The 106,791-nt window shown below is 40.4% G+C and overlaps 1 protein-coding gene and 1 long non-coding RNA gene across 2 annotated transcripts; one reads left to right on the top strand and one right to left on the bottom strand.

Moving 5' to 3' along the window:
- Nucleotides 1-7,282: 7,282 nt before the first annotated feature.
- Nucleotides 7,283-25,299, bottom strand: LOC124285085. Its single transcript, XR_006900721.1, has 3 exons — nt 25,288-25,299; nt 18,854-18,857; nt 7,283-7,460 (listed from the first exon to the last, which is right to left on the bottom strand). It is a non-coding gene; the product is annotated as an uncharacterized LOC124285085 (long non-coding RNA).
- On the top strand, nt 10,856-88,836 carry LOC124285084 (kinesin heavy chain-like). The gene is given in 28 exon segments (XM_046721246.1): nt 10,856-11,024; nt 11,230-11,371; nt 20,976-21,063; nt 58,293-58,366; nt 58,704-58,808; nt 59,376-59,424; nt 59,712-59,767; nt 60,903-60,990; nt 61,652-61,776; nt 62,294-62,314; nt 62,316-62,399; nt 63,113-63,261; nt 63,644-63,792; nt 64,416-64,582; nt 66,362-66,637; nt 66,909-67,058; nt 67,923-68,114; nt 68,804-68,921; nt 69,348-69,534; nt 70,635-70,797; nt 71,450-71,521; nt 73,503-73,523; nt 74,854-74,970; nt 76,276-76,412; nt 79,480-79,506; nt 82,797-82,876; nt 83,306-83,420; nt 84,826-88,836. Coding segments are annotated over 28 exon segments (3,096 nt in total). The 5' UTR covers nt 10,856-10,884; the 3' UTR covers nt 84,830-88,836.
- The last annotated feature ends 17,955 nt before the right edge of the window (nt 88,837-106,791 follow it).

A 106,791-nucleotide genomic window follows, 5' to 3' on the forward strand; every position in this document is an offset into this window, starting at 1 on the left:
TACCCTTATTCTCTCTTAAGTCCTTTACTTTCTGGTTATTAGATTACCTTTACAGAACCGGTGTAGCGGTTAGAGCGTCCGCCCGGAGAGCGGAATGTCGCGGGTTCGATCCCCGGCCGCGTCATACCAAAAGACGTTAAAATATGGTACTTGTTGGTCCCTGCCTGGCGCTCGGCATTAATGGGTACAACAAGGACTGGTCGGCTCGGAGTCAGTATAATGTGTCTGAGTGGGGTATTCATGCTTAACTGTGGTATGGTATCTCAGTGGGCTAGCACTATAAAACCAGCTTAAGCCTGGGCTTGTACAAGCAGCCACACATGTACACATGTACAGGCATTCACGTCGACATATGAGCTCACCTCACCTTTACAACTGACTGACTGAGTGACTGAGTTTGGTTTTACGCCGCTTTTAGCAATATTCCAGCAACATCACGGCGGGGACACCAGAAATGGGCTTCACACAATGTACCCATGTGGGGATTCGAACCCGGGTCTTCGGCGTGACGAGCCAACGCTTTAACCACTAGGCTACCCCACCGCTCCTATCATGCTGGAAAATACAATTATATCTTACAATGTTCCGGCCGTTGGAAGGAGGGGATCATTTAAATGTCAACATATCGTTCCTTTGTCCTATTTCCTGTGAAAATACATAACGGCGTCACTCCACGTGATGATATCCCACCCCACATGTGAATTTCGGAATGACGTCACACGTTCACGTCATATATTTGGCACCCGCCATCTTAGTTGAAGTTTATTCAGGACGCTACAATAATGTAATTGTGCACCACGTAGAACTGGATCATCAATCTGACTTCGGATACCGTAAATAAATTTTACATTCACTGTGATCCGGTTGTTGTGTTTGTGTACATTTTGATATTCACTCGATTAATGTACCGTGTAACTCAGAAGTGGAGAGTGTTTGAAAAAGTTGCATCCGGACGCGATCTCTTACATTCATATGAATTTAATTACGGATGCAAAGGGTAATTAGGCTATCAATGGCAAGCATTCTCCGAATATCGTACAGGCTCCTAAGTTACGTACACTTGTCTTCAATAGCTTGTTATGCTTTCGCGTGGCATCGCAGGACCTTTGTCGCTTGGAATGTGGTAATTCCAAACTCTATTTTCAGCTTTAGTATGTAATTGTCATGCGGGTACCAGTCGAATTGCCCCAGTTACAAAATGCCCCAGCACATTTGGTCCAATTGTCCAAGGGGTAGTCAAAATGCCCCAATTCATTTGATTAAATATATGCCATAAATGCATAGATTTAGTCAACTTTGATATTATATTCTTCATATAAATGTTGTTAGGAAGTAATATTTCTGATAAATGTAGTCAGTGGCCAAACGTGTGCAGGCCGTCAGGTATAATTTGAATGTGTCGTGTCTCTGTAATTTGACTGCGGCGTAAAACTAACCTCGCTCACTCACTGTATTTGACAATAATTCGTCATGAAACTCAACATGGTAATATTTCACAGGGTGAAAATTCAGTCTAACACCGGTAGAAGCAGTTACGCCCATTTCATTTTCACCAGAGTTTCAATGGTCATTTAATAAACTTTCAGGACTGCCATATGAAAGTAGGGGCAAGCTTATCTATGGCTTTCTGGTGACAGCGGTTAACCGCCGACATGTTCTAGTTAGAGTGACTTCCCCTTGTTGATAAGGCAACAGGTTGTGCAATAAGACTGCGAAATCGGCATTTTGTATAAATAGTTATGATGTGTAATCATCACGTGAGACATTGCTGACGAAGCGGTGTCCTGCGAAGGTATAAAAGGCGTCAGGTAAGTGAGATAACTTTAGTATTGCCATTCCAAACTGAGAGAAGTTGTTATCGGGCGGTGTTCCTGGTAGCAATCATTTCGGGGTGATACTCGAGGAAAATGGCGACTTTGGCGCCCCCGTGGATATCATCAACATGAACTAACGCTTACTTCGTCTTTGGGATGCTTCCATGCATTCTAAACAGAACCCTGTGACCTAGTCACAACCCTGGTCCGAGGCGTGACTCCCCCATAGCGTCCGTGCAATAACCCCCCCGGGGTGCTAGACGGAAGGGGGTGGAGCGCCGAGGGCCCCTTCTGTCACAGGACTTGTGGGTGTAGTGTGTTGCCATCCTCACCTCATACTTGTGACTGACGGGGCCGTTTTGTCAACGAAACTTTACCGAGAAACAGCTAGGACAAGCAGACGGCCTCTTCGTATCGGGCAGGAGTGTGGTATGTTGTTAATTCCACGATTTCGTTTGTGGATTCACGGTTTCAGCAGCAAAATTAGTAGCAGCAGTTTGTTGTAGTAAAGTAGTAGTGGCAGCAGTAGTAGTAGTAGTAGCTAATTCAGTAGTAGTAGTAGTAGTAGTAGTAGTAGTAGTAGTAGTAGTAGTAGTAGTAGTTGTAGTAGTAGTAGTAGTAGTAGTAGTGCAGGGCTCCAGATAAGGACCGTATCGGCGTATGTACGGATAAAAAATATGCACGATACGGTAGGAAATATTTTGGAAAACGTAGCAGATACGCACCACAGCAATGGCGTACGGTCTTAGAATCATTTACAGACGTATTTATCGGGGAAAAAGTATTGTTTTATTGTTCATTGACCTGTTTACACAAGAGTATCAATGTTGTGGTGCACATATGAAACGAAACACAAGATTACTGATACGCCATTAAATTCCATTCAGTACTCTAAATGTACCCTTAAGTTTTTCCAGTACTCTTATATTGGAAGGAGTACGTACTCCTGATGTTGAAGAATTATCTGGAGCCCTGGTAGTGTATTGATGTTATGTTGATGGATTGCATTATTTCGCCTTTAAACAACCCAGACAGCAGTTATACAGCTATTGTCATACAAGTAGTATTCTGTTATATATTTGCACACAACGCCGCATATTATTTAAGCTATATGGCGGCTGTCAGTAATTAATCGGACCTAACAATCCAGTGATTGATGTTATGCGCATCGATTTACGTAATTGGGATACGATGACATGTGTTCAAAAAAGTTTTGATTGATTGACTTGTGTTAACCAAGTCGGCGAGGCTGACCACGTTTACGACAATCATGGTTGCTGAAGATCAATTCCAACCCGGATCTTCATGGGTGTAGTAGTAGTAGTAGTAGTAGTAGTAGTAGTAGTGGTAGTAGTAGTGGTGGTAGTAGTAGTAGTAGTAGTAGTAGTAGTAGTAGTAGTAGTAGTAGTAGTAGTAGTAGTAGTAGTAGTGGTGGTAGTAGTAGTAGTAGTAGTAGTAGTAGTAGTAGTAGTAGTAGTAGTAGTAGTAGTAGTAGTAGTAGTAGTAGTAGTAGTAGTAGTAGTAGTGGTGGTGGTGGTGGTGGTGGTGGTGGTGGTGACGACGACATTGAGAAGCAACTAAGGGTAAGAATCATGATAACACCATCGTCAAAAGAGCGTTAGATGTATTTCGTTATAGTGTTTCCCATCTCCAGCCTAAAGCAACAAGATAGCGATCGGGCGAAAAGAAAATACATTTTAGTGAGCATTTGACACTAATTGTGTAAATTATTCTGTTTAATTTAAAATTTATTAATCTAACGAGTTGCTTTGCTTCGAAAACAATATCTTAAGTTAACTTAAGTGATGAAAGATCAAGCTGACCTGTATTTTTATGAATATGCAAGGGTAACAGTATTTTTAGTCACATATTTCAAATATCACACGAGGGCATACATTTCCACAGCGGCAGAGGAGATATGCAATTCACAGAGATTGATCAACGTTTTAAAGGACCAAAATATATTAACTTTGAATGTGACGCTATGAATACTTTATTTACAAAACTGAAGAGAGTAGCACGACACGTTGACAACAACCCCTATTCGGTCGAACGAGGGACCACATTGTGCAGAATCGCAAGCCTGACACTGAGAAGTATGAACGTAGGTTTGAAGCTTACTACAATAGGGGTTGATGCGCTACATCCCGATATCAAATTTTCAAGATTAGACTCATAGTGACGGAAAACATTATTTACCAAAGCCTGTTTGTCTCCCCTCGCCGCCATCTTTGACGATTTTTATGCCGTTTCGGGATGCTATGACTGCCGTTTTCGGGTGCTATGACTGCCGTTTTGTACGCTCGGCGACCGTTCTCGGGCGCTTTTGAAGCTGATACGCGAGTTTTGTTTCCATTTCGAACGATTGGTTTTCCATTACAGATGCGTTTGTTCCGGTTTTAGTCTGTCGTACAGACCCTGAAGCAAATACATCCAAGAAAGCCCACGGAAGTCTAGAAAATGTGGAAAGTCTAGATTTCCGGAGCTTTCTGAAAATGAAGAAAGTCCCTGGGATCCTTTATATTGTATTTACAATTTTAATTTAGAAACTTTTATTTTCTGTAAAATATGTTCATTTCAGAGACTAACTGTTAGTCTATTTCGGTTTTGGAGGACATTGTTGCAGTTTTGGAAGTATATTGTCCTATTTTGGTGATTTTTGTTCTGTTTTGGTGTATATAGTTCAGTTTTGAAGATTTGTTCACCGTTTGTATGGTAGGCCTGATAATGCAGAAACATGATGTTGCTGTCCAGCGGTCAGCACACAGAGTAATGATTATGATGATGATTAGCGCGTTTATACATAGGTGAGAGTGAGTGAGTTTAGTTTTACGCCGCACTCAGCAATATTCTTATACATAGGTAGACAGATCGGCCTACGCTCAGCTCACCAGGGAGTATTTTCTTAAACTCTTAAACAGGGACTGCGTTCATATTTCAACATTTCTGGTGTCCCCCCGCCGTGATATTGCAGGAATATTGCTAACAGCGGCGTAAAACCAAACTCACTCACTCATATTTCAATATCATCCAACCGCCTGTACGAACACACGATAACCATGCACTGCCTTCGCATACCTGCCAACTCTCACGCATTTATTTCTCATGTCACGCTCCCACAACAATGCTGATAAATCTCACGCCAAACTGGGTCATATGAAAAATATAATAAAAATCACACAAATAGGTCTGAATACATCGTTTTCAGTGACTTTGCTGAGAAGGGAATTGACAATTATTGGCCGCGACCCTTGGAGCCTGGCATTCCAAGCTTTGGGGCGGGGGTGCTGTCTCGTGGTTAAGTGGACAGAGCATCTACCCGAGAGCGAAATGTCGGGCGTCCCACGCCCCGCTGCGTCATACAAAAACCGGTAAACGATGTTACCTGTTGTTACCCTACCCTGTGCTCAGCATTAAGGTGATGAATGGATATCTTGCTGGCCCGAAGACGATATACTGTCGGTATATGTATCATTTTATACTGTAGGGTGGTATCTCAGTGGACTGGCGGTATTTAACCCGCAATACAGTTTCCCTGTCCGAGCAAGGTTTACCTAGCTATAAAGTTGCAAAAATTATCGGCATTGAGCCTAGAACAGTGCAGAATGTTTAAAACGTTTTCGTGACACTGGTTCTTTTGAACAAAACGAAGTGACAGACGTTCGTCTTGTAAAACGGAATCGGCGGAGTAGTTTAAAGAACATTACTGACATTTTGAACACATACTTTCCTCAGTATCTTCTAGAACTGTTCGGAGACGATTATTCGCAACATGGTTGTAAGCGAAGACAAGTTTCAAGGAAAATTACGATATCAGCTGTTAACAGAGAACGTCGACTCCAATTTGGCCGCACCAAACTGCAATTGGGGAAGAGATAATTGGAAAGAAGTTATATTCAGTGACGAGACTCAAGTACAAATCTGAAGGGGTCAGAACGTTTTTGTTTGGAGGAAGAGAAATGACAGATTACTCGAATGTTTAGGTGTTCGCAACGACCGGGACAACCGGAATGTGATATTGGCTGTGTTCTGATGCTGCATAACAGATCATGGTGTTGGAAAGGTGAACACAAATAAGTATATTGAGTGAGTGAGTGAGTTTGGTTGGTTTTACGCCGCTTTTAGCAATATTCCAGCAATATCACGGCGGGGGACACCAGAAATGGGCTTCACACATTGTGGCCATGTGGGGAATCGAACCCGGGTCTTCAGCGTGACGAGCGAACGCTTTAACCACTAGGCTACCCCACCGCCCCAATATGTATATTCACGTTCGTGATGAAATCTGTGGCCTGACATCACTAGACATTTCATAAGCAGACGTGGATATTCCAAGATGACAATGCTCCGTGACATGTTTCGCTGCGAGCCAATCAATGGGAAAATGGAATTCGCACTTTGCCACGGCCTGCTCAAAGTCCGGACTTGAATGTGGTAGAAAATGTGTGGTAAACTCAGAAACATTGTCTGAAAAGACGAGTTCATGAAATCATTAACAACGACGATCTGATTCGGATCATCGGGGGTATATGGAGAGAACTCTCTCTTGCTAACATCAGGAGCGACAGCATTCCAGCTGGGATTCGACAGGTTCTTAGAACTCGACGTCATATCTCAAAATACTGGAAATTTCACGTGTGTACCATTTCAATTTACAAAGTTATTGTGCTATAAAATCGTGGTACAAAATTGGGAAATAATGTGACGTCACACTTCTGCGAACTCAGTTTTGACCACTGACTATCTATTCTATTTAAACGAATTGTTGCTTAGAAATACATCAACAAAATACATTACAAATAGTAACGGTATCATCTTCGCATTAAGTTATAAAGCAGTTTGAGTATATAATATGTAAGTTTATTAAGAAATAATATCTGTCTTGGACTGAGTTTAATGGAATATAATTTATCTGCGCCCTTTGGAAGCTGGTACCAGAATACTAATTGACATCACAGCATTGCGATAAAATGTTTATTACCCATATGGTGAAATATAACCAGTGTCATATATATCATATGTGCACATATGATTTTTGCCTAGTAAACATTGTTTCTGTATTTCATCGTCTGTGGCGTCATTAAACAATTGTACGTGACGTCAATGAAGAGCGCCGTCACACTTGTTTCAGAGGCCCAGATAAGCTGCGTATCCGGGTAAAATAGGCATAGAGAATTTCCGCATTGAAAAATAATTGTTGCGTACCAATTACGCATTTAATATGTTAGATACGCAAAAAGTTTAAAACAAATGCGTACGGATACGCAAAAAGTTTAAAACAAATGCGTACGGAATATATATATAAAATCGCTTGCGTAATGAAAATGACAGATTGCTATCAAGTTGTACTGTTAGTATAGGACAAGTGTTGTACTGTCAGTATAGGATGAGTGATTTTTTATGAAATCATTTCCATTATATTTAAGTTGTTTTTTTTAGGTATGACATAAGGCAGAACATACCTGCTTAGTAAACCTACTCAATGACATAATACTTAGCTGAGTAAAATGACTGAAATACGCACATATTTGAAAGCAGTGGGTAACGGAAAATGAAATACCCACTCAACATTCATAATACCCATTCCAAAAAAATACAATGGGTACAGTACCTACAAGAGCTAAATCTTATCTGGAGCTCTGCTTGCTTACCGTGTTTTACTGCACAAATATACATGAACAAAATGGATAATAATGACATTATTACACTCAGAGTGTGAAAGTTTGTATTGCACGAGCGAGTGCGAGGGCATTACATATGTTTGCACGAGTTTCGTATAAGTCGTATGACACACTTGCTCGTGTAATAATCCACGCCAATAATATCCACATCCACGCGTGACAGTTCAAAACAAGAAATTTAAAAAGAACTAACGGCATGGAAACACGAAATACTGTATTTGAGCTGACCAAAAATGTAATCTTCAAATACAGCGATCGGTTTTACACGACACGTTACACGCCAAAACACTATTTCTGTATGAAGCGAACGTAAAATATGCATTTCATTTCGTCAACGCTCGGGGACATATCTGTACGTAGATTTGATGTGTGTTTTTTGTTGTGTGACGTCACACTCAGCAATATTCTAACTATATGGCAGCAGTCTGTAAATAATTGAGTCTGGACCTGACAATCCAGAGATGAACACCATGAGATTAGTGATACGACATGTGATACGATGACATGTGTCAACCAAGTCAGCGCGCCTCCGATCCCGTTAGTCGCCTCTTACGACAGGCACTGGTTGCTGAAGACCAGTTCTAACCCGAATCTTCACCGGTGTCCGTACATAGAGTACCATGGAGTGTAGCCTTGGTGACTAAAGCCATTTCCAAAACCAGAAAGTGTGAACAGAATGAAGTCTTAAATGTGGAGAATTGGGAATGGCTGGATACGCGAACGAATAACTGACTCGCTATATTCAGGTGAGGTGAAATTGGGTTTAACGTCGTGCTTGAGAATATTTCGCTCATATGACGACGTGCATGCGTGTGTATGTGAATGTGTGGCTGCTTGTACTAGCCCAGACTTAGCTGGTTTTATAGTGCTAGCCCACTGAGATACCATACCGCAGTGAAGCATGAATACCCCACTCAGACACATTAAACTGACTCCGAGCCGACCAGTCTTTGTTGTACCCATTAATGCCGAGCGCCAGGCAGGGACCAACAAGTACCATATTTTAACGTCTTTTGGTATGACGCGGTCGGGGATCGAACCCGCGACCTTCCGCTCTACGGGCGGACGCTCTAACACTACACCACGGAGGCGGTCCGCTATATTCAGAATTATGTTGGTGGGTGGGTGGGTGAACATTTTAGTGTTAGTGTGTTAATATGTAACTTGTTTGAGTGGCATTTAGAAGTTGGTGTGATGAACAACGAGGAGATCTCTATGAATATACAACTTCTTTAATATAATATGAGCGACGTTTCGGTGTAGCTAATAACACCGTTATCAAGCAAAAAAGAATCTTTCTTTTTTTCTTTTTTGTTGCTTGATAACGGTGTTAGTAGCTACACCGAAACGTCGCTCATATTATATTAAAGAAGTTGTATATCTATAGAACTCTCCTTGTTGTGTTAATATGTGTTACTGCTTTAGTGTTCTTGTGTGCTAGTTTTAGTGTGTTGGTATGTTAGTAACTTAGTATATCAGTGTTAATGTATTTAGGTGTCGGCGTGTGTGTTAGCATGCGTATGTCAGTAAGCGTGTGCGTGCCTAAACAAGGGCTGGTGAACTACACACAGATATTGGTGTCCCAGCAGCTGTGTGTGGTGATGAGCAGGACAGGGACACAAGGCATGTGATGAAAAAGGAATCTTAATGGCAATATTCAAGCAACATCACGACAGAGAAAAACAAACATTTGCATGATACAGCGGGTTTTGGGCACATAGCCTGATAGCTGACAAAGTTCAGTTTGCACAAGGTATATATTTGTTTCCACTTATTGCATAATTGGGTACGAGTCTTTGAGATTCCTTAAGAAGCCAAATAACCCACTGGATAAAGAAAGCAGTTTTTGTATTGTCTATCTTATCTTAATTCCAATTTAAACACTTTCCTAGCTAACTCTATCTGTGGTTAGAAGATATTAAAACCCCGTGAAGATCAGGGTTAGAATTGGTCATATCATTACGCATATAATTCTGAACCTGGGGAGTCAGTTATTGTTTCGCGAATCCAGCCATTTTGATTTCTCCATATTTAAGTCTATATTCTACACTTTGATATATCTGTTCACACTTTCTAGCTAAAGTAAACACATTTTGCCTTCAGCCCTCAAGGCTACACTCTATGGTACTCTAAGCACTGACACCAGTGAAGATCTGGGTTAGAATTGGTCTTCAGCAACCCATGCTTGTAGTAATAGACGACTAACGCGGGATCGATGCTTATGGTGTTGATCAATGGATTGTCTGGTACAGACAATCAGTTTCTATTGTCTGTGCTGACGGGTGAACTTTTCTACTACTTAGGTATTTGGTAAATCGGAACGGTTCAAAACGGGCACAAATACTTAAGTCAAAACGGCTAAAGATAAAATGTCAAAAGGCCCAATATGAAAAAAATAATTATTGAAATAATCATATATAGCCTTAATCTCTATATGATTTCTCGATATTTTTTTTTATACCCAAGGAATTAAAATAAAAATAGAATAAACTTTGGCCAGTTGTGAATAGACGCACTACCCGCGAAGGCAAGCTGCGAAGATACTTTAAGTCGAGAGCTATCACTTCCAATCTAGAAAGAGATATGACTCCAGCGGTATGTAGAAAGATGGAAATCTCAGTCAAATCATGTGTGAGATCTCAACAGCTCAAACACATGCTCAATTCCGACAACTGAAACAGGCTGATACGGCTGTTCTTTGTGATGGCCGTGCATCTCCTTGTTCTAATCAACCCGTGAAGAAGGCAGTACCCATCCTTAACAGTGAATACATGCTTAGACCAGTGACGATCCGAGAATTGATCTTCAGTAACCCATGCTTGTCGTAAGAGGTGACTAACGGGATCGGGTTATCAGGCTAGCTGACTGGTTCACACATGTCATTGTATCCCAATTACGTAGATCGATGCTCATGATGTTGATCATACTGGATTTTGGCACTGATGCTCTCGATGAAGCAAATATATGCTTTGTTATGATGTCAGGTGTAATCTGTTAAATACATTTGTTGTGAAATGGCCTATGACATTTTAGTGTCACCCTCGCTGTTTGTGGCTGTTTAAATGATGTGGCCATTTGGACGAGGGATTTGTGGGCCCATTTGACTCTTGCAATCTTTTAGTGATGCCTTTGCTGCAGAAAAAATCCAGCAAAGTTGTCTCTATTTTAGGTCATGTTGACTTATGACGTTACGGGTAAAAATATTAATCTATTTTCGACCACAGGAAGTTATTTTCATTCATCATAGATATCCTAATATAAGATGTTCTTTCGTACAAATGTGATCTGTCGTAAAAATCGTAAAAGGGTTTACCTTTACTGTTCAAATATAGCGCCATTTCATTCTTTTTGACAGGTGCGTCGATAAGGAGGTCACGAGAGGTCATCCCATGACGTCATCCTCCCAGCATTCTTTGGAAACATGGCGACTGTGTGTTGAAGATGATGATGTGATACAGTACTTTGAGGATGATTTGACCAATTATTCTGCTCCGGAACGATTTAAAAACAAACTTGACAGCTGTCAGAGGTATATCTTGAATTACCTGGTATAATTCAGTTCGGATATTACCCAGACAGCTCTGTATTTTACCATCGGCATTCCGTCCCGCAAAATGATCAATGAATCCGAGCGATCCAGTTGGTCGCCAACACGAAGCGAATAATTTATTCTTCGTTTGATATTTGTCATAATAGTTAAGGTGGGATTTACGAACATTCTCTTGTGTCCCTAGTTATTCCAGAAAGGAGATAAAAATGGCTGCAGACGAAACAATCAAAGTTGTTTGCCGAGTACGACCCTTGAATTCAGCGGAGGAGAAGGCTGGGAGCAAATTCGTCTTGAAATTCCCAACAGACGACTCCATTGCAGTATCAGTAAGTACATTCTATCACTGAATATAAAAAAAGTAATACATGCATAAGGATAACTGTCATTCTGCAAATACGACCCTGTGACAGTTTATTCTGTACTGTGACGTAATGCTCACAACACTATAATGTTAATCATATGTTTATCATAATAAATACGCCTCCAGGTGACTTCTCAATTTTTCATCATTTTCATCGATAATGAGAAGAGATTTGTACCAGTTATATGTTTCCCTTAGTTGTCTCTCCCTTTTCTACAATACTGTATGTTGCATACTCGATGAATATGTATAAATAGTGTAGATTGATTATTGTATTGATTTTTCAAGGAAATTGCAAATGGCAGCCTTACTGGTTGCACGCAGTCTGTCGCAGATCAATAATAAACAATTGTTGATAACAGGGCAGGATGGATAGAATTTCCAGTGTATCTATACTCTTGAACAGTATGGATGTTTACATTCAGGACTGATGCAAACTTATTGCATTTCTTAACACATTAAACATGATTTGTAAACAATGATTAAAAATGCAGTTCTCATATTCACAAGGTATAATAATAGTGTGTGCAGAACTGTTCTTCAAATGCAGTTAGCTCAATGTGTATCACATATTAAACTTCAGTATGGAATTGTAAATTGACATCATTGTAATCTTGTAAATTCATAATTTGTCTGTACACTCTTTAATAGTCTGTGTGATGAGCTGATAATTGTAATACCATTCTGTCCATTCTGTCTATTATCAATAATATGTTTACTATCTCTGCATAATCATGATAATGAATGAAATACTTCCATGCTGACATTGTCATAAGCCAAATTGAATCTGTAATATTTTCCATCATTAGGCATTATAGTCAGCTTAAAGGAATGATGATCTAATGAATGTACTAATAGTATTATGACCTAATGCTCTTTCACAGTTTCCGTTTATGATCTGACAATGCTCTAAGTGATCTACCAAACAGACTGTCACGTTACGTAATAATTACCACACATGATCCCACGCATCCTTTCCACACCTGTACTGGCCTGGTTTGCCGTAATGAGTAATACATTTATTGTACAATGTTGGTTGTTTGCTTCAACTTCTGTGATCGTTGCAACAGAGAAGTACCGGTACATGTGCTGTGAGACCACATGTGCCTGGCCTTGACTTACAGCTGAGAACCTGCTGGAAATGTCAGGAATTCACCACAGATGCACATGTAGCTTTTATCTCAGCTCAACAGCAATGGCTTCAGGTGATCATGGGTCTCTGAAGAGAAAAATGTTGAAAGAGCTATTTCTTTTTATGGGGAGTATCGTTTTGGGTCAAGTTAAGAATAAGGGTCTATTTTTAATTCTTTTGTCACTCGGACCACGTGGTTTTCATCTCTCATTCATATAGAGTAGGGGCTTGATCAATCTGAGGTTAGTAATATTAACAAACAGTGGCCTCTTAATCAAAATGCTTTGGTAAATAAATGTTTTTTATCTAAATAAATGTGATGTCAAAATAGTTTTTCTTTACTCAAACAAGTCAGTAGTGCATCATATCACCCTTAGGAGAGTTTTGTGTGTGTCTATATTTTTATTATTATTTAGTAGGTACGATTAGCTCTTGTTGCTACTCTGGGTTCATTTGTTTAGACCAGTTTCAGCCAATCCTATTTACTAAATTTCTGTCAGACGCATTGGTAGGTTTTATATCTATCTGTTATTGCGGAAGCTTCAGTCAATATGCTTTGTAAACAGCCACAGGTTACTCCTCTTCAACAGAATATGAAGTAATGTTGACAGAAGGTGCAGTTATCTAATACCTCTGATATACAATGACACTCCCATTTGTTCATGTGGGTATGTACATCTATGTTGAGAGGGTGTGATCAGTTGAATGTTCTTTTCTAGCATAATCTAGGTCACCTGTGTATGCAGCTTTATGATGGAAATGAGATGACGTTTTTAATGTTTGGTGGGATGAGCAAAGGAAAGAGATATGTAAGATATGGAAATATTTCCTCCGCATCTGTTTGATTGTTGTGAAATTCTGCGAAGTTGCTAGGTTACTTTAATTTGGCATTTCAATATCAGTACACTGACAGAAAAATACAGTGATATGTTCAGCATAAATTTAAAGATGAGACTACATTGATATGTTTCTAGCTCTCTCTTGCATGATTAGGCTTTCAATCATTGTCATGTAGTTTAGACTATATTTGTGATATAATCTTAACAAATAGTTCAACAAACAAATTGCTTCACTATGAGTGGGTAAAACTGTAGGACAGTATTTGAGGTGTAAGAATCCTACTATTGATATTCCAGTTTGTTTATGTATATAGGCAAACACATTGTAGATATGTATCGATTTGATAGGTTTCGACATTAACATTACATTGTAGATATGTATCGATTTGATAGGCTTTGATGTTAAAATTACATAGCAGATATGTATAGATTTGAATAGGCTTTGAAATTAAAACTACATTGTAGATACGTATTGATTTGACAGGTTTCGACATTAACATCACACTGTAGATATGTATCGATTTGACAGGTTTCGACATTAACATTACTATGGTAATCTGGGAAGGTCAGATTGATGCTGGAGTATTGTCTATGTGGGATGTCACTTTAATCAGCTGGTACAACTCTGTTGGCATTTTAATTTTGGTGACTGTTGAAAATACGAAATAGTTTCTTACCCTATTTGATAGCAGTATGTGTGTGAGTGACACTGTAACTGTAAGCAATGCATAAACGCTTTTAAAAATGTGTTGAATGGGTGAACGTGATGAGTAATCTTCAGGGAGGGGTAATGAGAATTGTAATCTGGAATGAACATTATAGATTTTATATCTCCAGTTACTTCATAGACCTCTGGGCAAGATTAAAGATAAAATCAGCCACCCAGTATTGCACCATTTCAGTATCTGATTTTAGGTCACAGTGATTGTTATTATATTCAAAGGACAATTATCATAATTTAAAGGAAAGGATTCTTTGCTGTACATGTCTATTTTATGTAGTATTTCACTGATTCGCAAATATTTATGTACATGTATGTGTGATTGAGAGGGTTTTTGTCTGGAATGAGAAAAACTTAGACTTCATAGGGCATTGTTGGGGTGGGTGTGTGTGTGTATGTGTGTTCAACTTTTCAAGTAAACTCACCAATGATATCAGTGTTACATATATGAGGATTTTGTTTACATTATATATAAATTAACTTTATTTATTAAACTGAAATCAGTACTATTACCAATTTAAGATTGTGTCGAATGTTTCATGAACATACATTCAGGTATTTTCTCAAAATGTATGGCAACAAATATGTAGACACATACCATAAACAATGATCAAAGTAGCAAATACATTATTTATAAATTAACTGTATTTATTAAACTAAAATCACTACTATAAACAATTTATGTTTGTGTCGATTGTTACATGAATGTAGGTGTATTTGTCTAGATGTATGAGTACTATGACAACAAATATCTACACCCATTCCATAAGCACATAAGCAATGATCAAAGTAGCACATATTCTTGTGACCATATTGTACCTGCAATTGAATAAATATGTCCTGCATAGATACATGGGTGAGTCTTTTGTTGAGCCTGCATTAAAAACACACCAGACCCTAAACACATGAGATGTAATGACATGGGATTTGAGGTCAGCTGGTCACGGTCAGTGGGCAGGGTGTATACATCAACATCACTCAATATGCTTGTGAATAGGGTCACTGCCCCGGGTATTGATGACCAATCTAGGTTACACATTCTTTCCAGAAACTATCTGGTGCAGGGAGATCAGGTTTGTTGTATTTGGATTGAGAAATGACATCACAGCTAGCAACTTGTATAGAGTGAGTAGTTCAAAGTTGGTCACAAGACAAGAATTCAGATTAGTTTAAATGTCCAGATTGTTTACAAGTCCCAAAGACTCTTTGTCATTCATAATGATATTGAATTGTATTATAAATAATTCACCAAATCACAAAATGTCTGATGTATTGTCTCATTTTTATCCGGTTCATAACAACATATAGATGAAAGGAAACATACAGTATATTGTAGAACATGGACCATGTGAAAATCCGTGTTAGAACTGGTCTTCAGCAACCCATGATTGTCGTAAGAGGCTACTAACATAATCAGTGGTCAGACTGACTTAGTTGACACATGTCATCGTATTCCAATTGTGAAGATGTTCATGACGTCAATCACTGAATTGTCTGGTCCAGGCTTGATTATTTACAGACCACTAACCACTATAGTACAGTGTTCACGAATAGTGTCTGACCCTGTGACAAATCCGGCAGATTTGCTAACGGTCCGATAGAAGTCTACAACCCACCAGCCCCAGTGTCTGACTGTATATTTCACAATGACTTTGACTTAAGTTGTTTTATCTGACATGTGACACTTATTTGCTGTTTATATATCTTGTGTTTGTTAATAATTCCAGTGCCAGTTATAAGAAATGTTAAATCTGAAATGTATGTTTAATTTTATTCTATGGGTCCTGTGAATTTTCAATGGGTCAGACAGACATCTGAAACTTGCAGGACCCAATGTCCTGTTACCTTGAAACACCATTCGTGAACACTGATAGTATAGCTGGAATATTGCAGAGAGTGGCGTTAAACAACAACAACATGTTTAATGTTGCTTATATTACATAGTTATCGTGTTTAGTGAGAATATAAATGTAGAATTATAATTGTTTTATAATAATGAATATATGATAGTTATTCACCACCAATACTTTTCTAGGTGTGAAATATTCTTATCAGGACAGTATTGACCAGGTTTAACATGAGATCACATTGTTCAACAATAATGTTCACAATAAATAGAACATGTGTTACCTTGTTATGATATTCAGGTTATAATGTAGTGTTATTTCGCCCACTCCTCCCACCCCTGTGCACTGGAAGTGTGCTTACTGTAGGTGTGCAGTGTATGGGGTGAGTAGAGGCTGTATATGAGGACAATACCTCTGAATACCTCCTTCCCACTGAACTGTGTCTACCTCCATTCATACACACCATCCCTTAATATAACCAGTGAAATGTTATCATGTGATAATTTCCGGTCTAGGTCTGAGTGTTATGGTTAATTTGAAACTGAAACATTGTTTCTGTGTAATCAGGGTAGATATACTATACTGTAGAGTAGCATGGGATAATAGATTATGCAAGAATCAAATCCCTTTTAGCTTATTTAATAGTATTGTAATGGCTTTTTTGATATATAGGTATCTACAATAAAATAGATCCATGGCTTGAAATCTAGTCAACTGCATCACAACCTGAATTTTATGAAGAAGTCTACCATTACAGTCCTAATGTATATACTTAAGTTACCGTATGAATACCGAGGGGGTTTGAGATCCATAATGCTATGTGTATAGTTTATGCTGTAATTACAGCAATTCACATTGTAACTATCTCCAGGTAAAGGCAAGCACATATGTCTATGCATTCTAGACAAACAGAGAGACACTGTGATGACGATAGTGATAAATTAACCAGATCATAGCTCTGGGATCCAGCATTGAAGTGATAATACAAACAGTAGACAGGCTGGATTCAGCTAAATTAACAAACAGACTGTTGAAAATTACATGAAGCTATTGGAATGGGTTTGTAAACATGTTGGTAGGTCACACAGTCCCTGAACCACATTATTTTCTCTACTGCCTAGCCCTCTCTGTAATACTAAAGCTCTAAATGAAGCAAGTCTAGATGTCCTCAGGTTCTGAATCTCTCATTTCACTGGGGCTTCTTTTCAGTTTAATTGGTATTAGATTATCATTATAAGCCTCACTCTAAATACATATATGTCCGTGAACAAATAAGTGTAAAAATTTAATTGAAAAGTGGTTATTTGTGGAATTGAGTTGTGTGTGTTACAAGCTTTCTGAACCACTTGTCGTAATATTTCTTGCATTCACTGGCTCCTTGTTCTCAGGAATGAAGATTCATGACACAGTATCCCAGCTGAAGGATTTTTAGGGATGATCACCAGGTTTCAGCTTAGTGTTGACAAGGACATACTGACATAGATGATGTCATATTAAGACTAATCAGTTATAACATCACTGATGTGTCTTAAGGGGATGGCAGTAGAGCATGTCAAGCAAGGAATTGTAAGTGGATGCCTGCAGCTCTATATAAGCAGCTTTGTGATAGGAGTTTAATGTGGACAGATAACAGTCTCATATCTAGTGATTCAGAAAAAAATATTGTTATCAGATGAAAGTAAAATGCCAAATAACAGGTTGCTAGAACCAGCTTCAGACATATTATGCTGAGGGTACAAAAGTTGTACAAGTAATGAAAATGAAAACTAAATTTTGTTATGATGCTTGTCATATTCAAGTTTTGATTTATCTTGTGTTATGGAAGCATAACAGACTGTTTTATTTTGTAATGCATCTTTTATATGACCATAACAATGAAAGGCCATAGCCCATATATATGTACACATACTCACACACACAGATGCACACGTACACACACCACTTTGAATTGTTTATTGAAATAATGAATCGTTAATTAAATGTGCTTTAACAGTTGTGAAGATTTTCCCATGATAAATGGGGTGGGGTAGGCTAATGGTTAAAGCGTCCGCTCATCACGCTGAAGACCCGGTTTCGATTCCCCACATGGGTACAATGTGTGAAGCCCATTTCTGGTGACCCCGCCGTGATATTGCTTAAATATTGCTAAAAAAAGCGGCGTAAAACCTTACTCACTCACTCCTATGAAAAATGTAATGTTTTACATTATTTAACTTTTTGAAATATTGTGCATCAATTAACTGATAACATTGATAAAGCATGGCTTGTAATGATAAGTATAGGATAACAACTAAAATCTGATTATTGAAATACATTTATGGATGGAAAAAATACCAGTGAATACCAATTACGTACAAGTGGAAGATGAATTACAAGCCGTAGTAAACCTCTTTCTTAGATATTGCAGCAGTACGTGCACAGCATGCCGTAGTCAACCCCTATCAGTAACCCAGAAAGTTACCTCACCTGACTGTACATTATCTGGGCCAGCTTGTGATGGGCAGGAGAGCCAGAGATATCTAAGTCATGTAACCTCCATTATGTTGGACCTTTATTCATACAGCTGCTGTTTTCTGACATAATATGGCAGTGCTTATGTCTTAGGTTCATGGTATTTCTGGAAATGTTTGAATCATGGAATCAACCTGATCCTGATTCCTGGTTTCTCATGACCATAATTGTGCTAGAGGATTGGGCCTAAGTGGTAAATTGGTTGGACCTGCATCACCTGGGGCTTTTGCCAAGCTTTAACTGATATGCGGTGAAGTAACTGAAATATTGAAAGTTTGAACGGTTAAACATAACTCTCGCACTGATGATTGGATATTGGAATATTGGGGCATAGGATTATGAATTTTGAAGGTCTGGGTTAAAATTGCTCTTCAGCAACACATGCTTGTAGTAAGACTTTACTTGCGGGATCAGGTGGTCTGGGTTGACATATTATCATACCCCATGTAGATCGATGCTCATGACGACACTCACTGGATTGTCTAGTCCAGACTGAATTATTTACAGACCACTGACATATACCTGGAACATATAGTTGGGTAGTGTAGTGGTGTATGTGTATCCATGTACACATGGGTTTAATTCCCATCATGGGCAAACAAATGTTATGGTCCCCAGCACTTCCGTCCCATTTTTTCGCACACTGATGTTAATCTGGTTAACCTAGAAGTCGCTCAGCTTAACACATTTCTGAATTAGGGGATTATGGTTGCATTGTTATTACATAGACATTCCCAGCAGGAATCATCCAGAAAACAGTTTCTGGACTTACGGATCTAGGTCAACAAGTTGTCTGTGCATTCTGCAAGTCCTGTGTCATTTTACTAGGCTTTCATTTCTAACATTGATTGTGGGATACAATCAGACATATAGACCTATATATGTATACTTGTACCTAGTATACTTCTCCAAGCTCAAGACCCGTGACGGTCCAGGTTAGAATGAGCCTTCAGTAACCCATGCTTGTCGTAAGAGGCGGCGAAAGGGAATCGGGTGGTCAGGCTTGCTGGCTTGGTTGACACATGTCATCGGTTCCCAATTGCACAGATGGATGCTCACGTTGTTGATCACTGGATTGTCTGGTCCAGACTCGATTATTTACAGACCGCCGCCATATAGCTGGAAAATTGCTGAGGGCGCGTAAAACTAAACTCACTCACTCAAAGCTGACCTCCTCCGGGGAGCGGAAGGTCGCGGGTTTGATCCCCGACCGCGTCATACCAAAACACGTTAAAATATGGTACTTGTTGGTCCCTGCCTGGCGTTCGGCATTAATGGGTACAACAAGGACTGGTCGGCTCGGAGTCAGTATAATGTGTCTGAGTGGGGTATTCATGCTTCACTGCGGCATGGTATCTCAGTGGGCTAGCACTATAAAACCAGCTTCAGTCTGGGCTAGTACAAGCAGCCGCACATACACATGCATGCACATCGTCATATGAGCGAAATATTCTCAAGCACGACGTAAAACCCAATTTCACCTCACCTCACCTAGTTTTGTAGGGCAAGGTACAACCATGATCCAAGCTGTTAGATTCAGTATGGCCATACATGTTGTTGATCCACATGGAGAGGTTACACCATTAATGGCATACTGCCAGGTTAAGTGAACATTGTCACACGGATGAAAGAGGAAGGGCAGCTAGATCAACAATAACTGATGGATTGAAGCACAACCAAGCTTAAGATTGATTATGGGGGGAGAGTTTGCAAGCAGACACTGCTGTTGAAATTCAACACTTTCTTGTATGAAAACTGACAGACATGCATTTTAGTTTCCTGTCTTGGAGTGAGTGAGTGAGTGAGATGGGTATAAAGCTGCTTGTACCGCCATTTTGAGGAGTATTCGTTTTACGTCGCAGCATGTCAGTCTAACTTGCCAGAAAAGCCTGGGTTAATGCTGGTGTCAGACGTTAACCACATCGGTGAAACCATGAGCTTGGGTATGGTTTGCGACAAACCTCAAACCATAATTAAGGGATTCAAACACAGTCATGTGTTCTGTCATGCCGAACTGTGCACTGCAGATTGTGGTACCTTTGACGTCTGGGCTACTTTGCCACCCCAATGTTGTGGATGTAGACATATTGTTTTGTTCAAGTAAATCCAATGATCACATTTCTTTTAAGATATGAATCCATGTTTGAATTCAGATTGCGGCAAACCTCAAGGACCCAGTAACCTCTTTAAATTGAACACTGTAGGGTAGACAAGGTTTGACAAATTTCATGCTATCTGGGAGCACAATAGATGTTTTGTTAAGAAGAAAACATTAAAAACAATTTGGCTGATTTTGGATATATTTTTGTCACAACTTCTCTGACCTTTCAGTTAGTGTTTAGATGAACAACAAAAATATGACTGACAGTTATGGGGTTTCAGGTCACTATTTGATGTTCACATTATTGTCATTTGACCTGCGTATTTGTCAAAACCGGTGTATGTAAGGTTTAAGCAAGAATGTGTTGGAAATGCCTTTATGTTCTTTGTAACCTCATTCCTGCATTGTTTTGTTTTAGAACAAAGTGTTCGTGTTTGACAAGATCCTCAAGCCTAATGTCACCCAGGAGCATGTATACAATGTTGCAGCTAAACCCATTGTTGCAGGTGAGTGTCGTGTTTTAAATCTCTTAGAACATGGATTTTAGATCATAGTGTGATGATTGATAAAAGTCATTATTGTTTGGTAGCCAAGATTTCAGACAGAAAGCAGATATGCGTACCCACCCTGTCAATCCTGGTTGACGATGTTGGAATTCCAAATTTTGTCTTATTTTTCAGTTTCGTATGGTTGTAGGAGCTGATTTTATTCGGGTTTGGTGGGTACAATGGCTACCATGGTTATTACATAAATTGTTGACCGCTTGAAGTATAATGATATGGCACTAAGGTGTCGCGATACAAGATTCAGTTACACAACATCCATTTACAACTCATGTGTAGTGATGCATGGGTGCATTTCACGTGATATTAGTGTAATAACACGACAATAATGACAAACACTGTTCAAAAACCAGCTCATGCAGATTGTAATATTTCTTGACAAGCAATGCACATCAGAACAGTCACACTGATTTCTTGCCGTAATGTTCCGTTCTGCAATGTGTTTTTTTTGATAACTGAAATAGAAAAAATACTTATTATTTAGTGATTTCATTTATATCCAATAAGAAAGAATATCCCCTTATGAAATAATTGCATTGTATTGGGATATATATCATATTGCACCCACGGTATAGGAATATGTATCGTATCCAGACCCCACCATATCTTTGCTTCTGTAGAGTTACCAGATCATTGGTTTCGATGGTTCAAGATTCCACAGGGGCACACAACATTGAATATCAGGCATAGTGGTGCCAATTCTGGCCCCAGCCTTTGATATTTTCAAAAGGAGATTAATTATCACCTGCACTGGACTGATTTATTTAGACCCGCAACAATTACCTACTTTGCCCACATTAAAAAAGAGTGGTAATGGTTTTACTCTGAAATTCCTAGGCAGAAGCAATTAGAACTTTGAAAGTAAGTCTCTTTTCAGTTTGCCCTGCTTTGAAAGTATGTAAAAAGCACATCAGGGTCAGTGAGCTCACATTGAGGTTCTCTTTAACATTTGAAGATAGGATAATGTAGGCCTTACTCAAGTTTGGAAGGCCCCTGGGGTATCATTAACTGCACTGCAAGCAAATCATGTTGTGTTGTAAGAATAGTGTGATAATTCCTGTAAATTCTGGAGAAAGGTTGTGATTTTGTAACAGCTGTTCATGTTGCCATGGGCATTTGAGGTTACCATTGAATTTTGAAAGTCATCTCTATGTTCTTAAGGTACATGCAGTGTGGTATAGTTGAAATGGGACTCCAAGGTTTTCTTTGTTCTTTATAATGTCTGGTTGATTGTCATATTATTCATATGCCTATGTATTTAATGTTCAGTTCCTTATGCCACAAGTATATATACCTTATAAAAAGTTTTGTAATTATTTGTATCATTATCCTAATATTTAAACAGAATTTCATTCACAAGTGGTGTTTCCCTTTATAATTGAATGAGGGGCAGTGGGGTAGCCTGTGGTTAAGGTGTTCGTTCTTCCCCCCAAAGACCCGGGTTCGAATCCCCACATGGGTACAATGTGTGAAGCCCATTTCTGGTGTCCCCAGAAAAGCGGCGTAAAACCAAACTCAGTCAGTCAGTCAGTATAATTGAATGACAAAAGCGTGGAATTGTTGTCTCTCTCACATTGTTATTTCCTTGTATCCATGACAACAAAATCAAAGCGACTGACCATACAGAGAGATATTGCATCAGTTTGTAGAAACTAGGATTTACATGTACAGTCAGTGTCAGTCACTGTTAAACACTTAATCTTCCAATATATAATGCAGTACATACGGTAGTGCAGCCAATACGCACCACTAGTCTTCAGACTGACAGTACATCAGCACTGAGCCATGATAGCTGTTCAACCAAAGTCTTGTCAACTTTTGTCTGCGGACAGGAAATGGCTCAAGCATGTCCCAAGAATGCCCCAAGAAATGTCCCAAATGTTCCATGCTGTTCAAGCATGAGTCTTGTCAAACTTGTGTTTGTGGGAAGGGAATGTCCCAGGTATGTCCCAATAACTGACCCAAGAAATGTCCCAAATGTTCCATTCTTATAAACAGACACCCGTGAAGGTCTGGGTTAGAATATTGATCTTCAGTAACCCATGCTTGTCATAAGAGGCGACTAACGGGATTGGGTGGTCAGGCTCGCTGACATGGTGGACGCTTTTGCTCAAAGAAAATTTTTCAGAAAGTGATTGTGTACAAGTTTGAGCTTGTGGACTCCAAAGTGTTTGGCACCGACTTCAAACACACCCCTTCATTATAGAATCATTCAGTAATTCATTATTTCCAGTGACTGTTAGAAGTGGTTGCTTTTCAAATTCATGGCATGGCCTGTACACATTAGCATCAGTTGAATCGTGTTCCCTCTTTGATTGCTCTGTAGCCTCATCCGGACATCAAAGCGTTCGCTATGGTGATGACATGCTATCTACCATCAGAAGTACTGGCACCAGAATGTCTCTGAAATTAAAGTTAAGATGAAACTTCTCTCAAATTGTATTGATCTTTGCCTTACAATCAAAGTGGCTAATCAGCTTCTCAAAATTTCCCATGCATTCCAGCATTCCATGTTTGGTGCATGAACTAGACAGTTGCATTAACGGAAGGCATTTTTTATATGGTATGGTTTCTCACAGTTGGTGAATAATTACTTTATCCCATTGCAATGGAAAGTTCTTTGATGGGCAATCAGTTTAAATTTATCAAGGCTTGAAACAAACATTCAATTGACTTGTAACTTTAGGTGATTTGGGATATTTTTTGCTGGTTGTCAGATTGTGTCAGATATTTGATACAGGACAAACATTCAGCCTGTGAAATCATATATTACACAATATATGTGCTTATTATTCAAAAATGAAAAAAAGTTTTCATTAAATAGCCAGCTTGGTTCACTGTGGCCTGAACATGTCCTGTAATAATGCCAATGTGTGGTTAAAGATTCAGTCACACAGTCTGGAAAGTCAGAAAAGTGATTCAGGGTTGGAGTTTGCAGATTAGGGTCCATTTGACATCATTTTAGACAGATGAAACGTTCACTAACACACTTTCTTATGAGGGAGGACCACTTGCTGGTAGAACAGCCAGGTGTGCGAGTTGTACATGTGAAATTGAAATTTCACTGCACGAGCTTCTTGATTACCTGGTTGTTCTACCAGCAAGTGGTCCCCCCTCTTAACAAATAATGAAAAGTGACAACAAAATAATGATCGTTTGTTAAACAACTTTTTTATTCGGGAGTCCAAAATTATGAGACAAATAATCAGAGTTGGTCTGTCGATTTCATGTGACTGTACAAAATTTGCTTTTGTTGCAATTATTAGATATTGTGTTAGTGAGCAACTCTATCTGTCTAAAATGAAGTCAAACGGACTATAGGGTCAATGATGCATAGGCGGATCCAGAGGTGGGGGTGCAGGGGTGCGCACCCTCCCTTTTTGTCCTGAAATTTTATTAGATGACCATTGAAACTCTCGTGAAAATGAGTGTGCATCCCACCTTTCTCAAAAAGCTGTATCCGCCCCTGTGATGGAATAGGACACATGCATATGTTTGGCCAGATCATCTAGACTAACCTGGATCAAGTTGAAGGCAGACATTCCTGAGTCATGTTCCAGGTGTAGAAGGTCCCTCAGCCGGGTCTTCTTGTATCTGCTGCCATGTCTAACAATGAGATGAAAACACACACACACCACAAGCAGTTCTGGATGTCAGGTTTCATTGACTTCAACAATGCTTGCATATGGAGGAAGGCTATAATATACCTTTAGCTCAATTATTTTGATTATTGGTTGGGATTATTGTAGCTCTACATGTTTATTCAGCTGTTTGGTAATTCTTTTACTTTGCAGAGCAGTGTATTTGAACATGTCGAGGATTCGTTGGATAGACCTCATTTTTCATCTTGATCATGTTGCATTGACTGGCTTGACATGTTGCTGCAAACTTATCATGATAAATGTGTTATCTGTACACAAACAGATGTTTACACAATCAGCCTCCTGTGTTTTAAATCTGCTGCTGATAATCTTGAAAAACATTCATTCATTCCTCTAGATTAAGAAACCACATGTACCTGTGAATGGGAGTCGCCATTGTATCCTTGAGTTTAGTCCCCAACTTTGGAGCCTAGTTGTCAGAAATGTCTTCATTCTGTGTAAAATGTTTTTTTGACTACCAGCCCTGACATGGCTCATGGCACATATGTTTTAGTAGATCTGATACTGATTTAGCTGAGCTTACTAGATCAAACCAAATTTTACTTAACTCAGGCTGTTGACTTGTGGCTTGAGTGGCAGACTTATTAAGTGTTTTCTTTGCAAAGGTGACTCTTATTTTATTGATAACATGACGACAAACAAGAAAGAGAGCTTTAAAGAACATTTTTATGTTCCATTGAATACAACATGAAAAGACTTCTTGAAGAAATCTCTTTTTTCTAACATCCTATCCATAAGCTTTTAGCTTTATGACCTCTGGCAAATTTAACGTACACCACTCACAAATGTTAAGGACCCCCTGATTCTTTCATATTGCTATGCATAATTTGTCACGGCATGGCAGATTAGCTGTAGTAATATGAAAGAATTGGGTTGTCCTCTTAACTTGAAGTTGTGTAGATGTAAACTGGTTCAGAATACCTGTGCTATGCTCCCCATTGGTATTGTTTTTTTCTGTTGTAATAGCGAAACATGCCAGAGCTCGAGATGTATATCAGTAACATAGAGAAAGCAAGTCAGACTGGTATCAGGGAGACAACCAGAGATGAAGTGATAACTCTGACAGTGGTGGAACATGACCCAAACTGCCCAACAGCTCTCTGAGTTAATGTTACTGACAGCAGTCAAAGTCAGTAGATCATGTGGAGGTATGGAAGAATGGCCTGGACAGGGATCTACCTTGTACATCTTGTGTATTTCTGTACTGGGTCATTTACGCGTCCATGAAAATTAGCAGCATTGATAGAGACATGATTAGCAGGCTGAATCTGAAAATACATGCAGTAAGGCTGGTTGAAATACTGCTGTCAGGAAACATTATTAATGATCATTGATCTGAAAATTGTGTTGTTGATAATATGATACATGAGCTACTGTTATGAAGGCATTTTACAGGGCTCCAGATAAGGGCCGTATCAGCGTATGTACGGAACAAATATATGCAAGATACGGTAGGGAATAATTTAGAAAACGTAGCAGATACGCACCACAGCAATGGTGTACGGTCTTAGAATCATTTACAGACGTATTTATCTGAAAAAGGTTTGTTTTCTTGTTTTAATACCTGCTTACACAAGTGTAGCAATGTGGTGCATATATGAAACGAAACACAAGATTACTGATATTCCATTAAATTCCAATCTGTACTCTAAATGTACTCTTTAAGTTTTTCCAGTACTCCTATATTGAAAAAATTAGGAGTACGTATTCCTGATGTTGAAAAATTATCTGGAGCCCTGATTTTATTTTCCAAAACAAACTAGATCCGAAGATGGAATGTTTTGATCCTGTTTTCCAGACCGTAGAGACAACCAGATTGTCGGACCTGTGTCAGTAATCCTTACATACATGTGTCACTACGTGCTGTTTGAGATGTTTTTCTTTTAATTTTGGCTCAAATTTCTTTCTCTGATATATAAAGGTCAACAATGAATTAATATTATAAGGTTTTCATTGAATATATATTGGTGTGTGTCTTGCCTAAAAGTCATAGACAACATTCATGATTGCTGCAGGGTTTATTTTAAAATAAAGTTAACTGCTCAGATAAACTGTCTACCCATTGTTTTATTACACTGTAATCTGTAATCACATCAGAAGTGTTGTCTTACAAAACATGCGACTGAAATTACCTGTAGCTCTCCATACAACAAAGGAAAGATCTTGTCAGGAGACAGTCGCACACATCAGTACTCTAACAGTGGGAAGTCAATGAGAAGTAGATGGCCTCTCAAATTTGTTCACCTGGTTTAGACATCGGCAGGGTCTGTTATTGTAGCTAGGTGTCAACTACTGAAGCGTTGGCTGAGAACCGCACGGTTGTACTTGCTTCTTTATAATGGAGATGTAAACGTGTGGTGGAAGGAATACTTTTTGTGTTTAGTAGGAATGTGTTTTTGAAGCAACGTTAGAACTTAATGCGTTTAGAATTGGCACTTTTCCCAGTCAAGCTTGCATCTTTTGTAAAATGTTTCCTGATTTGATGAACTTCCACAATTGATGTATTGTCAGGTCAAATTTGGAGCTGTGATGTAGTTTGTGGCGTTTTCATGGGCAACAGTTTGGAGTATACAGAAGTTCATTGCCAAAATAGAACTGTCTTGTCACAATATTGTTATGTACTGTAGGGCCAAAGCTACCGGTGCAGATGTCCTTTGGCTGCTTTTGGTAGATTTTGATCTGAGCATGTCAGCCTAACTTGCTTAAGTGGAATACATCTGACTATGGCTTGAGACTCGTGATAGAAGTGGCGGAGATACACACTCTAGGCATCTCTGCGTGTCACCAGGACCTAGTTTCTATCACAGGTTAACCTTTACAGTCTAATATTAAAACCATTTCAAAGAGTGTCTCTTGCAAGTCAAGATTATTACAGAAATCCAGGTGGTTTTAACTAAAAACCAATTCAGATTGTTAAATTAATTGCAGATTTTTGTTCATATTACTTTAGTGACTTGAGGCTGGTATGTTACTGTTGTCGAGATGGAGACGTATTGTATTTTTCAAAGACACTAATTGTGTTGTTTTATTTTCAATTATATTTTCTGTTATTGTTTCAATATTATTTTGATCAAGGAACTGGAAAAAAATTATAGACCTTTTCATAGGGTTATGACAAGGGCCTTTTGAATTTCATGCTTATGGTAGTCACAGTGACCCTGTTCCAGGCCCCATTTTGGTAGACGGTCAGTATTAGCTAGTGGCGTCACGGTTCTATCCCTGTACTAGCTAGTGGCGTCACGGTTCTATCCCTGTACTAGCTGGTGGTAGTCATGGTTCTATCCCTGTACTAGCTGGTGGTGGTCACAGTTCTATCCCTGTACTAGCTACTGGCATCACGGTTCTATCCCTGTACTAGCTAGTGACGTCATAGTTCTATCCCTGTACTAGCTAGTGGTGGTCACTGTTCTATCCCTGTACTAGCTAGTGACGTCACGGTTCTATCCCTGTACTAGCTAGTGACGTCATGGTTCTATCCCTGTACTAGCTAGTGGTGGTCACAGTTCTATCCCTGTGCTAGGAGACGGTCAGTATTTGCAGGAGGTAGACACAGTACTCCTATTCCAACCATGTGCTGTTGTGTGTGAGGCATGTGCTTGAACGGGAGATGGGGGGATCAGGTTCTTGGAACTGTCAGCCAGAGATTCCACACAATGTCAGCCTAACTGTTGGAGGTAGTGAAAGCCAGGTATTCCACATTGACTGTGTTCAGGGAGTGGCACAGATTTCAGTCACTGCCTTGTAAACACTGGCATTCTTGGAAACTGCTATGTGCTAACAATGGATTGATGTGTAGCACAGACAGAAACATTGGGTTATTACTTTGTCTTGGTTAAACCGGTTGTATTTACACGCTATGCATCGATACATATTTGATTATTCTGTCCGGATTGAAAGTTTTTGGATATGCAATTTGGGTTATTTCATTTCGAATATAGAAACTTGTATCTGAGCAATATACATGGTATTTTAGTATAGCCTTAGGTAATTGGTTATTTTTCACTGATTATTCAGCTTAGAACAAAGCTTACTACTTGCTTTTCATTGGAAACCCAAGGTTGTCTTGACATTCTTTGCAAGAAACACTAGCAGAAATATTATTGCTGCAATAACATGTATAATCACATTGTCAAAAAAGATTATTTCCTTCACAGCGTATACACAAAAATATGTGTTTATTTGAAAAGATGTAAGACACATGCTGAGTCTCAGGTATTATAATTAACCCATGACACCTGTTTCACCACGTGTTACAACTGTCATAGCCTCCCACATAAACTGGATAAATAACAAATCTCCATGCATTACTGGCAGTAGGATTGCCAGGCTAGAGCTATGCACTGGACCAGCTCACCCTCCTCCCATACTCAGTGAACCAAGTATAGACACATATCTCCCATACTTTCACACTGAATGATGATGGATCCAGCTTCCAGGCATAACTGGCTTTCTTACACAGCCCATTCTCTATATGTCATAATAGACAGAGCCCAGTTGGACACTTTAGTCAGGGTCCTCTTCCATAAAGCATCCGTAGAGCTGAGATGATCGTAACTCCCATACTTTAGCATAGACTTACGACAGTCGGTTTGTGGAACAGGGCCTTAGGAGGGGTCTGTGGTGTGGCTTGCAATACCCCCTCTTCGTCTGTATAGACAGAGCCCAGTTGGCATGGCTTACGCAACCTCCTGTTGTCTGTATATACAGAGCCCTAGTTAGACATTTATGGGAGGGAGGGGTCTGTGGTGTTGCTTTCAGGACCCACTGTTTGTTGGTTTAGACAGATCCTAGTTGCACAATAATTGAGGGAGGGGTCTGTTGCGTGGCCTACTGGATCTTATCAATGTATGTATAAAGCAGGACACTAGAATGGAAGAAGGGGATGGTGGAGTGGCTTACCGGATTTCATGTGTGTTGCATAATTAATCTACAGGAGTTTTTGGATGACAGTGTTTCAAAAAGCAAATTGATCTGAAACCCCATCTCTTTATTTGGATGGAGCCCAGTTTGACTCTTAAGGGAAGGACAGCTTATTGGTGTGTCAAAAAGACCTCCTGTCCCTGTCAGTATACTGAGCCCAGCTCAACTCTTTAGGGAACGAAGGGTGGCTGATGCGTCTAAAGGATCCCCTGTCATTGTCTGTACATACAGTATAGACACAGCCCAGTTGTATAGCTGAGGGAGGGGTTAGTGGTGTGGCTTGTGAAAACAGTATCATGTTACTGTCGCAATAGAAGGTGGTATAGTCTGTGTTACGAACTGAACTGTAGACATAACCTGTGGTGTTGCCTTCAGTGTCGTTATCCTATCGTCAGCAGATTTGTGGTACGCCTGTCAAAGGTAAATCTCCCTTTGTCTATTGAAGAACATTCAACCCAGGTGTTGCTGTTTCAAAAGATATTTCAACCAGTGGCTGTATGAGAAGTTTGCTTTTGACCTGAACAGTGATATTTGTTTGTGGATGGAAAATTGTGTTTTTGTCAACTTTAAGATATATAAATATAGTGCTGTAAGTACTAAATGACTTTCAGCTTTGGTAATCAATTAGTAAAATTAATTTTTAAAATATTCTGGTGGTTTTCTCGTGGAGTTCCATCATCAATAAACATAAATCTTTCTGTCTGTAACGTTTTCAGGATTACACAGGATAAGAGGAAATGCTTGTCTTTGGAAGGTCCTTTATGCATCATCGTCATTTCAAGGCTGAAATGAACTTTAAATCTTTTTTTAGATATGTATTGAAACTAAACTGTTGGTACGGCCCGTACCAAAACAGATTGCATCCTGACCTGTCTTGGCTCCACTTGGCATCCATTTTTGCATCAAAATGTGGACAATTTGTAGATTAGCTTGCAAGATTGACCAGAATTATGCAAGACACCAGATTTTACATATAGGGGATTGATGACCCAATGAAAATGACAATTCCTAGTCAAAACAAAATCTTCACCGATTCATTGAAGAGTTTTAGCCTTTGACATTATGTCCGCATCCTCCCTGTTGCAGTATGTATGGAGCCTGACATTTCAGATGCTGTATTGTAAACTGTGCTGGTGGTAACAGTGATAGGAGGGAAATGATTCATGATGGACTTGTAGTGTGTTGTTTGAAAACTGGCTCAAGAGATTGACATCTGTGTTACATCTTGCCAGTGCCTCTTGATATAGCACTTGTAGTCCCGTCTCTCGTCTATAGCTTGTCCAATCCAGTGTGTGTTTTGATATGTTTCATGCGATGTTACTTTTTCCAAATAGGAATATATATATATTTTAAAGGAAGGGCTGGTTAGAATATTTTTTCACAAATATACAAAAATTGCTACCTGAAATTTGATGCCAATGACGTCAATCACTGGATTGTCCAATCCAGACTTCTTGTTTTACTGACCACCGTCATATCGCTGGAAAATTGCTGAGTTAGACAACAAATAAATAAACAAACAAATTGTAAGTTATCAACTAGAGCTGTGTATTGGTGCCTAAGTGGCGAGACGATATATCCTGATACCAGTTTAATGAGGCGAGACGATATATCATGAAAGATCTGAGAGACGATTATCATCACGATACAGTTATGGTGATACGATACATATCCCGATACTTTACAATTCTAAAAACAGGACATATATGATTGATAAAATGACTGAATCTTTATTTGTTATACAGCAGAACATGTGTTACATTCACACACACTTAAAAGTCTGTTCATATAATAAAGTTTCAGCATTTAATGCTTAAGAAAGTACAATCAAACATATTCAGTATACCTTGATCTAGGTTTCCCTTGGAAAGTTGTGTTTCTGCACCAATGCTTTCACAGACAATTCAATGTAATTTATACCAGAATTACTGAAAAGAACTCTTAAGTATGCTTTCTAAATTTTATCTTCTCTTTCTTAACAAAGCTAATACATCGTTCATTGTTGTTAATAAATGGTGTTATTTGTCATACAACTAAAACATGTTTCAATTACTTAAAGACAAGTCTTTTACAGTTCACAGAGATTGAAAAATGTTCACATTCTTTCACTGATACACCAGCTCCTTTGTTCATGTAACTTTAAGTAGTATTTAAGTAGTATGGGGATATATCGTCTCTTGTGGCGATACATCGATGTATCATGGGCCCTTGCGATATAAATATCCTGATATGTTGCCTAAATGTGTTTTGTATTGATGCACTTGTATCACGTAGTTGACGATGCAAACATCGATACTATCGATGAATCGTTACACCACTATTATCAACACACAATTAATTTTGGAACACCCCCCCCCCCCCCCCGAAATGATTTCATGTTCTGTTTCTTTTCACCTGGAGCAGTATGGCAGTGTTCTTGTTGAGCATTTCATCCTCAAACCAACTAAGGTTTAGTTTCCCACGTGGGTGCAATATGTTAAATTTTGATTATATCTAATCAACCTGGGGATTTAGATTAAAAACAACTGATGGCAAAGAAAAACAACAAACAGCTTTGAAAACTTGTGAATGTAACTTAAGCTGTGGGAGGGGATGTTCTGTTTCTATGTAGACAAAACTGCTTGAGTTGTGTTAGTCTGTCTCACAGTCCCTGAACCACATTATTTTCTCTCCTGCCTAGCCCTCCCTGCAATGTAGTCTGTCTCACAGTCCCTGAACCACATTATTTTCCCTCCTGCCTAGCCCTCCCTGCAATGTAGTCTGTCTCACAGTCCCTGAACCACATTATTTTCCCTCCTGCCTAGGCCTCCCTGCAATGTAGTCTGTCTCACAGTCCCTGAACCACATTATTTTCCCTACTGCCAAGCCCTCTCTGCAGTGCTAAAGCCCTAAATAAAGCAAGTCTAGATTTCCTCAGGTTCAGGTCTCCCTGGGGCTCCTTTTCAATTTAAATGGGCATGTTTGTTACTATCAAAATTTTATACATTCAGAGACTAAGCATTAGTCTAGTGTAGGCCTGGTGTGAAGGTGCAGGATGCCTTCAAGCGTGTTGAGTCACTCTGGATGAATGAATGTGTGTCCGTATTGCCAGCATCACAACAAGGCCGTCCAAGAGTCAGTTCCCACTGTTGTGACTCACCCGGTATAACCCCAGCCCATAGTTGTGATAGGATTTGATATAGATTTGTATGTCTTTAAGTAGCCATTGTATAATAGTTACTTAGCCATTAAGAATTTATGAATATTTATGTCAATTTTTCTGTTAGCTTAGTACAGGTCACATAAAAATATTACTTACACATAATGCAGTTGTTGGGACAGTTATTGCCCAACAGTTATTGGATCGGGTGCTTAATATGGTGGGTACAAAATATAACATTTTTAATTTCAAACCATATGCCATATTTTTTTCCTGAAGAAACAGTTTTATTCCCCATGTGACATATAAAGCACTGAATACAGAAACCAAACTAGATTTTCGTAAGGCCTGTCTTGTAACTGCTAGATGGTGACTACTAGGGCTGCAATGAATACTCTATGTGACGAATATGATGTTTATCATGAATATTGGATAACGAATACGAATAATTATTCACGAATACAATATTGTAGTTAAGTGATTGATGTACAGTATGGAACGTACATATTGACAGTGTTAATTTGTCACAGCAATAACCAGTGATCTCATGACAGTCAAATTTGGTATGTATGATCGACAGTACCATGTGCAGTCTTGGCAAACTAACATGACTTGCACTACTGCAATGCTAGTACATGTTCCATTCTTGCATATCTCACTTTGGAAAGGACATAAGGGTTCAAGTAAAACATGCTCCCTTAAAAAAATCGTAAATATTCGTTAATATTCGGTTCTGGTGACCACTAACAGTAATAACAAATTGAATTCATGAAGGGCTACGGTTCGATTCACCGAATATGCGAGTGAATCGTTACAGCCTTAGGGACTACCCCTTTAAATGCTTCTTTGCATCATGTTGGAGAAACGGTGGGTGTTTACTATCATTACAGCAGGTATGCATTTAAATGCTAGATTATTTGTAGATTTTTCCGAAGGGAACTCGAAAGTTGGAACTACCACATGTGAAAACAGTGAAGGAGTCACGGTTACCATTTTTCCAGATGCATGACTTGGTCTGAGTATCAGTGGTTGACTTTTTACCTGTCATGTACCGGTTAGCATGCCATTCCGTCACACACACACATTGAAAGATTCTCGCTGAATGTCATGACCAGCTGGGGTTGAACCGAGGGTTACGTTTAATGGCGATGCCCTTCTGTAGACGGATCTATGTAGGACATATTTGTGGGAGGAGGAAATGTCTGCCACAGACGTAGCAGGATAAACATGATGCTCCTGTAAGCACTTTTCAAGGTAAGAACTAATCTAAGTACTACTGAGGGTTTGGAGACTCCAAGAGCATGTAGATGGTGAGGTGTAGGAATGTTTCTGACATTATTACAGCATCTGTCTTGGTTAGTGTTCTGTCATGTGTCTGGATGTTATCTTGATGGACTTGGTTAGAGCAGTGAGCAGGTATCTACATCTTGTCTCTGCCATGGAAACTATTCACAGTGAATGTTTAATGGGAAAGTGTTTTTCAAGGTTTCATGAGTGGCAGTCAAGAGAAAGATATTGGAAATTATTTCAGATGATCGTTTGGAATAGGATAGTATATTTGTTGTTTAATGCCACACTCAGCAATATTCCAGCTATACAGCAGCGGTCTGTAAATAATCAAGTCTGGACCAGACAATCCAGTGATCAACATCATGAGCATCGATCTATGTAATTAGGATACAATGACATGTGTCAACTTAGACTCAACTAAGTCATCGAGCCTGACCACCTGACTTTTTTAGTTGCCTCTTACGACAAGCATGGGTTTCTCAAGACCAATTCTAACCCGGATCTTCATGGGTTGAAGATTGAGAAGCGACTGGAAATCTAGTTCAGTCAGGGGTGGAAATAACCCATTGCCCGACGTCCGAGTCGAGTGTTTTTTTCTGTCGGGCAAGCAAATTTGTATATCACACTGTACCGGTGTCCATTTGACTTTCCAATGTTAATTATGTTGTTAATATAAAAATCAGCAAGAAAACGGTCGGTATAGTGGAAAAAATATCAGGGCAAGTGATTTTACATGTGCCACTGTACCAGAGTACACTAGCAATTTGAAAGTTATTTCCACCCATGTCAGTCGGTGTAAATCAGAAGTTAACCATCTTGTTCTTCTCTCGACATGGATGGACTTAGGCAACTCTCTGTGACTTAGGCAACTAATCTGAACTCCAAGTCTGTTATGTTTAATCTGGTTTAGCAAGGTCAGTTCATACTGGTATGTATATCGAGTTAAAACCAACTGAAAGTGATGCTGAGTTCAAGTTTGGGGGACCCGTAAAGGTCCAGGTTAGAATGAGCCTTTAGTAACCCATACTTGTCGTAAGAGGCAACTAACGGGATCGGGTGTCAGGGTCGCTGACGTTGTTGACACATGTCATCGGTTCCCAATTGGGCAGATCGATGCCCATGCTGTTGATCACTGAATTGTCTGGTCCAGACTCGATTATTTACACACCGCCGCCATATAGCTGGAATATTGCTGAGTGCAGCGTAAACTTAACTCACTCACTCAAGTTTGAGGTAGTAGACAAAAAATGTTTTGGCACTGACTTCTGATGAGAGTAGCAGCTCTGCCCAGCTGGAGCAACAGGCTACATGTTGGAGTTACCTGTTTTCTGAAGTAAATACATTGGGCATGTAGGATGGAGAGAGCTCTATGGATGTACAACTTCTTTATTGCAATATGCGATGTTCCAGTGTAGATGCTAACACTGTTATCAAGTGATGAAGTCGAAGTTATTGAGCAGCCCAAACAAAGTTGAACATTCAGGATAACCAGCTGGATAACCAGTTGTTCTGCTCAGCAGAGATGTGCGACCCTTCAGAGTATATCCTTGCCATGAAATTATCTGGGAGAAGTTGTTTTTCCAATTAACACAATATGCCAGTGTTGAATAACTGGTTTGTCAAAGCAGATTGGCGCATGACCCATTCGCACTTTATCACTCTGCTGAAGTTGACAGTGTTGAGAAGATACAGGAATTTACAGGCAATATCCAGTTGTACAAGCAGGAGGATGGCCGTGCAATTATTCTCAAGGATTGCTGTTTCACATCTTCTCTCAGTGCACCGGTACGTTTCCTTTCTGGTGATTTAAGCTACTCAGGATTATTCCTAACTGTAAACACGGCTGAACACAATCTTATCACAATATTTTTGAGATGGTATTGAAATTTTCATGAAATAAAAAATCCAGTGGCATTCACCTCACTGAGGATATCAATAGGTCCAGGACTTCTTGAGTAATATTGATAAAACTTGTAGAGTAATTTATTGTATTCCATTTTGCACATTGATAATATTCTCTTGGTGGATGTGCAACGTATCTTATAGGGAGCCCCTCTTCCCAGAGAGACTGTTCGTGGTCAGGCACGACACATGAATAACTGGTTGCAGGACCTTAATGGCTCCCTACAGGCTGCCATTGCAGTGATCATATGAAATGATACAGAATATATATCATAGTTTTAAAAACCTTTGGACGAAACAAACATAATCACCATGTGCTTATATCGCATGATGTCATCACAAGAAAGGTTTCTATTTGGGGGTTTCTGTGGTTATGTGTTTCACACTGAACTGTATTTTTCTGTGTGACAGCAGTCTGTAAATATAAATTGAGTCTGCTTTTAATAACCAGGTGCTTGTTAATAAAGATTTTGATTCAGTTACTGGAACCAGTCAGCCATGTGAAGTCTTTGTATATTCTATAAGGGGAGTAACCTTCAATTTACTTTTGGACCTATTTTGAATACGCACAAGACGCAAGGTTTATGTCATGTGATTAGTACACCAGACACTTACGTGACTTTGCATCCTACAGAGTGAAGGCTTGGCTTTGTCTGAGTGTTTTACCTTTAGTGCAACACCAGGGTGGTAAATTGCTGCAGATATTAAATTATATTGATCTTAATTATCGGATTTCTAGACATTACTTTTTATCTTTTGCATGGAAGGGTGATAGAGAAATCTTTGTAGTTGGCTATGTAGTTTTTAGAATGTCATGCTTTGGCCTCAGTTGTACTTCTTAGATGAAAGAGAGAACAAGTGCTCCTTTATGCTGAAGTCAGCAATATTCCAGCTATGTCATGGTGACCTTCATGGTAAACCAGTGGTTGAAAGCATGAGCAAGGATTTGTACTACACAGTGATATACCACTGTAAACACCCAATGATGATGTTTGTAACAATAACCATGGCATCAGACCAGTCCTTGTCTTATCCCATCATTGTCAGTCATTCCAAAGGCAGAGCAACAACAAGTACCACCGTTTAAAGTCTTTTAGGCTAGTGATCGAGCTACCGATCTTCTGCTGTTTAGGAAGAGACTAGTCAGTAAACCACGGAGACAGTCCTTTCAGACTGAAACTGGGCAACTTATATGACAAGGACGTCTCACCAAGCTGATGTATCACTGACATTGTTTTAGTGTGATCCACTCCGGTGGTAATGATTCTTAACATCGGCGTATGAAGCTGTGACTCACACAAATTAAAATATTACCATAATGAATCATGAGTCGACTTTGCTTGTGCAGTTGAAGTTATTATGATTGATCATTTTGTCCATAATATTTTTTAAAAATTAAATGAATGCGATACGTCAGATATTGATTTGAACCATCTAGAAGGACTATTAAAATATTCAACCATTATCTGATGCAAATCATTTAGACATGATTTTATTATAACCAGATCATAATAATGTTGACTGCAATGTGTCTTGTGGTTTTGAAGACTTGTCTGACTGCCTGTATTGCCAAAGCGTTCTATAAATAAGTGTAACCCATCCTTACAATGTAGTTGAGGTCAGGTCAGTAGACAGGTAAATAGTATCCTCATATGCCTCATTATTACATCTCTATCAACCGTGACCATGAATATATATGATAGGTGTAATATATAATGTATTGACCCTCAAAGCATATCGGGGATGTGTGGAATGTTTTAAGGGATTGGACTGTTTGTTGGTGTTGTATGACATCTCTCTTCATAATAATAATAATGTGTCCATTTATATAGCGCCCAACTCCACACTAGGTATGCTCATAGAGCTAACAATCAACGCACAGTACATTATTACCCTGGATTACCGTGAGTTCATTTTAAAAAATGACATCTTGAAATCATTTTCTCAACTATTTGACTTCCATTTACAGCATTTAGTAGAACTTGAAGGATTGCTGGGAAATATTCAGTTGTTTTGTGTAACTGATGGTACAAGACTGGCCGAGTGTTATTAATGTGATAATGGGACATGGCAGCTTGAAAACATTTTTTCCGCTATCTACTTAGCTTAGAATAGTTAGATGTATTGTATTTTGGAGAGAAGGGTTGCTGAGAATAAAGTGTTGGTTTGTGTAGCTGATGGTTTGTGATCCGCTGAGTGTTATGGATGTGGTAATGTTGAATAGAACAGGTCACTAAGATTTAAAACTGCTGGCTCCTGTAAATGGTTTATTGCTGTTGATTTCGATATTACACTTTTGATGTTGTTCAGGGCTTGATCTAGACCTGCTTTCAGGCCAGTACCTGTCTCCATGTCTGTTGCAAATGTCTCAATTACTTAAAACTTGGAACTAAGCATTCACTATTATATTAATCTCTAGCATTATGGCTTTGTAACTTGTATTTCTTTGGAAACAGAACCAGTACAGTCTAAGAAGCTTCAATGCAATGTTGAATTTCCCTCAAATTCCCCCAAATTCCAATTTTGAACAAAAGAAGGATTTTCTATTCCTGCCTGCCTTGGGCGTCTGGTTTGGGATTTATGATTAAGCTCTGTGATGTTGCAGAGGAGAGAACATAGACTGGAAGCATCTGGTCTTGTTTCTGAAATGTTTGGAATTGATTTAATTTTTCAAGACTGATCACAGGTATCACAGATAATATTGTAATATTTTCTATACATTGTCTGTTACCTGGCTATTGTGTTTCCATTATAGTCATTTTTAAAAATTCATTAAATTGAAATCATGTAATTTGAAAATGTTTGATCAGATGTCATAATCAGTTCTTTGTTTGAAAGCTGTAACCAAACTCATTTACTAGTGCTGACATTGCACTTTTTGCGAGAAGCTATTTGTGGAATACTCTTGAGTTGAAAAATAGGATTTGTTGCTACATGATCTCTTTAGTTATTTATCTATGCGTGACATTCTTTAGACTTTCAAAATAAAAAAAAAGAAGTAATATTGATTTTGATGTTGTAATGTTTATGTTAGCAATCTGTAAATTGAAACAATCTCTATATAGTCAGAAACATGTGAGAGCCAGTACCGTAAAAAATCTGTTTGCTTGCTTTATTATTTATAATGTAACTGACATTTGAAAGTGAAATTCTATTGTATTTTTCCAAAGTCAATTTACAAGATGCAGTCTGAGGGCGTGGGCACTCTTTGTCAATCCTGCTTAAGACTGCATCAAGTGCATCTTCTTTTCCTCTGTGCACTTAAACATGACATTTGTATTCTTAAACCTTAAAAATTAATTGATTTGCACGTCAGCATTCAGGTGTGTTCACAGTTACATGCACAATTCCAGAGCAGATTATTGGATTCAGCAAGACTTGTCAGAGTGACCTAATGATAGGTGCCTTGACTTCTTAGGGACGGAAATATGCTCTTGTTCTGTGGCATTGAGCCTCAGCAACATCATCTTACATTGACAACACAGATCACTGCCGGCACGGCTCAGGATTTTATTGAAATGTAAATTGGGTAAAAACTCATTTGATATTTGCTACTTGAAAAATGGGCACATAATGTATTTTGTTGATAGTTTAAGGTTACACTCAGCAATATTCCATGTATATGATAACTGCATAAAAATAATCAAATCTGGACTTGGCAATCAAATGCTTTTTATTGTAGGAAGGCGTTTCCTATTCTCGCGGTACTTACGGATATTGGCTGAAAAAATAACAAACCATTCTTATCGTATGAATGCTTGTTGTTTTTAAATGAAGGGCCTTCTCCTCTAACAACTACATCTATCAGCTGCCAGATCCATCGGGTGAATTACCACTCGTGAGCCAGGTGATAAACAATGCGATCCGCCATTGACGAAACGAGGCTTCTCCCATTCTCGCGGTATTACCAGGAATTAGCGTTATTGAGTGTGTGTAAGAGCATCCTGCCAGAAAGGGTGGGAAAAAGTAATGATATGTCCAAGTTGGCATAAACTCCCCAATATTCGTGACATTGCAAGATTTTGATCACTTACAGACTTGGTCCACTGCCTAGTTACCAGTCGGTGATGTAAACAACCGGTAAGTGTCGCGCATCGGCGATTTCGGCAGAAAACGTGTTTACCGCGAGAATAGGAAACCCGTGAGAAAAGGAGACGGACCTATAAGCATTAATTCATGCCCTGAAGGCACACCGCCATGCTATCAGCTAAGTTACCGTACCTGACCACTGGTTTCATTTGGACGCTGGGGACCAGTTCAGACCCAGGATCCACATGGAGGGTCATCATAGAGACAACTGAAAAAAATTCATAAGTAGGGCCCTCTTTACATGCCGTGTTCTGTGCCATGTGTGTGCTTCTAAGAATCAGTGATGTTTCAAATAAAGGTCAGGTGTTAAGACATGGGAGACACCTCAGCAGGATATTGAAATAGAGGTTCTATTCCTCGATTCACTTTTCTTGTCAAGAGTTCTAATGATATCTTAGAATAGAATATTTTTAGCTGGTGTAAAACTCGTTATACCTCTGAGGTGATTTTGTGCTCTGTTTAGCATGAACACAAACTGGTTGTCTCTGGACTCCGTAATTTGATGAGGTCTCCGTGCCATTAGTGGAGTAACATGCAAACATTTTGTAGTAGCAGCATGTGCTTAGGTCAAGATCATGGGACACGATTCGTTGAAATTTATGTTTCTAGTTGGAAATTCTACATATTCCTTGTAACAGGAAGTACAAGTGTTTATTATTTATGGCCTGTAGGCATGGTAAAGGAAGAATATTGTACGGATCGGGAAAATGATAGAATGAGTTTCTTAATGTACAGAACCGTAACCTAAATTCGTGGATCCCGATAATTATCATGCTATCTCATTAATTAAGTATTGTATGACATCACGAAGCGGTACTTTTGATGTACACACATTGACACGCCTCGCTCAAAGAAGTCTCCAGAATCTCTGCATTACACATAAGTAAACTAAATCTAATTGTCCGGCACTGAGATAAATAGCCCAAGATCACAAATGCCACTAATACCAAATTCAATTTCTACAAAGTGTCAAGTAAAAAAGATACTGTTAGCACCAACCTTCTTACATCTCACCGTCTGCTTTCCTAGGTGTCAATACTTACTGCAATGGGCTGTTGTACATTGTGATATATTGTAACCGATAACCTAATCCACGAAACAAGCCGACGTCACATTTTGTGTTTTATTCACGAGTGAGTATACAAAATGAAATTTTGCATTTAAAATATGATTTTCGGCACACTTCCCCGGCGCAAGTCGCTGATTTATATTTGTTGTAAAAGCAAGGTACCCTGTGGTACCAGGGTTAGAATAGGCCCCCAGAATTCCTTTCTTGTCAGAAGAGATGACTTCATTGGATGCGGTGGTCAGACTTGGTTACTCGGTTCAGTGGACATGATCTTTCCTTGACAACATGAGACATAGCTTACAACATAAACTGTCATGTTGATCTGTTGACAGGCCACATTAATGTAACTGAAATATTACTGGGATGAACAGAAACTGGCAGTCAATATTGAAACGAAGATCCAGTGGCCACAATGTTTGATTGTGTTGCCATGACAATGGATCCTGCAGTCAACATTGGTTTCCCAGAATGGATTGTTTACTGGTTGCTGTGGTACTTCTGAAATGTTCCAGACGGCCGCATCCTCCGGCCTCCTCCTACTATATGCACTTGGTCAAAGCAACAGTTTATTTTAGGCTGAAGTTACTTCAACTTGAGTTCCACAAAAGCAGGGTGATGTGATATCAGTGAATATTTTACCAGGGTTAAACCAAATAGACTGGAGTGAAGGAGGGGGACAGTAACTGTCGTCTGAACTTGTTCTGACAATTTCACAAATTGCTTATTGATCCCAAAGTCAAATATAGCAACAGAACAGCTCAAAACAGAGTGGTTTCTGATAAGGAAGGATTTTCCTTGGATGTGATGAAAAAGGTCAGAGGGGTTTAGGTTTTAAGGAGACCTGTTGTATCCTTAGGAGTAGAGTTTGTTATTTTTGGCAGTACGAAGATTATTGGAACCCTATATATGGACAATAATAGTTGGCTGTCATGGTGGCAATTGACATCGATCAGGCTTGCTCTGGAACAGTGAAGTCAGCTCTCTGTTTAGAAGTGATCATTTCCCCATGATATCGTTTCCATCAAAGGGTCAGAAAGAATAGATAGAGATTGTCCAAATAGTTGAAATCTGATGCTGATTTCTTTTCTTGAAATTCCATTTCCGTTTTGGTGATATGGTTAAGACATCAAGAGACCTTCATTGCCTTCAATGAAATATTTCGATATTCAAATGTAATTTTTTTGTGAAGTTTAGTTCTGAATGTGCTGCCATTGTTGTCCATCACAGGTGGCACTTCAGTATCAGGCTCTGTCAAATCTGATTTACCTCCTCATCTTTCAGTGAGTTGAAAGTACTTGATGAATCTTTGTGATGCTGTTAAAGTGCCTTGCCAAGGCCCAAGAAACCTCTCTCTGCTTCTGTTCTGAAGCAGTGTTTGGAATGAAGCTTTTCAGTTCATGTGAAAGGGGGAGACTGTTACACATGTTGTTATAAACAAACATAATTTGGCTTTGTTGACAGTTGTCAGGCAACATGTATCTCCTGAGTGGCTTTGGTAGACATTGTGTTCACCATTTGACACAAATAGATGACCTGTTCAAATGTGCATTAAATCCTGAGCTGCCAAGCAGACATAATATTCAGCTCATGGTTTTGCATGAAAACCTGTTACATTCAGAAGTGCTACAGTAACTACATGTTTATGTTTGATATTTAGCTTAGATAAGTTAAGATGGTAAAATTATAAGCCATTTTAAATCTCTTAGCCAGACAGCACTCCTGTCTTTGATGTGGTTGAAACCTTGGGTGAAACAGTTCACAGTTGTCAGAGTTACACATAATGACAGATGGCACACCTAACCGATGTGCCAGGTTATGGTTTGTTTTGTCTTGATTAAGAAAACCCGTAAAATTTACAATAACAGTTGTCCAAGAACATTAACCGAAGTTCTTAGGCAGTGTTCACGAAAAGCATCTGACCCTCTGACAATCCGGCAGATTCGCCAACGGTTCGACAGAAGTCTACAACCCACCAGCCCCAGTGACTGTAAATTTCACAATGACTTTGACTGAAGTTGTTATATGTGACATGTGACACTTGTTTGCTGTTTATAAATCTTATGTTTGTTAATAATTTCAATGCCAATTATAAGAAATGTTAAATCTGAAATGTGTGTCTAATTATATTCTATGGGTCCTGTGAATTTTCAATGGGTCAGACAGACATCTGAAACTTACAGGACCCAGTGTCCTGATACTTTAAAACACCATTCGTGAACACTGCTTAGGCTACTGTTACCTGTCACTATGTACAGCAAAATGTAAGTCTAATTTTGTTTTTCATATCCTAGTTTATTACTGCCAGTATTGAAATACCTAAAGAAAACGTGAAGAATTATTGTTTGATGCAATTGCACTGATTGGGCAACAAGATGGCGATGTCTGTGTCCTGTGTATTGTAGGTCACTGCCGTTCTGTTGTACATCAAGACATTCATCCGTGGACAGCAACCTGTGTTGTTCTGGAGCTTCATGGTGCCACTCATGAATATTTCAATCATGTTGTGTCTGACTTGGTCGTTATTGATCTGAAGCCGACACTCCGTAGTTCCACCCTACATGAATGTATGTGACCTCTGTGTTTGAGATTAGCATTCATGGTGTGGGATTCAGAAGCACAGGACCTGTTGTTTTCAGGACAAAAAATCTAGTTTTCATCGTATCTGCAAAATGTGTTACCAATACATTCCTACTTGAGTTTGCAGCTGAAATTCATTATGCTGTCCTGTGTCTGTATATATATGATAGTGTTTGTAATTAGGTGTCTTGTGTTGTTTTGCTATTTCGTTGTAGGAATTTTCTTTGGTTTCAAATTAGATGATTTTCTTGAAAATTGACAAATTTTTATACAATGTTACAAAGATTTTCTACTTATTTGATAATGATGCAGAAAAATGTCTTGTCAGAAGTTGACAAAATCATGAAACATCCTATTACCATTATTCTCCAGCAAAATATTGGCTTTTACTGCTGAATATTAGAGTTAGTATGAGAACATTTGTGTTAAATACAATATGGCAGGAGATGCAGCTACAAGAGAAATCTCAAAATGTCAATCCAATTCTATTTCTGATTTCAAGATGGACACACGAATATGACCTTAAAATAACCTATTGACATTCATTGTGGTGTGTAGTACTTGTCTGTTCTTTCAGTTCTCGTCTGTCTGAATGTAGGAAGTGAACAGACCAGTGCATCAGCTCTATATTCAGCTAAGAGAGTAGTAATATCTATTATACATCAATCGATAAATTCCTTTCCATATGGCCGTGCCGAACATATCGCAGGCAAGCTGAGACTGCAGCATCGGTTGTTCACAGTAAACATTATGTCCCGTATCGATGCAGTGAGTCAGTGCGTGAAGTCAAACAAGTTATACCACTGAGGCTATGATGGGCATAAAGAGGCATATCGGACCAGCTGTATTCTGTGTGGGGGAGACCTGTGTAGCAGCCACTGTGGCCGTGTCTTTTAACCTGCTTGTAACACAGACAGGGATTTATTTAGCTCTACTCTCAGGCTGATATATGGCTTCAAGTCTGCAGCAAATGTTGGTGAATAATCCTGAACGTTGATAAAATCCCATTTCATGTCAGTATGTGCATGTGTATAACCAATGTTAAGTTTTTTTGAGGTGTATTAAATTTGAAAACAGAACTAATAGAGAGGAAGAGGTAGACTAAGGCTGAGTTTCTGAATATATGTAATTTCGACAGAAACAAGCAAGACCTATTAACCCATTCAACACCGCAGGCGGCTTAAGCGGCCACAACGTTATGAGTCCCCAGACACCGGAGGCTGATTAAGCGGCCAGGCAGTAGTCGCGTCAAAATGAGACATAATTTTAGGAACCTACCTGACTTATGATTAACCTACCTGACTTATGATTCATATATTAAATCTATCACATTTCACAATGTCTGAAAACACTTATTAAATTTCAATTTATCATAAATTATCAGCAGAATTAAAATTATAAACTATTTTTCGCAATGTTATTGAAAACAACGATTCTCGTACACATGCTTCGGCAGCGGGTCCACAATAACATTGTCAAAGAGCAAAGTAACGATGTTTCGAGGAATTCATTAAATAAATTGAATAAACTAATGAATAAAATCAACAACAACATTCATAAAAGTTGTCAAACGTGCATATAAAATTACTATTTCCATCTTTTTGTGCGATCATGTAATGTAAGTCAAGTCACTGACAAGTGACATCTCGACTCGCCTCAATCTTCACTTTCGGACACGATGTTTAATGCGAAAATATATACATGAAGCATTTTGTCACAGATCATAACCTAGCACGACGTCCAATAAGTTCCATAATTTACATTATAGGTAGCGATTTCTTGCTTAATATGTTCAGAATAGCATTATTTTACCCAAAACTTTTGTCTAAATCTAAAAGTTTTAGTTTTACGAAGGGCGGTATCCATTGCCGTAATATGATTGGCTGCCTTAGGTCACGTGTCTGATTTTGACCAATCACGACCCTTATAGCAGACTGTTGCGAAAAAGCGTCATTAGAAACCAATCTTTATCCAATAAAATCGCTTCTTACAACTGTGAAAATACTCTTGGCAAGGGTACAGTGATATTGATGATGTTCAGAGCTTTCGAACGATGCCCGACATCAAACGATTCCCCTCGCATGTTGTTCATACGAAGCTTCGAAAACGGAGGTATTTTCCGTTGTTATGTCATGTTACCGAGCGGAAAGACACAGATATCGGGAAATAGGCGACCATACATATTATTTAAGAAATCTTTTTATAATAATTTTCTGATGTCGTAAAAATGAAAATATAAAAGAAAAAGGCACAGGCATGTTATGACATGTCACAAATGGAAAAAAATCGCCATAGTTTTTGCTTCTTTCGTGGTTTATCTGGACGTTATGAATGTAAGCATGCATTTTCATTCAAAAATACATTTATTTAAGTTGTAGTTGTATTATTTGAATAATATTATAAAAATAAACTTCGTATATATCAACAGTAGGATTAGATCTTTTAAATGGTGTATGGGATGTAGTAGCAATAACGTTTTACAAGCTTATAATTTCCTTCATAAACATAGGCTTCATCTATGACCTCAGGGTCTCTGGTAGACTAAGGCTTAGTCTCTGAATATATATAATTTTGATAGTAACAAACAAGCCCATTTATATTGAAAAGGAGCCCTAGGGAGACCTGAGGAAATCTAGACTTGCTTTATTTAGGGCTTTAGCACTGCAGAGAGGGCTTGGCAGTAGGGAAATTAATGTGGTTCAGGGACTGTGAGACAGACTAGGTCTCTGGGAACTCGGTGTCATGGCAGTAAATGCCTCTGGTTGACTGGTGTTGAAAGAGTTAAATTGAAAAGGAGCCCCAGTGAGAAAGGAGATTCCTGAACTTGAGGAAATCTAGACTTTAGTATTGCAGAAAGGGCTAGGCAGTAGGGAAAGTACTGTGGTTCAGGGACTGTTTTGAGACATATAAAAAAAACATATTCATGTACAATAAGCAATAAGACACGTTGTGGTTTAAAAAGGGGTTTTCTAAGGCTGATGCCCAATGATATTTATTTTAATGTGACCAGTGTTCACGAATGGTGTTTCAAAGTCACAGGACATTGGGTCCTGTGGGTTTCAGATGTCTGTCTGACCCATTGAAAATGCACAGGACCCATGGAATAAAATTAAACACACATTTCAGATTTAATATTACTTATAATTGACATTGAAATTATGAACAAACATAAGATTTATAAACAGAAAACAAGTGTCACATGTCACATAAAACAACTTCAGTCAAAGTCATTGTGAAATATACAGTCAGACACCGGGGCCGGCGGGTTGTAGACTTCTGTCTGACCGTTGGCAAATCTGCCGGATTTGTCAGAGGGTCAGACACTATTCGTGAACACTGTGTGACTAGTCAAGTTCTAAAAAGCTATCTCAGTTATTGGTCTCATATCAGTGGTTAGAGGTTAATGTAAACCATTTTCCACATAATCAACTGCAGGATATGGTCACAAGAAGGTTGTCTAAGATTAATAGACTCTGTCCGTTGAAAAGTTGAGTAATATTAATGGAATGCTTTTCCAGGAAGGTTGTATGAGAATCATACAATGTGCGATTCCTTAAATATAAAAAGTTGCATTGCTATGACAGGACTGAAAGAATCACAGGAAGTGTAAGTCTAGTTGTGAAAAATCCCAACAGATTAACCCTATCATATGCAATGAGGATAATGAGCCTTTTTCCTGCTTCCTTAGCAATTTGGGTCAGTAAACAGACTTTCTATGAGAAGAACAGCCAGCTGTATGATTGATTCCATGTTAAGTCCCTCACGTAGGCTCATACACTGCCAATCAAACTGTTAGGGAAGCTTTGCTTTCATCCACAGTAATTGTGAGTGCTATAACACAATTATTTCTGTGATGTATACGGCTGAGTAAGTAGTCTGTCTTAATGAGGGAATTCCTGGTAGAATCTCCCTGGGGACAGTGATAGATTGTGTGCAGTTTTTGTAAGGAAGTAATAAACTGAAATGATATACTATTCCCACCTGTATTAATTGGCCTAATCACCTGGCCCGCAACAGGTGCTTGTCGTTTATAAGCTGATAATAGGTGAAAACACCTGATAAGAATCAATTTGATTACTTGTATATCATTTTTAGGTAATAAATGAAAATAATTAGTTTGGGATAAGATACCAAGATCTTCATTTATGAAGCGGTGTGTTTTTTTTGTAGTAGTGTATGTTTGAAAAGAAACATTTTTACAATTTCTTGAAATGCTTGCTCAGCATTTCGTATATTTTGATACCTTTGATTATGTGCGAAAGTTGTTCTGCAATGAATGTTTTGAAGTTGTTTTTAATTTTATCTTGTGAACTGGCGAGGAATTATGGAGTTGGAACCATGTTTTATAGTGAAATATATATTCCAGAAGTTGATTATAATTTGGCCCTACTTACTATTTCTAGGGGCTAAATTCAATCAGGTGGTCAATCTTAGATAACTTGGTTAATTGTGGGATCATACCCACTCTAAAGTTGTTGATGCTGATATTATCCACCACTGGTTGGTCTGTCTCAGTCAGGATGCTGTACAGGTCACTGTGATCTATCCGGAATTCTGCTGACTATGACAAGACAAACATTAAGGTCATCATGGCTGTGTTAAGAGTAAGTGATGTATTCGGCTCAGTTCTTCATCCTCCTTTTTGTTTACCTTGGGTATTTTCCAAGTGGGAATATTTACCTACCGACTACACCTTTGTACTGACAGTAGGCTCATCTTTCTCTCATCTTGGGTCAGTCCATGTGACAACAGAGGTGCAAGAGGTAGCTGTATATGTTGAGAAGAGTGTTTTCAGTTTACTGCGTTAACCCCTTTCTGTGGAAATGTCATAGGTCTTTGATTGTTTGTGGATGGTCCATTGATGATGTAGGGTGTGATGGAAGTGATTGATGGAGCTGGGTCAGGATTTTACTGATGTATGACAACAAAGGTGTAAACAACCCGAAGTGCTGGAACACATTCTTGAAAGCGATGCGGAACAAAACCCACAGTTTTGTCAAGCATTGTTGCATTGTTAGAAATACTGGCATAGGTATCATGCTATTTACGAAACTAGTTGTCGCAGCTGGAATATAGGAGTTGTAGATTAGTCATGTGTGATTCTTTATGTGGCATTTTAGAAGCTGAGGTATTGGGGAAGAGCTGAACATTGGATTTCAACTTCTGGACCTTCTTGGGGTCATGGGTTGGCCAGACATCGTGGGATTGTACAGAGTTGTATCCCTTGATTCATGGTTTTCTCCATCCTATTTCTAGATTTTTACCACAATGCTCGTAGTCATAGGTCTCACCAAAGTGGTAAATGTCTGTGACCTGTGTCACCTAGAGCTTCCCTTCCATATTAGTTCTGTGATATAACTTGAATACTACTCAATCACTCTCTCAGTACCACACTCATTCTGTGATATGACTTGAATACTACCCAATCACTCTCTCAGTACCACACTCATTCTGTGATATAACTTGAATACTACCCAATCACTCTCTCAGTACCACACTCATTCTGTGATATAACTTGAATACTACCCAATCACTCTCTCAGTACCACACTCATTCTGTGATATAACTTGAATACTACCCATCAAGGCAATAAACCTGATGTACTCATTCCGTTACTACATGGTGTGGACCAGGTGGTCATACTTGTATCAAGCGAAGGAAAGTGAAGGTCTTGGTCAATTATATCTGCTGTATTGTGTGTCCAGAAATAGCAGCAGGTTTGATAATCTCACCTGTAGTTGGCTGCTATCAAGTGTTCAAGATAAAGGTCAGGGTTCAGGTCGGCTGACTAGATGTTATAAGTAGATTTCATGTGGATAGGTCATCATTCACTCCCTCTCTCCTGATATTTCTCTGAATGATTGTCAGCGTATCAATTAATTCAGTGATGAGCAGGTGAGTGTTGGGTCTGTTCACCACTCACCCACCCACCCCACTCACTCCCACCTCACTCACTCACCTCACTCACCACCCACCCACTCACTCACTCACTCACACTCACCCACCACTCACTCACTTACCACCCACCGTTACCAACCCAGTCCATGAGCGGCTTCCATCAGGGAAGCATGTGTAATGGAATCTAATTAAGTACTTGAAATTAGTTCCTGCTGATGTTGTGGCTGGGTCGTTACTAACGAGGCAGGCCTGACAGAAGCCAGGTAATTGATCGGTTTGATGGTTTTAAGCTGTATCCAGCCACTGCTGTCTCCTCCTGTTCTCCTCACGAGCTAGCATGGTGGTTCTGGGCATCTGTACATATCTTGCTCCACTGTAACATTAGTCTACAGAGCCACTCTAGCATGTGGATGCCAGAGTTGATTATGACCCTTGGCTTGTCCGTACCTGTGGTAGTCCCTGTCTGTTACAGTTGGACGATCAGAGATGAAGCTTGGATTCCAGACTTTGTGCCTGAGGCAGACATATTGGAAAATTGATTTGTAGGATTTTCTTTATAGGGGTGTTTTGACATTTTAATCAATGTTAAGTGCAAACATAAACATTACAACTTCCTCTTGTTTATTGGCCCTGTTATTAGTGAAGCGCATGCGTCTTCTGCAAAGAAATGAGGTATTACCATAATGACATAACCTGACAAATTGTTAATTTCGATTTGGGGATTGTTGGAGACTTACTGCTGAAAATTGGACTCTGAGTGGCCTCTGAATTTGTCTATATAGATCTATAATGAGAGATGGCTGTATATCCTTTAATCTACCAATTGAAGTACAGTGCACGAATGCAACCTGGAAATCGATTTGTGGAAGGTTCTGTATGTGAGGGCATTTTGTGCTGGTATAACGTGCTGGTATATATTCACACTGTGCTGACGATTTAGGTACTACCAGCTCTGTTCTGTGAAATATCCCAGACCGGTCAGACTCACCTGTGCAACCTATAGTAACAATAAACCAGTTTGAATAATATTTGTGGCATTAATTTTTGTTACGGACTCATAAAAGTTCTGAGGGACTCATAGTTATTCAGCTCAGTGAGTCCCGGGACTCAGGCAGTTGAATTTGTAGATTTATCACTGTGACCTATCCATAAGCTTTTAGCTTTATGACCTCTGGCAAATTTAACGTACACCACTCACAAATTTTTAGGACCCCCTGATTCTTTCATATTGCTATGCATAATTTGTCACGGCATGGCAGATAACTGTTTAGAATTCTTACCCTGTGAACAACAAGTCATCAGCAACCCATGCTTTTTATAAGATTAGACTGATGGAATTGCATAAAATGACTTGTCTTGGCTCTGGCATGTCATCGTATCCAATTTGCAGTGTTGATTGATGCTCATGATGTCAGTCACTGGATTGTCTTGTCCAGACTCCGTTATACACAACCCTGTCATATGAGTGAGTCTAGTTTACGCCACTTATAGCAATATCACGGCAGGGTACACCAGGCATGGGCTTCACACATTGTACCCATGTGGGGGAATCAACTGATTTAACTACTAAACTACCCCCACTGCCCCTATCCTGTGTCAACCCGTGAAGGTACGGGTTAGAATATTGATCTTCAGTAACCCATGCTTGTCGTAAGAGGCAACTAACGGGATCTGGTGGTCAGGCTCGCTGACTTGGTTGACACATGCCATCGGTTCCCAATTGCACCAATCGATACTCATACTGTTGATCACTGGATTGTCTGGTCCAGACTCGATTATTTACGAACCGCCGCCATATAGCTGGAATATTGCCGAGTGCGGCGTAAAACGAAACTCACTCACTCACTGTCCTGTGTCAAATGGCTCTAGCTTAGAATATTGCTTAATGTGGGTTTAAACAACAAACTTTATTTTTTATTTGGTAGTAACGTCTGTTACAAGAAAAATATTTTTCCTTTGAGCACTCTCACATTGTGCTGAAGGTTAATTTCTGACTGAAACCCCCACCATAGTTTATGTGTGAGAGGGAAATATTATGTTTTGAGTTTATTGTCACACCCTACAGTGGCTGCAATGCCAGACATGATTCACTCTCTGTGTATTTGGTTCAGTCTGATATGGTTCAACCTTTCTGAAAGTAAGAGGAATTTGATGAATCACTATCACCTTCTTGCAGGAAGAGCAAAGGGGCACACCAGCTACACTTGTCTCAAGCAGCACTTTTTGCAATGGAGAGTTGTATCCCTTGGGCATCACAATTGAAAGATTGTGGTTCCAATCTTAATGTTTATCACGACAATGATTCTATTCATTGTCATTACCATAGAAGCATTTGAAGCTCTCATCAGTCGTAAGCATCTTAGACCGGAACCATTTTTGCCACAAAAACAGAGATAACTGAAATAAGTTCAAGGCAACATTAAACCCAGGAGGAACAATGAGGCTTTTAGTCTCCTGGACCAAGATGCATGAAGTGATCTTTTGCACACAATACAGTTATCCTGTTAAGTGTGATGGTCCTAAGGAGTCACAGAATCTCAGAGGACATGTTCTCTCTCAATTTACCCTATGTAATTATACAGGGACAACTTGCCTCAAGTGAGTGTGAGACTGTTGTAAGCTGTAGAGTTAAGAAGCTTAGTGGAATGAAGCAGTGAGATAGATTTCAATGTTATTCCCAAGACATTAAATCAAGAATAGAAAATGCAGTTTGGGCTGGCATTTAGAAGTTTGTAGGATTGGGAGACACATAATGAAACAGACGACAACTTCAATTATGATCGCGTAAGATTGCGGACTATCTGCGTACAACTTCTTGCCTTTTCATTAATTGAAGCAGACTAATGCAGTTTCACTTGAATGCCACAAATTCAACTGTGAAAATTTGTGAAGGGAATTGTTAAAGAAGTTGCCATTAATTAAGAAAAGTAATTTAAAGGTTTGGGGATCATTAGTCTTTCCTGTCGTACCGTCCCATTGCTCCTTAACATGGAGATGAAAGTCATCACTGCTGGGGAGATTTGTCAGAATGATCTAGAAGACATTGAGGCAAGTGATGTTAAAATGGGAGTTAATCCAGGGAAAGTGTCAATAACATCTATTTATAAGTTGGAAACGATTCAAAAACGATTCAGTGATGGATAAAACTCCCGTTGGGGTTAGTTTTTTGTGTTGCTTTTGATCTATTGTAGTTTTTTGTGTTGCTTTTGATCTTTTGTGGATATGTGGATCTGAAAGTTTCTTGGGCTCTCTAATTGTCTCTAATTTATGTAATACATAAAACATAATGAAATTCCAAGAAAGGTTGTGCCATTTCTTCCAAACCTTCTTGTACTATGTTTTGGTATTCCATTCATGAGAGGGCCCATTTCTGGTGTCCCCCGCCGTGATGTTGCTGGAATATTGCTAAAAGCGGCGTAAAACCAAACTCAGTCAGTCAGTCCATTCATGAGAAGTATCCATTTCAAGAGTGATTGGGTAGTCTAATGGTTGAAGTGTTTGCTCATCATCAGTAGTCTAGGTTGGTGTTTCTACATGGATACATTGTGCGAAGACCATATTCTCTATGAATACCCTACCCCTTGTTCCATCAAAGCCATGTCATCACAGCATAAAAGTTAAAACATACAGATTTTGAACAGTCCCCTCTTCACTGCCAAATTGGTTATGATTAGTTTTGAGGTAAATGCTATCCTAAAGCTGATTCAGTTGCAAGGCAGGAAAACATTACTTGTTTGCTTTGTGTGCATAAGTGAACATATAAAATATAATCATGTTTTGGCACATTTTTTGGATTCAGATTGCAGGTGTTCCCTGTGGGATATTGCTTGAATATTGTATAGAACCATACTCACTCACTCACACTCTCTCTCTGTCTCACTCACTCACTTTCAAATATGTTGCTCTGCATCGCTTTTTTTAATTAATTAGCCTTTGAAGCAGTAAATTTATTAATGAAGCCAAACTAAATATATTGTGTACCAGCCAGAGTTGACAAGTGTACCAGCGAGTACATGTGTCTGCAAGCTCTCCATGCCTCCAGTAGGATGTATCGATCTGTGTGAGAATGCAGGGGTCACCTGATCATGAAGGAACTGTGGTCGATCCCATCAGCTAGAGCTGCTTATATCTGTGTCATACTGACTGGATCACGCCAGGCAGAGAAATCAATAAGGTCTCTTTCAATTAGGCCTGGAGTTGTCACTGATAATTATAGGATAAATATTTGGTTTAGTTTTATTTTGATGTTGATTATGTGAGCTCACAACTGATAGTTTCATACCTGGAATGCACTTGCAGTATTTTCATAGTTCAAAACTAAAGGTATCCTACAAACAATGTATGGAATTTGAAGCATGATGCTTGTGTATGGAGCACGAGTTGCTCAGTTGTTTGAGGCAAGAGAGGTTGCTGCATAGAGTTATGTCACTTACTGGCACATGGAACCTGTTATCATGCGATCGTATCCAGGTACAAATTTTTCAAGCATCATACCAAGGGCTTTACGAAAAGAGGTACATGTCTTACAACTGCATGACCTTGACTCCCAAGCTGACGTTCTGTGATCTAGCTAGAATACTGTTCAAAATGGCATTAAAACTCAGCTAATTCGATTACCCTCATTTGTACCCAGCGAGAGAGCGAACACCTCTCATCCAATTATCCCAGGGCCTAAAAGGGGCGGTGAGGTAGCCTAGTGGTTAAAGCGTTTGCTCGTCACACTGCAGACCCAGGTTTCGATACCCCACATGGGTACAATGTGTGATGCCCATTTCTGGTGTCCCTTGCCGTGAAATTGCTGGAATATTGCTAAAAGAGGTTTAAACCCATACTCACTCACTCAGGACCCAGTTGAAACTACAAGGTTTGATCCTGTGAACATTATGCAAGGTTGTTTGTGGAAGCAATAGCCTCGTGGGCAATGTAAACAATGATACACCATGATGGTGCTTGGAAATATTTCAGTCTCAGGATGGCATCATAGGATGAACCGATGCATGGATTCATATGACCTTGGCCCGGTCATCTTGAAACAGCTTTCCTTGTGGGATGTCGTTACTGAGGTACTGGCATTCATGCTGGATCAGTTGAACTTCCTGTTAGTATTTATTGATGACTTGTTGTCCAGGCTGATAACCTTCAGCAGTGGGAGACATGCAGCTGTTGTGACTCACACTATTGACTTCAGATTAGTCTTTGTCAGCATAATAAGTTATGAAAGGTGTGATTTAAGACACCTTTATATTTATTTGTACAAAATGTTTATTCCTATGCATGGTATTTGCCTTCCTTAGCACAATGTCATAACAATCAGCATTAATTATGCAAGTTAGGCTGCATTTTTTATCTTATGACATGTGAGTCATGCTATTGACTTTATTTCAGTCTTTGTCATCACAACGAAATACACCCGTGAAGGTCAGGGTTTGAATTGATCTTCAGTAGCCCATGCTGTCGTAAGAGATCTGGTGGTCTGGCTCGCTGACTGGGTTGACACATGTCATCCTATCCCCATTTGCGTAGATCGATTTTCTTGCTGTTGATCCCTGGATTGTCTGGTCCAGTCTTGATTATTTACAGACTGCCGCCATAAAGCTGGAATATTGCTGAGTGCGGCGTAAAACTAAACTAAAAATAAACTCACTCACTCACTCACTCAAGATTACTTCCCAAGAGGAACATTTGTCCCCCCGCACCACACTTGTATTACATTTGACTTCAAAGCGGAACTTATTTTGACCGTTCCTTCCAATTTTAAATATGCTGTGCTCCGATACCAGAAATCTAAAATCCTGAAATGCTTGTTACGGTGTTGTCAGCTAGCAACAGATGTCTGAACTAAACGCAGTATTGATCGGATATAAATTATTGCTACTGTGTATGAATATCCAGATATCAGTGTCCAATAAACAGTATTGCATGCAGAATATTCCTTGTTGGCAGCTCTGAATATTTGTTGCACTAGGAGTAAGGTGGATCATTTCTATAGACCTTGTAATGTAAATTCGGTTGGTTCCTAGTTAACAAAGGGGCATTTGTGGAGTTGTTGAATGACAAAGTACATGTGCAAACTGTTGCTGTTGGAATACTGTGACTCATGGCCATGGAGTTGGCGTCATTTGTGCATGAATAATGGATGGCTTTTCTTAATAACGGCATTTTGAGCAGTGTGAAAGTGAATCTCTTCTAGTGATCGTATGGCCATTTCATGCTGTTTAAGAAACAAGTTTGACTGTATATTGATAAAAGTTAAATCAAAATTAAATTGTGTGTGTGAATGCTTTTTAAAATTAATTATCCTCTCAATATGTTTATAAACTAGTTCATAGAAATTTTTCATGTATACTGCTGGAAAGATAAGAACTATTACGTATATTTTTAGGGCTGTAGTATGCAGAAAATATATGTCACTGTCAAACACAACTCCCAATATATATTGCAGTATATATTGCACTATGGATACCTGTATCGCAATATATATTGCACTATGGATACCTGTATCGCAATATATTTAGCACTATGGATACCTGTAACGCAATATATATTGCACTATGGATACCTGTATCGCAATATATATTGCACTATGGATACCTGTATCGCAATATATATTAGCACTATGGATACCTGTATCGCAATATATATTGCACTATGGATACCTGTATCGCAATATATATTGCACTATCGATACCTGTATCGCAATATATATTGCACTATGGATACCTGTATCGCAATATATATTGCACTATGGATACCTGTATCGCAATATATTGCAATACATTTTCTTGGAAAACTTGATTCTTGACAAAGATAGATAATTTTACTGTGTGATCTGACTGTATTGTACTGTTGCTTGTTTTCGGTCTGGCTGGATCAAGGAGCTGAATGCTTCTTGTTATAAAAGTGTCATAATCTGGAGACATCTGTTACACTGAGATGGTGGCAAGGGCAACTTGACATTCATTGATGTTATTTTTTAACACTGGATATGTGGTCTGTGGTAGGGCTACTGTATATATTGATATGAGTGGTGCTGTCATTAGCCAGTGCGTGAGAAGCTGCTGTCATGCATGATCATAATAATGTAATCTAGTAGTCTGCATGATTTTGTATTCATGTATGAGAAACTGCTGTCATGCTTGATCATAATAAGTTATCAAGGTGGTCTGCGTGATTTTATATTCAGGTATGAAACAGATCATGTTTTCCCACACCTTCTGTAACAGTAATTATTCCTCGGGCTTGAACACAAAGCAGTCACCTTTTTAGATTTCTGTGTAGTATGTTCGGCCTGTGCTTTAGTGTACACACATGAGCTGTGGTTGAATGCTATTGATAGCGGCAGCTGACAAGTATTTTAAGTTGTGTCACCACCTTTCAACGTGGGTAAAAAGCTATCACTAAGTTTTCTCCACATCAATATTCTTGGATTGCATTTGAACAATACCATCAATTTAATTATCAAAGGGGTGATGGGGCAGCCTAGTGGTTAAAGCGTTCGCTTGTCAAAGACCTGGCTTGATTCCCTACATGTGTACAATGAGTGAAGCCCATTTCTGGTGTCCCCCACAGTGATATTGCTGGAATATTGCTAAGTAAAACTAAACTCATTCACTCACTCTAATTATCAAAGTCTAATTCCACATAGTGAAGTAAGTGTTAAGGTGATATGAACTCCTTAACTGAAATATTATGACACATAATGACGTAGTGCAACAAATGTGGTTAGTGTAAGAAAGGTATGGGAGTTATCTGAGTGAAGATCGCTTTTTACAATGCACCGGAGCCCATACCACAATGTGATCTTGGCACAAGGACCATTATAACTCACATACTTTAACGTTAACTTCGTAGTACACGGATTATGTTGGGGAATAGGACCTGGGGCTCTGATACACAAAGTGTTTTCAGTGCCTTACAATAGTCAAGATATACTACCCATCGAAAGTTTAGACTCACTTAGAGCACTCACTATATGTTATGTACATATATACGGTTACATCAAAGATGAATATTTCCACTAACTTAGGGGAACCAACTGCAAACCTCATGCAGATGAATTGCACGAGGATCATGCATCAAATTTCTGAAAAGCATGTGCAAATAACGTGCATGTGAACAGCTGCGTTTTGGTGTAAAGATTTGTTTCATCATTTACTGAACTCATGACAATAATCTTTTCAATGTTGCGAAACTTTTTTACAATACATCAGTTCATGTGTAAACAGTACCTTTAAACAGTATTAATATTTTGCAAAATCTAGTTTAGAACAGTTGGTTGAAGTAAGTGGCTACATTTACACTGTGAGTCTAAACTTTTGATGGGTAGTATAGTTATGGCAAGATTGTCTTATAGAAGTTGTTCCAGTCTTGCTTTTAACAGGATAAATATCAATACCAGATTTTAATTGCTTTTGCAGGAATATATGTGTTATTTTATCGTAGGTACATTGCATGCTACAAATCGATACATTTTCATGTTTCAAAACGTCTTGTATTTTGGGGTTGTGTGACATGCAGTATGTATTATGGTGACTATCATAACTTGTTGTATGGGAAGCAGTATTTTGCGTTGAATACCACCCTGGATCTGTCTGAGTTCCTGACCACCTGGTTCTGTTTGTTTCAGATGTACTCAGTGGCTACAATGGAACCATCTTTGCCTATGGACAGACATCCAGTGGCAAGACACACACCATGGAGGTATGTACCACTTTCAGTGTAGTTACTTCTTGTATTAGTTGATTAAACATAGCAACAGATTTCTTTGGCATAACCCCTAAAGGGGGCTTGGCTCGGCCTGATTGGAAGTCCAAGCAGGTGAAGTAAATCAAGTAAAGATCTTAGTCTGGCATCGCAGATGAATGTGTACTTTTGCATTTACAAATTTGACTATCAAAAATACCATGAAATGTTTTAAAATATCGTCACTAAATTTTTCAGATAATATCTATTAAGATCGTATTTCATACGGAAACAACTCAATGCAAATATCTTTTGGGATCTTGTTTACATGTAGCTTATAATATTTTCTCTCCAGGGTGTCTTGGGGCATTCTCAGATGCAAGGTATCATTCCTCGCATCATCGCCGACATCTTCAACTACATCTACGGCATGGATGAGAACCTTGAGTTCCATATCAAGGTCAGTACATAGTCAGTCTCACACTCCCTGAACAGCATTATTTTACCTTCACCCAGCCCTTTCTCCAATGCTAAAGCCCAGTAAGTGAAGCAAGTCTAGATTTCCTCAGGCTCTGAATCTCTCATCTCACTGGGGCTCATTTCAATTTAAAAGGAATTATTCATTTGTATCAAAATTATATATATTCAGAGACTTACGTGTTGGTTTAGATCAGTACATTATCTGTAGTTAAGAGGAACAACTTGTCACTGACTCCAATGTTGAGAGCAGGTAAATTTGGGCCTGATATGAGATGCCTTTTGTAGTCTTACACTTGTGTTTTGTTTATCAAATAGTTTTAGTGTATTATATATTTAATATTGACTGCATATGGTTACCTAAAAATATTGAATTTTAAATTGAATTATCATTATGTTGTGCTTAGAAATCTTGTTAGATGAGCAAATTGAATAACATATTCATTCTGTGTTATTTTTTCTTCTGCTAGTTTCTGTCCAACCATTACTGAACATGCCAACACTCTCTGCATGGTCATAATTTCAACTTGTTTATCTCATTCCATTTCAGGTGTCATATTTTGAAATTTATATGGATAAAATCAGGGATTTACTTGACAGTAAGTATAGTTTTGCATCTGTTCAAACCTCATTTTACATGACTGCTGGTAGTCTGTAGAGTTTTATGTTATCTGTAATGTACTAAATTCACACATTCAAATCACATTTATATGATATATATTATACATAATATGTAATATATAAAGCACAACATTGAACCCTGGTGAGTGGATCAGGGAGCACTCAGATTTCATTGTCATCCCACTGGAATGTGACTGACTGACAGGAAACAAACAAACAAACAAACAAACATCCTGTGATAATTCAATGCTTTCTCTCTCTCCAGTAACCAAGACCAACCTATCTGTCCATGAAGATAAGAATAAAACTCCATATGTAAAGGTGAGTGTGTCTCTGATTGCTAGTTTGAATGATAGTTATGGCAGCTATGCGAAACATGTTTTTCAAAATGTCAAGCTATATGATTTCGATATGCGTGTTTAGACAGTTTTTAGACTTGGCAGCACCATCACTAGCCGTGCTTGTGGGTTCTCTGAGGTGGTGAACATTTAGTCATGTCTTTGATAGTTGTTGAAAAATCTGAAGACGGATCCTTATCACATCCATCACTACAGGGTTCGGGTATATATTTGGCTTATCTCCTGGTAATTCCATTGGCGTACCCCTTTTTATAGGAACATATCAGCATGTATAGATATTAATTCAATATGCTTACTCAGTGATTAGTTTATGACGGCTACTGGAGTACTGAAACGTCACGACAAAGAATAAAGAAGTTGTTATGAATAAATGTCATACCTTTATCTTCAACCTACTTTTTATATCTTTCACAAAATGTTGACATGCCTTGATATATTTAAAATAATCTTCATGATTGAGTTAACCTAAACTCAGTTAATAGTTACAACTGACTATCATAGTTACTGCTCATCAAAGATGGGGTAATTTATGTAGGCTGCTCAGGGGAAGATATTAGTTCCCAGGGACGGTAGTATAGCCTAATGGTTGAAGCGTTGCTCGTCACGCTGAAGACCTGGGTTCGATTCCCCACTTGGGTACAATGTGTGAAGCCCATTCCTAGTGTCCCCGGCTGTGATATTGCTGGAATATTGCTAACAGCAGCGTAAAACCATACGTGAAGGTCTGGGTTAGAATTGATGTTCAGTAACGCGTTGTCTTAAGAGGCGACTAACAGGATCGAGTGGTCAGGCTCGCTGGCTTGGTTGACACATGTCATCGGTTCCCAATTGCGCAGATCGGTGCTCCTGCTGTTGATCACTGGATTGTCTGGTCCAGACTTGATTATTTACAGACCGCTGCCATATAGTTGGAATATTGCTGAGTGCAGCGTAAAACTAAACTCACTCACGCAATCACTATCAGGCCCCAACTCAACAGCAGTTGACACTGAAAGTTCACATTTTATATTGGGGGAAACTTCATTGTGTAAATGTATTTGTTTGTTGTACTGCAGTTTGCGATGCTCATTAATTGTGATGCCCTTCTTCAATTTTAGGGCTGCACAGAGCGGTTTGTGTCCAGTCCGGAGGAGGTGATGGAAGTTATAGATGATGGAAAATCCAATAGACATGTTGCTGTAACTAGTAAGTAGTTGTACAGAATGTAGTGTTCATAATGGAGGTTATAGATGAAGGAAAAAACAATAGACATTTTGCTGTGACTAGTAAGTAGTTGTACAGAATGTAGTGTTCATAATGGAGGTTATAGATGATGGAAAATCCAATAGACATGTTGCTGTAACTAGTAAGTAGTTGTACAGAATGTAGTGTTCATAATGCAGGTTATAGATGATGTAAAGTCCCACAGTTGCTGTAAGTAGTTGTACAGAATGTAGTGTTCATAATGGAGGTTATAGATGATGTAAAGTCCCACAGTTGCTGTAACTAGTAAGTAGTTGTGTAGAATGTAGTGTTCATAATGCAGGTTATAGATGATGTAAAGTCCCACAGTTGCTGTAACTAGTAAGTAGTTGTGTAGAATGTAGTGTTCAAATTGGAAGTTAAAGATGACTAAAGTCCAATAGACATGTGACTAACTAATAAGTAGTTGTACAGAATGTTGGACTCATTTCTTTAAATCGTTCATTGTAGAGATTCTCATAGACATGATTTGGGGTCACGATATTCTGGCCGATCATGTCTTTCACACAGTATAGCAGGAATAGTCTCAAGTTGATGCTTATGTAAATTTAGGGAGGTTAATTTGGAATTTGACTACATTATAGGATTATTTGGTTTGCTTCAGATATGAATGAGCATAGCTCAAGAAGCCACAGTGTGTTCCTGATTCATGTAAAACAAGAAAATGTAGAGACAGAGAAGAAACTACATGGAAAACTGTATCTAGTCGACTTGGCTGGCAGTGAAAAAGTAAGTTGTGTTACAGAAAAAACTTGTTGGGGACTCCAGGGAAAACTGTTGCTATCCTATACGAGTCTTTAAGAGCTGACTTAGACTGATCTGCTTGATATCTATCAACATACCAGTAATGAGAAGGATAACTCAGCAAGGATGGACACCATTGGTCATACACAACGACCCAGAACCCACTAGTGGTTTGTTTAAAATAACCAGGTTTGGTGATAAAAAGCGCAACACCAGTTCTTTCCTTTTCACCATCTTGGACTAAATAGTGGTAGTGTCTACCCCTGTTTAATTAATAGTTGTGATTCTTTCTCAACATCTCAGTAAAGAAATTGACAACTCGACAAGGACGGACACCACGGACCAAACAGAACCATTCCACAACTCATTTAGAACAAATGGTTCGCGTAATTCAACCAGGTTTTGGAATTAAAAAAAATGTCAGAACAGTAGTCCTTGAAGAGTTTCACAACTAGTAATTGTGCCTACCCCAGCTTTATAAATGATTGTAATTATCTTTTAGGTTAGCAAGACTGGTGCTGAGGGGAGCAGTGCTGGATGAAGCGAAGAATATAAACAAGTCCCTGTCGGCTCTAGGAAATGTTATCTCCGCGCTAGCTGATGGAGTGGTGAGTCCTTTCTTCCAGTTCCCAGAGGGGTCATAATTAAAGGACTGTTATACTGTTAATGCAGTCAAATGCTGCTGTGTCAAACTTAAGGCTGTCACAAATTTATAGTCCCAACGTTAACCTTCTATAGTCATCATTTAGTGTTCAACTTCTGATAGCTGGAGGTATTTACGCAGGTCTCTTCAACCTCAACATATCTGTGTTTGAATACTAATTACAAGTAGTATTTGTTAGTCATAGAAGTGTTGTAACTTTGATACATCAACACCATCTGATGACCCTTGTTGTGCTGTGACTGCCATAGCAATTTTACTTCAAGATAAACGTTACGCATTGCGATCTATCGCAGAAGAAAATATTGTGACGCATACACGTTTTTATTGCAAATGTAGGGCTCATGTATGCTCATGTACTTTGTTCAGGGTGGTGGTATGGACGGGATATATAAACTAGCCTTGATTTTGAAGGCTTGTCGAGGGTGGTCATCTTATACGTGGGGTCGCACTATATGCAGCGATATACAGTAAATAGCTTGTGTCATGTATTAGTTAGTGTGTTGATTTGTCTTCTGAGGTCCTGACCTTACAGTCGCTGCTTGAGAATGAACTGCTTTGGACTATCTGAGATATTGTACAGCAGTATCAATATTCACTCTCTACTTCACAGTTGTGGAACATGACCATGTTTCAGAGTGGATCACTTGACTGTTTCAGAAATCTCATGTACCGTACCGAGACAGTAAGCTGACCCGAATCCTGCAGGAGAGTTTGGGCGGCAACGCCAGAACCACCATGATCATCTGTTGTTCCCCTGCGTCATACAATGAGTCTGAGACCAAATCCACTCTGCTCTTCGGTCAAAGGTAAGCAGTGGTCCAGCTGTATGGTGACATGGGCTGCTAGGAATACAATGTGACACATATCATTAGGGCTCAGGGCTGGGTAACGATAGAGATTGATAATTGTTAACTAAATATCGCTCGATCAGTATCGATAAATATCGAAGACGTAACTAGGAGCAAACATGGAACGAAAGAAATTAACATATTTCACATCACTGGTGAGTGGGGACATATTTTTTCATGGATTATTAACAAACGGCGTCATGAAAAAAATTAGAAGCAAACCTTAGCAAGTCCTAAATTTGTAAAATTGTGTGAGAATATTAAACCTTTTTTCTATAACAAATATTAATGTAGGATATAATTGATAACACAACTTTCATATGAATATCAATGTTTGTAGGGCCAAGACAATCAAGAATGTGGTAACAGTGAATGAGGAGCTGACAGCTGATGAGTGGAAGAGGCGCTACGAGAAGGAGAAAGAAAAGAATGCAAAACTGAAGGGAATTATTGAGAAGCTGCAGGCTGAACTCAACATGTGGAGGAGTGGTGAGTGCTGAATAACAAGGGTTACTATTTACTGGGATCTCATCACATGCTTACCTCACATTCCCATACATATGATGACTCTCCCAGTCATATGCCAGGCATTTCATCATACCTGAGTCTCGTCATGATGCATATCACCATTTGAAAGTCTCGGTATGGGCCATGATGCTCGTACGAGGCATATTGTCATACTTGAGTCTGGTTATAATGCATAATGTCATACCTGAGTCTCGTCATGATGCATATCGCCATTGAGTCTCGTTACGAAGCATATTGTCATACTTGAGTCTGGTTATAATGCATAACGTCATACCTGAGTCTCGTCATGATGCATATCGCCATTGAGTCTCGTTACGAAGCATATTGTCATACTTGAGTCTGGTTATAATGCATAACGTCATACCTGAGTCTCGTCATGATGCATATCGCCATTGAATCTCAAGCATATTACGATGCATATCGCCATATGCATTGTGTCTTGTTACGATGCATATCGTGGTACTTGAGTCTTGTTGCCTACGGTGCATCGAAGTGGTACTTGAGTCTTGCTTTGATGGATATCACCCTTGAGTCTCGTATCAGTTTGTATCAGTGTTTATAAGCTTGGTGTATTCACTTCACAGGTAAGGAGGTTCCCGCAGATGAGCAAATGGACATGAAAACGGCTGACACCTCTGTGTTGGAGGAAGCACCTCCACCTCCACCTCCTTCACTGGCCTCCATGAATGATGCAGACAAGCTGCAATGGGAGGAAGCCAAGCTGATTATGTACAAGCAGATGGACGATAAGGTATGGGTCTTGTACGAGCAGATGGACGATAAGGTAGGGCTCTTGTACAAGCAGATGGACGATAAGGAAGGGCTCTTGTACAAGCAGATGGACGATAAGGTAGGGCTCTTGTACAAGCAGATGGACGATATAGGGGTATGGGTCGATAAGGTAGGGCTCTTGTACAAGCAGATGGAGCAGGTAGGGCTCTTGGACGATATGGTTTGGGTTTGTACAAGCAGATGGACGATAAGGTAGGGCTTTTGTACAAGCAGATGGACGATAAGGTAGGGGTCTAGTACAAGCAGATGGACGATAAGGTAGGGCTCTTTACACGATAAGGTAGCTGGATGATAAGGTAGGGGGGTTACAACTGTACAAGCAGATGGATGATAAGGTAGGGGTGTTACACGCAGATGGATGACGATAAGGTGGGAGTGTTGTAGAAGCAGATGGATGATGAGATAGTGTACAAGCAGATGGACGATAAGGTAGGGCTTTTGTACAAGCAGATGGACGAATGAGGTAGGGTACAGGAGCTCTTGTACAAGCAGATGGACGGAGGAGCGATGGATGATAAGGTAGGCAGGAGTGTTACATGTAGCTGGACGATGAGGTAGGGGTGTTACAGCGCAGCTGGACGATGAGGTAGGGGTGTACAAGCAGATGGATGATAAGGTAGGGGTGTTACATGTAGATGGGACGATGAGGTAGGGTGTTGTACAATCAGATGGATGATGATAGGAGGTAGGGGTTGCAGATGCAGATGATAAGGTAGGAGTGGACAGGGCTTTTGGACAAGCAGATGGAGATAAGGTAGGGGTGTTACATGCAGATGGACGATGAGGTAGGGGTGTTACCAGCAGATGGACGATAAGGTAGGGTACAAGGACGATAAGGTAGGGGTCTTGTACAAGCAGATAGATGATAAGGTAGGGGTGTTACACGAGATGGACGATGAGGTGGGGTGTTGTAGAATCAGGTGAATGATGATATGGTAGGGCTCTTACAGCAGATGGAGCGATGTTGTAGGGTGTTGTAGAAGCAGATGGATGATAAGGTAGGCTCTCTTGTACAAGCAGATGGATGATAAGGTAGCTTGTAGAAGCAGATGGATGAGGTAGTAGGGCTCTTACACACGAGCTGGATGGATGAGGTAGTAGGGTCTTGTACAAGCAGATGGATGATAAGGTAGGGGTGTTACACGAGATGGACGATGAGGTAGGGTGTTGTAGAATCAGGTGAATGATGATAATGAGGTAGGGGTCTTGTACAAGCAGATGATGTCGGATAAGGTAGGGTACAAAGCAGTTTGTACAAGCAGATGGATGATAAGGTAGGGCTCTTGTACAAGCAGATGGATGATAAGGTAGGGCTCTTGTACTAGCAGATGGACGATAAGGTAGGGGTCTTGTACAAGCAGATAGATGATAAGGTAGGGGTGTTACACGTAGATGGACGATGAGGTGGGGTGTTGTAGAATCAGGTGAATGATGATACGGTAGGGCTCTTGTACAAGCAGATGGATGATATTGTAGGGTGTTGTAGAAGCAGATGGATGATAAGGTAGGGCTCTTGTACAAGCAGATGGATGATAAGGTAGGGTGTTGTACAAGCAGATGGACGATAAGGTAGGGTTCTTGTACAAGCAGATGGATGATAAGGTAGGGGTGTTACACGTAGATGGACGATGAGGTGGGGTGTTGTAGAAGCAGATGGAAGATAAGGTAGGGTGTTGTAGGAGCAGGTGGAGAGTGATCCAGTCTGTTGTATGTAAATATGTCCGGATCCCTTCCGCAGGATGAGGAGATCAACAACCAGTCGCAGCTCATCGAGAAACTGAAGGAGCAGATGCTGGAACAGGAGGACTTGATCACTGCTTCCCGTTCCGACTATGAGAAGCTGCAGCAGGAGATGGCTCGTATCCAGGGAGACAATGAGTCGGCCAAGGATGAGGTGAAGGAGGTGCTGCAGGCTCTGGAGGAGCTGGCCATGAACTATGACCAGAAGTCTCAGGAGGTGGACAACAAGAACAGCGACATTGAGGGACTCACCGAGGAACTCAACCAGACAATGGTGAGTTGAAGGTCATATTGTCTTGCTTCCTGACTGGAGAAACTGAGTGGTTTATAATTTCTGTGATATAATAGCTTGAAGATAATTTTATCCAATTTGCTAGTAATATAGAAAAATGTTCTAGCAGTAGATGATAAGATCTTAAACGTATCCTGAAGCCTAAAGTCAAGCAGTATTCATGAATGATTCAGAAGATACAATTGTGTGAGATGTCCAGTTCTATTAGCAGTGCCTTTGTTGTTTTGCTGACTGTATCCATTTGTGTGTATAGAGCTCCTTGAACTCAGTCCAGTCTGAGCTGGAGACTCTTAAGGACTCGAGTCTCCACCAGAAGAAGAGAGTCACCGAGATGATGCTGTCACTCCTCAAGGACCTGGGAGACATCGGCTCCGTCATTGGAGGCAGTGCTGCTGAGTCAAAGGTAGGAACACCTATATCTATTATCAAAACCTGAAACAATAGATTCTTTTAGCTATCCACCAGCATTTGATTAGCTTTGTGGTTTCAGCACTGGCTTGTCATGCTGTAGACCCAGGTTTGACTAACCACATGGACACAGTGATTTCTGGATGTAAAGCCTGGACTGTAGCCAAGAATGGTTTCAACCCTGTACTTTCAGTCACTCTCTGAAGTCTTATCATGTCTGTTCACCTGTTCTGTGTGTACAGGTAGAATTGCATAACAAAGGCCTGAAATACCCATTGTTATTCTGAAAGGTGAACTTGTCTATATTACATCAGCTATTTAGGTAACAATTTACTCTCTACCTTGCTGATAATAGTTTCCTGGGCCTCCTCTCACAAAACACTAAGGTGATCGTAAGTCACAGGTAACCAATGTTAAAGAATGGGAGTTAAGGTTAACCTTAGTAAAGGTTGCTTCATGAAAGGAGCCCCTGGTGCTAGCAGTGTTCACGAATGGTGTTTCAAAGTAACAGGACATTGGGTCCTGAAGGCTTCAGATGTCTGTCTGACCCTTTGAAAATGCACAGGACCCATTGAATAAAATTAAACACACATTTCAGATTTAACATTCTTATAATTGGCATTGAAATTATTAACAAACATTATTTATAAACAGCAAACAAGTGTCACATATAACAACTTCAGTCAAAATTATTGTGAAATATACAGTCAGACACTGGGGTCGGTGGGTTGCAGACTTCTATCAGACCTTTGGCAAATCTGCCGGATTTGTCAGAGGGTCAGACGCTATTCGTGAACACTCTGCTAGTCTGTAGCAAGTTATCATGGCAGCGGATATGAGTATGTGGTGGTTGTTTCAGCCGGCCGTTGGTGGCAGTGAGAAGATCGAGGAAGAGTTCACTGTTGCTCGTCTCTACATCAGCAAGATGAAGTCAGAGGTGAAGACGTTGGTGAACAGATCTCAGAACTTGGAGTCTCAGCAGGGCGACACTTCCAAGAAACTTGATGAAGCAGAGAAGGACTTGTCTGAGTGTAAACTCAAGATTCAGCAGGTAGAGTATATCTGTGGGCAGAGAAGACATTCTTGAAATGGCAGAAATATTGGTCAGGATCAGCCCAGGGTAATAAAGTGTTGGGACCTCATCCTATATGATATCAATTTCAATACTGTATTGATGACATGTATAATTCTTGATGCTGTGTTAATTCACTGCCACTGAAACATTTACATTTTAAGACTAATTTAGTTAATTAGGTGAGGTGAGGTGAAATTGGGTTTAACGTCGTGCTTGAGAATATTTCGCTCATATGACGACGTGCATGCGTGTGTATGTGTATGTACGGCTGCTTGTACTAGCCCAGACTTCAGCTGGTTTTAGAGTGGTAGCTCACTGAGAATTGGTTCCAGCAACCTGTTACTTGTTGTAAAAGGTCTCAGTTGAAGCTGTTGCCTGGATTTGGTGGAAATGGCTAGACATGTCATCGTATCACAACTGCATAGATTGCAGCTCATGCTGTCGACCACTGGATTGTCAGGTCCAGACTTGATTATTTACAGACAGCAGTCATGTAGCTGAATATTGCTGAGTGCGGCGTAAAACAACAAACAAACAAAAAGGAAACGACTAGAATATCACTGTTTGGTGCACTCAATAACTCATTGATCTGTGCTGTAGTAGATTATAAAGTTGGGGGATATTGTAGGCATGAGTTAGTTAACGCTTGCTTGGCATGTTGACAGAATGAGGCCAAGATGTCCACTCTCACAGAGACCATCCAGGACATCGAGTCCAAGAAACGAGAGTTGCAGGACAATGTTGACTCTCTCAGTGAGGAGGTGGCCAAGCTGAAAGCACAGGGTATGTCTCCATTAGAACCAATATTGTACAGAATTCTCTCAATTCCAGGAAATATACTCCTCACAATTACTGTGCCTAGCCATGCAGCATGGTGGTGTTAAAATGTAATACTTAAATGAGTACTTATCATCTAATAACAATTTATGTAAGTACTAGTGTCATTATGAAACTAGAGTGTTCAAGGATTTTTGACATAAAGCCTTTGACACATGTCAGACATTGCTTAAAGCTTTTGCAGAGTTGCTCCCCTTAGTTCCTCAGCCAGAATTAATGGAAGATGTGATCGTGATTTTGGTCCTCGGATTGTCAGTATCATACCCATGGACGTTGTCTCATCGTGATTTTGTTCCTTAGATTGTCAGTATCATACCCATGGACGGGTCTCCTCAACATGACCCTACTCATTGATTCTTGTTTTATTTGTAGAACAAATGCACAAGACGTCCCTGTCTCAGGTGGAGAAGGAGACAACCGACAAGCTGCAGTCGGAGGTGAAGATGAAGGAGGCTCTGGAGAGTCAGATGGAGGCTCACCGGGAGCAGCATCAGAAGCAGCTCAACTCCCTCCGGGACGAGATCACAAACAAACAGGGGGTCATCGACAACCTCAAGGAGTAAGTCGGTTACCTCAGAGAGAAACAGTATGCCAGTTGTATGATGTATGAAGTGTACCAATGTCTAGGGTTAGGGAGCATCTTATCTGAGCATATGGAATGCAAGTGTGGTCATCTCCCCACTGATTATAATCTCTGATTCAGTAATGTCAGTCTGACATCTTTGTAGAATAGTACCATCAGGACAAGTTAAGGCTGCATCCATCTGTCCTTGTAGAAAATGAATTGGGAGTGTGGTCATCTCGGAACATTATTGCCCACTTTCTTGGATTGATCCTTTGATGTCAGTCCTGTTTGTACACTACTTGATTATTTCCATGCCATTGTGCCACGGCTGAAATATTGCTGACTTGCACAACAACATTCACTCTCTGTATAACTTACTGCTGACAGTAACTGTCTGGGACGTGCCAGTCTGCCCTGACTGTAGAATTGTGCCTCAGTTCACTACTTCAGGTTTCCATGCCAGTGGTTAGTGGTTGAAAGGTTGCGTTGTATTGCACGAAGAGCCATTCACCACACTGTGTAGCTCTCTTACCATCTGTGTTACTGTTACTGGTGGTGCCAGTCTGACCTGACTGTAGAATAGTGCCACTTGTTCTTTGACACCGCTCACTGTCTTCTGGCTGAAATATTGCTGTCTGGCATAAAACTACATTCACTCACTGTGTAACTCCTTGTTCATTGACCGCACAGTGGTGTAGTGGTTAGAGCGTCCGCATGGAGAGTGGAAGGTCGTGGGTTCAATCCCCGACCGCATCATACCAAAAGACGTTAAAATATGGTACTTGTTGGTCCCTGCCTGGCGCTCGGCATTAATGGGTAAAGCAAGGACTGGTCGGCTCAGAGTCAGTATAATGTGTCTGAGTAGGGTTTCATGCTTCACTGCAGCATGGTATCTGAGTGGGCTAGCACTATAAAACCAGCTTCAGTCTGGGCTAGTACATGCAGCCGCATACACACACATACACACGCACGCATGCATCGCCATATGAGCGAAATATTCTCAGGTACGGCGTAAAACCCAATTTCACCTCACCTCACGTCCTCGTTCATTACTGAATGTGATGCAAGTCTGACCTCTCTGTCTGTGTTTCCAGGACCAACCAGAAACTGACCTTGGCCTTGGAGAAACTGCAGGCCGACTACGACAAGCTCAAGTCCGAGGAGGCTGAGAAGACCAGTAGGCTGTCTGAGATCTCATTACAGATGGACCGCCGCGAACAAGCCAAGCAGGATCTCAAGGGGCTTGAGGAGACTGTGGTATGTTGACTTGTCTTAGTTGAGACAAGTTATTTTAGTTATCAACAGAAGGGTAGAAACAGCACAATGGGATACTTTTATTTTAAAATATTGATTTAAACAAGCTCTGCCTGTCACGCCTGGTTTGAATATAAACATGTTTCACTCACTTCTGTCTTGGGTAACAGGGCCCTGTACTACAAAACTTTCGTAATGCAGAGATCGTAACTCTCATACTTTAACCTCGGCTTACGATCACTTTGTGTAACAGGGCCTTGGGCTCCATAATCTTAGCATCATGACTATTGTGAAAGTATGGGAATTAAGATTGTCACAGTGCAGTGATTGCTTTATGAACAGGGACCCTTCTTCAGAATAGCTTCCCAGATGAGCATTATTTGATTGTTGATGTGATTACTTATAGACAGGATCAGGTGCTTTTCAGGTGTTTGGGATTGCTGATAACTTTCACACTGAACAAAAATCTCTCCCATTCACTCACACGTGTTGTCTGTATCACATGGGGTAGGCTAGTGGTAAAAGCATTTGCTGATGACGTAAAGTGCCCAGGTTCAATTCCCCTCATGGGTATGATGTTTGAAGCCTGTTCTTGTGCCATAATGTTGCTGGAATTTTTCTTAAAGCGGCATAACCAAACCCACTGTTGTTCCAGGCCAAGGAGCTCCAGACTCTGCACAACCTGCGCAAGCTGTTTGTCCAGGACCTCCAGAACAGAGTCAAGAAGGTTGGCAATTCTTTCTACACTATTTGTTCTCAATGAGGAACTGTAGGTCATGGTACTGAATCTCCCGCAGAGGGAGAGTTGCTTATCATCATTACATTAATCAAAAGTGGCCCAAAATAAGTTTAACATACAGTATCAGAGCTCCAGATAAGATTTAGCTCATGGGTACTGAACCCATTGCATTTTTTTGGAGTGGGTATTATGAATGTTGAGTGGGTATTTCATTTTCCGTTACTCACTGCTTTCAAATATGTGGGTATTTCAGTGATTTTACTCACCTAAGTATTATGTCATAGAGTATGTTTACTAAGCTGGTATGTTCTACCTTATGTCATACCTAATCAAAACCAACTTAAATATAATGGAAATTATTTCATAAAAAATCCTATACCTGACAGTACAACACTCGTCCTATACTAACAGTACAACTTGATAGCAATCGATGTCTTTTTCATTACGCAAAGTTTTTTTATAATATATTCGTGACGCATTTGTTATAAACTTTTATGTATCAAACATTTTAAATGTGTAACTGGTAATGCTAACAAATATTTTTCAATGCGAATTGGAATTTTCTATGCAATATTTTACCCGGATATGCAGCTTATCTGGGCCTCTGCAGTATGGATATATTTATACAACCTAAAACTAAGAACTGTGTTGGACATCTGGCAGTTCACTTGAAGAAAGGGTTGGTGATGATACTTGTGTATCATCATTATAGGAATTGCTCTTAATAATTGTGAATGGATCTAAATAAGTCTTCGATATGGCTGAAATACTGCCGATCTGACGTTTAATTTTAACTCACTCTGAATAATTTTAAACAATTAATATGATAATTTGTATATTGCCTCAAAATAATAACTGTTTGAGAGAAGGTATGAAAATCAAAGGGTCCTTGTCATTGCCTAAATATTATATGATTTAGATTTAGGGGCCCTAGATTTGAATACTGTTGGTAAGATCCTAAAGGACTCTGGACCCTCATATATTTCAGACAGTGCTTGTATTAGAAGTAAGACATTTTAATGGTACCTTGAGTAAAATTGCATAACTACAGTCAATAAGGTCCCATGGTAACATTAATGTTGAAATCTTTAAAAGATTTATCAGAGGCCCAGATAGGCTGTGTATCCGGTAAAATAATGATAGAAAATTTCCAATTACGCATTTAAAATGTTAGATTCACAAAAGTTTAAAACAAATGCGTATGGAATATATTTATAAAAATCGCTTCAGTAATGAAAAAGACATCGATTGCTATCAAGTTGTACTGTTAGTATAGGACAAGTGATTTTTATGAAATCATTTCCATTATATTTTAGTTGGTTTTGATTAGGAATGACATAAGGCAGAACATACCTGCTAAGTAAACTTACTTAATTACATAATACTTAGCTGAGTAAAAGACTGAAATATGCACATATTTGAAAGCATTGGGTAACGGAAAATGAAATACCCACTCAACATTCATAATACCCACTCTAAAAACATACAATGGGTACAGTACCCACATAAGCTGAATCTTATCTGGAGCTCTGATTTATGACATTTAACAAGGTATTTAGGTATGGTTAGTTTTAAGATGTTTTGGTTTTTACAAAAAGAATTGGATTTGTAAATGATTAAAATGCCCTTACTATAGTCCATGAGATTAATCAGCAGATTAACTCTTTGTTTTGACAACTAACAAGTTCTTCCAAAATGGCCCCCTTTTTCACACCTTCTTAACGAGTTGTTCCCGGAGTGGAGCCTGAATTTACTTATTATGTAATAGACAGAGAGGCCACTCTGGGAATACACCCCCTAGGAAACCTGAATTTTGAAACCTTACAAACATTTGATGGCATTAGGAAAGGTATCCAGGTATGATTAGATTTTTTCAGACATTTTGGTGTTTTTAAAAGGTTTGAATTTGTAACTGATGCAATGTTTTATGACTGGTTGAAGTAAAGTGAGTGTATATTGAATGTTGTAGCTAAGTTCACAAGGATCAGGGGTGAGTGACACGGTAGTCTAACATAGTCTCACTCTGGAGTTTCTTGTTTAATTCTAGTGTTGTCTATCACTACTGGTATTACATCAGGTTTCTTAGATGTTAACAAAATTGTTTTTCATTTCATTTATGCAGTAGCACAACAGGTCAAGACCTGGCATTCACATCCTCACTTGCAGTTGTGTATGGGTCTGTGTATTGGCAAACCATTTATACTACACTATATTGAGGTGTTTGCTGTCATATATTGGGAGCTGAAGGGTTTCATTATGCAAGCAGATCCTAATTAGATATTATGCAATTATACGATGTCAAAGTTAGTAAAGTCAGTCGCTGCCATATTGTATTTGTTGCAACGAGGGAGAGAGCATGAATACATGACACATTTGTAAGGGGACATAGCAAAGTGAGAAAAAGTATTACCTAGGGATTTCTGACAATGAAAATAACTTGATTTGTAAATGAATTTCATTTTACAAATAACAAAACTTCAGATATATTTATGTCCTATATCAAAACACACAGAAAATGTATTGCTCACACCCTGTATTAAGGTAGACAAGGTAGAAATCTTGCAGTTCTTTATGCTCTTACTGTCTCAAACATTTTATCATTTTATCCTTGTCACAATATTTTTTACTTCTCTATTTTAATCATAGTTGCATCTTCAGTTGAATGTTAACATGGTTCTTTCAGTGTTTTTGTAGCTAAACTGGGTTAGTTTGGAAGCAGTTAGGTATTATTTATTCTGCTTATCTCTGCCTCTGCCCAGGGCTTTAGTAGACATATTTTGGAAATCTTCATCAAACATGCCCATGTACCTCTGCTTTGAGAGCTTGCACATTTTTAGATGTAAGTTTGTATCTCAGTCTCTTTTGTATCTAGGAAAAACATGCTAATGTACAGGGAAGTTCCTTGTCAGGAATTGGGGGTCAGACTTGCTGACTTGGTGAACTTAGTTGTCATTGTATCCTAATTGCATAGATCCATTCTCATGCTGTTGATCACTGGATTGTCTGGTCCAAATTCGATTATTGACAGACTGTTGCCATATAGCCAAACTAATTGCTGACAGGCAACTGGTTCACATGATTGCCCATCATGCTATCTAGTGTTCTGTTCCATGCTTGTTTGAAGAAATTACTGGTGTCCCTTGCCTTGGCTGAATATTGCAAAAAGCGGCATATGTCCATACTCTGTTCCTCTGAAAACTGGTGAGTTCACTGTCTTTATGTGTGAAGATCTGTGTGGATCTGCTGGGATGCCTGGAGAGGAGATGTACTGTGTTTGTTAATGGAATTGTGATTATAAATGGCGTTCATTTTGTCCCCAGTCTGCCAACAAGAAGGAGGAGGAAGAAGAGGAGGACACAAGCGGCAGCGCTGCCCAGAAGCAGAAGATCTCCTTCCTGGAGAACAACCTGGAACAACTCACTAAAGTCCACAAACAGGTTGGTAAAGAGGGGCTGGGCAGACGTCGGTTGCCAGGCTGATTTCTTGGCAGCACTGAGGGTTGGTTCTTTATTTTAGGGCATGTTTGAGGGAGGTTTATTTCAGGGCATGTTTGAGGGAGGTTTATTTCAGGGCATGTGTGAGGGAGGTTTATTTCAGGGCATGTGTGAGGGTGGTTTATTTCAGGGCATGTGTAGGAGGTTTATTTCAGGGCATGTGTTTATTTCAGGGCATGTGTGAGGGTTTTTTTTATTTCAGGGCATGTGTGAGGGAGGATTTTAGGGCATGTGTGAGGGAGGTTTATTTCAGGGCAGAGGTTTTTTTATTTCAGGGCATGTTAGAGGGAGGTTTATTTCAGGGCATGTTGTTTATTTCAGAGGCATGTGTGAGGGGAGGTTTATTTCAGGGCATGTGTGAGAGAGGATGGGTCAGAGTTGGATTGAGAGAGGGTAAGTTGGAGGCAAAAATTGTCTGGAGTCACAACTGTGAATGAAAAGTTGGTTCATTGATTGACTCTCACCAGTGAAGGCTTGGCATTATGTAATAGTATTATAATAGGACCTGACCTGTCTATTGTGGATTCGTCAGGTCGTCATGGGAGAGGTATATTGTCATATTTACATTGCATGTTTGATTCTCTGTTTTCTGCAAGTAAGAACTAGTGGTGTTCCGATGATCGAAAATATTCAAAAATCGATCAAAAGAAGGATTAAAACTGATGATAAATTTAAAAAACATATTTTCAATTAATCAGAATTTGGTGGTTTTAGTATAACACACCTGAATAAAGTAAACTAAGCATTAAAATTGACAAATATTCACAGACAAACATGCGCTCAAGAACGTAACACTATGCGTGTGCATTTCATTGCATGACAGTATTAGTTATGAAAACATTAATTAAACAAACCCTGGGGAAATATCCTTAAAATGGGTGTTTTCATTAATAATGTATATATATCAATTATAATCGATAATCGTTCACCACAAGTCCTCTGATAATGGATAGTGGTTTTGGTTTCCGATTCCCAACACTAGTAAGAACTAAGTTCTTCCTTCAGGACAGTGGAGTAGTTTAGTGGATGAAGCTTTGGCTCGTCACACCAAGGTTCAGGCTTTGATTCCCCACATATCATGGCTTGAATATATATTGCTAACTATTTTTATTTCTCACTCACTAATCCAATGGTTGTTTGTAGAAGATGATGTTGTTGTTATGAGAAATATGGCACCCTCAGCGTCAGAATCTCTTGATCACTTTAGCTATTGCAACACCCTAATCATGGAGGTGTCTGTTCTTCCAGTTGGTGCGTGACAATGCAGATCTCCGATGTGAGCTTCCCAAGTTGGAGAAGAGACTGAGAGCAACCATGGAGAGAGTTAAGTCCCTTGAAACAGCTCTCAAGGAAGCAAAGGAAGGAGCGATGAGAGACAGGAAGAGGTATGGAGTTATCTCCCTTTGTTGTCTTTTCTGTATCTCTAAACTAACTTGTATTTCTACCTGGTGGTGGATGTTCATAGTACTAGATTGTGATAATTGTAAAACAGTCTTAGTATTTTGTGTGACATTGAAATTTAGCTGTGTTGATTTGACACAGGTGAAATGTGCATGATCAGCAGTACGTTATCTTAATGGGATGTTCACTTGATTTGCAAATGATATGTATATATGGTACGGAACATTTGTTGTTGTGTTGTTAATGTATAATTAACTGTTCCTGCAAGGGGCTAATTTGAAAAACACTGAAAACTGAACACCAAGCCATAAACTTGGTTCCAGTCCCGGTCAAAGTTGTTTTTAATGGTGTAACAGACTGTAGTTAGAACCAGGGCAGGGCAAAATATGTATGTTTTGACATTGGCTAATATATAGAGGATATGATATGACTGCCCATGTCTTTCTATGTTTACGACACAAGTGCCTAAATGTTGTTATTTCCCGAGCGAGAGCTAAGGATATACCGATATTTAGGCATGTGTATCGTAAACATAGTATGATATGGGCACGAATATAATATTCTGTTTATTACCGAAGTCGTCAAATTGAGGAAAATAGACCCCAATCTACTTTCAAACATAGAGAAAACAAAGTCGGAGAAGAAACGTGATGTCATGGATTTGTTCATGACGTCACGTCACCTTGACAAGGTGATATTTTGCCCTAGGGCATCATATGAAAAATATGAACCCTGATAGTTTTGCCCTCATAGGTAATAAACAACAGTGCCACACTATAAATGTAAATCAAGTTCCCACTTTCAAGAGCTGCTTGTCATGAGGCTACTAACAAGATGGAACCTCCTCCGTGGTGTAGTGGTTAGAGCGTCCGCCCGGAGAGTGGAAGGTCGCGGGTTTGATCCCCGACCGAGTCATACCAAAAGACGTTAAAATATGGTACTTGTTGGTCCCTACCTGGCGCTCGGCATTAATGGGTACAACAAGGACTGGTCGGCTCGGAGTCAGTATAATGTGTCTGAGTGGGGTATTCATGCTTCACTGCGGCATGGAATCTCAGTGGGCTAGTACTATAAAACCAGCTTCAGTCTGGGCTAGTACAAGCAGACGCACATACACATACACACGCATGCACGTCGTCATATGAGCAAAATATTCTCAAGCACGACGTTAAAACCCAATTTCACCTCACCACCACTAACAAGATTGGGTGGCAAGACTTGTGGTTTTGTTGATTCACATATCCTCATTGTGTTCATTGTATCCCATTTGTGTGCTCATGATTCAACCACTGAATGATGTGCTCCGTCATATAGCTGGAATATTGCTGAGTGTGGCAGTAACAAGTCATAGTGGAATATTGCTAAGGTCTGCTTTAACCAACAAACAGCAAGAACACCACGTCTAACCTAGTGTTTTGGTTTGCCTGATCACCTTTCACTCTTCAATAACTGCATGTTGGATCTAAACAGTCTTTCCGACAATTACTAATTACTGGAACACTAATAATATAGTATAGAATGACTTGACTAAGGTATGGGAAAGTTGGTACCTGAATCATCCACAGATCAGTCCGAAAGACTGGGAAGTATGACATACTTTGATATATTTTCTAGTATTAGCTGTTTATCACTGTCATGAAAATCTGTTCATAGTAGGCTTACAGCAAGGAAATACCTCTTGATGCTTGTTTAAAGATTCATTAACAGATATTACCATATATGTTGAACATATTGATGATCTGTATCATACAGTCGACTCTTGGTAGTAGCATTGGGACTGAGCAAAAGTTTCTAACTGGAATTTCAACCTTTTTATCATAACCGCTCTCAGGTTCCTCTGTCCAGATTGTAGACTTCCTGTGTAATGGATGCATCAGTTGTCTATGTAAGAACACCAGAGAGGATGTTGATTAGGCCAGACCAATTTTATTTCTTGTTTTACGGATCTGCCGATCATATTTTTTCAAGAATACGAAAAAAATATAAGTTAATTTTCCCCGCTCAAAATAATAAAATCCTTATGTTTATGTGATTAAAGTGAAATACTCTTGAAATCAGTGTGAAACCTAAACTCACTCAACCTATTTTTAGTTGATATAAAGAAACCAAAAGAGTTAACATGGACACTCACATGGGTTTTCGCTTTCACTGGTGATTTTAAAAAAAAAATTCCCTCCTGCATTTAGGTTTTCTGAGGACAAAAATCCGTAAAACAAGAAATAAAACTGGTCTGGCCTTAGAGTCAGAAGAGAATGGTTTAAATGTGTGTCTCGGTTGATGGTCCCCAGCAACGTCTGGCCAGAAGCAACCAAATGTGTAAGAACACCAGTGGTGATATTGATTAGAGTGGGATCTTATCGTTAGGCTGAGTGACTCAGTTGATGGCATGTCGTTCACTGCAGTGTGGATTGTCTGGTCCAGATTGGATTATTTACAGATGTCTGTCATATGGGTGGATCTTGATTAGAATTGGTCTTCAGTGACAATGCTTGTTGTAAGAGGTGACTGACGGGATCAGGTGCTTGCTGTAAGAGGTGACAGGTGGTGAGGCTCACCGATTTGGTGGATGCATGTCACTGTGACCCAGTTGCAAAGCTCAATGCTCATGATATCAGTCCCTGGATTGTACAGTCAAGACATGAATATTACAGGATTGATTAAAGCTGTCATATAGCACGAATATTTGAAGTGAGGCCATGCACAACAGGCAAAACTCCCAATATCACAAAGGGGATATTGACGACTTCAGCGAAACACAGCATTCACTCTCAGACCTCAGGGAATATGTACCGGTAATTTCCTTTCTAGTTAGGGGCTCATGAAATACAAGGATTAATCTAAATCTAAAACAAAACTGTCTAGCACTCAGATTTAGCAAGAGTCGACTGTACATCATATCTGAACAAGTTCCCTATCAAGGCCTGTTTTTGGCACAGCATCAAACCACTGAACTACAGGTGAAATAATTTCTGAACTCAGATGATTTCAATTTGCTGATCTAAATTGCTGTGGAGAGAAAATTCAAAGTGTCTAAACTGCATATATTTTCAGCAGTGAATATTCTGTTTATGACTCCCGGTGAGAACCATGTCCACTGTCTCTCTATGCAGTCAAGTGGCTGTTGCTACTGTATAGCTTTGCCTACTAACGTAGCTCTACCTTCAGACGCTTCGCCTTGCCGTAACAAGGGGGAACAACCCTGGGTGTAGTACCAATAATCCCAATAACATAGTTCACAGCTATATTGAGTGTCACTAAAAGGTAGAGATGTAGATATATGTTGTTATACTCACTACTGTTTGGACTAAGGGTGGTGGGGTAGCATAGTGGTGAAAGTATTGGTTTCTCATCCTAAAGGTCCAGGTTTGATTCTCTACATGGGTATGATGTGAGAAGGATCTTCATGGTATCTCACCCACAATATGAATGGAATAACACTAGAAGTGATGTAAAACCTCTCCCACTCACTCACTCACTCAACTATATTGTTTTTCGACTAAACCCTGTATCATACTGTGAGTGTTGTAACAGAGTGCACCTGTACATGGGGTGGTTGGACTGTCTGATCTAGGTATAGGATCTTGTGATGATGTGTTCACTATAATTGAAGGATGTTTGTAACTAACAAACAAATGGTCAATCTTCCATTTTCTTGTGAAAAATACCATATGTCCAGGGTATGTATAAGTAGAAGCTTCATATGTGGTATCTCAGTAGCACTATGAAAATAGCTTCAGTCTGGGCTGCAGCAGCTTATACACATGCGCATGTCATATGGTAAATATTCTACTGACGTTAAACCAAATTTCACTTCACCGTGAGATATAATACCCTGCATTATCGAGGATGGTACAACTACTGTGGTGGTACATTCAATATAGATTAACGTAGGGATTCACTCATTCAGCATTGAGCTGCAGCAATGATATTCAAAGTAATGAAAACATCACAAAAACACATTCAGGTTTAATAGGGAAAAAGGAAATTGAAGCTAAACCGTCCAATATTTTTAAACAGGCTCAGTAGAGAGATGACAATAATTTCAGCCAAGATGAACATTTGTGTTTCGATACAATGGTGTTTTGTGTTTACAAATGAATTTGAATTATGTCATGCTAGATTATCAATCAACCTCTTTGGGCATTAGAATTTTCTTTTATCTGTATTAAAGTCATTTGTCTTACTAAATGAGAAGAAATTTTACAGGACTTTTGGTGTAGATTAATGGGTAAACCTGCAGATTAGGAGTTAAACAGGCTTCATGAATAGATTTTGTTGTTTGTGATTGTCATTCTTAGGAAGCATTTTTTTTGGTGATTGCATTAACACTGTTGTTTGCACTTTCGACATTATAGTATGTTTTATTTTTAAACATGAAGATTTATGCCATACACTATATTTCATGCTACTATTCAAGTGCTGTAATTGTGACAGTTTACTAACACTGTGTTGGAAACATATCTTTTGTTTGAATTTCAAATCCACTGTAGATAGTATTTGTCACAGTAGGCGCACTGCATTTGATTGCATTTTTTGTAGAATTTTTTTGAAGGTATCCTGAAGTTAAATAGTGCATCAAACACCTAATAATTATCCTTGTGACCCTATTTTCGATATTCAAAACCAGACATTTTTCACTGTATTCAGTATGAGACTATCAGCAGTGATTTTGATCACATGTCGTGCACAGATCCAGATGTTAACTTGCAGTCAATGATTTCTATTATTTTCTGGTTTAATTTGTCAGTTGGTAAATAGAAAAACACTGTTTTTATATTAGTGTTGGGAATTGGTTAAAATCTCATAATTGATGATTGGTTTATTACAACCGATCAATCATCAAAAATAATTGGTTATCGTCATTTATGAAATGTTCCTGGTTATTTTTGTTAATGCTCAAATAAGGAAAAAAAACCATGTAGTTCTTTGGGGTTTTTTGGTGCAAATTTTCATATCTTTAAAGGATGACAAGAATGTAAGGAACATAAATTTCTTAGAGTCTTTAAGATATATTCAATCATGAGTTGGAACGAGCTTGTAGTGCTTATGAAATGTAACAGACAAAACCAACCTTGTGAAATATATTGTTTATGAAAACAAGTGTTCTAGAATTGTTTGTGTTCGATTATGAGAAAACATGATCGATTGCTTGGTCGTATAGTCACTGCAACCAATCTTCGATTATTTCAATTAATCGGACCGCCACTATTGTATATATACTCTATGTATATTTTACCGAGGCATTCTTACACCTTCCATGATGGTTTTAAATTTGTTGAAATAATATCTCCTTTCCACACAGTGCTTCATTTTATGGGTAGATATTGTACATGCTTTAAAATTTGAACATTTGCCTGAACAACAAAGAAAGGAACTTATATCTTTGTGGCCATGAAACAGAATCATATAGTTGAAGTACCATCCCAGTTGTCCATATGATGAATTTACCTCAACGTGTCGTAATATTTTGCATTTTAATGTCAAACAAGACGTAATAATTTCCATGAGGTTAGCCTTAGTAAAAGTCATGGTAGTTCATTATGCTGCCAAAATATTATTTACAACATATATTTACATGGATTATCTATTTACAACATATATTTACATGGATTATATATTTTTATCATTGCTCTGGAACTAGTAGAATCACTGTAGTTTCATTTATAACAGTTTTCACAGTCATTTACTAGGATCAAAAGGCATTAGGGAATATTTATGATTTTGAAAACTAAATTTCATTATTACCAAATTTGAAACAATACATGTTGTTGTGTTTGAGAATGAATTCAACTGAAACCTGTTGTGATGTTCAGTTTGTCTTTTATCTAAGAGAGTGGATTGTTATGAAAATGTTGATTTTTCTTGTTTTATTATGTTTCCAACCATAATAAATGTGTGTGTGTGTGTATGTGTGTGTGTGTGTGTGAGAAATATAATTTCATGTAAGATTTTCTGAATTTTCAAACAGCCTCAGCTTCTGATGAATGGATTATCGTGTGTGGTCAATAAGGGGAAGTAATCCATCCTAGAAATTATCTCCCTTTGACAGTGGGAATATCTTCAGCTCATAGTCCTTGCAGCAGTTAATGTTGTCATTCAACATAGTGGAAGATTTACAGCCATCCCTCGCAATAACGCCATTCGCGATACTTTGTGCTTAATATATTCTGTCTTATTGAACTATCATCAACATTCTACCTTATAACAGTCCGATACCATGGGGGCCCGGGGGCTTCATCTTCCCTAAACTGCATCCTTCTCCCCTGTGCTGCTGTCGTGTGTTAACTGCATGTCTCTGTATCATGTCGGTTGGTAGTGGCATGCTGGTTCTAGGAAACCAGTTCACTAAGCTGTATGTCGTGTTGCAGATATCAGATGGAGGTGGACCGCATCAAGGAGGCAGTGAGGCAGAGGAACCTCGCGAGACGTGGACATGCAGCACAAATCGGTAGGCTGTTGATCTTTGACCCATCTAGATCTGGCCAAATATCTGTCCAGGGCCTTCAGCTTCTTGATAATATTGTTTATATCTGAGATGACCTGTGAAGATCCGGGTTTGAATTTGTCTTCAGCAACCCATCATATGCTTGTCGTAAGAGATGACTAACAGGATCTGGTTGTGAGACTCGCTGACTTGGTTTCATATGTCATCGTAATCACAATTGTGTTGATCACTGGATTGTCTGGTCCAGACTTGATTATCAAAGACCGCTGCCTTATAGCTGGAATATTGCTGAGTACTGCAATAAACAAGAAACAATATTATATATGACATGTCTTATTTCAGTTTATATTTTCTGCAGATTTTTTGGTAAAAGACTCCACAAACTAAGATATGTAAAAGCCTGTTTGATTAATCTGGTTGTCAAATTTTCAGCCAAGCCCATCCGCCCCGGCCAACACCAGGGTGGTTCCCCAGCCGGCCCTGTGGGAATCAGGGGAGGTGGCATGCCTCACAACGGTCCCACACCCATCAAAGCAGACGCATCAGCGTAAGTAACAACTGCTGCAACCCAGAGAGCACAGTTGTTTCAGCAGAATCTGAAACTTGATGTGTGTATTTCAACAGCTTCAAAATTAAGCAGGAGAATTAAACTGTGCTTTTCATAAGCCTCAGATTGAAAGTGAAATATTTAGAAGGTCCCTAAGTTTCAAATACCATAGTAGAGACATCAGCCACTGAATTTTGAACATTGTTTGCAGAAAGTTAGAGAATCATTTTGTAGCTATCCTTGCTAGATTTTCACCTGATCTACAATTTGTTCAAAGGTATATTTGGGGCGGTGGGGTAGCCTAGTGGTTAAAGCGTTGGCTCGTCACTCCAAAGACCCGTGTTCGAATCCCCACATGGGTACAATGTGTGAAGCCTATTTCAGGTGTCCCCGGCAGTGATGTTGTTGGAATATTGCTAAAAGCGGCATTAAACTAAACTCAATCAGTCAGTCAGTCAGTCAGTCAAAGGTATCATTGGAAATGTAATTTCACATTTGCTTAAGCATGTTGTGTGTAGCCGACTCTTCGTATTCACTGACGGGGGGATGGGGTAGCATAGTGTGGATAGGTTCTTGACATCAGTGGATTCAAATCCCACTATGGTACAAGGGGTGAAGCTTATTCTCTATTGCTGGAGTATCACGTTCCTCTAAGGGCCGATGGGGTAGCCCTGTGGTTAAAGCTTCCGCTTGTCATGCCAACGACCAGTGTTTCAATTCCCCACATGAGTACAATTAGAGAAGCCCATTTCTGGTGTCCCCGGCTGGTGATATTGCTGGAATATTGCTAAAATTGGCATAAAACTACATTCAGTCACTCACTCTCCCCCAAAAACTTTGAGTTGCTGTTAATCATGTTCTGAAGCAAAAGACCTATGAAAATATGACTAGTCTGTGAGGCAGGTAGGATACAGAGTTATTGGGATAACATGTACTAGATGTAGACTTGGGTCTAGTCATTGACAGCAAGGTTAAACAGGTTGTAGCTGACTGCAATATTAAACAAGATTCACCTAATGGGTCCTGCTGCCAGACATGGGGATTTGTTGTGTGTACTCATTGTGAGTGAGTGAGTGAGTAATGGTTTTACATCACTTTTAGAAACATTCCAGCAATATCATGGCGGGGGACACCAGGAATAGGCTTCACACATTGTACCCATGTGGGGAATCGAACCCGGTTCTTCAGCGTGACAAGCGAACGCTTTAACCACTAGGCTACCACACCGCCCCATGTACTCGTTGTATTCCGATGGATCAATTCTTACAATATTGAGCACTATATCGTTTGGACCAGATTTGATTATTTCCTGGGTGCCATTGTGAAGGTAAAATATTACCATGTGGCATTAAGCTACAAACTTTTGTTGCAACTGCGATCTGAGTGTTTTGTTTGTGTGTTGCAGGTAAAGTGTGACTGTACTGGGAGCAGGAGACATGAGTAGTGTGAGTCAGGCCATTCAGGAGGTAGACCCCACACACCAACATGGGACTGTTTTCCTCTCACTAGCATTCCGCTGCTTGTAGGGTGTCGCCACCTTATAGCACCACATCATGCATTGTGTTGGACAGTGTCCGCAAACAGGCATCGCAAGGTGTTCAGTGGATTGATATATCACTGTTTCTGCATACTTTATACTGGAGTTGGGCATTTCGCGGAATGGATGAACACCTAGTGCTGGAAACTTTCAGGAATTTGCTGTAGGCTGGTCTTACTGCTCCAGACTCAGAGCTTAGTGCAATGGCTGAAACAAAGCTTCGAGAAGAAGCTTCTTCAGTGTTGGAATTGCCAGTTTAATCTTGCTGACCAAGAACGTTCTCCAGCAATAGCTGACAATTGTAAAAGGATTCCCTCTAGAAAAAGTCAACTGATGATAAGCTTTTGAGGATGGGAAAGTGGATACCATATCAGACTCTATTCCCTTTCAAGACTCTTCAAGGCTGAAGTGTTTCATTCTGGATTTGATTGTAACCAGGAGGCAATTCTTTGATGGACAGTGTTCTTGATTGGCTGTATTAATCTTTGTGTATGTAGAGCTGGTGAATAGGCAATGAGATGACTGCAGTGTATATTATTGGAATGTATATGTTCTGCAAATATGCTCTTGATCATGGTCCTTGTTATCAATATAACCATGCTTTGCCAATATACCAATCAGGCAGGACTGTTCGTTGAATGAGTTACCAGAAATGGTTTGGATCAGTTGCTGCTGACCTCACGGTGAATGACCTTGTCCTCAGTTCATTAAGTCAACTTGACCTTTGTTCTAAAGGTCATTAACACACACTTGGAAGAGTAACCTTGACCTTACTTTAAAGGTCATTGATGCAAAGATTCAGCTATGTATAAATGAATGGTGACGGGCATATTATTAAATTATCTAAAACAAATTGTTTTAAATATGTCATCCAATGAATTATGAATATAATCCTTGAGAACATTTATTCTTGAAGTCACTCGTGATATGGTCAGCATTTCGTAGAGGGCATCCTTTTACTGATATACAACAATTCAGTGACAAGAATTGTTGCAAGTAAGAAGACCAGTATTGACCTGTAACACTGGCATGACCTGAACTGAAACAGCGGCTGTCTGAGCACTGATGTCCAGTTGCCCAGCTCTACAGGTGATGCGATCTATGTTGATGGTATAGAGACTGATACCGGATACATGGCTCTTTGACAAGATATGTGAATGGTGCATTGCTGTTCCAAATGTGGTTGCTGGTAGCGACACCCACAGTTTAGTAGGCGTCATTGTGTACATTGTTCATCCTGCGCTATGTGTCTATAATGCTGACTGGGTATTTTCATGTTGTTTTACAAACGCAAGTTACTTTGTCATCAATACAAACAGTCGTGATGTCAATGACATTAGGTTCAGATAGAACCAAGCAACTCGACCTTAGACAGATTCGGATAGAACAAACTACTATTGGATGAAACCAAAATTGGTAAACATTCTATGTTTAAATTTTGTGGAGTATTAAACAAATTGGAACACTTCCATAATGTTTTCTCAAGGTGGTAAAATTATATACTGAAGGAAAAAAGTTACGGATCATGAATGTCTTTTGGATATTATTTTGTCTTGACATCTAAGTACACAATTTCAAATATTTGTCCCAAATTATTCTTGATCCATAACTTTCATTGTTCAGTATTCTTGCAAATATTGACTAGATTTTTAATCCGTAATGCAAATTTAAATTTGACTATGATATTTAATAAGTGTTTGTGCTTTTACACCATGTACACGGAAGACTGTTTTACAGCGTTATCTCTTACTCGTTTATTTAATGTGAACAGGCTGGTTGTATTGACTGCTGAGTTGTTGACAAGTTGTTTTATTTATTTCAGTTGTGTATAATTAAGAATTTAAGCAGCAAAATATGACAAGTGCAACCACAGGCTTTAATGAATGAGAAATATCAGAACTGAATCTGGAAATGGAAGTCAAGTTATTGCTGTTTTACTGAGACCTGCTGTAGAAGGGGGGTGAATCTCTTCATTTTCGAATACAGCGGGACCCGTGTTAATTCTTTCAGGAAGGATTTGCCAAAGAAGTTGTTGAACCCCCAGTATTGTAATACTGAATACGTGGAGACACTCTTTTCGATGAATTGGAAAGGATTAACTTTTGGGTGTATCAGGGACAGCATAATCAAATGTCAATGAGTCTGATTTTGATGACAAATTTTGTCAATTTCTGTTCAAATTGGTTAAATTTCATGTGGAAATTTGACACAAATTGTTCAAAATCTGAATTTTTTAAACACTCATGTTATGATTGAAACCTATCGTCTGATTTTGAGTAAGTGTAATACATGTCTTTTAAAATGATTCTATATCACATGAAGACTTTGACACAGCTGTTCAGTGTCTGAACTGTAAACAAGTGTTCTGATTGAAATTGATCATTCTATATTCTGATGGAAAAGTTTGTGATATTGTGATGTGTTGTGTGGACTGAAAAATAAACACATAACCAGCTGTGAAACAAATTCTGAATGAAGAGCTTTTGAAGACAAAACCACTCGTTGTTGATTGTGCTTTCCGCAGTATCTACCATGTCACTGTGCGTGTTGTTGAAGACATCATGATTTTGTCAATGTTGAATTCTACAGATCTTTGCCTGTTGATGGCCCGAGAACTTGGAGGGCATACTTTGTAATGTAAGGTGGTATGGATGAGTATTGAACTATTTATGTGTATGTTTGAAATACAGTATGCATTCTCTCCCAGTTAGTGATGGGGGAATTTGCTTGAATTGTTTTAATTTCATGATTCGATCGCGCCCTGGAGCTTGAGGAGACAGAGGTGTGCTGTGATTGAGAGATTCTCTTTTCCATCTTGTTCTGTTTCAGCTTTGAATTGTTCAGGGAGACACACTGGAACATTTCTGGACTGTCGGCTAATTGCTGTTTTAGTCTGTTTTATCCACCAACTGAGAAATATTATCACTTGTATAGTGAGATGTGTAGTCATATCAGTCGTTCCTCTGTTTCTCTATAAAACTGGTTCTAGAGCTATTTCTCTGTGCTGACATCTTTGACCTTCTCCTTGAAACATATCTAGTTTCTGTAAGACTGAACACCTGAAAGTTTGGACCATCCAGAAATGTTCCACACGTCGACAGACTGGTTCAGATGCAGATTGTGTAAAATGGGTGTTGCTGTGATGAAATTTGCTTGTTATCATATTGAATGTTTTCATCACGATTCAATAAGTCTTTCATGACAATGTTTTGTAGTTTATTATTGTACGATTCCCAACCTATTTCCATTATTGAAACAAGCGCTTATACATATTCGACAATATATTGTAATTTAATTTATTACGAGTAATAATCCATGCAGATAGTACTGTGTATTGCTTCCTAATTTTGTTCTGTTTTAGTAAACTGTACATAGTCAATTGACATTTTCATGTTATGTGTAGTTGAGAAATGGTGGCTGGGCCTGCAGAAGGTCATTGTGTACATAGATATTGAAGGCTTTTACTCTGGGAAGTGGAATCATAGAGGCGAGGTGTTACGCTTGCATAATTGAACCACAAATTACTATATGCATTCTTTGGGGATGAACGACCAAGATGAAATTTCTGAAATTACAATAGTTGAAAATTGTGGTGAGTTTCTAGCGAGTGAATAGTGGTAGGGCCCGCCACCTTTAGGTTGTGTCAATGTCTAGTCCACACTGTAACGTGTCCTGCCACTCTAGGTGCACAGTATACTGCATTTGACGACTAGTACCACTGTATTTTATTGTATAGCTGGCCTGCCAGCGTCTTCAATCATGTGTGCTACAAGCTTAATCTGTAAGTGTGATTTGGCTCGTGGCTTAGCTGCAATATCCGTGATGTATAAAACACTATGTATGCTCGTTTCTGCACGAATAAAACACTTACTCTACTCAGTGTCTGGTTTGTTGTGTCTTTGTGTAACCATGCGTTCTTTGTGCAACCTAATATTACTGTTACAATACAACAATTACCCTGTCCTGTCACAAATGCAAATTGTCCCAAGTAGAACTTGGAATGACTGGCAAGGTTTGAATGACATGACACTAGGAAACAAAACCCAGATTACATTGTTCTGTGGCAAGAGAAGCAACTAAGATGTCGACATGTGTTTGATTGGCATTCTAGAGTTGCCAGTCAAGCTTTATGGATGACATTTAATAAGAAGTTGTCTTCCATAAAGTTGGGGCGGTGGGGTAGCCTAGTGGTTAAAAGCTCATCAAGACCTTCCGAATCCCCACATGGGATGAAGCCCATTTCTGGTGTTCCCTGCCGTGATGTTGCTGGAATATTGCTAAAAGCGGCGTAAAACTAAACTCACTCAGTCGGTCTTCCATAAAGTTGTATGTTTCAATTGAAGATGTCTCCAGTTCACTTGTCTCATTGCGAACTTTCCCATCTATAACTGGAAATGCCTTTTAGCATGAGAAATCACAACATTTAATGCATAGGAAAAATCAATTTAGTTTGAAAAGTTTATTTGTAAGACCTGATTTTTTCATTCTTATTGAAGGCAGATATGAGTGAGTGAGTGAGTAAGGTTTTACACTGCTCTTAGCAATATTCCAGCAATATTACAGTGGGGGACACCAGAAATGGGCTTCACACATTGTACCCATGTGGGGAATCGAACCAATATTAACGCACCACTAGGCTACCCTAAACCCACCAAGGAAGATATGAAGCTCTTACTGAAATTATAGACTTATGCAGACCCTTCAGTTTTAAAAAAGTCGCATTATTTCTGGATTTTGGTGAGGAAGAGAGCATGAGAGACTATCCACAAAATGTCATGGAGAGTCATTATGGGATGCACAGTCTTCTTCAGTACTTGATAACTCACGCACTCCATCACAAATGACTTACCTCCCTAATTCAACTCCTTCACTCACTCACTCGGGATTCTTCTCACTGGTGTAACGTGTAAAGCCCATCCTTGGTGCACAGCCTCCATGACATTATTTGAATATTACTAACTGATGTAAACATCTGCCTGTGCCGGTCACAGGATCAGATTCCCGGCCTCAGCCACTGCTGCGCCGTTGTTGGCAGAGAACATATGTCATCAAAATAAGTGTTGAATATGGTGTTTTCAAAGACAATATGTCTAATAAGATGTGTATTGAAGTAAACAAAACCTTTTCCACATCCATAAGAAATGATAAAGAGTCGATTGTACAACTGTGACTATATCATGAGTATATATTTGTTTCAGTAGTATAAAATATCTTAAGAAATTCTTCAGTTTGAACTTTGAAGGCGTTTGAGAAGACTGGTTTACAGCTTTACCCACGCCATGTACGATGTACATGGCAACCTCTGTTGTCTTGTTGATAGAGGGTCGGTAGGAGAGTAGAAGAAGGCTGGTTGACAACTTTACCCACGCCATGTACGATTTGCATGACAACCTCTGTTGTCTTGTTGATAGAGAGTCGGTAGGAGAGTAGAAGAAGGCTGGCTGACAACTTTACCCACGCCGTGTACGATGTACATGACAACCTCTGTTGTCTTGTTGATAGAGGGTCGGTAGGAGAGTAGAAGAAGGCTGGTTGACAACTTTACCCACGCCATGTACGATGTGCATGACAACCTCTGTTGTCTTGTTGATAGAGGGTCGGTAGGAGAGTAGAAGAAGGCTGGTTGACAACTTTACCCACGCCATGTATGATGTACATGTCAACCTCTGTTTTCTTGTTGATAGAGGATCTGTAGGAGAGTAGAAGAAGGCTGGTTGACAACTTTACCCACATATGCACGATGTACATGTCAACCTCTGTTTTCTTGTTGATAGAGGATCTGTAGGAGAGTAGAAGAAGGCTGGTTGACAACTTTACCCACGCCATGTACGATGTACATGTCAACCTCTGTTTTCTTGTTGATAGAGAGTCGGTAGGAGAGTAGAAGAAGGCTGGTTGACAACTTTACCCACGCCATGTACGATGTACATGTCAACCTCTGTTTTCTTGTTGATAGAGGATCTGTAGGAGAGTAGAAGAAGGCTGGTTGACAACTTTACCCACGCCATGTACGATGTGCATGACAACCTCTGTTGTCTTGTTGATAGAGAGTGGGTAGGAGAGTAGAAGAAGGCTGGTTGACAACTTTACCCACGCCATGTACGATGTGCATGACAACCTCTGTTGTCTTGTTGATAGAGAGTGGGTAGGAGAGTAGAAGAAGGCTGGTTGACAACTTTACCCACGCCGTGTACGATGTACATGACAACCTCTGTTGTCTTGTTGATAGAGAGTGGGTAGGAGAGTAGAAGAAGGCTGGTTGACAACTTTACCCACGCCGTGTACGATGTACATGACAACCTAGTTTTCTTGTTGATAGAGGGTCGGTAGAAGCGGAGAAGAAGGCTGGTTGACAACTTTACCCACGCCATGTGCGATGTACATGACAACCTAGTTGTCTTGTTGATAGAGGGTCGGTAGGAGAGTAGAAGAAGGCTGGTTGACATCTTTACCCACGCCATGTACGATGGACATGACAACCTCTGTTGTCTTGTTGATAGAGGGTCGGTAGAAGAGTAGAAGAAGGCTGGTTGACAACTTTACCCACGCCCTGTGCGATGTATACATGGCAACCTCTATTGTCTTGCTGATAGAGGGTTGGTAGAAGAGTAGAAGAAGGCTGGTTGACAACTTTACCCACGCCATGTACGATGTACATGGCAACCTCTGTTGTCTTGTTGATAGAGGGTCGGTAGAAGAGTAGAAAAAGGCTGGTTGACAACTTTACCCACGCCATGTACGATGTATACATGACAACCTCTGTTGTCTTGTTGATAGAGGATCTGTAGGAGAGTAGAAGAAGGCTGGTTGATAACTTTATCCACGCCATGTGCGATGTACATGTCAACCTCTGTTGTCTTGTTGATAGAGGATCGGTAGAAGAGTAGAAGAAGGCTGGTTGACAACTTTACCCACGCCATGTGCGATGTACATGTCAACCTCTGTTGTCTTGTTGATAGAGGGTCGGTAGGAGAGTAGAAGAAGGCTGGTTGACAACTTTACCCACGCCATGTGCGATGTACATGACAACCTAGTTGTCTTGTTGATAGAGGGACGGTAGGAGAGTAGAAGAAGGCTGGTTGACAACTGTACCCACGCCATTTGCGATGTACATGACGACCTAGTTGTCTTGTTGATAGAGGGTCGGTAGGAGAGTAGAAGAAGGCTGGTTGACAACTTTACCCACGCCATGTACGATGTACATGACAACCTAGTTGTCTTTTTGATAGAGGGACGGTAGGAGAGTAGAAGAAGGCTGGTTGACAACTTTACCCACGCCATGTGCGATGTACATGACAACCTAGTTGTCTTGTTGATAGAGGGACGGTAGGAGAGTAGAAGAAGGCTGGTTGACAACTTTACCCACGCCATGTACGATGGACATGACAACCCTTGTTTTCTTGTTGATAGAGGGTCGGTAGGAGAGTAGAAGAAGGCTGGTTGACAACTTTACCCACGCCATGTGCGATGTACATGACAACCTCTGTTGTCTTGTTGATAGAGGGTCGGTAGGAGAGTAGAAGAAGGCTGGTTGACAACTTTACCCACGCCATGTACGATGTACATGACAACCTCTGTTGTCTTGTTGATAGAGGATCGGTAGGAGAGTAGAAGAAGGCTGGTTGACAGCTTTACCCACGCCATGTGCGATTTACACGACAACCTAGTTGTCTTGTTGATAGAGAGTCGGTAGGAGAGTAGAAGAAGGCTGGTTGACAGCTTTACCCACGCCCTGTGCGATGTACATGACAACCTCTGTTGTCTTGTTGATAGAGGGTCGGTGGGAGAGTAGAAAAAGGCTGGTTGACAACTTTACCCACGCCATGTACGATGTATACATGGCAACCTCTGTTGTCTTGTTGATAGAGGATCTGTAGGAGAGTAGAAGAAGGCTGGTTGATAACTTTACCCACGCCATGTGCGATGTACATGTCAACCTCTGTTGTCTTGTTGATAGAGGGTCGGTAGAAGAGTAGAAGAAGGCTGGTTGACAACTTTACCCACGCCATGTGCGATGTACATGGCAACCTCTGTTGTCTTGTTGATAGAGGGTCGGTAGGAGAGTAGAAGAAGGCTGGTTGACAACTTTACCCACGCCCTGTGCGATGTACATGCCAACCTCTGTTGCCTTGTTGATAGAGAGTCGGTAGGAGAGTAGAAGAAGGCTGGTTGACAGCTTTACCCACGCCATGTGCGATGTACATGACAACCTCTGTTGTCTTGTTGATAGAGGGACGGTAGGAGAGTAGAAGAAGGCTGGTTGACAGCTTTACCCACGCCATGTGCGATGTACATGACGACCTAGTTGTCTTGTTGATAGAGGGTCGGTAGGAGAGTAGAAGAAGGCTGGTTGACAACTTTACCCACGCCATGTACGATGTACATGGCAACCTAGTTGTCTTGTTGATAGAGGGACGGTAGGAGAGTAGAAGAAGGCTGGTTGACAACTTTACCCACGCCATGTGCGATGTACATGACAACCTAGTTGTCTTGTTGATAGAGGGACGGTAGGAGAGTAGAAGAAGGCTGGTTGACAACTTTACCCACGCCATGTACGATGGACATGACAACCTTTGTTTTCTTGTTGATAGAGAGTCGGTAGGAGAGTAGAAGAAGGCTGGTTGACAGCTTTACCCACGCCATGTGCGATGTACATGACAACCTCTGTTGTCTTGTTGATAGAGGGTCGGTAGGAGAGTAGAAGAAGGCTGGTTGACAACTTTACCCACGCCATGTACGAAGTACATGACAACCTAGTTGTCTTGTTGATAGAGGGACGGTAAGAAAGTAGAAGAAGGCTGGTTGACAACTTTACCCACGCCATGTACGATGTACACGACAACCTAGTTGTCTTGTTGATAGAGAGTCCGTAGGAGAGTAGAAGAAGGCTGGCTGACAGCTTTACCCACGCCCTGTGCGATGTACACGACAACCTAGTTGTCTTGTTGATAGAGGGACGGTAGGAGAGTAGAAGAAGGCTGGTTGACAACTTTACCCACGCCATGTACGATGTACATGACAACCTCTGTTGTCTTGTTGATAGAGGGTCGGTAGGAGAGTAGAAGAAGGCTGGTTGACAACTTTACCCACGCCATGTGCGATGTACATGGCAACCTCTGTTGTCTTGTCGATAGAGGGTCGGTAGGAGAGTAGAAGAAGGCTGGTTGACAACTTTACCCTCGCCCTGTGCGATGTACATGCCAACCTCTGTTGTCTTGTTGATAGAGAGTCGGTAGGAGAGTAGAAGAAGGCTGGTTGACAACTTTACCCACGCCATGTGCGATGTACATGACAACCTCTGTTGTCTTGTTGATAGAGAGCCGGTAGGAGAGTAGAAGAAGGCTGGTTGACAACTTTACCCACGCCATGTGCGATGTACATGACGACCTAGTTGTCTTGTTGATAGAGGGTCGGTAGGAGAGTAGAAGAAGGCTGGTTGACAACTTTACCCACGCCATGTACGATGTACATGACAACCTAGTTGTCTTGTTGATAGAGGGACGGTAGGAGAGTAGAAGAAGGCTGGTTGACAACTTTACCCACGCCATGTGCGATGTACATGACAACCTAGTTGTCTTGTTGATAGAGAGGACGGTAGGAGAGTAGAAGAAGGCTGGTTGACAACTTTACCCACGCCATGTACGATGGACATGACAACCTTTGTTTTCTTGTTGATAGAGAGTCGGTAGGAGAGTAGAAGAAGGCTGGTTGACAGCTTTACCCACGCCATGTGCGATGTACATGACAACCTCTGTTGTCTTGTTGATAGAGGTCGGTAGGAGAGTAGAAGAAGGCTGGTTGACAACTTTACCCACGCCATGTACGATGTACATGACAACCTAGTTGTCTTGTTGATAGAGGGACGGTAGGAGAGTAGAAGAAGGCTGGTTGACAACTTTACCCACGCCATGTACGATGTACACGACAACCTAGTTGTCTTGTTGATAGAGAGTCGGTAGGAGAGTAGAAGAAGGCTGGTTGACAGCTTTACCCACGCCATGTGCGATGTACACGACAACCTAGTTGTCTTGTTGATAGAGGGACGGTAGGAGAGTAGAAGAAGGCTGGTTGACAACTTTACCCACGCCATGTACGATGTACATTACAACCTCTGTTGTCTTGTTGATAGAGGGTCGGTAGGAGAGTAGAAGAAGGCTGGTTGACAACTTTACCCACGCCATGTACGATGTACATGACAACCTAGTTGTCCTGTTGATAGAGAGTCGGTAGGAGAGTAGAAGAAGGCTGGTTGACAACTTCACCCACGCCCTGTGCGATGTACACGACAACCTAGTTGTCTTGTTGATAGAGGGACGGTAGGAGAGTAGAAGAAGGCTGTTTGACAACTTTACCCACGCCATGTGCGATGTACATGACGACCTAGTTGTCTTGTTGATAGAGGGACGGTAGGAGAGTAGAAGAAGGCTGGTTGACAACTTTACCCACGCCATGTACGATGTACACGACAACCTAGTTGTCTTGTTGATACAGAGTCGGTAGGAGAGTAGAAGAAGGCTGGTTGACAGCTTTACCCACGCCATGTGCGATGTACACGACAACCTAGTTGTCTTGCTGATAGAGAGTCGGTAGGAGAGTAGAAGAAGGCTGGTTGACAACTTTACCCACGCCCTGTGCGATGTACATGACAACCTAGTTGTCTTGTTGATAGAGAGTCGGTAGGAGAGTAGAAGAAGGCTGGTTGACAACTTTACCCACGCCATGTGCGATGTACATGACAACCTCTGTTGTCTTGTTGATAGAGGGTCGGTAGGAGAGTAGAAGAAGGCTGGTTGACAACTTTACCCACGCCATGTACGATGTACATGACAACCTCTGTTGTCTTGTTGATAGAGGATCGGTAGGAGAGTAGAAGAAGGCTGGTTGACAACTTTACCCACGCCATGTGCGATGTACACGACAACCTCTGTTGTCTTGTTGATAGAGGATCTGTAGGAGAGTAGAAGAAGGCTGGTTGATAACTTTACCCACGCCATGTGCGATGTACATGTCAACCTCTGTTGTCTTGTTGATAGAGGGTCGGTAGAAGAGTAGAAGAAGGCTGGTTGACAACTTTACCCACGCCATGTGCGATGTACATGGCAACCTCTGTTGTCTTGTTGATAGAGGGTCGGTAGGAGAGTAGAAGAAGGCTGGTTGACAACTTTACCCACGCCCTGTGCGATGTACATGCCAACCTCTGTTGTCTTGTTGATAGAGAGTCGGTAGGAGAGTAGAAGAAGGCTGGTTGACAGCTTTACCCACGCCATGTGCGATGTACATGACAACCTCTGTTGTCTTGTTGATAGAGGGACGGTAGGAGAGTAGAAGAAGGCTGGTTGACAGCTTTACCCACGCCATGTGCGATGTACATGACGACCTAGTTGTCTTGTTGATAGAGGGTCGGTAGGAGAGTAGAAGAAGGCTGGTTGACAACTTTACCCACGCCATGTACGATGTACATGACAACCTAGTTGTCTTGTTGATAGAGGGACGGTAGGAGAGTAGAAGAAGGCTGGTTGACAACTTTACCCACGCCATGTGCGATGTACATGACAACCTAGTTGTCTTGTTGATAGAGGACGGTAGGAGAGTAGAAGAAGGCTGGTTGACAACTTTACCCACGCCATGTACGATGGACATGACAACCTTTGTTTTCTTGTTGATAGAGAGTCGGTAGGAGAGTAGAAGAAGGCTGGTTGACAGCTTTACCCACGCCATGTGCGATGTACATGACAACCTCTGTTTTCTTGTTGATAGAGGGTCGGTAGGAGAGTAGAAGAAGGCTGGTTGACAACTTTACCCACGCCATGTACGAAGTACATGACAACCTAGTTGTCTTGTTGATAGAGGGACGGTAAGAAAGTAGAAGAAGGCTGGTTGACAACTTTACCCACGCCATGTACGATGTACACGACAACCTAGTTGTCTTGTTGATAGAGAGTCCGTAGGAGAGTAGAAGAAGGCTGGCTGACAGCTTTACCCACGCCCTGTGCGATGTACACGACAACCTAGTTGTCTTGTTGATAGAGGGTCGGTAGGAGAGTAGAAGAAGGCTGGTTGACAACTTTACCCACGCCATGTGCGATGTACATGGCAACCTCTGTTGTCTTGTTGATAGAGGGTCGGTAGGAGAGTAGAAGAAGGCTGGTTGACAACTTTACCCTCGCCCTGTGCGATGTACATGCCAACCTCTGTTGTCTTGTTGATAGAGAGTCGGTAGGAGAGTAGAAGAAGGCTGGTTGACAACTTTACCCACGCCATGTGCGATGTACATGACAACCTCTGTTGTCTTGTTGATAGAGAGCCGGTAGGAGAGTAGAAGAAGGCTGGTTGACAACTTTACCCACGCCATGTGCGATGTACATGACGACCTAGTTGTCTTGTTGATAGAGGGTCGGTAGGAGAGTAGAAGAAGGCTGGTTGACAACTTTACCCACGCCATGTACGATGTACATGACAACCTAGTTGTCTTGTTGATAGAGGGACGGTAGGAGAGTAGAAGAAGGCTGGTTGACAACTTTACCCACGCCATGTGCGATGTACATGACAACCTAGTTGTCTTGTTGATAGAGGGACGGTAGGAGAGTAGAAGAAGGCTGGTTGACAACTTTACCCACGCCATGTACGATGGACATGACAACCTTTGTTTTCTTGTTGATAGAGAGTCGGTAGGAGAGTAGAAGAAGGCTGGTTGACAGCTTTACCCACGCCATGTGCGATGTACATGACAACCTCTGTTGTCTTGTTGATAGAGGGTCGGTAGGAGAGTAGAAGAAGGCTGGTTGACAACTTTACCCACGCCATGTACGATGTACATGACAACCTAGTTGTCTTGTTGATAGAGGGACGGTAGGAGAGTAGAAGAAGGCTGGTTGACAACTTTACCCACGCCATGTACGATGTACACGACAACCTAGTTGTCTTGTTGATAGAGAGTCGGTAGGAGAGTAGAAGAAGGCTGGTTGACAGCTTTACCCACGCCATGTGCGATGTACACGACAACCTAGTTGTCTTGTTGATAGAGGGACGGTAGGAGAGTAGAAGAAGGCTGGTTGACAACTTTACCCACGCCATGTACGATGTACATGACAACCTCTGTTGTCTTGTTGATAGAGGGTCGGTAGGAGAGTAGAAGAAGGCTGGTTGACAACTTTACCCACGCCATGTACGATGTACATGACAACCTAGTTGTCCTGTTGATAGAGAGTCGGTAGGAGAGTAGAAGAAGGCTGGTTGACAACTTCACCCACGCCCTGTGCGATGTACACGACAACCTAGTTGTCTTGTTGATAGAGGACGGTAGGAGAGTAGAAGAAGGCTGTTTGACAACTTTACCCACGCCATGTGCGATGTACATGACGACCTAGTTGTCTTGTTGATAGAGGGACGGTAGGAGAGTAGAAGAAGGCTGGTTGACAACTTTACCCACGCCATGTACGATGTACACGACAACCTAGTTGTCTTGTTGATACAGAGTCGGTAGGAGAGTAGAAGAAGGCTGGTTGACAGCTTTACCCACGCCATGTGCGATGTACACGACAACCTAGTTGTCTTGCTGATAGAGAGTCGGTAGGAGAGTAGAAGAAGGCTGGTTGACAACTTTACCCACGCCCTGTGCGATGTACATGACAACCTAGTTGTCTTGTTGATAGAGAGTCGGTAGGAGAGTAGAAGAAGGCTGGTTGACAACTTTACCACGCCATGTGCGATGTACATGACAACCTCTGTTGTCTTGTTGATAGAGGGTCGGTAGGAGAGTAGAAGAAGGCTGGTTGACAACTTTACCCACGCCATGTACGATGTACATGACAACCTCTGTTGTCTTGTTGATAGAGGATCGGTAGGAGAGTAGAAGAAGGCTGGTTGACAACTTTACCCACGCCCTGTGCGATGTACACGACAACCTCTGTTGTCTTGTTGATAGAGAGTCTGTAGGAGAGTAGAAGAAGGCTGGTTGACAGCTTTACCCACGCCATGTACGATGTACATGACAACCTAGTTGTCTTGTTGATAGAGGGACGGTAGGAGAGTAGAAGAAGGCTGGTTGACAACTTTACCCACGCCATGTGCGATGTACATGGCAACCTCTGTTGTCTTGTTGATAGAGGGTCGGTAGGAGAGTAGAAGAAGGCTGGTTGACAACTTTACCCACGCCCTGTGCGATGTACATGCCAACCTCTGTTGTCTTGTTGATAGAGAGTCGGTAGGAGAGTAGAAGAAGGCTGGTTGACAACTTTACCCACGCCATGTGCGATGTACATGACGACCTAGTTGTCTTGTTGATAGAGGGTCGGTAGGAGAGTAGAAGAAGGCTGGTTGACAACTTTACCCACGCCCTGTGCGATGTACACGACAACCTAGTTGTCTTGTTGATAGAGGGTCGGTAGGAGAGTAGAAGAAGGCTGTTTGACAACTTTACCCACGCCATGTACGATGGACATGACAACCTCTGTTTTCTTGTTGATAGAGAGCCGGTAGGAGAGTAGAAGAAGGCTGGTTGACAACTTTACCCACGCCATGTACGATGTACATGACAACCTCTGTTGTCTTGTTGATAGAGGATCTGTAGGAGAGTAGAAGAAGGCTGGTTGACAGCTTTACCCACGCCCTGTGCGATTTACACGACAACCTAGTTGTCTTGTTGATAGAGAGTCGGTAGGAGAGTAGAAGAAGGCTGGTTGACAGCTTTACCCACGCCATGTGCGATGTACACGACAACCTAGTTGTCTTGTTGATAGAGGGACGGTAGGAGAGTAGAAGAAGGCTGGTTGACAACTTTACCCACGCCATGTACGATGTACATGACAACCTCTGTTGTCTTGTTGATAGAGGGTCGGTAGGAGAGTAGAAGAAGGCTGGTTGACAACTTTACCCACGCCATGTACGATGTACATGACAACCTAGTTGTCCTGTTGATAGAGAGTCGGTAGGAGAGTAGAAGAAGGCTGGTTGACAACTTCACCCACGCCCTGTGCGATGTACACGACAGCCTAGTTGTCTTGTTGATAGAGGGACGGTAGGAGAGTAGAAGAAGGCTGTTTGACAACTTTACCCACGCCATGTGCGATGTACATGACGACCTAGTTGTCTTGTTGATAGAGGGACGGTAGGAGAGTAGAAGAAGGCTGGTTGACAACTTTACCCACGCCATGTACGATGTACACGACAACCTAGTTGTCTTGTTGATACAGAGTCGGTAGGAGAGTAGAAGAAGGCTGGTTGACAGCTTTACCCACGCCATGTGCGATGTACATGGCAACCTCTGTTGTCTTGTTGATAGAGGGTCGGTAGGAGAGTAGAAGAAGGCTGGTTGACAACTTTACCCACGCCCTGTGCGATGTACATGCCAACCTCTGTTGTCTTGTTGATAGAGAGTCGGTAGGAGAGTAGAAGAAGGCTGGTTGACAACTTTACCCACGCCATGTGCGATGTACATGACGACCTAGTTGTCTTGTTGATAGAGGGTCGGTAGGAGAGTAGAAGAAGGCTGGTTGACAACTTTACCCACGCCCTGTGCGATGTACATGACAACCTAGTTGTCTTGTTGATAGAGGGTCGGTAGGAGAGTAGAAGAAGGCTGGTTGACAACTTTACCCACGCCATGTACGATGGACATGACAACCTCTGTTTTCTTGTTGATAGAGAGCCGGTAGGAGAGTAGAAGAAGGCTGGTTGACAACTTTACCCACGCCATGTACGATGTACATGACAACCTCTGTTGTCTTGTTGATAGAGGATCTGTAGGAGAGTAGAAGAAGGCTGGTTGACAGCTTTACCCACGCCCTGTGCGATTTACACGACAACCTAGTTGTCTTGTTGATAGAGAGTCGGTAGGAGAGTAGAAGAAGGCTGGTTGACAGCTTTACCCACGCCATGTACGATGTACACGACAACCTAGTTGTCTTGTTGATAGAAAGTCGGTAGGAGAGTAGAAGAAGGCTGTTTGACAACTTTACCCACGCCATGTGCGATGTACACGACAACCTAGTTGTCTTGTTGATAGAGAGTCGGTAGGAGAGTAGAAGAAGGCTGGTTGACAGCTTTACCCACGCCCTGTGCGATGTACATGACAACCTCTGTTGTCTTGTTGATAGAGAGTCGGTAGGGTCGGTAGAACGGGAGAAGAATGCTGGTGGTTTGATTCCCGCCCGTGTCATACAAAAAACGTTGAAAGATGGTGCTTCTTGATACCCTACCTGGCGTTAAGGGATCTGAAATACTGATCGGCTGGGAGTATATTGTGTTTGAATAGGGTATACATATTAACCTAGCACGGTGTCTCAGCAGGCTGGAGCTTAAAACCATCATCAGTCCGGATTAGCAAGCACAAGCCTCAAGCACGCACACTTACTAAGCCCAGACCATCAACAGGTATGATGCTGCCACAGGTACCATGGCTGCTTTCCTCCTGAATGATACGACTGCCTCCGTGGTGTAGTGGTTAGAGCGTCCGCCCGGAGAGCGGAAGGTAGCGGGTTCGATCCCCCACCGCGTCATACCAAAAGACGTTAAAATATGGTACTTGTTGGTCCCTGCCTGGCTCTCGGTATTAATGGGTACAACAAGGACTGGTCGGCTCGGAGTCAGTATAATGTGTCTGAGTGGGGTATTCATGCTTCACTGCGGCATGGTATCTCAGTGGGCTAGCACTATAAAACCAGCCTAAGTCTGGCTAGTACAGGCAGCCGCACATACACATACACACGCATGCACGTCGTCATATGAGCGAAATATTCTCAAGCACGACGTTAAACCCAATTATACCTCATCTCACCTGAATGATACAACCCCTATAGCAAACAGCCCTTGAAAAGGAACATTTTGCCAGAAAATAAACAGCGTGTCCGAAGACTAAATAGCGATTATCCAAACGGCCTGTGTATTTAATGTCCTGTCTATTTGATTTTGAATGCTGGAAATGCTTCTTGCCAGGAATGCTGCTTGTCGACAGACTCTCCACAGCTCTATTGTGCAGCTTCGACGACCAGATCTGCGTACTATTTGTGTAGAGAGCACTAATACCTTGGTTTGTTCGCAGTGACAGGTCCGCTGTTGAACATGAATACAATGTAAGAGTCTGACAGGTGCTAGGAATCCGTCCAAAAATATTTTTTTCAGGATATCCAGTAAACAGAGGAAAAACATGTTTTCCCAGTATTTCTATCAAATGGTGGAATTATTGATATACATATACTAGCAGACCTGACCATGGCCCTTTCACCACAAACCAAGCTGACACTTTGTTATTTTACTGAACTCACGCAGTCTGAGAGAATAACAATACAGAGACGGTTTCTCTGTGTCAGGACGTATCCTTATCTCGACATTACTCTCCGTATTTAACATCCTACATCGCTTGCTATACTGTACGTATTCTACAGGGTGATGACGTCATCAGCAGGGATGAGATGATCCAGAGGCTGGAGCAGATGTTGGAGCAGGAGGAGCTGATAGCTGACTTCCGGTTTGACAATCAGGCGCGGCAGCAGATGGCCCGTTACCATGGTAACAGTTTATGTGAATTATCCCTTCCAATGCTGCCGATGTCTGGGGCCCATGGTAACAGTACATTTGTTCATTGAAACTTTCACTGAAGAAAGTGAAACGTTTCTATGACAACAGTAAATAGTTCGAGTTGACACCACAACAGGTGGCTCGTTAGCAACTTAGCAAAGATGGTAACATTGGATTTCCGTTTTGAAAAAAATATTTTACAGAAAATATAATTGTGCCCCAAGATTTTACAAAAGTAACACAACTGTCCGCTGGATATTCTGGATATCCAGAAGAATATCTTTTGCAAAAGTACTTGTCTTCATGTCACTAGGTATGATCGGGTTATCAGATTCAGTTGACTGTTATCGTCAGAGGACAGAATGATAGGTTGGGACTCAACCACCGATTTGTTTGGCCCAGATTCGATTTCTTACAACCAGTTAAATACAGCTGGGATATTGCTGACTTCCGTCAAAACAACAATCAAACTGTCTTCTGTAGTCACCATCCGGTGTGTGGTCCTGTGCGTAGAGCTCAGGTCACAATCAGTTGAAGTTAAGCAACGTTGGTCGCGGACAGTCCTCGGATGGGTGACCGTGTTTGGCAGCTTCAGTTTCTAGGACTTCAGTCCTGCCCCACAACGAAGCACATGTGACGCATGTGGTCTCACCTTAGGCAAGTGAGTTTGTTCAAAATTGCCTCTGCCCACCCAGCAGTAAAACTGGGTACCTGGTATGATACGATGGTAGTCTGAATTTGAACCTTGAGCGCCTGACAGGCAACCGTTTGTATTCTCCACAGGGAGTGGTCTGTACTCGTTGACCAGGGGTAATATGTCAGCGCTTTGAGCATGCAATGTGCATGGATAAATGCGCAATATAAATGGACTATTATTATTATTATTATCCTCCTTGCCTGAGGTGCAGCAGCAACTAACTCCAAGAAGACCTCCACCCCAAGAGGAGTCGGCAACACGGTGGCCATCCATTTGGAACGAAAACATTGGATGGAGGGGAAAGCCAAGCTCTTCGACCAGACGGACGTCAAGGTGGGTGAGGCCGACACTGTGAAGTTACGAGGATTGGCTGTCGATGTTTTAAATGTTGACGAAAAATATCTCTTCTCATTGCTTTGCACATTAATATTTACGCGTACAGACTGCACCCGTGCAGATCGGGTCTTCAGCAACCCATGCTTGTTATAAGAGGCGACTAACAGGATCGGGTGGTCAGGCTCACTGACTTGGTTGACACGTCATCGTATCTCATAGATCGATGCTCGTGATCTTGATCACTGGATTGTCTGATCCTGACTCGTTTATTAACAGACCACTGCCATATAGTTAGAATATTTCTGAGTGTGGCAACACAAGCCTTCGTACAGACATGTCCACGACCGCCGACGACATGATCGAGGGTCGATCAAAAAGTACGTAGCCTAACTATATTCTCGATGTCCAATGTTTGAAAAGCTTCCATTTTATTTTGAAGGAATCGTTAGCAAAGCCATATCCATAATTTCACATGTGTGAGTAATGTTGTTAACCAGGTATTTGTCATCACAACACATTGGGGTATAATATTTCTAACAAAATTGCAGAAAATGAAAAACGATTTGTCTTGTGGTACCTCTTCAATAAATGGTATGCCACAGATAATGTCATATAAAATATGTTCGGTATAGTATTTGATGACATCCCGTCATGATCAACAGTCAAAGATTTGGATTGCCTCATTTATGTTTAGTCGGGGGCTATTTTTTAATGACACCACCCTTGTAATCTTTCAAAAACATTGTGTCCAGATATTGAAGCTGGCACTGTTTACAATATATTGTGAGCTGACACTTGTGTGACCATTCAGTATTTAGTTTGAACCCTTGGCATCATGTATGCATAAGGAAAACATTAGAATAAGCTATGCCCTTATGATAACGAAATCTTAAAGGGGGGTAGATAGTGTCTCCAAAACAAGCTCTTTCAGTCAACATTTCTTGCATATTTTGCTATCTGAAGTTTTTGATGCATTTATTGTAGATTTTGCGTTTTTTGAGGGTACCAAGATAAAACAAAATGGGGATCGTGAGCCTGGAACATAGCAAAACCAAATTTCTTGAGCTTGACAGATAATATGTAGTAGTATACACAATGGGGCTTCGGGACCAGGTCCCTCCCAAGAGCTCAATTTTTAAAATAAGAATCTCATTTTCGCTAGGGCTACCCATTTTTTCATCAACCACCAACCACCAACCCCATACCAAAAAAAGTGGCACCAAGGTTGCTTGAACTTCCAATTAGACATATGGAGTTGCTACAGCATACAGGATACACTCCCACAACAAGAACTATGGCAAAACAAATCGCAGCAACTTTCCAAGAACTGGGCATTCGGTGCAGCAAATCGATCGCACACCACCTCCTACTGGAAAACACGCACGACAACAACCTTGTGTCCGATATCTCGACGGTAGACTATCTCGCCGGAAATCTCGGGGAAACCCACCTGCAACCACTCTCCGGTCTTCCAGCCTTTGTCGACGACCTCTACGTGTTTGGCTATCTATCTCGCAAAGACATCGTGCAGCACAAGTGAAGCGTCCAGTGTACGACGGGAGAGCACGGCCAAGCGAAAAAATCGTCGGACTACTCCGCTTGATACCATGCACCACCTACAAAGAGCAAACCGAAGCCACCAAAATGTATGAGACACTTCTCCACACGGTGCAAAAGACGAGTGCAGGAGTTATTGCCAGCACGATCAAAAAATCGAAAGCGAAACCCAGCAAAATCGTTACATGCATGGAAAGCCCAAAACGACGACGAAACCCCTTTTGCAGTCTCCGAAATCGCGATCGACCGACTCCAAGAGAAATTGCTCAATCTAGAAACAAAACTACAAGGCAACGGACTAGGGATCTACAGCATCGACTACACCCGAGACTATTCTGGCGTCCTAGATCGCAAACAGCTCGTGCAATTCCTCTGTACCCAACATGGATTTGTCTAACAAGGCGATCTCGTGGAAGCTATCGAAATTGGAAAACCCACCATCCTGGACAACACCCACTCGGTCGGCAACCATGTTTACATGTGGGTAGAGACAACAAAGTCCAGCAAAACGATGCGCACCAAGCTGTACAACAAAGTCGTTTGCAGTCCATGTTGGCTACATCGGCTCTCCCGAGATCCTTTGTGTATAGTGTGAAAAGGACCGGTTCCAGTACAGATCCCTGAGTACATATGTACTAATGAAAGCGTTGGAACCCATGGTGTGCAGAAACACTGGCTTTGTTGCCGACCCACCAGGGCTTAGAGACCGTTCATAATTTATGTCTCTCTCTCTCTGTGTGAGTGTGTGTGTGTGTGAGAGAGAGAGATAGAGAGAGAGAGAGAGTGTGTGTGTGTGTAATATGATGATTTTTAAGGATGAGCATGTACAATGTGAATTCACGCATTGTACCCATGTGGGGAATCAAACCCGGGTCTTCGGTGTGGCGAGCGACCCACAGGGCAACTCCACATTGTCATGAACACTCAGTTGGACCAGTATCAGCACCACGTGTATGACATCTCCAGGGACGGCATCAGCATCACGTGTATGACATCTACATGGACAGCACTAACATCATGTTTATGACATCTCCATTGATGGCAACAACATTATTTGTATGACATCTACATGGACGGCATCAACATCACATGTATGACATCTACATGGACGGCACCAACATCACGTGTATGACATCTACATGGACGGCACCAACATCACGTGTATGACATCTACATGGACGGCACCAAAATCATGTGTATGACATCTACATGGACAGCATCAACATCATGTGTATGACATCTACATGGACAGCATCAACATCATGTGTATGACATCTACATGGACAGCATTAACATCACGTGTATGACATCTACATGGACAGCACTAACATCACGTGTATGCCATCTACATGGACAGCACTAACATCACGTGTATGACATCTACATGGACAGCACCAACTTCACATGTATGACATCTACATGGACGGCATCAATATAATGTGTATGACATCTACATTGACAGCACTATCCTCACGTGTATGACATCTACATGGACGGCATCAATATAATGTGTATGACATCTACATGGACAGCACTAACCTCACATGTATGACATCTACATGGACGGCATCAATATAATGTGTATGACATCTACATGGACAGCACTAACCTCACATGTATGACATCTACATGGACGGCATCAACATAATGTGTATGACATCTACATGGACGGCACCAATATCATGTGTGTGACAGCATCATGGACAGCAATAAGACTTTCAATAAGATCA

This window comes from Haliotis rubra, unplaced genomic scaffold, assembly GCF_003918875.1.
Source record: "Haliotis rubra isolate DU_JTF1 unplaced genomic scaffold, ASM391887v1 Scf351, whole genome shotgun sequence".
Lineage (NCBI taxonomy): Eukaryota > Metazoa > Mollusca > Gastropoda > Lepetellida > Haliotidae > Haliotis > Haliotis rubra.